The 138,923-nt window shown below is 45.5% G+C and overlaps 13 protein-coding genes, 1 long non-coding RNA gene and 2 pseudogenes across 17 annotated transcripts in view; 6 read left to right on the top strand and 10 right to left on the bottom strand.

Annotated features, from left to right (window-relative positions):
* The window catches only part of LOC105913909, an 11,198-nt gene extending 10,056 nt beyond the window's left edge, over positions 1-1,142 (bottom strand). For both annotated transcript variants that reach the window (XR_002676058.1, XR_002676063.1), the window contains exon 1: positions 718-1,142. This is a non-coding gene — a long non-coding RNA (uncharacterized LOC105913909). The remainder of the gene's footprint in view (positions 1-717) is intronic.
* Positions 1,143-42,985: 41,843 nt separating this feature from the next.
* On the bottom strand, positions 42,986-48,966 carry LOC101777072 (ATP-dependent RNA helicase DEAH13). The gene is made up of 11 exons (XM_004953796.4): positions 48,576-48,966; positions 48,432-48,504; positions 48,249-48,317; positions 48,111-48,160; positions 47,950-48,010; positions 47,499-47,867; positions 47,162-47,374; positions 46,818-47,048; positions 46,278-46,391; positions 44,967-46,178; positions 42,986-44,867 (listed from the first exon to the last, which is right to left on the bottom strand). Exons 2-11 carry the CDS (start codon positions 48,495-48,497, stop codon positions 43,392-43,394), a joined length of 3,861 nt encoding a protein of 1,286 aa, XP_004953853.1. The 5' UTR covers positions 48,498-48,504; positions 48,576-48,966; the 3' UTR covers positions 42,986-43,391.
* Positions 48,967-49,261: 295 nt separating this feature from the next.
* LOC101776657 (nicastrin) lies at positions 49,262-55,238 on the top strand. Its single transcript, XM_004953795.3, has 16 exons — positions 49,262-49,469; positions 50,029-50,142; positions 50,265-50,382; positions 50,611-50,690; positions 50,772-50,848; positions 50,960-51,037; positions 51,149-51,220; positions 51,341-51,414; positions 51,593-51,725; positions 51,889-51,960; positions 52,257-52,376; positions 52,654-52,725; positions 53,398-53,538; positions 53,670-53,754; positions 53,835-54,276; positions 54,549-55,238. Exons 1-16 carry the CDS (start codon positions 49,277-49,279, stop codon positions 54,811-54,813), a joined length of 2,136 nt encoding a protein of 711 aa, XP_004953852.1. The 5' UTR covers positions 49,262-49,276; the 3' UTR covers positions 54,814-55,238.
* Positions 55,239-56,623: 1,385 nt separating this feature from the next.
* On the top strand, positions 56,624-60,792 carry LOC101776256 (dihydropyrimidine dehydrogenase (NADP(+)), chloroplastic). The gene is made up of 7 exons (XM_004953794.2): positions 56,624-56,977; positions 57,879-58,142; positions 58,223-58,393; positions 58,970-59,082; positions 59,159-59,342; positions 59,544-59,653; positions 60,397-60,792. The coding sequence occupies exons 1-7, from the start codon at positions 56,705-56,707 to the stop codon at positions 60,551-60,553; spliced, it is 1,272 nt and encodes a 423-aa protein (XP_004953851.1). The 5' UTR covers positions 56,624-56,704; the 3' UTR covers positions 60,554-60,792.
* Positions 60,793-61,446: 654 nt separating this feature from the next.
* LOC101775577 (MACPF domain-containing protein At1g14780) lies at positions 61,447-67,150 on the top strand. 2 transcript variants are annotated; one of them, XM_004953792.3, is made up of 8 exons: positions 61,447-62,013; positions 62,933-63,174; positions 64,236-64,434; positions 64,513-64,632; positions 64,709-64,892; positions 65,021-65,190; positions 65,306-65,370; positions 66,241-67,150. In XM_004953792.3, the coding sequence occupies exons 1-8, from the start codon at positions 61,771-61,773 to the stop codon at positions 66,905-66,907; spliced, it is 1,890 nt and encodes a 629-aa protein (XP_004953849.1). In that variant the 5' UTR covers positions 61,447-61,770; the 3' UTR covers positions 66,908-67,150. The 2 variants fall into 2 exon arrangements, with proteins under 2 accessions (XP_004953849.1, XP_004953850.1); XM_004953793.3 differs by having other exon boundaries at positions 61,448-62,013; positions 64,546-64,632.
* A 3,575-nt stretch (positions 67,151-70,725) lies between these two features.
* Positions 70,726-76,659, bottom strand: LOC101775178 (probable RNA-dependent RNA polymerase 1). The gene is made up of 5 exons (XM_004953791.2): positions 76,560-76,659; positions 75,161-75,705; positions 72,587-74,442; positions 72,151-72,301; positions 70,726-71,871 (listed from the first exon to the last, which is right to left on the bottom strand). Exons 2-5 carry the CDS (start codon positions 75,689-75,691, stop codon positions 71,038-71,040), a joined length of 3,372 nt encoding a protein of 1,123 aa, XP_004953848.1. The 5' UTR covers positions 75,692-75,705; positions 76,560-76,659; the 3' UTR covers positions 70,726-71,037.
* Positions 76,660-79,844: 3,185 nt separating this feature from the next.
* Positions 79,845-90,049, bottom strand: LOC101760751 (annotated as a pseudogene).
* LOC101774769 lies at positions 83,166-86,993 on the top strand. Of its 2 annotated transcripts, XM_022823268.1 has the most exons (5): positions 83,166-84,072; positions 84,245-84,983; positions 85,066-85,445; positions 85,803-86,120; positions 86,193-86,993. In XM_022823268.1, the coding sequence occupies exons 2-5, from the start codon at positions 84,245-84,247 to the stop codon at positions 86,712-86,714; spliced, it is 1,959 nt and encodes a 652-aa protein (XP_022679003.1). In that variant the 5' UTR covers positions 83,166-84,072; the 3' UTR covers positions 86,715-86,993. The 2 variants fall into 2 exon arrangements, with proteins under 2 accessions (XP_022679003.1, XP_022679001.1); XM_022823266.1 differs by lacking the exons at positions 84,245-84,983; positions 85,066-85,445 and having other exon boundaries at positions 83,183-83,251; positions 83,990-84,072; positions 85,782-86,120.
* Positions 90,050-90,670: 621 nt separating the features above from the next.
* Positions 90,671-93,449, bottom strand: LOC101774365 (annotated as a pseudogene).
* A 661-nt stretch (positions 93,450-94,110) lies between these two features.
* LOC101773970 (microtubule-associated protein 70-2) lies at positions 94,111-99,845 on the bottom strand. Its single transcript, XM_004953789.3, has 11 exons — positions 99,401-99,845; positions 99,205-99,290; positions 97,880-97,945; positions 97,633-97,803; positions 97,286-97,456; positions 97,051-97,206; positions 96,800-96,946; positions 96,622-96,693; positions 96,002-96,532; positions 95,490-95,677; positions 94,111-94,620 (listed from the first exon to the last, which is right to left on the bottom strand). Exons 1-11 carry the CDS (start codon positions 99,567-99,569, stop codon positions 94,581-94,583), a joined length of 1,797 nt encoding a protein of 598 aa, XP_004953846.1. The 5' UTR covers positions 99,570-99,845; the 3' UTR covers positions 94,111-94,580.
* Positions 99,846-109,147: 9,302 nt separating this feature from the next.
* On the top strand, positions 109,148-111,852 carry LOC101773557 (E3 ubiquitin protein ligase RIE1). Its single transcript, XM_004953788.2, has 5 exons — positions 109,148-109,760; positions 110,250-110,369; positions 110,635-110,767; positions 110,862-111,020; positions 111,386-111,852. The coding sequence occupies exons 1-5, from the start codon at positions 109,228-109,230 to the stop codon at positions 111,545-111,547; spliced, it is 1,107 nt and encodes a 368-aa protein (XP_004953845.1). The 5' UTR covers positions 109,148-109,227; the 3' UTR covers positions 111,548-111,852.
* An 817-nt stretch (positions 111,853-112,669) lies between these two features.
* On the bottom strand, positions 112,670-114,598 carry LOC101773151 (putative pentatricopeptide repeat-containing protein At1g69350, mitochondrial). The gene has a single exon (XM_004953787.3). The coding sequence runs from the start codon at positions 114,596-114,598 to the stop codon at positions 112,670-112,672; it is 1,929 nt and encodes a 642-aa protein (XP_004953844.1).
* A 286-nt stretch (positions 114,599-114,884) lies between these two features.
* Positions 114,885-117,976, bottom strand: LOC101772741 (ankyrin repeat-containing protein At2g01680). The gene is made up of 3 exons (XM_004953786.4): positions 117,548-117,976; positions 116,764-117,173; positions 114,885-115,992 (listed from the first exon to the last, which is right to left on the bottom strand). Exons 1-3 carry the CDS (start codon positions 117,834-117,836, stop codon positions 115,111-115,113), a joined length of 1,581 nt encoding a protein of 526 aa, XP_004953843.1. The 5' UTR covers positions 117,837-117,976; the 3' UTR covers positions 114,885-115,110.
* Positions 117,977-127,201: 9,225 nt separating this feature from the next.
* LOC101772334 (glutamine synthetase cytosolic isozyme 1-1) lies at positions 127,202-130,609 on the top strand. The gene is made up of 10 exons (XM_004953785.4): positions 127,202-127,377; positions 128,130-128,169; positions 128,383-128,486; positions 128,583-128,631; positions 129,058-129,164; positions 129,257-129,344; positions 129,449-129,577; positions 129,658-129,732; positions 129,824-130,075; positions 130,172-130,609. Exons 1-10 carry the CDS (start codon positions 127,304-127,306, stop codon positions 130,322-130,324), a joined length of 1,071 nt encoding a protein of 356 aa, XP_004953842.1. The 5' UTR covers positions 127,202-127,303; the 3' UTR covers positions 130,325-130,609.
* A 2,028-nt stretch (positions 130,610-132,637) lies between these two features.
* Positions 132,638-136,097, bottom strand: LOC101771924 (mitochondrial metalloendopeptidase OMA1). Its single transcript, XM_004953784.3, has 3 exons — positions 135,027-136,097; positions 134,784-134,935; positions 132,638-133,164 (listed from the first exon to the last, which is right to left on the bottom strand). Exons 1-3 carry the CDS (start codon positions 135,951-135,953, stop codon positions 132,915-132,917), a joined length of 1,329 nt encoding a protein of 442 aa, XP_004953841.1. The 5' UTR covers positions 135,954-136,097; the 3' UTR covers positions 132,638-132,914.
* A 2,587-nt stretch (positions 136,098-138,684) lies between these two features.
* Positions 138,685-138,923, bottom strand: part of LOC101771529 — an 845-nt gene continuing 606 nt past the window's right edge. The window contains exon 1 of the mRNA XM_004953783.4: positions 138,685-138,923. This exon is cut by the window's right edge and continues 606 nt beyond it. The gene's annotated coding sequence lies outside the window, so the exon portion shown is untranslated.

The raw sequence follows: 138,923 nt of genomic DNA, 5'->3' as shown, positions 1-138,923 counted from the left end.
TTAAATTCATTTTGAACCCTAATTTCACTCTGTCCCATGCTGCCTCAAACCAATACATTGTAAATCAGGAACAGATGGGACAAAGTGAAGATGATTATTGTGTTCCAAAGCTGCTGCCATGTGCAAAATTCCTTACCAAGATTACATCTGAATATTAGATCAAGGGAATAGGAAAGCAAATACAGTGAGTCACACCAAGTAGGGGGGCCTGAAAAAGGACCCTTACTCAATGGGATCATTGGTGTAGTCCATCAAACATATGATCCTAGTTGCCACGCAAATATCATTGTAAACAAAAGTCTCAAATTATAATTAGAACAGAGCTCACTTTAGAAGGATGTGTCATGTTTGGTCATCTTCAAAAATAAACTGAAAATTAGAGATACTTAATAATTTTGTTTAAGAAACGAAAGTGTATTATATTAATCTTGGTAATAGAGGTAATGTATGTTAATAATTTTGCCTTTTCAAAAAAAGCCAAGACAGTGGGGGCTCAACCTTAGCCTCCAAGCTGATGACCACTATGCTGAGTGCCCTGAGTTACGAAATTGATTTGCAATCCACACAAAACAAAATACAGATTAAATAATACAAACTATAGATCTACCAAATTGATCTAGGAATGCATCAAAAGGAACAAACAAGCACCATAAAGAAGCTTGGGATGCAGGAAGGAAATTGTTCCTCACAGTAAGGTTTTAAGGACAATGTGCTTACCGCTGCTGTTCGATTGCCGGAGGACAAAGCTGACCACATGACTGCAAAGACGGGCATCATCACTATCTAATGCTATTCACAGGTATCCATTGTTGCCGCAATAGGAGAGTGGCGTGCCCGGCAGGTGCCATTCCAATCGCAGAACGGGACAGCGATAAAGGCAGGCAGCTGGCAAGGACAGATCTCGAACGACAGCCATGGGTGGGGAGGGCGCTAGGAGAGGACGAGAACGACGACGCTGGAAGGGGCGGCGCACTGCAGGAAGGAGAAGGAGGATGGAGTACCACAGGAGGCACATCATAGAGGGATCGGGGCATGGCAGCGGTGGGGAGGCGGCGGCGATGGCCAGAAGGCGGAGCGGTGCTGGGCGACGGCCGAGCGGACGGGGAGATGCGTTTTTTTTTTCGGGAGTCGGAACGGCGGCACTAAGCGATGGTTCGCTGAGGTTCCCCCCGGGGTGTTTATTTTTATATTTTTTTTTAAATTTTGCATAAATAAATAGTCGAACAAAAAAATTTGCAGAAATATATCTATGCCGCCGCTTGAAACGGCGGTAACAGGCTAATGCCGTCTCAACCGGCGGTATGAAACAGTAGTAGCTCCCCGCACCCGCCATGTCAGTGCGGAATCTCGCTTACCGACCTCCCATCCGATGGGCCGCACACAGATTCCAATGGCGCGGGGGACAAGGCTGTTCCGCCGTTCGAGACGGCGGTAGCAGGCCCCGCCATTTGAATCGGTGGAAGCAGGAAAGCTACCGTCAGTTCAAACGGTGGTAGCTCCCTAACGCCTTTAAAATGCGCGGTGTGGCCGTCCTCGAACGCACGCCTACTCATTTGGTCCCCCCGCGCCCAGAAGCAGGAGAGCGAGCCCGTGCGAGAGAGGAGGAAGGGAGGGAGGGAGAGAAGAAGGAAGGGAGGGAGGAGAAGGGAAAGAAAGGAAAGGAGGAAGGAGGGGAGGGGAGATTGAAGCCCCGTTCCTTACTTCGTTAGAGGTATTTTTTCTAATCCTTAGCTCGTAGTAGATAGATTGAAAGGTTCTTGTTTGGTTTTGGTAATTGAGTGATAATCTAGGTGGACTAATATGTGTTTAAGTGAAATGCATAGGTGATTAGTCCACAGGTAATTATGTGATGAAGGAGCTCATTGCATGTGAGACATGACATGGAGTCATGTGACTAGGTGAAGGAGCTCATTGCATATGAGACATGACATGGAGTCATGTGACTAGGTGCAGAAGATCAAGACAAGACTTGGCTTGATGGACCGGTTGCAAGTGTGAAGGGCAAGTCCGAGACTTTGAAGCGCTGGACCGCATGGCGGGATGCTTGAGCAAAGACTTGACGCCGATGGACTGATGCAACAGTGAAGAGCAAGTGAGGTTAAGATCGATGAACCAATAAGGTCACGTGATGATTTGAAGTGGATCATATTATTTGTGATATGGCTGTGCATATGTTGCATCAACATTTGAGGAGATGAAATGGAATGCGCAAGGCAAAGGTATTTTGTAGGGCATTTCATTTCACCGGTCATAGGTGTGTATAGAAGTTTAGGCTGGGTTTAGAATAGATGGCCGTGCTATCAAGAGGGGCAAACTTGTTTGCATATTGGTCATCTAGTGCCACTTGAGCGATGTTGCTAACATCGAGTGGCATGGTAAGAACAAGTGAAAACCCTTTAAATAATGTCTGTGAAAATGCTAACATACTCACCTAGCATCACGTATCAAATTAATGATTAGAGAACAACTAAGATTGACAGCAAATAAATACCGCACGGATTGATGTAGCCACCTGCATTGATCCGCCCTCTTCTCATCGCCGACGCTGACGGTTGGAGTGGCGATGACGGAGACAACAGCAAGGCGAGCGCCCCGAGCAATGTGGTGCCCAGAGGGCAAGCAAGCGTCCTAGGGGTGCATCTTCAAGTGCCGATGAGGGTGAGTGGGTGCGGCGGTTGTCATGCGGGCGGGCGGGGGATAGGCTGGGGCTGCATTTTGTTTCATTTTTTACTGGAAGGCTAGTGTGGAGCATGGGGTGATGCGGAGAGAGGAAAATAGAGGGGAGGAGAGGAGGTAGCGCACGAGTTCTAGTGACATTGAAGGCGAGCGCGGCGCACCCCATCGATAGGAAGGAGTAGGACGACAAGGATGGGGAGGAGGCGCAGGGCGGCGGAGGCTCCGAGGAAAAAACAAAAACGGGAGAGCCGGAGAGGGGAAAATGGGGGAGGAAAAAATGGGGAGGGGGCAGAGGCAGAGTTGTGGGAAGGTGATCGGACGGTCAAGAAGGAAAAATAGGGTGGGGGAGCAAAACATGGGAAGGGGGGCCGTAGGAAGATGATCCGTTGGCAAAAAATGAGTTTTGGTAGGACGATAAAGTTGAGAGACTCTCTTACCTACGGAAAATTTTTCTCCTCTTCCTGTTTATTAGTTGTAAGAGATAAATAGTTTAGCAAAATTAATTATCTGAGACCTTTGAGTTGTATTTACTTTCATCGTATCATTCTTCTTTTTTCTGTGTGCCAGCACACCACTGCTTTGAAAATATTTTGCACAATACTAAGTTCTACAAAAAGTAAAATAATCAAAACTAAATACAACTATACAAGTTACACTTCAAATACATAATTCATTACCTTGGGGTCATGTACTCTCCATAGTAAACTAACACAAGCCTTAGGACGAAGTAAGAAGCTCCGTTCTCGGTGTACTTCCTTAGGCCTTCAAAGCATTCTTTATAAATGTCAACTTTATATATATGTTTGCTGGAACATAAACAATCCGGTGTTTACCCACTGACAAAAAACATAACAATCCAGTGTTGATCCACTCTCACAAAAAGTCTGAGTTTATTATCAGAATATTTACAATTATAGCTAACAATAGAAAACAAATTTCCAAATATTTTAAAATTAAAATAATTTTTTTTACCAAAGTGGGAAGCATCGACCTATTTTTTATATAAATTTTTTATTCCAGATCTTATTAATTCTCCCCCACATGAAGTTGAACTCAAGTCTATTGGATGCTACTCAGGTGCTCTAACCACTAGGCTAGAGGCTCTTTAGCAAACAAATAACTACAATAATTTCAAGTATTGAACATTTTCAAAACTAAAAAAATAAAACTATAATTTCTAGTAATCTTTTCACAAACTACAATAGCTTGCACTCATGGTAACAAATAACTACAATTAAGGTGCTTGTCCACACTTGATAGTGAGGAGATATATAATAATGTTCTTGCTCAGTTTGGTGGTCTTATGTTATTTCTAGAGATCCCTTCAAAATAAATCACCGACCATGTGGTCACACTTGCTGATGGCTCGTCAATGAACCTAGACCACATCATGGCTGACACAAACCAGTTACTTGATTAAATGTATGTGCCAGGAAAAAGAGCAGAAATGATGGGGCAGTTTGTTGGACACAACTCCAAATTGTATGGAACCCATGGGAAAAAATAGTACCAACAGGCAGGCAATTTAATCAGGATGATCAAATCTATGGGTGACAAGGTACATGAATTTCTTAGTTTAGCTAACACTGACTTCTATGCCCAAGGTTTCGACGACGAAGACTATACATTTATGCTTCTTGCTTATGATGGTTCAGTAGGTGTTTAGACCGGCAACCTACCGAGAGGTATCCCGAGGTAGTTGATTGATCGGAGGGGTTTCACCAAAATCAGTAAGTTGAAGGTTAACGCAGACACAATTTAGATAGGTTCAACCCGCTGAATAGCGTAATATCCTACGTTATGTATGCCAATTGTATTGAGTTGGGTGTATGAGATCTATTTGGGGGGTGGGGTGAGGGGGGGGGGGTTCCCCTACCTCACCTTATATATCTGGGGCAGGGTTACAAGAATCCTAATCGGTTAAGACAGGAGAAGTCCTAATGGCATTACATCGAGTATTCCCTTTCTATCCAACTAGTTCTATCTATTGCATGGTCAACTACGCCGTCCTGCATGGTAGTCTTCGTATCAGACACGCCTGGATGTCCTATCCCATATTTAGAATAGTCCATGCCCTCATGGTGGGCCCATGGATGTAGATCCATCAGGTCACATTGATCTTGAGTTAAAAGTAAAAGTAATGTTCAATATATAACATTGGTTCTCTAATTTATCTACTCCCTCCATTTCTCTATATTTGTGTATGGTTTTGGGGAAAAAATCGTAATGTTTGTTTAAGGATATCAATGGTGTAGTTATCGCAGTATTTTCACTCTTTACCCCTAATCAAATACCCTATAGAAGAGAAGTGGTTCTGTTATGATATTTATTAAGGGTATGGATGTGATCATTTCACATTCATTTTTTTCCTAAAGCTGGTACTTCCTAGGTCTGTATGTGCATGATGTGCTATGGACAAATATAGTACAATCGAGGGAGTGGAATACAGATCACATATGAACATCATACATTGTAGAGCTTATTTTTCAATATACCAATTTAATGCAATGTCACACAGTCCTAATGTAACAGGATGACTAGGATCATTTGCAAATAGGATGTCATGTAAGCAAAATAATAATGTGTCAATAGAGTTAATGAGGAAAAGGGAAACTATTTCTCATGCAAGAAACTAGCTCAGTTGGATAATCAAAAAGGAGAGAAAGGAGAGAGAAATGAAGGATTGGTGTTCGCCTAAACGGTCTAAACAACCATTTAAACAGTGTCTAAATGGCGAACCGAGACCAACTGTTATTTAGGAGATATAAACGGTCCATTAAATGATTGACCATTTAAATGGTAAAAAAGGAACTAAACGGCCTAAACATCCTAAACGGAATAGAACTAAATGTTACTAAACGGCCATTTAACATACTGTTTAGTGAACATTATCAATTCCACTTGGATTCTTCCATCCATAAATACATATACTAAATTATTTCCACAAATTAATATTGAATGTGTTACTTCCATAAATATGTATACTTGATTTCTTACATGCACAAATATATATACTTTCTATAGTACTTGATCTTTTATGAGCACGATTATGTATATTTGGTCATAAGGTACAAAACTGTTGATCGTTTAATTCCATCTAAACACATTTAAACGGTCTAAACGGTAAACAAAAGTGACATGTTGTCTGGCGTTTAGCGCTTAGGATAACATTGGAAGGGATTGGATAAGAGTTTCTATATATGATATGCCAGTATGGAAACAATCAGTAATGTCTAGGTTTGGGACTACCCTAAACAATAAGCTTAGATATTAAGCATAGGGTTAAGACTTAAGAAACAACAAAAATAAAAGTTCTAATCTGAGCTAAAATTTGAAGAGCCTCTGCATGCATATCTCTAATACTCTAAGCACCTTTTCATTATCGCAAATCAACTCCCAAGAACGACGCACACGTAGTAAGTACGTATTCATGTACGTGCTCTCTGCTCAGCTCTACGGACAGTGGATATTTTTACTGTTACTTCCACACGAATGGCCTGCTCCTGACTTCTCCTCCTCCGCTGACAGCAGCAGCCTGTGCAGGCCTCGCCAAAGCGACGACGACGACCTCATCGGCGGTGGCGACGGTAACGCATCGTTGTTGGTGGGGACGCCGGACGAGGCATGCTGGGCTCCTGGAAACGCCCGCGCCGCGGCACGGGTGGCGGAGGCCGACGTGATCACGAGAACCAAGAGCATGGCCACCATAACCTTTGTCATCGTGGACGTGGAGGACGACATTTTTAGTGGTGCACACTTCACAGTGTTCTCAGTCTCCACTCTGTCCTTTCCAGACTGCAGGCTTCTAGAGTTTCACGTTCTCTCTGTTTTCTGCTGTTTTGGATCGAGCTACAAAATTACTGAGTAACTTAGCTATGGCTAGTGGCCGGGGTGTTACAAGCATTAGGGTACGTGGTCACCTAGTGCATTTATAAGCAAAGGAGATATCGGAGCTCTTCTTCTTGCTTGCTAAGGTCGGGCTCACTCTGAAAGTTCCGTGGTTTTTTACGTGCGCGACTGGTTGGTTTAGCTGACTAATTCGCAAGCAAGAAATGTGCACACATGCAAGTCGTCTACGCGGTTTGTAGCTCTGCTGGCAACTTCTCAAGAGCCGAACAGCGTATCGTCTGTAGGGCCGGGCGCAAAGGATGTCGGTCGGACGATCCGTTCTCACGAACTTGTGACGAAAACCACAATTCTTCTCGTGATCGATCGATGCCGTAGCTTTCGGTCGCGCGCGGCGTCTTCGCCGTGAACAATATTGTGTCTACCTCAGCAGTGCAAGATAGGGTATGTAGGGCAGTTACAACACTGAAAGTCTCAGGATTCAGGAATGATGAGAACGAACAGAGATCAGCGACAGAAACTGGAACCGAAAACAAAATAAAGTATACCGATGATTATTTGGATTTGCATTGTACTAGTTGCCTTGTGAGCACGAAGTACGAAATACTGTGCATTGACTACTTGACGTTCTCAAGAACGTTCAATAGGAGAAATTTCGAAGGAGCGCCCCAAAAACACGAAATAGCTAGTATGAACAACCGTCTGATCCATGAGATCGAGAGGACCGACCAAATTGAAATGCGGCGCTTGAATTGAAACAAATAAACTATGGAGAACTTTACAGGTGGTGAGATGAAAGCTGAAGTGAAAACTCGAGGGAAGTGCCTTTTTCTCACTTCAAATTTGACGAGTTGTGTTTAAATATTTGGTGGTCAGACAGTTTCATCAAAAAAAAAAGAGTGTCTTTTGTTAGGCACACTAATTATTACTCGTAGCTTTCTAGATGCATACTATACCTTTATTTGCTTTTTCTTTATGAGATCAGCTACCTGATGAAGTCACGAAGCGTACGTAACTAGCCGAGTCAAAATTTCCTGTTCTAGTCCAAGTCTAACTGATGACGGTCAGTCTTGCGAACAAAAAGGTCTCCCACACTACTGTACTGCTAGTCGCACATTCACAAGTCGCAATCACAGCTGGAGAGAGACTCCATCAGAGAGGACCCATCCACTCAGGCTCCCTGTCCTGTTCCCAAACTAACAAGAACCATGCATTGCTACTGGCCTGCCGGTGAAATGTTCGGACGTGCTTGCAGATCAAGCGCCTATGTGGACACTGCTCGTCTCTTTGCCTTTTTCAACATGAAAGGGGGCAGCAGAGTCGGATTAAGATAAGCAAATTAAAGTTAGGGACACCATCTGTAAAACATATAATTTTGAGCACCATTTTGCATTTAGTTATTCTATCCATAAACGGATAAACCATATACATACATATCATATTTTCTAAATGAGAAACTTTAGCCAAGGATACCTTATATAATTTCAAATGCCATAGACAATATTCATTAATCAATTAGAAACTCAACTCCATTTAGAATTTCTGTTAGGTGTAGTCTCACGTCGAAAATTGATACGATGATATCTCATGTATAATAGCTAGGGGCAATTATTCTCACCCATCACACAAGGTTTTTAGTTTGATAGACTATGGTTGTTGGTCTTCATGGGGGCCTGGCTTGTGACGTAACTGAATCTTTTTTTGTTAATTATAATTATATCTAGTTTGCATTATTGGGAACTATAGGCAATTGTGTACAGTGCCTTGGGGTTTCTTCTATTTGCTTCAGCTGTAGTTTTTAGCCTTGTCTTTCAGTTTCTGAACTGGGCCGTCTACGCAGAGTTAGCTGCATAGGGGCGGTACGTAACCGGACGGCTGCACGGTAATGTCTTGAGTACTGCTCTCGCGGGTCAGTCTATTCATTTTGCTTTATTAATTAATTTGAAAATTTTCACAATCTTTCACTTGTTTGTAACAACTACTAATGACCACTGCGCAACAAATAATAACAGCCGCAGAGAAAATATATTGGTTCCAGCAAATCCAGGGACAGTGACATAATATAACTAGGTATATATATGATTCATTATTCAGCCAGAGGCCTTTTACAGTGCGGCAGTGCCTCGTACTAGGCTATAACCTATAAGCATCTACAGCACCTCGTACCTATAGCAAGTACTAGCAACGTAAGCAATTTTGAGCAGTAACTCTGTACAGATTATTCTATTTTTCTATAGACGCAAACAGGATCGCCGGCTATATATGTAGCAGCAATAGAAAACAAACAACAAATTAAACTGAAACTAAAACTCGAATATAATCCGACCGGTGCAATAACGTAGAAACCGAGCTCTGTGTCATCACTCTACGTGTGTTGTATACTGTTGTGTAACAAAGCCGCCGACAGATTCCTGTTCCATCTCTACGGAGCGGAAGGCGGACAGTTGGTGTTTCGATCATGAGTTGGGCACGAAACATGTGGTCCTGATTTGCTCTCCTCCACCTTCGGCGGCGGCGGCGGCGGCGGCGACGCATTGTTGGTGGAGCCACCTGGGGAGGCCGGCTGTTCTCCCGGCAACGCCCGCGCCGCGGCACAGCCGATGGCTGAGCCCGAAGTGACCATGAGAACCAACAGCATGGCTGCGACAAGCTTCGTCGTCATCGCGGGCGTGGACGTGTTCTGTCTCTTGCTCTCTACTTCGAGGCTAGCTACACTACAGGAATCGATCAATTCTTTTTTTTCTTTTTCAGAAAATGCAAATCAACTTGGCTAGTAGTGAGTGTTATGAAGCGTTCGAATAGATCACCGCGTATTTATAAGGGGATTCGAAGCTCTTCTTGCATGTCGAGGTCGAGTTTACTCTGAAAGTTCCACGGTATTTTACGTGTGCCACTGGTAGGTTGAGCTGACTGTTAGGCGAGCAAGCGATTCACAACCGTGCAAGTCGACGCGGTTTTCTAGCTCTCTGCCACCTTCGGCAGCGTGTATGTTTGGTGCGCGCAGAAGAAGTCAGTTGAGCGATCCGTTGTTACGCTACGGGAGAAGTCGTCCATTACATTACTATATACTAACACGTGAAATTAGTAACGTGTCCAAAGTTTTGGTCCTCGGAGACCTTTTTAGTACCAAGTCACAACATCACCCAGTACTAAAGGTACCTTTTAGTACCGGATGGTGTTATTGCCTGGTACTAAAAGTCTCTTCACGGGTTACTTTAAAAGAAAAGCATATCTAACTCCATCATATGTGCTATGTAGGTGAGATGGTAAGAAAAGTTCGTACGAGGTTTGAGATCATGGGTTTGAATCCCATAAACTCCGCATGCACATATTACACATGAAATTCGACCGGTACTAAATAGTGTATTTAGTACCAAACTAGCTGTACCAGTCGGACCTCCAGTTGGTTTTCCGACCGGCAATGGAAGTCGATCGTCCAACAGTGTTAGGAACTCGCGACAAAATCGAAAGCCAATTCGTCTTGAGAGATGTAGCTTGCGGTCGAGGCGTCTTTGCCGTGAGCAATGTGTAGTCCCACCTACACGTAGTACGTACGGTAGGGCAGTTGCGAGACCGGCATGGAAAACGGAGTGAAACTGTCAGGAATACCGCTGTATATATTGTTCCAAGCGAGAAGAAAAGAAACTGTAAGAGAAACTGCAACCGAAAACGAAAATTACACTAATTACCTTGTGAGCACGGCGTGCTGACTGCTCTGGGGACTGGGGGTTGCATTGATTTGACGTTACCCGAACATTCAAATGGTGAAATTTCTCCGAAGCGCGCTCTGAGAACACAAATAGTATGAATCTTCTGATCCATTAGAAAAGACCGATCGAACCGAAATGCGGCGCTTGAAACGAAGGAACACTTTACGGTTGGTGAGATCAAAGTTGAAGTGAAAGTTTGAGAGAAATACCTTTTATTTTCTCATGCACTTCAAATTTGACGAGTTATGTATTTGCTCAGACAGTTCCATCCAAAAAGAGAGTTTTTTAGATGCATGTACCTTTGCGTTTTTCTTTATGAGATCAGCAACCTGATGGAGGTCATGAAACGTTCGTACGTGACTAGCCCATTCAATCTCAGCGCTCACTGTTCAAGTCAAAGTCTTTCAGTCAGTCACACATCAGCCGTTCACAGATCACAATCACTGTCCAAACGAGAACGCTCTCAATCTCAATGAAAGAGTATTTCTGGATTCCGAAACATATTTCTGAGTACTATATATGTAACGGGAAGGTGGATGTGGCCTTGTACTAATGATTTCAAGTCCCAACTCATAGCAGGGGTAGTAGCAGTATTTTGGTCCATATGGTTGTCAAGAAATGATATTGTTTTTAACAAACACCACCCTGATGTAACTATTATGCAGGCAATTTCCAGGAGCACCTACTTGCTTCGCTTCTGGACGCTGTTGCGAAGAGAGGACCAACAGAAGGATATGCTCAAAACATGTCGAGCTTTGGAAGTGGTGGCGATTCAAGTCTTTTCGAAACATGGATGGCCGTGTAATCAATCTACACATAGTTTTCTCCACCATCGATCTTTTTCATCATAATATTATAATAAATTGAAAGGTTGTATACATAACAATGTAAAAAGGTCGTGTCCCTTTATCTAAAAAATGTATGTATCGACAATACTAGGCCTCGAGAAACATTTTTTTTTTCTAACGCTTGGCCGCGCAAATTGAGCTTGAAATCCCTGTTGAGCAAATGGTTGTGAATGGTCCTTTGGAAGAATAATGCTCCTTCTCATATATAAACAATCTAGATTATGGATATATCTGAATACATATTAGCCTAAACATATTTTTATCAGCATGATAACATAATCCACAGAAGAAGAGGAACCCCCACATTTATTAATTCCTCATCTACCATCATCTAAAATCGAGCACGATCACAACCTTAAGATTGAGCTGCATCTTGTAAAGGAATATCCAAACATATGCAATGAGGTAATTAATTGCAATGTACATCAAAATTTACAGCTCTAGCTCATCCCTGATTCTTCACCATGCATGGACAAAAAAAAACAAGTCTAAAGCAACCATGCATAATGTAACATCGAGTTAATTCGCCATCTTAAATTGGTGCTAGATCTTAATCTAACCAATCTCCACACACATCCCCAACAATCCTTTCAGAATTTTTAGTAAAAATAGAGCACAAATTGACATCAAGATTCAAAATCCTTCACCAATTGGAAATAAACCTCATTACCCTAGTCTAAAGCAAAGAAGCACCTTAAACCAACGACAACTGGGGTGAGGATGATACTGTTATCAACCTTGGTACACTTGGATTGGAGTAGAATCCCCAATTTTTTTTAGCACCTCCCCTACAAGCCGCGACGACCACGCATCCTAAGTTTTGTCCCATGAGCCGTTTCGTTATTCCTCTCTGTTCTTCTCTACCGACGACATACATTGCTTTTATCACCACTTGTACACACGAAGCATGTGCATTTGATTTGTTCTTCTCCACCTGAGGAGGCGGCGATCGTTTCTTTTGTAAAGGAATATCCAAACATCTACAATGTTTCTTTTGGGAAGTTCCATGGTTTCTTACGTGTGCGACTGGTAGCTAGGTTGTGCTGACTAATTCATTCGCAAGCAAGAAATGCACACGCAAACAAATTCTACGCGGTTTCGAAAGAAGACGGTCGGGCGATCCGATCCGTTCCGTTCTTAGGAACTCACGACAAAATCGAAAGCCAGAGCTACGTACAACTCGTCGTATTGAGAAACGTAGCTTTCGGTCGAGGCGTCTTTGCCGTGAGAAATGTGTCTATCCCACCAAGCTACGGTAGTTGCAAGACCGGCAGCATGGAAGACGGAGTGAAACTGTGTATGTCAGGAATACCGGTGGATACCACATGCGAAGAAAAATAAACTGAGATGAGAGAAACTGCAACCGAAAGCGAAATTACACTGATCATTTGGGTTTTTTTTACTAACTACCTTGTGAGCACGGAGTGTGGAATGCTGCAGCAGTTTGATTGGACGTTATGTATCCGAATTTTCAAAAGGGGAAGTTTCTGTGAAGCGCGCTCAGAAAACACAAATAAATAGTATGAATCGTCTGGTCCATTAGAAAAGATCGATCAGTCTGAAATTAGGCGTTTGAAACAAAGGAACACTTTAGGGTTGGTGGGATCAAATAAAATTGAAAAGTGAAAATTTGAGAGAAATACCTTTTTATTTTCTCATGCACTTCAAATTTGATGACGAGTTATATATTATTTGCTGTTGGTCAGACGGTTTCCATCAAAAAAGATAGTATCTTTTTGTTTTTCTTTATGAGATCAGCAACCTGATGGAGGTCATGAAACGTTTGTACGTGACTAGTCCATTCAGTTTCAGCGCTCACTGTTCAAGTCAAAGTCTTTCAGTCAGTCACACATCAGCCATTCACAATCACACGGAATATGGACAGGGACCCATGATGCTGGCGCTCCAAACGAGAACGCTCAATCTCAATTAGTGGTGAAAGAGTATTTCTGAATTCTGAAACATATTTCTGAGGACTATGTGTACGTACCGATAATACTAGGTTTAAGAAACTTTGTTTGCCCCCTTCTAAAGCTAGGCCGCGCTCAAACTAATTAGCTAGTTGCAGAAATGAGACCGTTCAGTTTATACTTTATAGTAGAGTATCTTTATGAGGTCGGCAATTATTCGATAACCAAATCACGAAACATTTGTACGTAACTAGCCCAGTCAAAATTTCCTATTCAAGTCCAAGTCTAGCAGTGAGTACGTCCTCGAACGAGTTGAAAGGTCTGCGTCACAGTTACAGTCTTTTTAATTTTATGAAAGACTAGTCACAGTTACACACACGTAGAGACTCCGTTAGACAGGACCCTCCTAAACAGCAAGGACCATTGGATTTTCGACGGGCCGAACCCAGGTTGGATGAAAAACACTCCAATATCGGCAGCTAATCGATGCACCATAAATGGACCATGTAGTGCCTGTGAAATGTTGAGGCGTGTTCGCAGATCATACGCTTTATGCCTTTATGTGTACGCTAGAAGCTGAATGGTGGACCGCACAGCGCCACATTCCATTCCCAACTTAGCAGGTGTTTAGCATCACTCCACCTCACAAAAATCAGCTCTACTCTACTAACTTCAAAAAAACATAGAGCTGTTGCACGTGTTTGGCTGGTGGCAGTGCTCTAGCTCCAAAAACATGAACATTTATTGTGAATAGTCCATTTTACCCTTTATGAACAGACCCATATATCTTTGGAGATGAGGCCTTTTGGCGAAGCTAAGTAAATTTCGGGCCACCAAACCCTGCAACTGAGGAAAAGGCCCTATGGAGTAAATCTTTTCTCTTTCCTCCCCTTCTCTTCATCTGCTAGCACTCGAAGTAATCAGAACCCAAATTTGGACTACGTAAGCAAGCTAATCCAAGTGAATTTGAGCTACGTAAGCAAGCTAATTTAAGCTAGACGTCGTTGAGCTCACTCTGATACTACATATCAGAACAAATTAACCACAGATGCCGACGGGAGAAATCCACGGATGAGCAGCTCGGCGTCCGCGTTGGCACCCCGCCACGCGCGCACCACAATGAGGGAGGGGCGGCGTATGGCCCACGGCGACGGCGGTGCAGCCACGTGGCCCCATGAGGTCAACGGGCGGGGGTGGCGTTGCCGTAGCCAGCTGGGGAGACGCGGCCAGCGCGCCGCTACCGGGTGGGGGCGGTGCGGTTGGGCGAGCAGGGCCGCGCGGCCGACGCAGGAAGGAGGTGGCGAGGTTTGGTGAGCAAGGGTGGCATGGGCGCGACTGATGTGGGCAGGGGGCGGCGAGGCCTGACGGGCAAGGGCGGCGACGGCAGGTGTGGAAAAATTAGAAACGAACCGGTATATTGTGTAACGAGTGGCAAAGGTGGGTAAAAAACCCTCAACTCTACGAGGAAGTCTGAAACTGATGTTTTTGGAGCACCACCTAAGATACTCCAAGGAAAAACGCTGGCCCCTAGCTCCACGTTTTTTGGGAGCTAGGTTTGTGAAGTTGGACGTGTTTGGCAGGCAATTTTGTGGAGTTGGTGAGGTGGAGCTATTTTTTCTGGAGTAGAGTGCTGCCAAATACCCCCTTATATGAGCTCCTGATTTTAATTATTGTTGGGAGTGTGTGTGATCTTAATTTTAATTTTAAGTTACTGAATTTTTTTTACTTTTTAGTTACCTTTTTTTATATCAACATCCAACAACCGACACATGTTGTTCGATCTATTCATAGAAATAAATTTGCAAATTAATGTTTGCTAAAATTGTGTACTTAGTAATTTTAGCAAATATTTTTTTGCAAATTTTTTGGAAGTCAGTTTATAAGTGAGTTCCCAACGTTTTTTTAATGTAATTTTTTTAGTAGACATGAGCCTCTCATAACACATTTTTAAGCAAAAAGTCAGACCTAATCTGAACCACAAATTAAATCTCAAAGTTGGATGGCTGAAAAATCAAGTGTTGGAGCCTTAATACGCTCAGGTAGTGTGTAGACGCTCTTTTTAGGTGAAATGCAAGCCAGAGATTGATCACCTCCTACATGCTGATATTATCTTAGAGTGGGCACCTCTCCCACTATCAGATTTTTATTCATTAGCAAGCACACTCGTGCACAAGGAAGATCAGGTATAGTCGAAATGATGAGCAACAGATATGAGATCCACATTGTAAACTAGTCAATCACTTTATTCAATAAAAGCAATCTGTGGACACTCAACAATAAGCAAACCAAACATAAACTTTACACTCATCACATTATTGTCGTTCAATCATCGATTACCACAGGGGGTGATGATAACAGAAGCCAAACTTATATCACATTTATGACTTAATTATGTGTACATGTCCATCTATTGATCGATTTAACTACAATGCATGTTTGCCGTCAACCTTTCAGGGATGGGATGGTGGGCCGTTTTTGTCATAGCTCCGGCCGGAGGCGCCTGCTCCTAGTTGCTGCAGGAACAGGTGTTTGACAAACTGCATGGAATGAAGATCGCCGGAGGCGGCCTCGCCGGTCCACTTCTCGCCATCTAGCCGCCGTGCTGATCCCGACACCACTAACAGCATGAACACTGCTGCGATCATCAGTGACCAAACGAACTTGCTCATCATGGCCATCTACGGCAGCGAGGACCGAACGGTGCTCCTGAAGATACAATCTCTCAGGGCTTTGAGAGAAGCCAAAAAGCTAACTCTGCCTGAGTGATTAACTCGTTTCTGCGCACGATTAATGCTGAGTTGCTTGCTGACTGATCTAGCTGCAAGGGTGTCTATATAGCAGCCTAAAGCGTTGTGAAAATGGCATTCATGTGCTAGCCCCTTACTTACGTGTGACCAGACACAGTGAAGTAGACCGAGATTATGACCTGATATTCATGTGCTTAATTTCACGCGGCTTCTAATTCTAGGCACCGGGTGTACGGACCAGAAGGGAAAACTATAGCACGCAAGGACAGGATCAATCGATCGCCTGGCTTGTTGCCGACCATACACAACTCTATTTTCGGATACACTCACTAAGGGTGCGTTTGGTTGGGAGACAATGTAGAACGGGACGGTCCCGTCCTATTTTTTCGGGATGGGATGGTCCCATTTCTTGTTTGGTTGAATGGGATGGGTCCGTCCTAATTTTTTGTTTGGTTGGAGAGATTGCTATAGACGGGACGAGCACCGTTTTCTTCTTCTGTTAACACCGTTCATGGGGCCCACCTGTCATACTAACCGCCATCTTCTTCCTCCACCCCGGTTCCACTCTTGGCACTGTTCTTGGGCTCGCCGTTGTGCCGCCGGGGGAGCTTGCCCCGGGCGCGCCGCCCGTGAATCGGGCCTCGCCGACCTCGAGCCGCCGCCCGCCGAATCTCAGGGGTCGTGGGGGAGCTCGCGCGCGCCGGCCGTGCTCGCCCGCGCCGGCCGCGGCCGCGCTCGCCCGCGCCGGCCCCTCCGCCGGCGGCTCCACCCCGCCCAACCTCGCCCCCTCCACCGGTGTGGACGGACGGCGCGTGACGGGGCGAAGTGGGATGCCCCCGTCCGCTTGTTTTGGTGGGATGGGGGCATCCCGCATCTGGAAGGTATATTCCCTTGTAGGGATGTCCCCATCCCACCTGTCTCCAAACCAAACACGGGACGAAGTGGGATCGTCCCGTCCCGTCCCACTTCGTCCCTCAAACCAAACGCACCATAAGATATCAAGTATTTTCATAACAGGTGCCGCCCGGTGTATAGTTATATTTAGTAATTTTATGAGTAGGCTTAGAAACTTTTTTTGATCCCATCTCAATTTGCGAGGTTGTAGTGGTATTTATTAATACTAGTACTAATAAATCTTATTAATACTAATGGCCCATGCGCAAATTAGCAAATGATTAACTTGGGGAAAGCCATGCAAAGCATTTCAGTTTAGTAACTTCATGTAGGTTATGAGCTCAGCAATCTGATGAGGTCACGAATCTTTTATACGTGACTAGCCCATTCAAAATTCCCTATTCAGGTCCAAGTCTATCGGCCAGTCCTCGAAAGATAAAGGTATCAGGGGGTGTTTGTTTCTTTAGTACTCATAAAATTCCTGTCACATCGAATGTTTAGATACTAATTAGAAGTATTAAATATAGTCTAATTATAAAACTAATTGCATAGATGGAGACTAATTTACGAGACGAATCTATCAAGCCTAATTAGTCCATGATTTGATAATGTGATGCTACAGTAAGCATGTGCTAATGATGGATTAATTAGGCTTAATAGATTCATCTCATGAATTAGCCTCCATCTGTGTAATTAGTTTATAATTAGCTCATGTTTAGTCCTCCTAATTAGCCTTCAAATATTCGATGTGACATGAATTTTAATCCGACTAAAGATCCAAACACCCCGTCAGACACTCACTATTAGTCACACATTCCCATAGACAGTGACTTTGTCGGAGAGGTCAGAAGACCCAAGATATGCTTCTGCTTCCATCCACAGGCGGAATACTAGACGTTGGACAGAACCTGAGAACCATTTAATAATTTGTCAGCTAGTTTGATGTTAGTGTGCTAGGAAATGTTTAGATATATGCTATATGAATTTTTCAGCATGAAATCTGGAAACAGAGGCAGGTTATATTAAGCCATTATTATAAGCTAAGGATGCCAATCCTAAGTTGGCTGCTAGTAAGTGGTAAAAAGCACGTTGCTACATTGTTTTGGCTAAGTAGCCTGCTTTCTCTGGGATTGCTTAAGCTAAGTAACTTAATTTTCTTACTTTTCAGTCACTTTTTAGTACTCGAGCAACACCAAACAGCTCGCATGTGTTCTTGGCTTAAGACATGAGAGCAGTCGTTAAACAAGATGAAGTAGGCGTAAAAATAAATTTGCAATAAATTTTAGCTAAAACTACACTACTTTTGGCGACTGAGAGATAAGAGAATTTCTTGTAACGTTGTAGTAAAGCTATTATTTTGAATACATGTACAATCAATCAGTCAATTGCAAGCTGATAAGCCAAGCTTCTTTTGGTTACTGTACTGTCCATTTTTCTTCTTTTTTAGTTGAGTGGTGATCATTAGATTGGCATCTTATTAGAACACATATATGGATAATGGATATCCAAACTTACTTCCATTCATCAAACAACTCTTCCAATCACATGACGGATCAGGTACACAAATGTGTCGAAGTGCTGAGCAAAACACATAGAGCTCCAATTACAAACAAGTCATCACTTTATTCAAGCAACTACAACTCATCGACACCACTTATATACTATCATAACAAACCAAACACAAACTGTATTCTCATCACATTATTGTCGTTCTATATCGACATCACACACACAGGAAAATACTACAATTACAAGCTAATAAGCCAAGCCTAGGACTCATGCCTGTCCATCTATTGAGGTCGTAAACCATGCAATAAGGTCTGCTGGTACGGCGGCTCTGCTACCTTTCAGGGATGATGGCATGGTGGGTTGTTTGGGCTACCGGTCGTGCATGAGGAACTTGCGCCTGGCGTTTTCTGCAGGTACAGGTGTTTGGCAAATTGTATGGTAGGATGTTCGCCGGAAGCGGCGGCCTCGCCGCCGGTCCATTTCTCGCCTTCGATACGCCGCGCCGACCCCAACACTGCCAACAACATCATCAATGCCATCATCAGTGGAAGAACAAACCTGCTCATCGTGGCCGCCATCGATTGATCTACGAGAACCAGCTGCTAGCTCCGATCCTATGGTACACAGTCTCTGCAGGCTTTGGATCAGAGAAGGCTAAAATTGTTAGCTATCGATCACAAGCTTGGTTATGTTGTTTGCACTGAATGCCTAGCGATCGATCAGCTGCCCGGGTATATATAGGGATTAAGGTCGAGCTTAAAAGCTTTGTGAAAATTCCATGCAAGGTAGCGAGCTCGTTACTTACGTGTGTGGAGAGACTACTGACTAGACACGTAATAAACTGCGAGTACGATCGATGAGCTTATTAATAATATGATAATGTGCTAGCTCTCACGCGGGTGCCCTAATTATACTGAGCTCATTAATAATATGATAAACTGCAGTCGCGATACTTGAAAGAAATGGATCGTTGCCGAGTGCCGACATACCACCGGCCGCTCGGGCAGCTAGTCTACCTGATGGGTTGTGCATGCAAGTCACTGGCGAGGGTCTATATTGCGTCAGCAACTTGGTCAGCAAGGTAGCACAGCACCGATATGAATTTATGATGTTGATGGACATTCGTTGTGGGATAATTAGATTCCGTAGTTCCAATCATATATAAAAAGGCGTTGCATTTTGGATAATGTGATTGAAAAATTTTAGTATAATTTTGGTTCCGACTACTTCCAATTAATTATCTCAAACAATACTTCCACCGTCATAATAAGTGCGTTATGTTTACCAATACACTCCCTCCGTCCAAAAAATAGTTATTCTGCAAATAAAAATTTGTCCCACAAAAAAGTTTTATACTCGTTAATAAATAGGGCACGTGGGTATGCAACAATCAATTAGCACCAAATATGACTAATAAATAGGGGCAATCGAGGTCATTTTACCTCCTTGTTAATCTGTCCTAAAATTTCTAAGATGACTTGTTCTTTTTGGACGGAGGGAGTATATATTATAACTAAAACGGTTAAAGTTATTACTCCCTCCATCTTAGAATATAGCTAATTTATACTTTCTAAGATACATTAAGGAGGAGGATTGAAGTTCTAAACTGCCCTTCACTTACCCTGTCCTGCTACATGCATGTGTGATAAAATATTGAAATTAATTTGCGTCTGCATGCACCCTGTCAAAGTATTTGCATGCAACCAAATGGAAACATGCATGGAATCATATAGATGCGGATAGATGGGGGTCTACTTTTTGTAGTTAATTGGGGGAAGGTTTTTTGTGACAAGACGTGTTATGGCTCAAAGTACCCTGTGAACTCACAAATAGCTATATTCTAGGCGAATTTGAATGCTACATTTAGCTATATGTTTTAGAAGGAGTGGAATATTTTGAGACCGTGACGATGTCCAAAATATCTCTTATTTGTGCAAGGAGGAATAAACCACACACCCTGATGGTGCTCCTTGAAATAAATATGTTCATATGCATACACTGGATCAGAAAATATATATCAATTTAGTCAAGAGTCAAGATCACAATAGTTGAGCTCATGGAGTCATGGTATTGGAAAGACGGGCTCCACTCCACCATGTTGGTTGTACTTAGACTTTGCATCATCACTTGCACATAAATTCCTTTTCTTTTTCATATTTTACTCCTCGGTCACTTTTGTTGCACGTTACACGTTGAGAAACGTTATTAAGAAATTTTGGTCGCACGTTCTTCTGGTTATGTTGTTTAATTTGTGCATGCATTGCCCGATTCTTCCTTGAGAAAGTTGACCAACGTTTCGTACGTTTTCTCGAGGAGCAACACTACGGTTTAGGGGTGGATTGGAGCTGCCGCCCCAAACGTTTTCATTGAGGATGAAGGATTTTTTATCATATCATAGAGACAGAAAAAAGGGGTCAGAATTTACTGCCCATGTCTAATCTAATTGTAAGTCGGTCACGGATGTCACTCAGTCATTCTTATTCACAATTCACGGAGAGTAACTTTTTTGAAAAGTTTAGTACTTTTTTTTTCCTTTCCTTGTTTCTATTTTTTGTGAGGAAATATTTCTTACCTTTCTGGGAGGAAGCAGCCGCCTTCCTTCCTTCATAGGCCGACCGTGTCTAGTGGGCCAGCAGTGAGGCTTGACCGACACGCGTGGCAAAACAGTGGGCCGGCAGCCCGGGCGCCACTAGTGCGCTCTCACGGTCCAGTAGGATGAGCGAGCGGCTCGACAGACAGTGGCTTTAGCTGATCAAACACGAGCTGGGACGGCGGACCCAAAGGGCCATATTGCTGATCGTACACGGGTTTCAAATCAACGGTCTTCGCAACGGAAAGATAGTGATGCATGAAGCATGAGCGCAAATGGCATGTTCGGCGTCGTCGTCATCACTATGGACGTCAAGCAAGAACGATCAAACTTAACTAGGCAGAATGACGCGCGATGCCGCGCCCGTTTGGAGAAAAAAAACGTTAAGTAGTTTTGATCTAAAATGAATAATTTATAAGATAATTACATTTGTTTGGCGCGGCTGTAAATTTTCTGAATTAATCATAGTAGAGATGGTTAGAATCGAATTGTATTATTACAGGACAACATTTAGTTTGTAATCAATGAATTAGTATATAGATGCTGACAAGATTTATAATAGTGTTGTAAAAAAAATTTAAATATATGCCTATTGATATTTAGTTTTTCAATTGTATTTCTATCTTGCCTATTCATATTTAGTTTTTCAATTATCGTTTGGTCGAACTACGATATGATCCCATAGATTAGTTTGTGATTTGTAGTTTCCTTAGGGGTATTCATATGCGTTCTAGTGCTGGTGGTGGGCCCTTCGTCCAATTAAAATATGGAGTGCTCAACTGTTCATCTTCATCCTTTCTCTCCTCCCGTTGGTTCATCCTGAATCCTGATCTTCACGCGAACAAAACTCCCTCTCGTGAGATTCGGTCGTGACTCCATAAATCGAGAAGGAATTGAGCGAATCGATTAGCCAGAGCACATAGCAAGCCGGATTTTCTGCTCTTCATCTTGTCCCCGCCTTGCTCTTCATCAATCATCACATCATGGAGCTTTTATCTAAAAAAAAATCACATCATAGAGCTACTGCATTTGTCGCTATTGAAGTTGACAGCGATGCGGCTTACGGAGCCCGGCGCGGTGGAGCAAGCCACGGGGTGGCGCTTGGCACTACGCGGAGTCCCACGCAGTGATGAGAGCGGAGCGACTCGGCGAGCGGTGCTGTGTACCCCGCGCGGTGGAGCGTGCCTTTAATTAGGACGGCGGGTGCCCGGCGGGTCGGCGCTCGGAGCAGCGGCAGCTCAACAGGGCGACATGCCGACATTGGTGTTGGGTAGAGGCGCGGAGGCCAAGGCGGCGGCGGGAGCGCGGCGTTGTGGCGCTTAGCGCCGCGCAGATGGGCGTTTGGAAGGCGGTGTCCTCAGGGCCCGCGCCGGCGGCGAGGGCCTGGGAGCTGGGAGTCAAGGAATTGAAGCTAAGGAGGCCGGAGCTCAAATGCCTGCGCCGTTGCGGTGTCCCCTAGCTTGAGTGCAACCCGTAGCCCGCCTGCCCAGCACGGAGCTCAATTTTTTGCCCGGCTCTAGCCTAGCCCGGCAAGGAGGGTTTCGGGCCTGGACTAGCCCAGCCCGGTAGCTAGTGTCGGGTGTGGGCCTCTACCCGGCACGACGGGCAGCCCGGCCCAACACGGTGACAAAGAGTCGGCCCATTAAAGCCCGTATGAATACCAACAGTCCATCGGCCAACCCTCACCCTATCTCCTCTACCCCACCGCCACCCTTCCAGCCTTCCTTTCCTGGTCCCATTCGCCGTCTCCCCGACTCCCCGTGACCCTGTCGCCTCCCCTCTGTCCTCCCCTCTGCTTGCGACCTTACCTCCAATGGGAGGCGAGCCGCCTCCCCGCCGGCGGCGCCACCTCCCTCCCTCGCGTGCCTCTGGAAAGCGTCGATGCGTCCAAGGTTTTCCTCTCCTCCCGCCCCAATTCCTCCACTTCCACGCGCCAGCGCGAGGGGCCGAGAGGAGCAGCAGCGGCGCGGGGGGCCGGGAGGAGCGGTGGCGGCGCGGGAGGCTGGGAGGACCAACGACGCGGGGCCGGGAGGAGCAACGTCAGCGCAGGAGGCTGGGAGGAGGAGCGGGGGCGCGCGGGGCCGATAGCGGCGGCGGCGACGCGGGAGGTCGGCAGCGGCGGCGCGTGGGGACATCAACGGCAGCGGCGGCGCGTGGGGACAGCAACGGCGGCGGCGGTGCATGGGGACGGTAGCAGCGGCGGCCCATTATGCCTCGCGTGGCCCGAAGCCGGCCGTGCTTGACAGGCTGACCCGGCACGGAAAAGGTCTTGCGGGTCGTGCTTGACCGCCGGTGAGGTCCGTGGGCCAGCACGGCACGGGCACGACGAAGTCGTCGTGACGGACTTAGCCCGGCATGAAAATTAACGGGCCATGCTAGGTCCATGCCGGACCGGGCTGAGCGGTTCAAATGGACATCTATACTTGAGTGCGGGCTCCGGCGCCGGAGAGGAGGGATTAGAGGCGCCGTAATCGAAACCAGAAGAACGGCCAACGGGTGGATAGAACTTACGAGAGGTCGAGTCTTCTGGATATTTCTTTTCTCTTTTTTTTAACACCTAAAACTGCGGGGGTCCACCTGTCAGTGAAGATGGAATATATACATCTGGGACGGTACTACGCATGCTGCTTGTGTAAAGTCAACAATAGACAGAGGAAGACTGAAAAGGACTTTAACTTTTTTTTCTTAGTTTATATGATAAAAATCATGTGTATACTAACATATGTAGAGTGCGTCTAGCATAGCAGGAGGGCCCTTGGTACCTCCCTGTCATTTTTGCCCCTGGTCTCAGACAGGCAATAAGCATTACTTTGATCATTATAAGTTGACAAATTGCAGCATAATTTTGTTTTTTAGAATTATTTATTAAGTGGCCTATGATTATTATTTTTAGATCTTTTAGAATTATTTAGTAAGTGGACTATGGTTATTTTTTAGAGAAATGTTGGTCCTTGTAAGTGTGTTATAGTAATTCTATTCACTGTAAGATTCAGCATTTTACGTGAGAGTTTGCGTTGAGTGGCGGGGCACGGTTCCCGTGCAGTTGCAGGTACGACTGCAACTTATGTCTCATTAATGTTTAGATAATAATTAGAAATATTAAATATAGATTAATTATAAAACTAATTGTATAAACGAAGGCTAATTCGTGAGACGAATCTATTACGTCTAATTAGTTCACCATTTGATGTTACAATAAATATGTGCTAATTATAGATTAATTAAGTGTAATAAATTTGTCTCGCGAATTAGTCACGACTTATGCAATTAATTTTATAATTAGGGGTTGTTTGGATCTTTAGTCCGGACAAAAATTCATGTCACATCGAATATTCGAAGGCTAATTAGGAGAACTAAATTAGCACATGTTTACTGTAGCATCACATTGTCAAATCATGGACTAATTAGACTTAATAGATTCATCTCGCAAATTAGTCTCCATCTGTGCAATTGATTTTGTAATTAGTCTATGTTTAATACTCCTAATTAGTATCTAAACATTTGATGTGATAGGAATTTTAGGAGAGATTAATGAAACAAATACCCCTTATATCAAACTTCCGATGTGACCCGATAGTCTACGGAGCAGTCACCGGAGCCGAGGAGGGAACTGTTCTGCACTGTGCTGCACAGTAGACGTACTGTTCATCCTGATACTGTTTGGTACTGTATTCTACTGTAGCAGACGATCTAGTCCATTCGCAGGGAGGATGGATGGTCCAGATTGCGTGCAGGCACTAACTTGCAGTTGCAGTAGTGACTGCATCTGATCTCGGTGCGAGTAGCCAAGGGGATTTTTGGTAGGCTACAATGTCCGTATAGCTTAGTATTTATCTGCTCTAGTGGCCGAGAGTGTTTGGGTTTTATGGAACTAATATACGAGAGTACAGCTGATTTCCAGACAAGCATTTGCTGACCAAAGAGAATAAAACAACAGATCACCGTCGGCCACTCAACACAATCTCTCGGCAGAAGTGCTAAGTCTTGTAGTGATTTTCTTAATTTGTGCATGCAACCACAACTTGTAGTCATCTTATAGACCTAAAATCTAGACCATGAGACGGTTGTTTCGCGAAACAACTATCGCTTTCTCTTTCCTCACCCTCTCTTCTCCACATTAGAAAAAATCCTACAATGACCTGCATGTGACAAACTATGAGAGAATGTTGATATGTAGAATGTACATACCCTAAGAACAATAACTCTCAAGCATTTAGAAAAAGCATTCGAAAAATATTAGATATATTGTAGTGATCGCTCTAATGTGAAATGTTTAGTCATACTCGAAGGTTCACGCACATATGTGATAACATTGCGTATCCTTTTTTATGGTTTTAGAGGAAGTCATCGTACAATCATGTCGGAAGGATTACTGTTCCACAATTAATCGTACTTTCAGTTCCTTCACGCAAATCATTCTTTAGAACACGCCAGGTCAGGTATATATACAGATATGCCGAACTGCTGCATTCTGTGGATATTCAGAAATTACGTACAATACAAGTGTACAACCACTTTATTCAGAAGATCAGCATAATACATCGAGACTCAGCTACATGAAGAAAATCACACAGAAACTCATACAGTACCCGCCATCGTATTGTCAATCTACCTTATGCGTTACACAAAGAAATATCACACATCCAATCTTATTAATTAAACGTGTACATAGTATATCAATGCATGCACCATACTTCAGTTTCGGTGGTGAGGCGGGCATGGTGGGGTTGTTGTGCTATAGGAGCGGCAGGACGCACGTGCTTGCAGTTGCAGTCGCTGAAGGTACCTCTGTTCGAGAAACTGCCCGACAGGATGATGCTTGCCGGAGGCAGCCTTGCCACCGTTCCATTCATCGCCTTCCAGCAGCCGCGCCGACCCCAACACCACCAACAACATCAACACCGCCGTCATCAATGGCAAAACGAACTTGCTCATCGTCGTCATGGCCATCTATGAGCTGCTCCTGCTACACAATCGATCTCTGCGGGCTCAGAGAACGAGGAGAAGCTTAAAATTTTCTGCACGGTGAATGCCGAGTAATACGCACTGGTACCTATATATACAAGTTTTAAAGCTTTGTGAAAATTTCATGCGAGATAGCTAGCTCTCGTTACTTACGTTTGCGTGTGACTAGACACAGTGAGGTGGACTAAGAGCACGAGGTGATGATTACGAGCGCAATTCCACGAGGTGACTGGATGTTCCGAATTAAGGGAAAAATGCATGCACTTGTGAAAACTTACAAAGATAGAGTGTGAAAGATCGATCGGCTCCTGACTTCCTGTTGCCCAAATGTTGTGGGTGTGAAATGTACCGGCACGCACGTCACACACACCCTGCCCCGGTGATACACGGTCTTAAGTTGCGTATGTACTCACTCTTCCAAAATGTAGGTTGAAAGTTTAAACAAATACCAACATCTACGACGACATCAAATTCAACTATTAAATCTGTCATAAAATTCGTGTCAGTAATGCATTTATTTGATATACTATATATTAATATTTTTTTTATAAATTTATCGAAGTTTGAATTTAAAATGACCTATATTTGGAACGAAAGGAATAGGTTGTTGCTTGTATCTAATAATTATGGCATCAACAACTTTAGCCAGCCATTATGTGAACATATATGCAAGTATTCCCTAAATTAAACAGTGCACGGACATTCCAAGCTAGTCGCATGAAATAGGACCCCATGTGAAAATCAAAATATAAGTGGGCCTTTGTAGGGGGCATATGCCCTATAAGCCTTCTTAACCTCAAACATTAATGCTTGGAATGAGTTTGCTGCCACAATGCAAAATACATGGCCTTGTTTAGTTCCCTCTTTTCCCCAACTTTAGCACTATGTAAAAAGAAGATTTCCCATCACATCAAACTTGCGGTACATGCATGGAGTACTAAATGTAGACGAAATCAAAAACTAATTGCACAGTTTTATTGTACTTTGTGAGACGAATCTTTTGAGCCTAATTAGTCAATGTTTGGACAATAATTCACAAATACAAACGAAATGCTACAGTTGCGCATTTATGGCAAAATGCAAACTTTGCCACTTCCAATTTGGGAACTATAAACAAGGCCATAGTATCCTTGGCATTAGGTGGGCCCAACACGGTAGCCTTGGTGATGGCTTCGCAGGGTGTCAGCATGTATGTCTTGCAGAAGCTGCACTGGCTTTATGAGAGAGAGACACATGCTCTATTGAAAAGAGGGAAAATGTGATGTATGTTGATCCTCTCAAAGCTACCGATGTGTTGGGTGATAAAAGCTTTGGCGGTGGTTGACTGATAAAGTAGGGGGGCTAATGGATGGAAATGCGCATCAAACATCAACCTCCGGTGCTATTTTTACTGTTTATTTAGTGGAGAATTACTATGGACCGGGACCATGGCCCCCTTTATATCTATACTAAGCTCCGCCCTTTTTTACATGGTTTTGAGACAGGACAGCTGGTATATAGGAAATGAGGTTAGTCAGAGTTTCATGTTCCAGTCAAAGTCTGTCTTAATCAGTTAGTGAGAAAAACAGAACTTTTAGTTGTCCACAAATCGCAAAGAAGAAGAGCACATGTAGGTAGCCACTGCATTAGAAAACGGCAAATGGGCCTAGCCGCCTTCCCTATAGCGTGCTAATGGGCCAGCCTTGACACCACGGAAGGAAGTAGAGGCTTACAACCTGAGGAATAAGGCCATGTTTGGATCGAGTCATGTGAAATCTGCCTGAGCAAGGCAACTCATCCCGGCGCTTGATTTTGTACGCTGGGGTCAGGATCGCTGCCTGGCAGCAGGGACCTCATCCAAACGAGCCCTTAAGTACGTCCACGGTGTAGTAGGATATGTGTTCAGACTTCATGCAGTACCACGGATTCAGAGGAAACATGAAAGGTGCCATACTGTGCGCGCCATCAGCTACGAAATCGATGCGCATCTGCTGTCTGTACGGGGGATCTGAAACTTCCATGCTCAGGCCATGTTTAGTTACTCCCAACTTCCAACTTTGACACTATGCAAAAAGAAGATTCCCCATCACATCAAACTTGCGGTACATGTATGGAGTACTAAATGTAGATGAAATTAAAAAGTAATTGTACAGTTTTGTTGTACTTTACGAGACGAATCTTTTGAGCCTAATTAGTTAATATTTGGACAATAATTCACAAATACAAACGAAACGCTACAGTGTGCTACAGTGCTGTAACAGTAATTTGGCACCTCCCAAATTGGCCAACTAAACAAGGCCTCAAGCGCGTTGCGTGCGCGACTCTTTAGGCAGCGAGTTCAAAGTGTTGAACAGATGATCAAACACGGTTACACGAACTGCTGACGGCGGACTCATTGACCCACAGCGCTGCTCGTACGCGGGTTCCGGATCAACAGTCTTCGCAAGGGGAAGATCTGATGGATCGCGGTGAACGGAGTCGAAAACCGACCGGTTCCTTTGCCGCCGGGGCGGCGTTCGGCGAGCGACGCGCGGCGGCACGGCGTGCCCTCTGCCTCCGGGCGTGAAACAGCACCTCACCTCACGACGACCGCGTCACGACCAGGGCAGCGGCTAGCTGTAGCTGGACGCCAGGATCACCCACGACCACGACCGGTTCGCCGCTCTCGCGCTCATGTCACCGGCCGCTAGCGTGCGGCGTCAGCTATGGACGGAGGCACGTCTCCATCGGCCGCCGGAGCTTTTGATCGGCGCTAGCAGTTTCTGAAGAACCAGCGCTCGTGGTACAGGGGAAGTTCGGTAGAAAGGGCAGCTGGATGCTGAAAACGCTCTGCCGTGGTCGGAGACTTTCCGGCACACGCACCGACGCCGGCGACGCGCGTCTGCACGAGCGAACGACGTTGAGGGCGCCACGTGCGGTTGGACGCGCACGCGACGGCGTGTGTGGCGATTAGCTAGTCCACGAGCAGATGCATGATGAATAATGAGAGACGTTATACTTGGGTCAACATACAGCTGCCAAACCAAGATATGGAGGGGAGGGAGGAGAAAGAAGAGTACTGATCGATCAAGGAAACATGGTCAGAAGCCACCGCTGCACAGTGTTTTTTGGGCAGAGATTGAGATCGTGCGTCGGTCGACGATCGGATTGTTTGGAGGACGCAATTGGAACCCTGCGAACCCTGTTCGATTTCTAGGATGCGAGGTACGGGTATGGCTTATGCATTTCAAATTTTCAATATACACTGAATACGCAACTGAAAACTCAGGACGTGTCACAACTCACAACGCTGTCCTGTGGAGAGCCACATTTTGGAGTTGATGTCAAGTATCACGGCATTCAGGTTCAGAGTAAAAGTCTAAAATTGGGGAGGGGGGGGGGGGGGGGGGTTGTTCTCTATCTCAAAAAATAAACAATTCTGAAGAATGAAACAGGAGAAACACATGTAAAGGGACAAGCAATGCTTCACCAAAACAACGTACAAAACTGTACTAGTCACTGTCTTCTCTTCATACAATTGTATAGTTTTTTGTCTACAGTTGCCCATCTACCTAGCTAAAATTTCTATGTTGTGGGAAATAATCTTAACAAGGGAAATTGAACCCCTGACAAAAAAAATACATAGAGAACTATATCTAAGTGAAACATAAATTTCAATGTACATAGATAAAATTCCTATGTACAGTTTACAGCCCAAAATTTCAGTAGTGGCTCACGCTTTAGCTTCCAGTTAAGCCGGCCTGCTTCTGCTGCAACTCATCAGCATCCACCGTTTGGGTTCCAAGTCTCGCACGAGTGGCCCGGCCCGTTTAGCCGCTGCCGATATATCTGCCGGAGAAACCTGACGATGGACTCGCCCGCGGTGGCCTCCCCGGACAGTTCCTCTCCAGCCAAAGGTCGCGCCGCGCCGACAGCCACCGCCGAGAGCACCAAGAACACCATGATCGCCGGCAGAAAGAAGTTCCTCGTCGCCGCCATGATCTCAAGCTTGTCTCTCTCCGAGCTCTCTCCCTTCTCTTGTTCGGTTTCTCTCGCCTCTGAGCTAGCTCGAATGACTTTGCAATGCGCAAGGGTATGCTTTGACACGCTGATCGCTGCTCCAAGAAACCAGCTATATATACAGGGGAGAGCACAGGGATTTGGTGGCCTATGTACAGTTGCTTGCGCGTTACGTGGGAGACTTTGGCGCGTTGATTTGAATTTTATTCGATGAGCACGCAGGACACCAAGTCGCCGGTATCTATCTCAACATGAAATTTCGTTTTGTGTGATGTCAGTAACTCAATTAGTACATGTATTTGCTCAGAGATAGTTTTGTTTTTTCTAGTAGTGGAATACCTAGTGCCAGCATTTTAACCAAAATACACTTTCAGTCACGAAATCATGCATTTATTTTTAATATAAAAGAAAACATTTGTTTTTAATGAACACGAAAACATGTCATTAACTGGGCGCAATTTGCAGTATTACTATAGAGAAATTAAAGTGTCCTCTTATGGTTGCATTGCCGTAAGCATCGAAGACCTTCTGGCGTCTTTGTATGACTTTGAACTCCATGGGGCGTACGTTGCTGGTCAATCATCATGCTGTTTATTGCAATTCATTCGCCAACTCGTTTCTATGGTCAAAACTTGGATATCTTTGGGACTACGAAAGCGTGCTCTTCCACTCTTGGTCAATGTTTCATGTTTTCAGTTCATTCAAGTCAAAGTCCCAGCAATTTTCCAAGAAAAATCCGTGCGCAAAATATTCTTTTCCCTGAGCTCGAGTTAAGAATAATCAACCTTTCATTTTCCTAGCTCCACTGAACTAGCAGATGCAACTCCATTTTCTTCCTACGATATATGAACGCTCCAACATTTCCCGTCAAAGAAAATTCTCAGCATTTTGTTCAGAAATGAAAAAAGTGGAAATTTCTTAGAATTCCCCAATGCATTATATTTGGCAAGTTTTTTTTTTGCCGAATATATATTCTCTAAACTATATACCATGAGATTAGACTTCTTGCCTTCTGTCTGAGACTCTGAAGTCACATGATCGTAATGTTCATTTCCAGCGTGTGCCACTAGGATTTCTGAAGTTCCAGAGCACCAGATTTGACTTATTGTAAGGTACTCCAAGCTGAAACAGGTGAAAGGGTCTTTGGTATCTCCATGCCTAACGTCAAGACCCGCATACATCTCTGCATTAAGAGTGTACCACATGGTCAGGGAACTTGACCCTGTGACATTAACCCGTATTTACCGAGTCAAGATCCTACTTTCCTGTTGCAGTCACGAAGTTCAGTAGGAAACAGCTTGTATCTAACGTGTAGCGGATTCTTCATGATCATTATAATCCCAAGTTGATAGGATGACCCGTGCACCAAATTGTAGAAAACTAAAATTTCAAAAAAGAATACCCTGTCGTGATGATACGACCTTCTAGGAAAACCGTAGTAGAATGAAGTATATATACATACATTTGTTTTCCCCAAACAGGCAAACACCATGTCATAATTAAGTTTGGTTTAAGTACCTTGACTTCAGCTGCTGGTAGCACTATTATATGGGTGACCATCTTAGCAGAGACCAAGCATTTGCATGCAAGTCATGAACATTTGTTTTTTGGAAGAAAAAATAGTACTATTGCTTCCACTAGCATGCCAAGTTTTCTTCAGGATTGACTGGCTTAACACTTTGCAACAGAATAAGCTGCCATGACACTCATTCTCTCCCACATCACCATGTGAGTTACTTAGTCCAACTAAAACAAAACGGAGGGAGTATATATTATATAATGAGCCGTACAATATCTGCTGAGATCGTCAAAGGAGGCAGCTTGTTATGGATACACTATCCCGAGAAAGAGGCAGAACGCAGCTAACCTGATTCTGCTTTCCTGTTCGTGACAAACCCTGTTTCAGTTACAAAATGGCACTTTCGGTTGTTCACAAATCGCAGAGAGACACTTGTTCCATTTAAAAATGCACACACAGACACAGTGCGAGTGCAGTAGGAAACAGCAGTGTGCCAAAAGCCCGGCACAAGTGCGTTGGATGTTCATACTCCAGACACAGTGTAGTGCCCAGAGTCAGAGGAAACAAATTAAAACATGCATGGTGGCATCGTGCTCATCTGCTGTCTGTACGGAAGATCCGAAAATTCCATGCTCATGAGAGCTCCGTGCGCGACTCGTCAGGCAGTGAGTTCAAAGTGTTGAACAAATAATAATGAAAACACGAGCCAGCTGCAGCTGGATGCCGAAGCGCCCAGGATCCCCACACGTCTACGACCAGACCGCGCGTGGGTACGGTCACGGGGCGCCGGCGCGCGGCGTCGCTGCGTCGGCGGCGGAAGCACGTCTCCGTCGGCCGGATCGAGCTTCAGTTCGGCGCTAGCGGCTCTGACGAAGAACACCAGCGTTGGTGGTACACGGACGTTTGGCAGAAAGGGCGAGCGTGGATGCCGAAAACGCTCGGGTTGGTCGGAGACTTTCCAACACACGCACACATCTCTGATCTCTGCAACGGGCGAACGAGTGCTATAGCGGCCTATCGGCTGTAGCATGCCACGGCGTGTGCGCGATTAGTCAAATAGCAATGCGTCAGCAAGCTGTTGCTCGGGTCAACAGCTGCCAACCCAAGATCTGAAAGGGAGTGCAGGTCAATCAAGCAAACATCGTTATTGTTAGCAGGCACCGCTTGGCCGTGGCTGGTTTCCGCAGAGAACGTGCATCGATGGCTTGCTACCCAAGCACATGAATCCCCCAAGGCCCCAATGCTCGAAATTCAGGATGTCACAATTCTAACTACATCTAAATGCACCAGAATAGAGTTTGAAGTTGAGCCAGATGTTACGGCAAATACATGCCAAGGCAGATCCAATGTGGAGGGAGGGGGGCTCTACCGCGGCTCTGGGATCATGGAATGGCATTTTCAGATCGGCCATGCGTTTGTACTTCAAATTAAAAAGGAAAGAAAAGAGAGCCTTACAATAGAAAAATTTCCACCACATAGAATCTAGACGACAAAAACATGTAAAAGTACACATGTCTAATCATCTTCTCTTCACAAAACCAAAGCGTTTTTGTCTACAGTTGCTATCTACCTGGATGAAACTGCTATGTGAGGGAGGAAATTTCAACCAGGGAAATTTAATCTATCCCTGTTAAAAAAAATAACAAAAAATATATCCAAGTATAAGGAAAATTACGGCTCTACTAGCTTCTGTACAACTATAGATACAACCTAATAAAACCTCTATTAGCTTCCTGTTAAGCGTGCTTCTGCAGTCCATCAGCATCCGCCGTTGGGGTTCCAGGTCTGGCATGAATGTCCTGGCCCGCTTAGCCGCCGCCGATATATCTGCCGGAGAAACCTGACGACGACGGACTCGCCGGCGGTGGCTTCTCCGGACAGTTCCTCCCCCGCCAGGGGCCGCGCTGCGCTGACTGTCGCCGCCGAGAACACCAAGAACACCATGATCGCCGGCACGACGAACCTCCTCGCCACGGCCATGACCGTCTCAAGCTTTCTCTCTCCGCGTTCTCTCTCTTCTCACCTCGGCTCGGAGCTAGCTAGCTAGCTGCTGTGAACTTAAAAATGTGGAAGCTGTATGCTTTGACACGCTAATCGCTGGTCGAAGAAACCATATAAATAGAGAGAGACAGAGAGCCATGGACACAGGTCACAGGCAGGCATTGTCCGCGGAAGTTGCTTGCGCGTTACGTGGGCGACTTGGCGCGTGTATTTGAATTCGATTCAAGAGTAGGATGCCAAGTCGCCAATAGCTCGACTGTTCGAACTTGCACCGAAATACAGAGCCACAAAGCCTGAGATTTCTCAACGCAAATTTTTGGTTTTTGTGTGATGCCAGCAATAATACACTAGCTTTCGACAGTGGACTAACCCTGGCCAAAGCAGTATGAAAATGCTTACTGCCGGCATTTGAGCACAAACATATAAATATCAGTCGTATTCAGTCAAGAGATAATCTTTTATTTGGACGAAATTTGCAGTGCTATCGGAGAGATGAAGTCCTTTAATAGAAATGGCACAGTCCGTGCCGTTCGTTCAAAAAAAAAGAGAGAGATGAAGTCTTAGTTGTATGAGCTAGTTGTATATGGTTGCGTTGTTGTCAGGATCGTAGACTTCGGATTCCATGGGACGACGAACGTCGCTTGTCAACCATAATGATTAATGAGCAGCTAGCATGTAATTTATTCCACAACTAGTTTTTGTGGTCAAAGCCTGGATTTCTTATGGAATACGACAGCCTGCTGCTGTTCCACTGTTGATTGGTCAATGTATGTTTTGTGTTTTTTTTTCTCAAGTGAGAGGCCCGTAAAATTTCCAAGAAAATCCCGTAAGTTATTCCTTCCCTGAGTTAGAAGTTAAAGATTACTAGACAAATTCTTAACTCCATATATGTCTAGCAGTTTTAAGTATTCTACATTTTTTTCCAGTGATATACCAAAGCTCCAACATTTCAAGTAAGAGCTTTGTTACAATGGTTTTAAAGTACCAGTAGTACTTGCACTTATATTTCCTTTTTTATCCTTCTCATCAAAAAAGAATTAAATAGATTTACACATATTATAAAGGGCATCATAGTAATTTCTCATTATTTTTGGTAATTGGTCCCACCAAATTGGTAAAGAGGTATTTCAAGGTACTTCCTTTGTGTCCACCGTTCAATTTCTCGGGATGGACGGGCCTCATTTTTTTCAATCACTCTAAAATCTCTCTTCAAGTAAAAAAATAAGAAGGAACACCATTTTGTTCAAACAAGGGCACGACATTTGACCGCTTCTTCTTTTTACTTGCGCTCTACACAGAGAACAAATTTCTTCAATTCCACACATCACGTGACAAATCCTTTCCTTGTTCCCCAGTTTCGTGTTTACACGATCATGGTGTCTGTTTCTAACGTCAATTTGGGTTAGGAGTTCTGAAATTCCAGAGCATGAGATTTGACATATAGCAATCCAGCTCCAAGCTGAAGCAGGTGTGCAAGTCACATGCGTGTCTTTCCATGCCTGACGTCAAGAGCCAAATACATTTCTGCAATACAAGCACCACACGGTCAGGGAACTTAAACGGTGACTCGGTGACAAGTATAGATATTTACCGAGTCAAGATCCTACATTCCTACTCTATGTAGCAATCAGGGAAAGCTTAGTTGGCAAAAAAATAACGTGTAGCCGTTTAATCATCGCCATGTTCTACTCTCACAGGTTCGCCATACGCGTTGTTATAGCGTTCGGTAAAACGATTATCTTACGTTCAATTTGTCTCATCATTCATCAAAGTGTGCATATTTGAAAAAAAGATCGTTAATTATGCAAGAGTGTTAAAACTGAAAAATAGTTCAAAGTTGACTAGAATTGTGGAACAATAAGTATTTTATAGATTATGAAAAGTTCAAAATAAGTATTTGACGCGGACTAATGGTATTCCAAATTCCAAGGATGCTTGCTCATGGCAACCAAATTATAGTGAATAAAAATTCGAAAGAATTAATACGGTAAGCTCCTCCAAACACCATCTAATTAAATTTGGCCACGTTAACTTCGGTGGGGGCTGGGGGGGAGGGGGTGGAGCCCCTGCACCCCCAGATCCGCCCCTGTTCATGCCTTATCTACTAATGCATATAGAACTAGTTATAGAACTAGTTAAGTAGTCAACTAAACTTAATTTTTTATTATAGTACCTTACTGAATACTAAATTAAGGTGGCGAGCGACGGGAATCAAACCAGTATCTTCTCCTTGGCAAGGAGATGTTTTACCACTGAACTACGCTCGGAGAACACCCATTCTACCGCACATCACCACGCAACCAATGCACTGACGTCGTGATTTTTCTGCACTACAATAAAAATTATACATAAGTTTGTGCAATTGGATCAGCTGAGATCACGGTCAAGCGTTATCGAGAACTATTAAAATTATCCAATATATTGAGTTTTGGATTTATTTTAATAGACCTTTTTGTTGTTTTCTCGCTAAACCTGAACACGCCTACATCGTCACACAAACAAATCATTTCTTTAAGTTAGGTACCTTGTACCTCATAGATTTTCGAAGACAATAATAAAATGATAATCCAGATGATGATTGACAGATCGAGTAGTAGACTGGTAGGCGGTGCGCCGGCCGGTGCCTGCAGGCGTTCTGTACAACGGAGATGATTTTAACATGCTCCTGATCTCCAAAAACACATAAGAACGCTATTACTACTACAACCCCATTATAAATGGCCCCAATATATAACCTACAATATGATGTGATGATGGCTGGGTTGCCATGCGTTAGCTTCTGCAACTCATGGGCATCCGTGGTTTGGGTCCCAAGTTGGACACGAGTGACCTGGCCCGCTCAGCCGTTGCCAATATAGCTGCCGGATAAACCTGACGATGGACTCGCTGGCCGTGGCTCCTCCGGACAGTTCTTCTCCCGCGATTGGCCGCGCCGCGTCGACAACTATCGAGAACACCATGACCAGCATGATCACCGGCAGCACAAGGTTCCTCAGCACGGCCATGATCTCAAGATTCTATCTTCACGTCTCTCTCCTCTCAGTTAATTAGTATGACCTATGCCCTTTACTATAATGTGCAAGATGTAGGCTTTGATACGCTTGGCGCTGGTTGAATAAACCATTATATAGAGAGCCATGGATACAGGAAGGAATTGTCTGCGGAAGTTGCCTGCTCCTTGCGTGGGACGACTTGGCGCGGGCATTTGAATTCAAATCGATGAGTAAAACCCAAGTCGCCTATAGTTGGAACTTTACAACGAATTCCCAAGCCATGAGCCCGCGAATTATCAACATAACTTTTGATTTTTCTGATATGCCAGTAAGCGGTGGTTGGTGCGTATTGTAGGCATTTGAACACAAACTTCAATCCAGTCGTTCCAGTCAAGAAAACCTTTGAATTGTACGTATTGCAGTCTTACCAAATTGTCCTGTATGGTTGCGTTGCTGTAAGCATAGAAGACCTTAGCTTGCAGCCTTTATATGACTTACAATTTCATGGGATGTCCGTTGTTGGTCCATCATCATGCAAGTGTATTGTACTTGTGTAGTTTATCCGACAACTCGTCTGGATTCCTTAGGGTATACGACAGTGTGCTCTTCCACTGTTGTTGGTTGGTCAGAGTTTCGTATTTTTTATTCAAGTCTAATTATTTCCTGCAGATTTCCAAGAAAACACCACAAGATAAAAGATATCTTCCCTGAGCTCTGAATAAAGAACAATCAACGACATTTCATTTTCCTAGTTCTGGATGACTAGTACACATATACAGCTTCATCTTTTTCCTATGTTGTATGGATTCTTTTAAACATTCCTGTGAATTTAGAGGCTCATCGCATTTCATTTTTACTGCATTTCGTTTTTACTTACACACAGAGTAAATTATTTCAATCATACAGCATAAGATTAGACTTCTTCTTGCCTTCTAGCTGAAGTTTAATTTATTTCCAGCATATATAATCATGATGTTTATTTCCAACATATGGCGTTAGGATTTATTGAAGTTTTTAGAGAATAAGATTTGGCCTGCTACAGCACGGTGCACGCTACTACAAGCTGAAGTAGGGGTGAATTTTCCATGGTTGATGTCAAGAGCAAAAATTTTTCCATTACGAGTACCACACGGTCAGGGAACTTGACGTGGTGACGACTGACGAGGATCGGAGATCCATAGGAGTAATTACCAAGTCAAGATCCTCTTATTATTATGTAACCAAGTTGCAGTGAACTTAAATTGAGGGTATTTTAATTTTGTGATCCCTACCTAATCACCTGGTTATAGGTTTGGTCGATGTACCTTGACTAGCTGCAATGGCAGACATATATGGATGCACATCTTGGAAGAGAGCTAGCATTGCGTGCAGTTCATCTCAACTGCATTCTTTTTCTGAGTCGGAGGAGTACTAACACCACCTAATGTGTGCCATTTTTTCTTCATGTTGGACTATGCTCGCAACAGGATAAATTATTAGGATGCTTAAGGTATGCCACATCACCTGCATGTGATTTAAGTATAGTCCAATGCACGCACTTTTATTTCTGAATTCGCCGGAGGCTGCACTACAATCATACATCATAAACGTGTAAACGACCGTGCAATATCTGCTGAGATCGCCAGGGAAGGCAGAGGTCAAGCCTTAATCAATAATGACTCTTGCGTCGCCTTCTGGACTTCTGGTAGAATGATAATCATACATGAGCGATCCAGTACATCTCCGTTTCAACTGATGACCTATATCCATTTCATTAGTTGTTTTAGAGAGTTCTTCCTCTCAAATGCCTTAAAAGCATAACCAACCCGTGCCAAGTAGATCAGAAATGAAAGGAGATTATTTTGACTATGTGTTCTAGGATGCAGCATGCAATGGTGCCAAACTGCCAATGACTGAAATGGAGATTACAAGTACATAAAAAAAAATCCACGCAGCCGACAGCTGTCTATATAGCTAGTCACAAATATCTACTTCATACAAAATGATCACGTTTTTTATGTTTCTAAAAATTCTGAGGGAGAGCTGAAATTATTTTTTACTAGAAAGTCCAGGAGAACTGCACGTCTTTGTTTTAAGTAGGAGAAAACTATATGCTACGAACAGCGCAAAACACGCAAGCATAGAAAAAGAATGAAAAGGGAGAAATTGTTTTATTTAAAAGTATGCTTATTGTCCTAGCCAGTTTCTTAAATTTTTGATAGAAATGGGTTTAAGCAATCGCAAGATTCTAAGCACATATTTTTCATCAGGATTTGCAACCTCCATCTCCGTTTGAGAAGATTTTAGGTGTCTCAGCTTGAGCTTGGTACTGCCGTAGACGTATAGAGGATATGGGCCTTATGGGTGGGCTGGGTTGGTGCATTCAAGCTGGGAACGCGGGCTCGGCCGGCATCAGAATCTGGGCTGCAGTACCCTTTTGTTTAGCCCACACAGCAAGTCTCGTCGAATTTAGGCCATACCAAGAGGCCCAATTTATTCCGGCCTTTCGTAGACGAGAGGGTCAATGAATGGGCCGGGTTGATGCTGAATGCTGAAGCTCAAAGATCTGCATTCAGCAGCAGATCTGGTCTGTGCAGGCGCGACCAGCAGCGATCGAAGCATTACTGGTAGTAGCACCTCGCCAAGAGAATTCCAAAACGTTATCAGAGGAAATCAGGAGCCTTCCTGTGAAAATTCATCACCTCCAGCAGCTCGAGGCGCGAGTGATAGACAATTTTTTAGCTCTATTCACGGAGGCGGGCTAAGTAGGTGACGCCGGAGCGGCCGCGAGCCGAGCGCCGAGCCTGCGGCCTGCCCATGCCCGCCACCGCCCCGTCGCCGCGGCTACCGAGTCACCGCCGCCGGGTGCGAGCGTTGATCCACTCAAACCTCCACAGAATTCCCCGTACCCTTTTTCCAAACGCGGCCTCGTTTAACGACTGGCCAACCGGTGAACCACAAAACCATCCCCCCATGCCTCTCCCCACGTCCGCCACGAACGGGCCCGGATGCGTCTCCCTCACCACGCCTGACCGTGTGAGCCCGCCCCGACCCCCGGCGCCCGCGCGCCCACAGGCAGGCGGCAGGCGGGGTCGCGGCCAACACAGCCCGGTCCGCCGACGCCGAGGCGCCCGCGACCAACCTGCCCGCGGCTAGCAAACAAAGTACGGCGCGGACCGAGTCGCCCCTGCGCTCGCGGCTTAAATACAGCTCACTGCCCGCCCTGCCGAGCACGCACATCGCAAACCACCGCAGCGCCTCAGCAAGCAAGCGACCAACCATCCCAAGATCACACTAGCACACGCAGCCGCAGTCAGCCGAGCACGCTCGAAGCACCGAGCTCTTCGCAGTGCCGAGCGTGCGAGAGGCAGGCGGCGGGGGCGGCGGCACAGCTCTGTTTCGGTGCCGGTGAACTTGTTCGTGTTCGGCCGGTCAGTCTCCGTAGGAGAGAGGGCCGAGAGGAGGAAGCTGGCGAGAATGCGCTGCGTCGGCGGGAAGGCGGGCGGTGGTGCGGCGGCCGCCGGCGTGCACCCGCGGTACGTGCCGGAGCGGGGGCAGGTGCTCAAGGGCGTGCTGGGGGCGCTGTTCGGCTGCTTCCGCCCCTCCAAGACCCGGCCTCTGCCGCGGTGAGGGGCGGCGCTTTGATCGATCGACCGCGCGCGCGGCCGGTGAAGGGCGGCGGAGACCATGGACAGCTCGTCCAGGAGGACCGCGCGCGAATGAAGGGCCAAAAACTGAAGCCATGACGCTGACATTTCCCTTTTTCCGTCCAGTATTAGGATCAATGTACTGTAGCTACCGTACCCAAAGGTTCCTGACTGTACCTACTAACGTAGCTTGATTAGAACCTCTCTCATCGAGATTTTCCTCTTTGCTTCGTGTGAGATCAAGTCTTCGATTGTCTATACACCAGGATTGCTACCTCAACCCATCTGTACTGAATTTGAGAAGTACCACCTGTTTTCTTGCATTCCTGAATGGTTCAGGCTTGTTTCTACCTGACAAACCTGAATCTTTCGTTGCATACTTGCATTTATGAAGTCTTGCCCTGCAGCACATGATAACAAAAAAAAAAAAAAAGAAGGGGGAGAAAAAGAGCAGGAATGAGAGAATCAGAGAAATGGTCAGCTGGGGGTTATCGTCTGAGACTTGGTTACAACGAAAGGACTGCACAGGGGAGGACAGGACAAAACAAAATGATAAAGAAAAGTCCTGAAGTCAAAGTCAGCCTTTAGACTTGGCCTTTTGGACTTGCTTTCTCTCTGCTGCAATGGTGGGGTTAGGTGGCGGGATCGATCTGCAGCGATTCATAGCTGCAGTGGTTACTCAGCGATTTATTATATAAGCTAGCGTTGCGCATTGATTAGAAGCGAGCACGGTTGCGTCTGGACGTCTGAATCCAACAGTTGACCCCGGAAGTCCACGTCAGGCTTACACTGCTACCCCAGCTGGCATTTTGGCATTACACTGGACTCCAGTACTATATACTGTATGCAGAGGAAAAAGGTCCCCGATGGCTGGATCACTCGCGAGTCGCGGCCTAATATTCCGTTTCCACATCCCAAATTGCTGCCCTAAACAGTCTTATCTGGGCACCTGGAGAGTGACGGCACACCGGTTCTTCCACAGTCCCAGTGTGAAGCGAGAAGTCCACGATGACTTGACCATCCATCCATGGCCCATCGGCCATCGCCCGGCCGGCGCCCGCGATCCCGGCGTGGAGCCAGTTGGCTTCGAACGACGGCCAGCGATCATCGATCGATTGCGACGCGATGGACATGCGGCAGTGCCACTGCCACGTACGAGAAGGTCCAGTTCGGTCGAGGTTCAGTGCACACGAATCTGTCGTAATAATGTACACGCTCTCGCAGCAACGTTTGCAAACGGTGAGTAGGTGACGCAGGCTGCTAAAATTCCTTGCGCTTTTGTTGCTGACACGGCATGAGATGGGATTCGACGGGTCAGGTGGCACGCACTGAAAACTTGTCCAAAACTAGCGGTGCTGGCGTTCAGTTGGCGAGGAGAATCCTACGCACATTAGCATAGCATAGGCACTCGCATTTAGCAAAGATGAGATTGCGATGGTGACACAAACAGATCCTCCGCGCTTGTGCTCACATCAGGCTAGAAAGGGCAAAGGAAAGCGCTCGGGTGGAGGACAGAAGGGCGCCCGGCAGGCAGACCGCAGGCACCTTTCGCCGCCCGCCGCAATCCGGAGGGGCCCGTGCGGGCAGGGCGGCGAGCTTTTCGCACGGCGCAGGGGGCAGGTGGCGCGCCTGGCCGGCAGCCAGCCGCTCGTTCCCGGCAACTTTCCCTCCCGACTCCCGAGAGCTGACGAGGCCTCGGCACGGCGCACCAACGCCACGGCAGGAAAAGAAGCTTCCACTCTCCCCCTCCTTCCCTCGGTCCCTCCCAGGCTCCCGCTAGCTTCAGTTCACCACTTCACCCGCTAACATCCCCCATCCGGTGATCCCGTAGGGGGGCCATCGCCATCACGCGCCTCTTCCCCTGCAGTTCTCGCCTTTTTCCCTCTCCTTTCGCTGCCGGCTCGGCTCGACGTGCATCCTCGGCCCGCACGCCACCGCGGGCGTGCCGAGCAGCAGCAGCCACCACATCGCAGAGCGCAGGCTTATAAATGGGCACGCATGGCTCCAGCAGCGGCCTCACTTTCCCAGTGCGCTCGCGCTCCCAACTAGACTCAGCTTCCGAACGCTACTCTCCAAGCCAGCAACCACCATGAGTCCCGGAGGTGGATACGCGGGCGCCGGCGGCCGCGACAAGAATCCGCCGCCGCAGGGAGTCCACCCGCGCTACATCCCCAAGAGAGGGGCGGTGCTGAAGGGGATCGTCCGCGGCGTGCTCCGCCGCCTCCTCCTCAGCTCCCCGCTGGCCGGCGGGCCGGCGAACTCCGGCGGCTGCCGCGTGCGCCCGGCGCCGACCGAGGCAGGAGGAGACGGCGCGGAGCAGGGGAAGTAGCCGTGGGTTGTACAACAGTACATGTACATCCACGGTGCCGATCGGATTTGCCACGGCCTGACCTTTTATCTGGGCCGTCCGTTCATGTTTGCTTAGCACGCTGATCTGCTTTTTGTTTGTGCTGCCGTTGTGTCGATGCATGCTTACCAGCTACCACTATCCACCAGTTCTGATTTGCCGTGTCTCTGCAATCTGTTCTTCGTATCGTCTGCTTTCGTATCTCTATGCAGTCCCTAGCTACTGTTTGTCTGCGCTGCTGTGTCTTATTTTCTGAAGATGATCTTAAGCAATTTGTTCAGCAGGTGGTATCTCACATGGCAATAGTTATCCCTCGTTTTTAAGTTCTTGATTGAAAAAAAAACTATTTACCTGTCTATTACTCATTTAGCGTCCTCTGTTTCTCAAATCTGTTCTCGCCTCTGCTTGATTAGAGGGTTACTTCGTTTATACTAACGGTACAAGAAAACAAAAGAACTCTACAGGCGGAAAGTATGTGCGAAGAGAGACGAGCAGCAAGTACAAGCTTGCACTCAACGAGCGGTGACTGATGCTGGAGATGATCTTCAGGAAGATGCCATGGGAAATGCTCGGAGCTCTACATGTTTTCCATGGAGTTTGTCGATAATCTCATAGGTCCAGGCCGTGGATTTACTTAATAATAGCATATCTTAATTCTGTCGCTGTTTCTTCCAGATCTCGTAATTCATAAATTTAACACGACGAGATGCCACTCCTTGTACGTGGAACTAGAGACTGCAACAATTGGCAGTCTTGCAGTAGCTTGTAAAAGTGAAATCAGTCGCATTGAACTGCAAATGCAATTTCGTTTGCAGACTAGCAGGCAGCCATGCCTAACGACAACCTTTGTTCACATGCTGAGGGCTAAAATACACTCAACTGTGATTCTGCAATTCAATGTCACACCTCATATTTGAAAAGAGATACACTGCATATGCTAAAACCATAAACAAAACATGTAACCAATCTATTGCAAACTAATCCTTGGTTTAATATTTAGAACAGAATCCAGTATGTTTAGCCGTCAATTGTCCTTACACCGTGTCCTCAGTATTAGCGATCTCAAGTTCTCAACCATACAGTGTGTTACCATGACAAATGCTTCTTTTGTATCTTTTCTGCTACAAGTCCAAGGTGATGTTAGATGAGCCTATAAAGGGCACATCCTGAAAAAATGTCACCACGGCAAAGAAGCTTCTATCAGTTAACCAACTGCACCGTAATCTTCTTGACTAGCCTTTAACTTTCTTGGACCTCTTTGGGAAAAGCTCATGCCCCTCAAGAAGAACCTCTTGGTGCATCTGCTCCCATTTTAAGTCAAACTGGCTATGGAATTTATCCTGGTACCACGCCTTTATCTCAGGATAGAGAAAATTTGGATCAGCATTCCATGCATCTCTCAGTGCTGCTCGGCTGTCAATTAATTTTTTACCAATCTTTGATTTTTGTTTAATATGCATCCTGTCAAGAAGATCTCCAACTCTTCTTTGGCTGGCAGGCCCGAAGACAAAAGATGGTGACAGTGCCAGGAAATCTTTCGCATTCCTTAGACATGGCAAGACATCCCCCTTAAGCAAAGCACACACAAATACCTGCAGGCGACTGGTGTTGTCTTTGATAGGTAAACTATGCAAGGGAAGCTGCCAATTATGTCGAGAAAAGACTGGACTAACATAACAATAGACTTGGTCATTCACGGGGTCATAATAGGGTTTCGGATCTTCCAATGGCGCAGAGAAGGTGCATAGAGAACTGGCATACTTTAAAAGCCACCCTGGCTTTATAGTGGTTACACCATGCATGTATAACCTCTTTGTACTAAGTAGCTCTGAGTAAACTACAAGCTCTGGGGCAACTTGGGCAACAGACGATGATCGGTGCAGATATATGGTATCATTAAGCGCGCAAGATTGATAACGAATAGCTCGAACCTTACGATCATCTCCTGATGCTCTGGAATAGGTGTGATTTCTCCTTGCAACTCTATCAGCCCATCCAGCACAGATTCCTTGCCCAAGAAGTTCCTCTTCATTCATTTGCAATGGTCTTTTACTGGACTCATTCCTCCAGGCCTGCTCAACATCATCAGAATCTCCAGAATTCCAAGCAAATTCCTTGCAAAATTTGCTGTGGTGAAATATTAAACGGAGAAGTTGCTTTCTCAATTTTGACATCTCTTCCATTGTTTTGAGATGAAGTGAATTTATTCTGCAGAATTCCACAGGGTTTTCTGACAACTCAAAAAATTGTAGGGCACGGGCAATGGTTAAAGCATCACTGCTAGGGTTAGAAAATTTTTCCTGTGCCTCTCTAACCATGGCATTGTGCTTCTTCCGTCTTTTCCTTTCACATGGATCATTAGCTTCTGGATTAGTGTTATGTTCTTCCGATTCGCCATTAATATCACTTTCATCCAACTGCTTGAGAAATGGATTAGTAAAACTCAACGCTGATGCAGCAGCAGCAGCATATCCCAGTATGAAGTTAGATCTAGCAAAGCCTTGCTGGCTCTTCAAAATCTTAATCACTGTCAGAAGAAGACGAGAATGTCGTGGGCTCATGGGGTATTGTGCCATAGCCTTTCCCATTGGTGTAAGTTTTCCATCATAATCATCATGGCTATAAAGTGCTTCCAATGCCTTTAAGCAACGCTCAGCTTCAACCAAACTTTCCTTGTTTGGAGGAGTAGGGAAAGGAAAGTTCACAACCTGAAATTTGTCATATGTTTCATATTAGCACACAAAAGGGAAAAAAAAATCTAAGAATAGATGATTTATATGGTGGAAATGAGCCTTTTATCTCAGTACCTTATGGATACCCATAAACTTGAGCATAAGGACAATGCCTTCAACTGGAATTTTCTTGATCTCAGGTTCAGCGAATTCAGGAAATAAATCGTCTTTACCATATGCTGCAGCTGAGTAGAGACGGTAACAGTGCCCAGGCCCTGTTCTTCCAGCTCTTCCAGCACGCTGGGATGCCGATGCCTTGCTTATCCATTGGACTTCATAACTTGACATCCCAGTAGCATGGTCGTAATTCTTAACCTTTTCTTTCCCAGTATCAACTACATATTTTATGCCGGGAATTGTTAAAGAGGTTTCTGCGACATTAGTTGCCACCACAACTAATCTTTCCCCCTTAGGGATATCTTGAAACACTTGAAGCTGCTGTGAAGCTGGTAACATTGCATAAAGTGGCAAGACACGGAGTCTGCCATGCGATACAGGCATACGTTCTGTACATTTACCGAAACAACTAACAGAGGGACTAGACTTTTCTTCACTTGTAGCATCACTTGATTTCTCAACACTTTCCGGCACTCCTGATATTCCTGACAGAGCTCCAAATGACGCCTTCAACACAGATGAGTTCTCAGCGTCTTTCAAAAATGATAATACTGGAGCATCCTCTTCCGTGGTTTCATATGTAAAAGACTCTTCATCGTCAGTGTCAGTATCCAATTCGCTTTCTGTTTCATTGTCAGAAGAAAAAGAATTTGGCCCAGGATCCATATCATCATCATCATGATATGAAGAAAATATGTCATCTGGGTGCTCAGATTTGTTCCTATCTATATCATATGCTTCAAAAATTTCCTTATCATCTACTTCTGGGAACGGACCATTATCATCGCCATCAACTTTTTCAGGCTTCTTAGCAGTTTGCACCTTGGACGCTCTTCGGAATTTCTTACACAAGTAGTCCACTTCTCGTTGTCCAGTGACAAATACAAGGATTCCACCTGGTGGAAGCCTATTGTGGATTGACATAACCTTTTTATAAGCTAGCCCTAAATAATCATCATGTGTCCTCTTTGAGAAGTGAACTGTTACTGGAAACTGCCGCACAGGTACCTTAACAGCTGGTGGGATCACATCAAACAATCTCCTATTAGAAATGAAGTCCTTCAATTGTAGAGTAGCACTCATGAGCACCACTTTCAACTGACTGATCATATCTTCTGGCTTGATTTTCACTCCAGATCGTATTTTATCCTGCTGATCTACATATAAATTCTGCCAAGTGCCAAAGGTTAGCAGTGCACTTTTACTTTAATTTATATGAAATGAAGGTTTTTTTTCTTGGATAACGAAATAGAGTTTTTAAGTTTCAACCTTGCGACCCTTAATAATTCTAGAAAGCATCCCAATAAGTATATCTGTGTTCAAGCTCCTTTCATGTGCCTCATCCAATATGATCACCGAATAGCGCTTCAACAGAAAATCACCCTGCAGAAGATTAGTACATCAGGTGATTGTGTGCATGATTCAGATTATGTCTTACTCGTATTCAATCACAACATATTGCTACGTATACATTTCAGGATCCCAATCATCATCATTTGTATGCATAAATTATGGAAGACAACTGATTCAGTGATCACATAATCAGGGAACAACTAACTGATTGGCAATGTAAACCACTGGTAGCATGAATAAACCTTACTATAATAGTTTATATGGACCAGCAGATGCGATAATTTTGCAGTAAACTAAAGATATGATCTCAAAGACTGCAGCACATCGCTACAATTACATTTCTTTATTAGAGGCTTTCCTTAGGCATAAGTTACCAGGATAAACAATAACTTGAGTGAAGAAAATATCTCTACCAAATAAATAGATACACAGAATAACAGAAGGCGGATAAACAACCTGGAGCTCTCGCAGCAAAATACCATCTGTCATGAACTTGATGGAGCAATTACTTCCCACCAATTTGTCATGCCGAACTTGAAAACCAACTTCCCTCCCCAGCTTAAGTCCTAACTCATAGGACACCCTCCTAGCTGTGGCAAGGACAGCGACACGTCGTGGTTGGGTGATCCCAATCATCCCTCTTCTGTCAGCTCGATCACTTGTGCCAAAGCCAGCTTCATACAGGAACTGTAGAATACAAATAAAATAAGAAGCAATGACAATTTTGGCAACTATTTATCAGTTAACGCAAGCAGATAATACCATGTCAAGATGAACAATGTGTGTGTGCACATACTCACCTGAGGGACCTGAGTAGTTTTACCGCAGCCTGTTTCTCCACAAAGGATTACTATAGAATTTTCATAAATAGCTTCCATTATTTCCTGCTCCATCATTATTATTGGGAGATCTCTCCTTGCCTTCTCAACCTCATGCGGTCTTGACACAGGCACAACAATTGGAGGATTTATGCACTCCTGCATGGCAGCTTCCCCTTGTCCTGGCTCTTTATCCTGCCAATACAAAGAATTATTATGATCAAATAACTACTAAAATAATTACAACACAGGTTACCATTATAGTATTACTGATGATCATAAAGGTGAGCTAAACATAGCAGATATGCAGATTGATCACCTGCAAATTTAGCTCTGATCCAGAGCAACTTGGAATTGAAGACTGAATTTTCTGATTTGCCAACAGGTGGCCGTTATCACTAGGCTCCTCAGTTTTGGGCTCTGGAATGCTTACTCCAACATCCATCTTTGGTTGGCATTCCATAGCTTTCCTTGGATCATTCTTCATGTTTTTCTCATGTAACCTACCAGGATCCTCACTTTTTACAGGCTCAACAAACTTGGGTGGCAAAATGTGCTCCACGGGGTCACTGTTTTCAGAAAATTTCTGATCACCATTTCTCTTGAATAGCGAGAGTTCTTCCGGAACATCCAAACCAGCCTTGGACAACTGCATGGCACGCCTACGTTTTTCTTTCAAAGTCTCAACCTGAATAACAGAGTAATTTGAAATGCACCTGTATATTGATAAAATAACTAAATTATGAGGGTCATAGGTTGGTCCACCATACTTGACCAATAGTCCCTGAAGCATGCAGCAGTGAATATGCATCTTCTGAGATCTTGTGCTTCCTATTGTATGGGATCAGTGTTGTATAAAACCATCAGAAAAGGTATCATAGTAAATAACTAAACATGTCTCGTTCTGTACAGAATAAGGTAAGGTGCGTACTGCAAAATATCAATGCTTTGAGCCTGCAGCAGCTTCTTTCGCTTTTCCTCCTGGGCGCAGCCAAGCCAGAAATAGCTGTAAATGCCAAATAACAGCAGCGAAAAAAGGGAACCAATTGGTAAGGGTAAGTAGGCGTACCTCCAATTTCTGCAGCTTTTTTAGCTTAGTCTTGCTCATCTTTGGGTCCTCCTTGGCTTTCTTACCGTCCTGGCAATTCAGAGGTTACAGAGCTCACACAGGAACCATCATAAGTTCATAACATTGGTTTTGCAAGGAGCTGTCAAGGAAAGCTAATAAACAGGCTCCATGTTAAGCTGATACCTTGGCTTTCCCCTGCCCCTTGTTCTTCCTCTTGCAGGGCAAAATCAGGGCGTTGCTATCCTCCATGCTTGCGCTGCAAAGGCCGCAATCTCGAACAAAGCTCAGGGACGACCCAAACACAGGCTGCCTGAAGACTGAACTCACCTTGTTGCTGCGCTCACTCGCCCGGCGTCGCTGGGAAAGAAAAGCAACGGCTGAGAAGCGAGCCGACGACGGCCCCTAGGTATACTGGACTGCTCCCGCGCTTTGTTTTCAACTCGCCGGCGAACACTGAGGCGACGCGGGGCCAGAGGCGGCGTTTTTCCGGCGCCGCCGACCCTGATAGATGGTGGCGGCGAATGGGGGGCCGTATTGGGAGTTGCCGTTGTCTGGACGTGCGTGGTGGTCTGGTGGAGGTCCTTCGTCGGCGAGCGGCAGCGCTCTTGTTGCCTCTGTACGGGTGAGCGGCGGCGGCGCGGCGTGATGCCGCCGTGCGAGCGAGCAGCGGCGCACGAGCGGCGAGCCGGCGGCGGCGCAATGTGTCTCGAGGGGGTCGGGGTTGGGGACTGCCGGGATGTTGGGCTGGGCCGTATCTCGAAATCGTCCAAATACGTACCCGCGAACGTATCAACATTTTTTTAATTATTCTTTTCTCCAATACTTACTGATACGTATCCGATACGCAGGCCGGTGATATGGACCGGCCCATAGCTTCAGACTAGCTGCCTGGCCCACTATCTATCGATAACTCACACGGCCCAACCGGCCTGCGCCTCACGAGGTCACGAGGTACAACCTATGGATGTAGTTTTTTTTTTCGAATTGGGTTGGGTCTACACGGATGGATTGGGTGGGTCGCTTGACCCATGCACAGGCCAGTGCAAACGAACGGCCTCTGCCTCCGGTCCTCCACCTCCACTGCTACCAAGTCTCCCATTCGGCCACTCCTCCAGATCGCCGGCCCCTCGCTCGGCTCGGCCATGGCAGCCGGCTCCGCGCTGTCCCTCGTCGCGGCCGCCGTCTGCCTCGCCCTTGCCGTCCTCGCTCCCGCTGTCTCCGGTGAGTTGGTCCTTTAATTCCATCGCCTACTCGAGTTGTTTATGCGGGAATTGTTCAGTCTAATCGAGGCGGTCGCTTGCTTCCGTTGCCTAGTCCTCTATGCGATGCTGATATTTTCGGATAAATCTCATGGGGTTTAGGTGTTAGGTCCAGCACGACTTCGAGGTGAATTGGGTAGTAGAGTAGTAAACCTAGTTAGCTCTAAGCTTTGGCAAACTCCTTCGCTGCTGTGCTGGCAACTTGAGATTGGAGCTGTGCAGATGGCGCTTTGAGACTTCCCCCCGCTGCTTTGTACTTCTCATTGAATGAATTGTTGCCAGTGCTCCGACTACAGTTTTGGATTGGAATGGGTGTGGATTCGTGTTGTTAGATTGTGACATGCCCTCTTAGGGCAAACGAAAATCTGTCAGGGGTGAGTTATGATTTTGGTGTATCTGGGAGATAAGAGTGACATGTTTGGGGCATATGGGATATATGGCTGCTCTATAGCTCTTTTTATATTTCTCCACTCGTCTGTTCGACTATAACTGGAGGTTGCTATGGCCATTTCATTTTATAGGAGATGGTGCCACGTTGGAGTCAGTTCCAGACCTTGTGAAGGCAATGTACCGAAACATTGAAAGCTTCCCTTGTGTGAGGCTGCTGAATCTTTCTGGTGAAATTGGCTGTTCTAGTGAGTCTCCACTCTCCAGTTTACACTTATGATTTATGCTTAAATAGAGGCATCCGGCATCTTCTGTCATCGCTAAAGCTGACCCCCTCATGTCATTATCGGAATGACTTTTGTGCTGTCAGATCCTGGAAGCGAAAAGATCATTGCACCTATTGTAAGATTCAAAAAAGGCAGCGATCATTTGGTTCAACCATCCACTGTTCTTCTTCCCTTAGACCAGATGTCAGATTTCTTTCTGAGGTAAGTGCGGTCACAATTCTAATTATTTGCATTTTTCTAAGTTTGTATGATCTGCGTGCTTTTAGGTTGTATGTGCTTGTGAAACATTGGGTGTCAAAGTTTTTGTCTTTTTGCCTTGCTAGAAAACAAAGGCAATCAAGCTTATTTACAATTTTTTGTGGTTTTCATTTAAAGTCATATTGCCTTTGAGGTGTTAATAGATGATAATGTCTGGGTGCTATTATCCAGGGTATCCAATAATCCAGAATTTCACCAGAAAGTGTCTGGTGTACTGATCGAGTCAAATGGTGCCAATAATAACTTGCAAGGTCAGTATTAGCATCTCTCGAATTTCTTATGTGTTATTTTCATATTTTGCCTCATCCTAAGAATATGCTGTGGCTATATAGAGTTGTCACCGGATAGAAAATTTCCACAAGATGCTTTTGCACCCTACTCAAATCGCAGCCATGATTGGAATCCTGCTGTAAGTAACAGGGTTGATCACAATGGTATCAAGAGTCAAACATGCTGCTTCCCTGCAAAGTAAAAGTTACATCATGCGTTGAATATGTCTTAGTTACTCTATATATTGTAGGGATCAGGTATTATGTGGAACAGATATGACTTTCCTGTATTTCTACTCTCAGAGGAGAGCACTCAGACTCTGCGAGAGGTAGTTTTCTTGCTGCTTTGTAATATACTTTTTTTATGTCCAAAGTCTTGTTTGTCCAATCTCTAGCACTGTGTTATATATTGATGGTGAGTTGGTGACTGTCAATAAAAGGTTTCTGAAAAAAATGAGAAGACTGACAATGGATATAAAGCAAATGTTGCAGAATTCGACCTCATTATGCAGGTTTGAATTTTTTTTAATAGTCCTTCCTGTCTTACATTATTATGTCTTATTGACAACAGAAGCATGACCTTTGATCACATGGGATTCTGATTCTCTTCTTATAATTGACATGAACTTCAGACAACTAAAGCTCAAACACATGATTCAGCATCCTGCCTCAAAGAGCATTCATGCTTGCCCTTAGGAGGACACAGGTGTGTGATTTTTCTTTCATAGCTATGTTGCAACACTGCTCTTATGCTTGCATAATAAATATACACTATACAGTAAAGTCTGCCTGTCAGAAGTTGCTACCTGTACCTGTTGAGTATGATATCTTTATATTTAGTTTTGATTTATATCATTGTTTAAATCCTTGTATTTGAAGGGCAGTGTATGGGCTTCATTACCGCCAATTAAAAATGGATCTGCAGAGCATCAGAAACCAATAATATTGGCTATCACATCGCAAGACTCTGCATCGTTTTTTCGGGACCGTAGCATTGGTTCAGATTCTCCCATATCTGTAAGTTGGTACTCATTTTTTATTGTCTTATTCATATTACCTGTTTGTTAAGTGGTTCCTGTTGGGTAGCCTACCCCAAATTGCTTGGGACTGAAAGGCTTTGATGTTGATGTTGATTCATATTACCTGTTTGCATAAAAAATAATTTTTCAGTTATTTACAGGGATTGATTGCCTTGCTCACTGCTGTCGATGCTCTTTCTCACATTCCTGATCTAAGCAACCTTAAGAAACAGGTATGACATGACCACTGGAATTGTGTATGCTAGTTGCTTCCATGTTATTACGATGGATATTTTTCCTCTCTTACTTAGAGCAGGTAACCAGCAGATCTTGTCCACATGTTTACCTTTTTTTTATCCTCATCGTGAGCTTCTAGCTACTGGTACCTTTGTTAATTTCTTTATACCTTAGCTTATGCACGGAATGTAAGATCTATTGTGGTTCTTTGTATCTCACTCATTGAGGTTTTGTTGTGATTGGATCCTGAAGCAACATCTTCTTCCTGACATTTTCCCCTTTTCTCATATAGCTTGTGTTCGCTGTTTTTAATGGTGAAGCCTGGGGTTATCTTGGTAGCCGGAGATTCTTACATGAGTTAGATGAAGGTGCTCATTCTGTGAATGGAATTAACAGTTTAATGATTGACCAGGTGAGTGCCAGCCAGACAAGTTAATTTTGGCAATGGCAGCCTACTATTATTTATAATTTTCAAACATATAAAGGTGTTGTTTGCAGCACTTTTTTTTTTGGTCTTGTGTTATGATATTGGCTTTCTGCAGAGTTTATGTGCTCCTAATTGTAATGAATATTCATTTCGGAAATTTATTTGCAGCTTCGAATCTCAAGCGATATACATATCTGTTTTAATACCATTCCTAGTACTCACTTGTGTAATTATCTGAGCTCTCTCTTTGGATATGATTTAGGTACTGGAGATTGGTTCTGTTGGCCAGGCTGTGATTGAGGAGTATCCATCATTTTATGCACATGCTGCAGGGGTAAGGATTTTCGGAAGTACACTATATGAACTGAACTGACTGATTACCATTCACCACATGGTGCAATTAGATTATTTCGTTCAATATACCTTTCGTGATGGCTTAGTGCTAGTATGGTTATATGTTAAACAACCGCACCATTTTCTTTACACAAAAGCTGACCAGCCTTGACCTTGGCGATTGTATTTGTTCTGTGCTAGTTGTTATGGACATTGCAGAGACTCTATGCATATACTGAACCTTTCTGATAAGTGTCTATGGGACATCCTATGTAGTTAATTCTGGCTGCAATCCTTTTGACTGTTCAATTCAGAAGAAAAGCATTTTTTTCAAATTTATAGGACAGCATGTATCATTATATCATGTATGAACATACTTCTATGTACAATTAATTCTGGCTGCAATCCTTTTGATTGTTCAATTCAGAAGAGAAGCAGTTTTTCTTTTCTTCAAATTTATAGGCAACCATGTATCATTATGTTATGCATGAAGATACTTATGTGATGAGATCTACCAGAGTAAATGCTGTTCCTTTCTTGAGTAAAGGCATAAATCACACAGGGGGCCCTAATATGAATGGCCATGGATGTATTTGTGACTAAAATTGCAAATTTAGTGATTAATTCATAGACACCATTCCTTCCTATTTATATTTTTTCTCTGCTTGTACAGAATTCATCAGCTTCAAAGAAAATATTAGATGCACTGCAAAGTGCCAGCAAATCACTTGGTTCTGATAATGTTAAAGTAAAGCAAGCAGCTTCATCAAATCCTGGGGTTCCACCATCCTCATTAATGTCGTTCATAAGAAAGGTAGCTGTTCACCATCCAAATATCTGTTTGAGGGACATTTTTTTTTCTCTTGAACATTCATAACATTTTTTCCCAATATGTTTTTATTTGAAGATTTCTGCTCATGATCTGTTATTAATTAATGAATGCAGAATATGTCAACCTCTGGAGTTGTGTTGGAGGACTTTGATTCCCACTTTTCCAATAGATTCTATCATAGCCATTTGGATAACCCTGGTAAGCTGAAAATGCATAAATGTGACAACATTTCTTGTGAAAACTCATCTGCTAACTTGTGACGTTTCCCTTTTTGGCAGCAAACATCAATTCTTCATCAATAGCAGCAGCTGCTGCTTTAGCTGCCAGGTCGCTGTATATTCTTGCTAGTGCTGACTCAGTTGTCGATCTCATGACACTGAACACTATAAAAGTGAATGTTTCATTGGTCAAAGAACTTGTTGGATGTCTACTTAGTTGCAATCCTGGTTTTTCTTGTGACCTCGTGAAAAGCTTCATTTCTCCAAGCAGCAGTTCCTGCCCAAGTCACTATGTTGGTGTTTTTCTGGATGACCCTTCCGGCACACAGTTTCCTTCATATGCAGATGACACCTCTCGGTTTGTATGGAACTTCTTGGCAGACAGAACTTCTACTTCAGTGGGCAATAAAAGCTCTTGTACTGGAAAGTGTGGTGATGAAGGTGAAGTATGCATAAGGGCAGAGGTGGAGGGTGGAGGTAGATGTGTTGTATCTACAACCAGGTACCTTCTGGGTTTACTAGTTATGCTGCTAATTTTGCGTTATTTTTACTATATCCAGCTGCTGCTGAAGAAACAATTTATAGGACCCAGAAGAACTCTGGCTTTAGTACTTTTTTATGTTATCACCCTACTTATAAATGATTCTTCTTTTTTAAAAAAACTTATAAATGATTCACTTATAATCCTTGTGATTTAGCAAAAGGCCGATTCCTTAACATTCTCCCTTTCTCACCCTGGATACCTACTGATTATTGCAACACATCACTTCCCAGGTATGTTCCTGCGTATTCGACACGGGTGAAGTTTGAGGACAATGCATGGCACGTACTTCCAGCAAACTCGTCAGATCCAATGGGCGTCGTGGATCCTGTGTGGACCGAAAGCTACTGGAACACAATTGGCCTCAGGGTCTACGCAGTGCAAGATTCAACATACGATTGGCTTATCCTCCTTGCCGGGCTCAGTGTCACTACCGCTTCCTACTGCGCCGTGCACGTTGGCAGAGCATACATTTCGAAGGTCGTCAAGCGGGACTGAAGCATTATTGACCTGCTCCACTGACTCTGGGTACCCCGGTCTATATGTTCTGGGATTTTGATCTGGACAATACAACTGATTGAGTTGGCAATTTGTAGAACATTAGCTACACATCAGCACATGTGATAGGGTGATTGAACTGCCGAGAAGCCGCAAGGAATTATGGAGCCGTCCAGCTAAGGAGCCCTTGTCCTGGGCTGTTGTGATGTGAAAAGGTGCCCCAGATACGCTTGGCACTGAACAGGTTGGTAGATTATCATACGCCTCTGTCTCGAGGTGGATGTTTCCAGGAACGTGTGCTTTTTCTGGGTTTGTGGATCATTGGGTGAATGCTACGTATCCAGTTTTGGTTGCGTTTGCCTGTCCCTCACGACTCTTATGGATTTGCACACGCCAATTATTATACTGGTAGTCTGGTACTCGCATCGTGATTGGATCATGAGCCGGGTTTGGCTTCCATTCCAGCTGTCATGGTATGGAATAAGTTTGTCGTTCGTTTCCGATCCTATCCTCCTCCACCGACGATCAAGCAGCTGCCATGTGACTCATGTCGACCTCGTTTTGCATGCCACCTTGGGTTGGGAGGATGAGAAGCACGTCATGCTTCTGCATCTGCAAATTCATACAAGAGAACTGAACGAGCTCGTTTTGCATGTAGGCTCGGGCTGCTCAGTTTATCTTGAGCAGTTGTGGGGGTCTCCTGCTGCATGGAATGCGTGGCACAGATCCTGCAGGGAGCAAGCGACAGATGGAGGTTTCCGCTCGAGACGACGTTGTTCGCAGCGGCGCCAGCGCAGGACAACGATGCCACCGGCCTCTATCACCCACCCGTTTGGACGTGATCACAAGTCACGGCCCAAATATTCTAATCAGCCGCACCAGTGGTGGTTCGAGAATCTTTGTTGCTGTTAACGTCGTCAGTCGTCCACACGGCATCAGAAGTTCTTGCTTGTCAAATCAAGCTAGCTTTTTAAGGGTCTGTTTGCTAAAAGCAAAGGATCCATAAAATGGACCAATCGAGCAACTACGGCAATGCTCGATGCTATTTCGGGGGATGTTTGATACTAACTAGAAGTATTAAATATAGACTAATTATAAAACTAATTGCATAAGACAAATCTATTAAATCTAATTAGTTTATGATTTGACAATGTGGTGCTACAGTAATTATTTGCTAATGATGGATTAATTAGCTTTAATAGATTCATCTCGCGAATTAGCCTAGAAGCTCTACAATTAGTTTTATAATTAGCTCATATTTAATCCTCGTAATTAGCATCCGAACATCCGATGTGACACAGCTAAAGCTTAGCGCATGGTATCCAAACATCCCCTTGATTACGTCGTCGCTATCGTGATTGTCCTCCTCATGCTACAGAACTGAGAGAACTCTCACAAGTCAAGTCAGAGGCGTGTATCTGAAAAAAAGGTTTGTTAGAAAACGTGGATACGTAATTCCGTATCGTAGTATCAGCTAAAAGAGAAGAAGCAGCTTAGCAGCTGTATCTTTAATAATCATCTTGCATTGTCTTTGTCTAGGACTCTCTTGTGCATGATGACAGGAGGAGCAAGCACGAGACGTAAGCATGATCAGGACACGAATAGTTACGGTGCTCCAGTAACTGAACAACATCTGATCAGAACACGACGACCCTGTGAGCTGAGTCATGATAACTCATGATCACAATCCACACCCCACCTTTTCCGCTTTTTGCTTATCCCACGATCACTCGTTTAGATAACTGAAATGGTAATTAACGTGTACATCTAACAAAGCTCCCGTATTTATAAAAAGGTGTTGCCTTGCCTTTCTCCCTCACCCGTGATACTCCCACAGATTCTTATCGAAACAAAGGAAACACCTCGCAGAAAAAACCAAAGCCACCGCACCATGGAGTCGCTGATGACGCTTCGCGCCTCGCCGGCGGTCGCCGCCTCGCCGCTGCAGACGCGCCGGCTGCCGGCTGGGCGGCAGCGCGCGACGACGTCCGTCGTCCGCGCCGCGGCGTCCGCGTCCGGCGCCGGGGAGCCGGACCTCTCGGTGCGCGTGAACGGGCTGCAGATGCCCAACCCGTTCGTGATCGGGTCGGGGCCGCCGGGCACCAACTACACCGTCATGAAGCGCGCCTTCGACGAGGGCTGGGGCGGCGTCATCGCCAAGACCGTGAGTCTCGCTCTCCCTCTCCACCCCCTCCGCGCGCGGTGGCACTGGTGTCGCGCACTTGCGCTGTGTGGTTGCGTCACAATGTTGGCACCCTTATTTGGTCTGAATCCGTCGTCGTTACGGTGCACTTGAGTACGATCTGTGGGCCGTAGTTGAGAAATTCAGTGCTCGATTCCTCCGATCACGTAAGGAGTTGACGCCATTGCCGTCTGGCCGTATGATTTCGATTCGGGTGGGAACGTACAGCGGGGACCAATTCTAAAAAAAGGTTGCTGAGAACTATGAATTAGTGCTCTCTCTTAGGTTAGTGTCGAACAGGTGGGGGTAGTGGGCTGCGTGGCTGCTTGAGCGAAATCGAAATCTAACCATGGAACTGTGGATGTGCTGATCGCATAAGTTTCTTCTGGGGACAAATCCTATGGTGGGTGCCCAAGCGACAATTGATATCAGTTGATAAAAATGGAACAATGCAGAGAAGCTGCTATTAGGGTATGACCAGGGAATTGCCTGCAGCATATACATTTTGACCTCACTGAACTGCTAATGTAGATCACTTTTCCTAAACTCCTAATGGCCAAGCTTTTTTTCTAAGAATAAGCCATTTCTGCGAAATGTGACAAACCACATTGTTCCAATAATTTGTTGACCTGCATTTTGAGTTGGATAACCAGTTTTTCTGATCAACCCTGTATCCTCCCTAGTTACTAGTAAATATAAGAAAGAAACTTTCACTCTGCTGGGCCAGTTCTGCTTTGGTTTGGACCTTCTCAATCATGAGTTCATGACTTTAGCTTTGATGGTCCCACTCTGCATTACACCTGTGTAGTCATCACTTCACCACCAATCTGTTCTTTGATCCCTTAACACTGGCTAAGCATTGCTGTTTCGTCATGTCTTTTAGGTGTCTTTGGATGCTGAAAAAGTTATCAACGTAACTCCTCGCTATGCAAAACTTCGGGCAGAACCAAATGGGGCTGCCATGGGGCGCATTATTGGATGGCAGAACATTGAACTCATCAGTGACAGGCCTCTGGAGACCATGCTGAATGAGTTCAAGCAGTTGAAGAAAGAGTATCCTGACAGGATACTCATTGGCTCAATTATGGAGGAGTACAACAAAGCTGCATGGCATGAGCTTATTGAACGTGTTGAAGAGTCTGGAGTGGTACCTTTTTTCACTTGTTTATTTTGGTGCATCTGCATACTTGATCATAATGGAATGCGACTGATATTTGTTTTTGTTAGGATGCTCTTGAGATTAATTTCTCATGTCCGCATGGCATGCCAGAGAGGAAAATGGGTGCTGCTGTGGGACAAGACTGTGATTTGCTAGAGGAAGTTTGTGGCTGGATAAATGAGAAAGCCACCGTGCCTGTTTGGGCAAAGATGACTCCTAACATTACTGATATTACACAGGTTAGTTTAATATATGTCGGTATGCATCTATGCAGTACTAAATAGTCACACTATCCTCTCTCTGTTGACCTGCGTCAACAACCAATGAATTCCTACATTATTATTTATTCCCTAACTTGTTTTCACGTCCTCAGCTTGTTTTCCACTATTTAAGTATGATTCTCTGATTTAAATCTTGCTGATCCTCCAGAAAACCAGAATAAGTCTGATTAGAAAATAAGTAATGTGCTTTATCTGTATTACCTTTTCCATTACATCTTTATGACTTTTGGATTAAATCAAGATGTGAGTTCTGGCCATTTCTGTAAATGAAACCACATACGTAGCAGCTAACTTATCTCCCTAAAAAAAGTCTTATCATACTTTTGGACATCACACAAAGGCATGAGGCCCTGACATCATATTAGTTATGGAATACAAATTTCACATCAATAGAGTTACTGATTTCTCAATGGTACCGTAGTACTTTACTGAACTGTAGAACTGCTATTTTGTACATTAGATTGCTGAGTCAGTTTTTTATTCTTTTTCTTGGTATTAGAATTCATTTTCCCATCTTGACTTAACATTTTGCAGCCTGCAAGAATAGCTCTTAAGTCTGGATGTGAAGGAGTTTCTGCCATTAACACAATTATGAGTGTGATGGGGATTAATCTCAAAACGTTGCGCCCGGAACCTTGTGTGGAAGGGTTAGATTCGATTCCCCGAGTTATTTAACATGCTCATTTATTTGTTACAAAGTTGAAACATCATCGTGTTTTGCAGGTATTCTACACCTGGGGGTTATTCTGCAAGAGCTGTGCACCCTATAGCATTGGCTAAGGTCATGCAGATAGCAAGGATGGTGAAAGAAGAATTTGCTGATGGACAGTCTCTCTCTGCCATTGGTGGAGTTGAGACTGGCAATGATGCTGCTGAGTTTATTCTTCTTGGTGCAGATACTGTACAGGTGAACTTTAAAATGATTAACAGCGTATTTGCTTACTAATCTGAGGAGCAATATTGCTAGGCCTTTTACTGTGCATACTCATGGCTTCTTCTGTCACAATAGTTGGTGCTGAGTTGTATTGTTTATTTAACAAACATCACTTTCTAGTTATCACTTTGCATATCTTGGAAATTGTCTAACCATGAATGACCTAACTCACAGGTATGTACTGGTGTAATGATGCATGGTTATCCCCTTGTGAAGAAGCTTTGCGCAGAGTTGCAGGATTTCATGCGAGAGCACAACTTTTCATCGATTGAAGAGTTTCGCGGGTATGCAACTACTCCCCATATCATGATTATTGTGTTTAGAGCCAACCGGAGGAATTACTTTATGTTGTACGTCCTGTGTTACCTCTACCTATCAAATTTCAACTCTTTGCCCCAATCTTCCAAGGACCATTTCATTACTAAAGCATGGCAATTAAACTTTGTCAGTAAATCGTCAACATGAGAGCTCAGGGCCCTCAGTAGTAAAAATAAATGCTCAGGACTATTGGCTACATGTCTTTTGCTTCCTTTCTAATCTTTTGCGGCCACATGTTTTTACTAAGTGGAAGGCGAGTTTTTATCGAAGACGTCCCTCAAGTCTTAGAAAAGATTGCCCCTTTCCAGAAAGAGAAAATGATGCGGTGTAAATGGGTTGAACATAATCATTAAACGAGGAATTGGTAACGATCAAGTCCTAATTTAAGTATGTCCCCTATAGAAACATTCCTTGTGCCCTGCTTTGCACGCCTGGCCCTACTCTGTGTGAATGATGTGGAAGTGGAACAAAGTCTTGCGTACCAATGTGATGATTGATTCCTTGACAATTTGACCTCGTTTTACTCTGTTGTCTGTTATCACTAGGAAGTTTCTCAGAAGCATCATTAGTTCAGTGCCAGATATGCACACCACTTATAGAGAATACCTGGGCTGCCCCTTTTCAAGTTTAAGATAAACATGCTGATATTTTCTGCTTTTCTGTTTTTGTTGAATCACATAAACTAAAACCGGTCTTCTCGTCATCTCAGGGCCTCGCTCCCGTACTTCACGACACACACAGATTTGGTTCACCGGCAACAGGAAGCGATTAAGCAGAGGAAGGCCATCAAGAAGGGCCTTCAATCAGACAAGGACTGGACAGGCGATGGGTTTGTCAAGGAGACCGAAAGCATGGTATCCAACTGATGCATCTCTGCAATCCCCCATCCCACCCATCATACTTCAACTTGTGACTAAACCGCGTTCATCATGTTCGAGGAAAGAATGTAAAACATTTGCTTCATCCTGACGACGAAAGACTGGGAAAACATTTGCTTCATCATGTTAAATAAATTTAGCACACCAGAATGCCATACCCAAAGCATGTAATCATCAGAACCTTGGACCTTCAGTCTATAGAACAAGTCATGATAAGTTTGCATGTCGTTTTCAGCGTCTGGTGATTGGTGAACCGTGACAACAGGTAACGTTGTGCGATGTATTTTTCATGTGAACATGAACTCGCAACACTGGGCTGAGGAATATCTGGACTTGACCTGGTAGACTTGAAGTCCAGTACGGGGTCTCCTTATCGGACCTGAGTGATGTGTGAGGACATGCTGGCCTCAGCTTCAAGTCAGGTCCAACTTCAAGTCTTCACCATATACTCATCCTGTTCGCTGCAGCGCTCGTTGCGTAACCGACGAACATGCTCCAATTGCGAGCGACACGGTGTTGATCTGTTGGACAGGACGATTCAGTCTATCAGAGAAGTCAAGTTCACTTCATGTTCAGGTTTTAGAGCTAAGACATGTGTCTGCATAAACGGAAATGGGGCCAGCAGTCTGATCTTTTCTACAAATTTCCAATTCATACTCGGCCTAGAAACCCAAGCTTGTTGGTTTCTAATTCTAAGTGCCGCTAACAAGGGCTAAAACTTAAAACTCAAAACAGAGAAACACCATGCCGTCAGTCAAACTTCAACCTTTCGGTAAGCCCACCAAAGGAACTTCGGTTCCCACTAGCATTGCCACTCATGTCTCCTCTGTCCTCTCCATACCCATTTCTTCTGCCCATATATAGCAACAACCCCTACTCACTCATGACTCATGATTCACACCACAAGAACCAGCAACCTCGTTTCAAAAACAAAAAAAAAAAGGCAGAAAAAAAAGAAGAGAGAGATCCCTGTTTGATTGGTTTGACACCAAGAACACAAAGTCCTTGACATCCTCACGGTATGTAACAGCAACATGTCGCTAGAGTTCCCAAGGCATGCCACTACTTGTTGCCACAAGGCACAAGCAATGGCATATATAGTCAACCAGTAGCAGCCTACCAGCAGGACATGGCTGCAGGCAGCGGTGGCGGCATAGAATCGTAGACCAGGCCAGAGATCAGGCGAGGAGCAGGCAAGTCGCGCGATGGCCGTGGCGGCGGCGGCCGAGAAGGCGGTGAGGTGCCTCGGCGGGGGCTTCGACATGACGTGCGACATGAGTCTCAAGTACTGCAAGGACGCCGGCGGGTGCCTGGTCGAGCGGGGCGGCGTCGAGACGGCGCCGCTCGCCGTGCCGGGTGTCGGGACGGTCGCCGGCGCGCCCGCCGACGTCAAGTGCGGCAAGGGAGACCGCGTCCGGCTCAAGTCCGGCGTGCTCGAGTTCAGCAAGGTTAGCAATGCGTACCAATAATACCGTGCATGAAAGCTTGACATCATCAGATCATTTGTTCCATTTGAGCTTTTTTGCTTAAAGTTGTTGTCTGTATAAATTGTAGGAAAAACTTTTTTTAAAAAGAAGTAAACTTGAGCTGTTTCTTTTTTATAAGTTGAGTGTTTGAATATAATCAAAAGGAGTGTGCTGTTCAATTAGAAGCTAGCAACTCTGAAACTATGTTTTAGATTGCATTGTTTTTGTCTCAGGATATCTTCAGTCCTCAGCCTGAATCTCATTTCTTCCATTAAAGATATAGAAACTTTTCTTTCCCTCTCCAATACAAGATGTATAAACTAATAGGATGTGAGCTAATTCTTATTAGGGAATTCAGATGCCATATTAATTCACTAAATTGGAGAAATAAAACTTCAATTTCAGCTAAAAACATTTAGTGTTGGTAGAGAGATTTTTTCCCCTTAAATATATTGAGTGGACTTTGAGCAAATCTACGTGATCCCACCAACAGAAGCAATCATCAACGTCTCTCCAGCAATCTATACCCAATTGTGGTGCACTACTGTCCATGTCAACCGTCAGGAATGCTGCAGTTGAGTGGAATATTAGCAACCAAGAAAGAGGGAGAAAAATATCGATTAGCCTAGGTGGTCCTGATAGTAAACTATGCACATTCCATGTTGTGATCGAATCAAATTCCGTGTAAGTTAGGAATCATCCGTGTATAAACTATTGCACGTCGAATTGGACGATCCCTCGTTTGACTTTGACCCAAGGGAAGCCGTAGAGATCATGCAGTTCATCTTCCTCTGCATCCTGCTGGTTCCTGCAAGAGTACACGTCGTTAAACTATGATCACAGATGATATAATTTTTTTTTAAAAAAATGTTCACGGAGTTCACAGAGAAGAATGTTGCAGATGTCGGAGCTGTTCAACCAGCGGAGCTCGGTGGAGGGGAAGATCCCGTCGGGGCTCTTCAACGCGTGCTTCGACCTGGACAGCGGCGCTTGGGCGCAGGACGCCCCCGCCACCAAATGCCTCGCCATGGACGGCTACTTCATCTCCCTCTTCGACCTCCGCCTCGACCGCCGCCCACTCGCGCTCGCCGACCACGTCCTCCGGGACGTCCCGGCCGCCTGGGACCCCGCCGCCATCGCAAGGTTCGTACGCAAAATTAACCGCATTGCGTTGCGGCACAGTAATTTTTTATGGCCTGTTTTTCCCTTTTAGTCCTCAGAAAGTAGCACTGCTACTGCATAAAAAAAAAACTTCTACCATTTCTACCAAAATATCATGAAAAGGAGGGAATGGAAGTCGCTTATTCATCAGTACTGCCAGCAAGTTGAGGCGAATGGTTTCGAGTGTGTCGAGCTCGTAGCGGTTACGAGTGGCAATGACTAAACTGCCGATTGATGGTTTAGTCGGCCGTGATTCTGACAGTCGATCAAGAACGCAGCATCACTACAAAACAGTAAGTTCACACCGAGAACAGGTTAAAACTGCTGAGCCGAGACTTGTGCTTCCGGAGATTCCCGACCAAGGATCCTGTTCACAACGCATGGGCGGCGGCGGCGGCTCTACGTCCTGAAACGTTGGTGTCACCATGCAAGTACGCCCAAGGACAGAACAGTTGTGACATGGACAGAGAGCTTGAAAGGGCTAGATGCCTGCGGAACGACGACGTAGACTTCCTTGGCTTCACCAAACAAGTGTTTTCGAATTTCGATCACCTTTCCGAAACCTCCGTATCACGCTACGTTCAACTGCAAAAGCTAACGAAGGCAGTTATTGCAAGACTTGGACTCGTTCCAGGTCTGAAGAACCAAGCACCAAGCAGTTCAGATGTCCAACGTCCAAGATCCGCTGCAACAAACGGGGACAGGGTATTCTTTTTAGCTCTAAACTAAACAACGCGGTTCATCGCCTCCGATTGCTTTAGAATCCAGACATCTAGCTCTTCAGCTGATTGAATATGATGCACCGTGTTCTGACCTGTACACACACATAGATGATAGATCTCCCTTTTTTTTTCCTCGAATTTGTTTGTCCGTCATTGTTGAATCTGAACAAGTCTGAACTCCCATCGAACATGCCGACAGGTTCGGCATTGACGAGCTGAACCATGGAGACCAGACGCGTAGCTCTCAGACTCTGAACTGACGCTGACACTGACACTTATCTGGCTGACTTGATCCGATCCGGTGGGCGTATGATTGTGCAGGTTCATCGAGAAGTACGGGACGCATGTGGTCGTGGGGCTGAGCATGGGCGGGCAGGACGTGGTGTACGTGAAGCAGCACGAGTCGTCGGCTCTGTCGCCGTCGGAGATCAAGGAGCATCTCGACAGGCTCGGCGACCAGCTCTTCACCGGGGCCTGCGCCATGCCTCCCCTGCGCGGCAAGTCCAAAGACAAGCTCAAGGTCCAAATTACTACTTAGTTAACAGTGTTAGTTACTGTTGTAGACTGCAGTGTAGTAATTTCAAAATGACTGCAGTAGAATTCTCACGGTGAAACACTGAAATGGTGCCAGATGCCGGAGGCCTTCAACGTGTTCGATGCCCAGGTAGCACAGCAGCGGCTTCAAGCAGGGATCACCACGCTGGTATCTTCCAAAGAGGTAACAGTTGTTACGATCTTGTGACCAAAGTAGGCAGAGAGTATTTCGCTGAGGTTTTGAGCTGGTTCTTCTTCAGGGCGTGACGGTGATCTACTCCAAGAGGGGTGGGAACACGACGGTGGGCAGCCACTCGGAGTGGCTCCTCACCGTGCCGGCGATGCCCGACTTGATCAGCGTCAAGGCCGTGCCCATCACCTCCCTCATCAAGGGCGTCGCCGGCGCCGGCTACCTCTCGCACGCCATCAACCTCTATCTCAGATGTAAGAACACCATTGCCATCTGCCATACACATTTGGCTCGCACAGGTGGCCATCAGTAACTAGTAGTTTATCATCAGCGGCGCATAGTAACAAGCAAAATGACAGCCGAAAGTGATTGTTACTTACAGATAAACCTCATGTCGCTGACCTCGAGTACTTCCTGGATTTCCAGCATCACAAGATGTGGGCTCCGGTGCTCGGCGAGCTGCCCCTCGGCCCGTGCTCCAACCGGCAGGGCTCCAGCCCGGCCTTGCATTTCAGCCCGCTGGGTTCCAAGCTCTATGTCAGCTCAAGCCAGGTGAGGATTCTGTACCCAATGCTAGCAGATTCAGTATAGAATTTGCAGGCTTTTAAACCAGTGAGATGATCGCTCGTTTCTTTGAAAGATGACATGATCACTGAACAAAATGCAGGTGATTGTTCCTAAATTGCCGGTCACTGGGATGCGACTGCACCTGGAGGGCAAGAAACACAACCGGTAAGACATGTTCCCTGATCACTGGAAATACGAGTTCGTTTGTTCTTGATGGATAACTGAATAATTTTGTTAAAAAAACAAGAGGAAAAACAATCTGGAGATCCATCCGTCGTCGTCTCCCTCTCATTCAGGCTTTTCCGTAGTGGGAGCAGAGGAATCGATGCCGCCTGCCGGTGGTTGGTCGCCGCCGGCGTAGGGGTGAGCACGGCCTGAGCAAGAGCGGGTGCCAGCTGCCCGCCGCGGCGAGGGAACGGTGGCGGAGCGACGGGGGAAAAGGCGGGGGACTAGTAGATCTGGTGGTCCCCCATCGTCGAAGTGGGGAGCTGGGGTGGTTTCGGCGCCGCCGACGCCGGATTCCCGGCGGCGGCGCCGCCCGAAGTCGCCATTAAGCTTGCTCCGGACTGTTAAGAAAATTTACGCAAACCCCCCTAAATTGAATCGCATCCAAAATTTTACATAAACCTCCCTAATTTGGATCGCGATCAATAATCGCGATCCAAATATTTGCATATAACCCTCTAAATTGGATCGCGATTTAATAATCGCGATCCAATATTTTTCATTAAACCCCCTAATAATTTTCAAAATAGTCCTTTTGTACCTGCGACCCCCGTGCTCCTCCATGTTGGCTCCCCCCTTCCCCTCCGGCGACGGCGAGGGGCGCCGCGTCGCCGCGTGAATGGGATCTCGTTCGTCTTGCGTATCTCCTCTTCCTCCCATCGCCACCGAATCTCCTCTTCCGCGCCCCCCGCGTACCCCGTCTCTCGCCACCGTCGCCCCTGTCCGACCTTGCTAGCGGTTGCATACCTGCGCAGTTGTTACGGCCTCGATTTCCGACTTGCTTATAGCGTGTTCGTGCTCGTGCATCAGGTTGGCCATCCACCTGCAGCACCTGTCCACCACGCCGGCGTTCATCGCCGCCGCGCGCCACGACAAGCCGCCGGCATGGCGAGGGTCGGAGGCGGCCTCCGACGACCGCTTCTACGAGCCGGTCCAGTGGCGGATGTTCGCGCGCGTGTGCACGGCGCCGGTCAAGTACGACCCCGGGTGGCGGGGCGCCGGCGCCGGCGACCGCGACCGGCGCGCGGCCTGGGTCGTGACGGGCGCGCGACTCCACGTCGCGGCGCACGACTCCACCGACGTACTGCACCTTGGCCTCCTCTACGCCGAGCTCCCCGGCTGTGCCGTCGTGCAGTCCAGGTGGGCGCGCGGCGCGACGAGGCTGTCCGGCAAGTCGAGCCTCCTCTCGGCTGTGTCCCCCGTGGGGTCTTCCGGCGGCGGCAGTGGCGGTTCGCAGAAGGACAGGCAGCAGCCGAGTAAACCAGAGGCCGTCAACATCGACTCCGGCATGCTCGCCGGCGGGCCGCCTGTGCCGGTGGCCGCGCAGAAGATGCTGAGGCTCGTGGACACCTCGCAGGTGACCATGGGGCCGCAGGACAGCCCTGGGTACTGGCTGGTCACCGGCGCAAGGCTCGACGTCGACAATGGGAGGATCTCGCTGCACGTCAAGTTTTCCCTGCTTGCCCCGGCTTCCTGACAAGATGTTCATTCATCCAGAGATTGTACAGTTTTTTTTTCCTGAAGCTCAAAACTAACCGCTGTAAGAACACACATCTTGTTTGCCCTTTTTGTTTTTCAACCATTCTTTCATGTTTTGGTTCTGGTAAGAGTACTGTGGATGCTGCTGCAAGGTAGCAAATTAACATTGCAAACGAGATGTACCTACTTTTCAAAAAAACGAGATGTACCATTTTATTTTTGTTAAGGGAAATTCCATACAGTAAAGTGCAACCCTTGTAATATCTATGAACGGAATGCATGGATGACTGGCAGCTAAACATAGTTGGAATTAGGGGTGGCAACGGGTTGGGCAAGGTGCGGGTAAGGCATTTGCCCATCCAAAAGCATGCCCGACAAGATGAATTTTACCCGTACAAGCGAAGCGTTTCGGGTAAAATTCTATGGCCGCGCCCGTGCCCACAGGGTACCCGGCGGGTATCGGCGCCTGTCAAGCGGCATAATAAAGACATGTCAACAAATTCATATCAACGAGCACAACAATAATTTGACAACCACAATACCATATAAGCAATAAACACAATTCAAAGTTCACAACCGGTGATCAATCCATCCACAAAATGATATAAACACGCATAAGTCTCACTCGCACAAGCCAAATAAGCACTACAATATAAGGATTAAATATTGTCTAGTAGCCACACACAAGCCAAATAAATATAGTAGGGTATCTTATCTGAGCATCTCACTAGTCATGTATAAACACTACAATATAAAGGCTAGAATTTCTTGGTGAGCTTGACCATATCTATATAATTGGACTTTGATGAGTGGTAATTTACGTACTACTTCGGTTTCGAGTAACCTGACATATACCCACCAGTAAGGTTTCTTACCCGCGTCTTGCCCGCAGGCGAGAATTCATGCCCGTACCCTCACCTGTGGGCAAGAACTAATGCCCATAACCTCACCCATCAGGTATGAAACTGTGGCGGAACCGTCCGACTTAAATTGGCTTAAGTGCGTCTAATCGTTGTTGGAACAATAATTATACAAAACACACTTAAAATAGTGTAAGCCCGGTAGTCCGTCGAGTGTCCCTAGGATGCCTCGAAACATCCACGACGTGTTTCATAGCCATACCTTAGGATTGCTTCCACGATGGGCAAGCATCAACAAATATTACATTTTTACAGACATACAGGAGGTACGAATTATTACAAACCGTAGATTGAAATAAACTTGACAGTGCAAGTTAGATCATTGCTAGGAGTTTTGAACATGAAACCAGTCCAATGGCAAGTAATTATACAACTAAGTTTTATTCTAGGTATTATGAGACCCATAAATACCCTAGTTCTTCGGGACTTCTTCTTTGGTTGTCCCCTGCTATGCTTCTGGAAACAAGAACAAGGGAACCCCTGAGTACGAGGGTACTCAACAAGACTGACCTGACTAATATATAGATTAAAAATATTGTATGAAAGCTTTATGGTGTACTGGCTGACTCACAAATTTGCGGAAAGCTTAGTGGAACCTTAATTTTATCATTTTATTCCAGTTTAGTTGTTACCTAACTAGTCTAGGTGAATAAAACATTTTTGAGCAACCAGATGGAACTAAGTCATATAGTATATTAATTTTAGGAAAATATTTATTCAACTTGATTACTCTACGATGCTTAAGCGATGATCAAGTGCATTCATAACTGAGCATTGCAGCGATCCGGACCGATTTACATCCTGCGGGAGATACCTCATCATCAGCTATGCACAACGGATCAGGTTGTGCATAACAACCTTTCGATTAGCCATACCCAAAGATGGAAAATATAACTACCCGAACCCAGGGACGCACCCCCCACATGGGACCCCACGTCTAGCCTGATCTCCATGTGAGTTTCAGGCTACGCCCCTGCCACTCTCCAACACGTCAAGCACGGGTACGAAATATTTCCAATCAACGAGCCAACTAACCTATCGAGCTTTGCTGGTCCCCAGAGATAGTAAGCAATCAGATAATATCACTTGATCAAAGGTTAAGACAACGACGGGCCTTAACCAAATTAACTTAGTTGACAGAACTACCATCTCTAGCTTCTGTCCACCTTTCCAAAATTTCAAGCTATTTTCCTTGATTAACATGTATGACCAAAATTTACCTTAAAGGTTGAGTAACAAAAGTTACTTAAAAGGTATCTAAGCATTGCTAAGCATAGGATGATTACAGGTGGCAAAGATGTCTTGTTAGATTATACACAAGAGCATGTTGCAATCAACTCCTAAACTTAATGCATACATAAGAAAATAACCAATACTTGGACTCATGAATAATAATTTCATGAATAATAATTTCTGAAACTAGATAGGCTTAGATGCACCGGGGCTTGCCTTGATTCACAAAAAAGTTAGTATCCTCGGAAGATCCTTCCATACAAGGGATCAATTCAATAACCCCTTCAAATTCCTGAGGCTCTTCAGAGATTTTCGAGAAATCCACTTCCGAGGCTTCTGTTACTATGATAAGATGCATGCCAAAGTCAGAGATGCAAAACTTGTTGAAACAGAAGACTATACAACTCATTTTCATGATAAAGCTACAAGCCAGCACTAATCTACCCATAAAGATTAACCCACAATTTTAATTTCCTTTAACTACCAAGAAAAGTATTATAATTAATTTCTAATCTAAAAAAACTTAAATTCAATGGATTAATAATTATTTGTGAATAATAAAACATTATTCAGAATTTTATTTATTTTTATAAAGATTAAGTATTTATTTAAATACCTTCGTCAAGGCATTAATAAATACTTAAAAAATTATTATTTTTTCCTTAGGGTTTAAGAATTTTTAATGCATAAAGGAAAATAAAATACAACTAATTAAATTGGTTTCACTGTTTTTGGACAAACTTTACACAAACCCCCTTAATTTGATCCACTATTTTACAGAAAACCCCCTACCAATAATCGGGATCCAAATATTTTCATATACCCCCTAAATTGGTATTTTCAAATTAGTCCCTCTTGTGCCTGCGAGATCCTCCGTGCTCCTCCCTCGGGACTCCCCCTTCCCCTCCGGCGACAGCGAGGCTGTCCGGGAAGTCCAGGTGGGCGCGCGGCGCGGCGAGGCTGTCCGGGAAGTCGAGCCTCCATTCTGCCGTTTCCTCCGCGGGGTCTTCCAGCGGCGGCGCAGTGGCAGTTCACAGGACAGGCAGCAGCCCCGTCAACATCGACTCCGGCGTGCTCGCCGGCTGGCCGCCCGTGCCGGTGGCCGCGCAGAAGATGCTGAGGCTCGCGGACACCTCGCAAGTGACCATGGGGCCGCAGGACAGCCCTGGGTACTGGCTGGTCACCGGCGCAAGGCTCGACGTCGACAACGGGACACGGGAGGATCTCGCTGCACGTCAAGTTTAGCTTACTGACAAGATGTTCATCATCCAGAGATTGTACAGTTTTTTTCTGAACCTCAAAACCAACCGCTGTAAGAACACATCTTTACCTGTTCGTTTCGGCTGAATAGTTTCAGCTTATTCAGCCGGCTTATCAGCCACCGAATAGTGTTTTTCTCTCACAACAAATTAGCTGTTTCAGCTTTTCAATCGGCTTATAAATCCAGCCGAACAGGCTTGTTTGCCCTTTTTGTTTTTTCAACCATTCTTTCATGTTTTTGGTTCTTGTAAGAGTGCTGTGAATGTTGCTGCAAGGTAGCAAATTAACATTGCAAACGAGATGTATCATTTTATTTTTGTTAAGGGAAGTTCCATACAGTTAACTGAACAGAATGCATGGCATGACTGGCAACCAAAAACTGTTGCAGAACCAGAAAGCGTTATTTGACCCGATGACGGAAGCACCAACATTAAAAACATTCATAAGCAACATATCTGTAGTTAGTCGTACTAAGCGAAGGTAGAAACTTTACAAACTTCAGAATAAGGCGAAAAATGAATCAAGGTTCCAATGCAAGTCAAGCTACAAGCATAAAGTGAAATGACGGCACACAAAAGTTCCAAGTCGCATATACACCAGATATCAGCTCGTAGCGGTTTGCCTGCCTTGATCCATCAGACCATTCATGCACCACAATCAACATGCTGATTGCAAATGATGAGGATATGTACAAGAGCAAACCTGCTGGCAGTGCTCAATGGAATCTCAAGTTCTGATTCATATTATTAAGGAGGGACGTCAAATCAGGCTCCATCTTTCTGAGGAAATTTCTTCTCTGCTTGATGCATAAAAGCCTGTCATATACACACCATGGAAAGCTGATAAGATGTGGCCGGTCATAACCTTCATTGTAGCTGCCCCAGTACTGTGGGTGATAAGTAACGTGATACCAAGCTGAGGCCTTGGCCTCTATGGCATCTTGACCAATTCCATCCTCGCCCGTGCTCATCTCGTTGAACCATGACCTAGCTTCCTTCCTCAAAGATCTCACAGCCATTCTAATTGCATCAGCATCACTACTCTTGGTGAAATTCTTTGCCATCTTAAGAATACATCCGCTAATTATCTCAGCTTCACTTTTTATGCCATAGTGGTCCATAAGATTGCCCAACTTGAAATCATACTCTTCCTTAAACTCTACAGCCTCGGAAATGTAATCCTCGTAGCCATCAACAATCAAATCAGTGTCATAAGACTGCCTTGCTACATCCCTTGTAAAGTGCTTTATGTGAGGAGTGTGCTTCTTTATTTCCCTGTATAGCCTCCCAATCACACCACTTGATTTGTAGGTGACTTTGTCGAGCTTTTCCATAAAATCAGGATACTCCTTAACATGTAGCTCAGGTGGAATCAGAGCCGGCACTCCAGTCTTTGGGAAATCAACAGCTACAGAGAAGAGCTTGGCCAGTTTAATGCACGGTAAACTTTCAGCCTTAAGACGTTCCTTATCTGCAAAGACCACATGCGCGTTGGCAATAATCCCCAGACTCTCATTAACTATGTAGTTTGTGAAATACTCCTGTATTTCCTGCACAATATAATAAGATCGATCATTTCAAAGCATGGTATGAGATATGTTCACAAGTGGATGATGATTCTATCTATTTAATTTGAATATAACAGCACCACGAGCACACAATGTTTAACTCCGAGAAATACAACTAAATACTTTATTGTTCAGGAGAAAAACGCCAATGAGAAAAAGCAACTCAAAGACCAACACACAACTTAATGATAGCATTAATGCAAATAGATCAAGTGTTGCAACAACTGCGTGAAAGATGAATGGTTTTAAATTAGAAACTACCTCGATTGTAACATCATGGTCTAATATGTCTGCTGGTGCTGGAGTATAGTCCATAGGCTCCACCATACGACTTGGAATAAGAGTTTGATCCCAAGAAACAAAATATATGTCCCCATCAAGATCACTCCCTGAACACTCATTAGGGTGCGGTCTGCATCCATGAATACCAGAATTTGAAAGTGGTTTAGAGAAGAATTGTCACAATGCAAGGATTAGCATCCACATAAGACAAAAATGGACAACATCATAGCCATCAGTAATACCCAAACTTAACTAATAAAAAGGTTACGCAATCTAAAACTTTAACTTGACGTGCAGTGCCATTCAAAAGATTTCTATTGGTACAAACATATGAAACCAAGGATTAATTTTTCTTAAGAAAAGAGCTTGTTGAAAATTACTAGTAAACATGACATTATATTGTTAAAATACATGCCTTGGTCCCTGTTGTGGAAAGACAACACAGTCAAACATGTGGTGCAGGTACGGAACATCGACAGCATGGAGAACCCGTATGTCACCGGGGTGGAGGCAAGGATTTTTGGCAACAACTACTTTTCCTGTTACAACGAATTTGCGATGGTCATCTGCACAGTAAGAAGCTTGAATGAATACCTGGCCATACTTCAGTGTGCGGGTTTCATCCAAGCATCCCATCATTGCCCGTCCTTGTGGGATGAATATCCTTGACTTTGTTTTCAATTCTAGCAGCTTGGATGCTCTAAAAGTTTGTAGCAGCATGGAAAGATATGGTTCATGATCAGGCTGGTAGCCACATGACAACAATTCTTTAACTACATTAGTTACTTCTCCCATGGGCATAAGTTCAATTGCTTCACTAGCAGCCTGCGGTTCAGTTACCATTCTGTTTAACTGCCTCACAGCTTCCTCCTGCTTTAGTTCAAAGACAGTACCACTAACTCCGAGTGTTGAGAGAAGAGTGATCAACTGTCGATTCAAGAAGCATGGTTGGTACTTGCTGTATGCAAGGACATCCAGGGTGATATTTTCGGACTGGAACTTTGACATACTTTTTCTCAAAGAAAGCTTACGATTTGATGCTGGATCAATAGCGACAACACCTTTGTAACCGCCATACCTTATCTGAAAAACTGAAGGAGCAAAGCGTTTCAATTTGCACTTCATAGCCACCTCCAATGCAAAGTTAGCTGAGATCTTTCCAATTCCATCAGAGAATATGTATTCCGTGCCATCTGTTATATCAGTTATATCAGGAATTTCTTCCACCTCATACCTGGGTACCTTTAAAGTTTCTGTTGAGGAACTAAAAGATTGACCAAGCCTTGCAGCATACTTCGCCACATTTCTGATATTGCGAAAGTCCCCCATCCACTTCCTGATGTCACTTGCAGTCAATCCCGGCCGAGAAGCAAACATCCATGCAGAGTTATCTCGGAGTTGGCTTGAGGAAAAGGCAAGAAACTCAAAGTGCTTGCCACCAATACTGATGCCATTTGAAAGGACTGACAGAACTCTATTATACAGAGCAGTTCTCCTGGCATCATTTCCAGAAGCAGAACGAGGTGACAAATCAACTGAACGGAGCTTCTCACAGTCCTCATCAACAAATGAAATCCGAAGGAAGTTATCTAAATCAGCAGAGAAATGCCGTACAACACGATTGGAGACATTTATTTCAGGTCCATAAAAATACACTTTAGCAGGGGTAACTTGCACCCTGTGGACATAAACCAATCCATCATCCAGAGATATACCAGATGACCTTTGCAGTGCATAGCGCGATTTCCGAATTTTTGAGTATTGCAGAGCTAACCAATTTGTTGGATTCAAGCAGGTGCTTTTCAAATATGACATCTTTAAAAGTGCACGCTTTATATGATCAATAGGTACATGTTTTGGGCTAACCAGACAGAAGAAGTTGTCATCCAATGTTGGCCCACTGAGTGTCCCATTCTGAACCAAATGATTGATTTTGAAGAGTATCTCATAAGGGACCTCTATGTAATCAGGAGATTTCACAATTGGAACAAAGCTGTTACCACAGGAATATGAATACCCTTTCTGACATTCAAAGTCAAGATTGTGCTCTTTATAGTAAACAAAGTAGTCAGCAATGTTTGGGAGCTCACACTGTTGTGGCACCTCCAGACAGAGAATAGATGATTGCCCGATGCTAGCTGATGGAGTAAAATCAATAGTCCTTGTCCACTGTTCATCTGTGTCGTCCCTAAACCAGTTGAAGAAAGGATCCTCATACATAAGACCTGAACGGCGTGGGAGCAATTCATAAATTTTAGGAGCTGCCTGAACCTGAAACATTACAAAGTTTTGAGTTTATCTGAACTCTAAAGCTCAAAACTTTCACCAAATAGCAGCATTTCTAAGTAGCTGAAAATTGATAACTGACTACTGTGGTGGATCACTGATTGGATGGGTATAATGTTAGAAATTAGAAATATGCTAAACTCATGTCATATTGGAAATTATTTATAGCCAACATGTCATTTCCATTTCACTAAACTAAAAAGTATGCTAAAGTCATTTAACATAATCTTATGTGACTGGATTTCCCAGTATACTAGAAAGGACAGAGCCATAAAAAGAAAAGGTTGCCGAAATGAAAAAGGTGCACCATAGACAAAATACAAAGAAGATCGAAAAAAAAAGAAAAGACAAGAAAGACATTAGTAAGAAATAACCCATTCTTGTAGTCAGTAATGCTTGCATCAATTATTTCTGTATCTTTCAGAGGATAAAAAAAACTTATGTGACTGGATTGCCTAGTATGCTAAAAAGATATAGCCATAAAAAGGAAAAGTTTGCCTAAATGAAAAGGTTCACAATTTATAGACTTATACAAAGAAAATATGAAGATGTATAAGATAAGAAAGACATAAGAATAACTCATTCTTGTAGTCAGTTATGCTTGCATCACTTAGTTATGTATCTTTCAGAGGATTAAGAAGGTAGAACCTAAAAAAAATGCAGTGAAAATCTCCAAGAAAGGTGTATTGTACAGGAAACAAACCTGAAACAAAAGGAACTTTGTCTGTGACAAATAAGCAGGGGGGCGATGAAGCTGCATCTCCCATATACTCTCATAAGAAAGTTCAAGCTTATATTTAATAAGATTGTAGGAGAGGTAAAAGTAAATCTTTTTCATATCAAATCCAAATTGAACCGAAATATTCCTCACACTAAAAAGGGTATATAGAATGTTTTCCTTAACCAAGCAACCCAAATGCAGAGCAGCAGCATCCAGAGAAAACATTGCAATTCTTGGTCTTGGAACAATGTCACGATCTGCAGGTCTGGCTTTCAGATAAATGCATCTGCTCCGAAGAGCATTTCTTTGGGCCGCATTTTCTACCAAGGAAGCACATTCCTGTGTCTGGAACTGAACTATAGCAAACGCCTTTGAGGTTGCAGTGATGTTCCTCGGATGCCTGAGCTTGAGAGCATAGACGGTTCCAGCGCCGGCAATTCGCTCCAAAAAATCCTTGACATACTCGGCACTGTCAGTTAGAGCAAATCCTGACACCTGAATAGTCCTTCCCATGGTGCATATCTCAACTACAACAACACAAGTTGTGATAAAATCAATTAGTCATTAGGAAGGACACATAGCTCTGGATATATAAGCCAGGCCTAATCTTCAGGAAACACATATTTTACTTGTCTCTTACTCCAGACAGATTCTAAATTAAAGAAGCAAACAAGGACATATGAAAGAACAGAAACACTCAACCATCACGACTTTACTGGAATATGATGATACCGGGAATCTACGTATTTGGATAATTCATTGTCTGATTCGATATGAGACATAATTATATCTTACAAAAATAAAGCATCCCATTTCCCCCTCAGGAACTTAAATCACGGCAATGCAGTAGCAGAAACGTGGCGAGAGAACCAAACACTGAAAGGTCGCTCCTTCAGTAAGCAACAACAAACAGACACACGTTCGTTGATCATCATCAGACACACGTGCGTACACCCCAACGTCTCCACTGCTGCACTCCCCACATTTAATCCTCCTCAAAAATAAAATGAGAAAAATATTTTTTTAAAAAAAAAGGAAAAACACGAAAGGTCATCACGTCATTATTAGCAACTCCAACTGAGATACCTCCGCTTAAACCACCCAAAACCCTTCCTCCCCCGACTAAATCTCCACGGAAAAAACAAGCATTAGCACCAGATCACCCTCTCACGCCACCTAGAAGGACCGAAAAGGCATGCAACTCCGCAACAAATCCACCGATACAAAAAGGGGCAACCTAAAATTTGCAGCACCCAGGGAGCACTGAAGACAGCTATCGCACGCACGGCGAGATTCCGCGACCCCGCGCGCCCGCCGGCGAGGCGGAGGCTGCCGGGGACGGGAAGTGGGGGAGATAGTCAGATAGCGCAAGAGATCGCACCTTCTGTTGCGGCTGCTCGCCGATGAGAGCGCGATGGTTTCTGTCGCCAACAACAATGGTGATTGCGGCGGGCTGCGCGAGGAGACTTGTGTTAGAGTCGGTCAATGTGCACGTAACATTTTAAACGGTGACGGGATGGTGGGCCCGATGGTTTCTGGGATGAATTGGATAGAGTCGGAGGGCGCAGCGCCGTCGATTTTTTTCCGTGACACGGCAGGCCCCGTTTGGTTCCGGGACAAGAATGTAAATATAGATTAATTACAAAATCAATTGTACCGATGGAGACTAATTATCACATCGAAGTTTAGATACTAATTAGTAGTATTAAACATAGATTAATTAAAAAACAATTACCCCAGACGGAGGCTAATTCGCGAGACGAACCTATTAAGTCTAATTAGTCCATGATTTGACAATGTGATGCTACAGTAAACATGTGCTAATCATAAATTAATTAGATTTAATAGATTCGTCTCGCAAATTAGCCTCCATCTGTGTAATTAGCTTTATAATTAACTCATATTTAGTCTTTCTAATTAACCTTCGAAGATTCGATGTGACATGGATTAAATTTTAACTCAATAACTCAATAATCCAAAGACCCAGAGCCGGATGAGAGGGGTGGAGACCCGAACTTAAGGATGGGGTAAAAAGAATCGGGCTAATTTTTTTATATATTTATGGCTAAAATAATTAAGAATTGAATTGGCTTGTGAAAGGGCTTGGTACCATGATCCTTTAACGAGGGATTGGAAGCCTAATAATGTGAAATGTCATGTCTCGGACCTCAAGGGTCATTCATGTTATTTTTAAAATGGATACAATCTTAAGATTCAAAAATTGTCCCATAAAACCTAGTAAAATCCTAGCTTTTGGATCAGCAAATATTTTGCATGTTGTTGAGGTGATTTTTAAAATATCGGACCTCAAGGGTCATTCATGTTTTTTTTAAAATGGATACAATCTTAAGATTCAAAAATTGTCCCATAAAACCTAGTAAAATCCTAGCTTTTGGATCAGCAAATATTTTGCATGTTGTTGAGGTGATTTTTAAAATTTTGCATGCCAGCAACTCAACTGAGGTGGTTTCATTAAAATCCTACATGGTTGCTTTAACGATCATGGAAACTTTATTGCCAAAAATGATATATAGTCATGTCACAAAGAGAAGGAATTGGATAGGCTGAAATGACAGGGGCCGCATATCCATGAGAAACAAATATGTAAAAGGCAAGCTACGATATTTCTAAAAATCGTTAAAGAGTTAATATATAGGAGATTGTGTTTCTCTAAGCATTTATCTTTTCACTTTACATAGACGACCAGGTTGATCTTAAACTTTGGCATATCATGTGTGGATTATCTTTTCTTTACCAATACCTAGAAATATTCATGTTTGAATTTTCATATGTTTCCACCTAAGTTTGGTCTAGGAAGGATGGACCATAATCGTTATAACAAATACTCTCTCCGTCTCTCTTATGGAGTTTATCCCTAAATAGAAGAACTTTGTGGTATCCAATCAAGAGCTAGTCAATAGTGCCAATAAGGATTTCATTAGTTGTGCCATTACTTGTGCCCCAAAATTTGTGTGCATTTCCCTGATCCCCGGGAAAATATTCTCTTTTTTTAGAAATGCTTGGAAAGATATTCTTAGTAACAAGCCTAACAAATTCTTGGCAAGTAGTTGCATCTTATTCCAAAGGGGAAAACAAGAGGAAGAATGCAGTCCACTAGAAGCAAGCTTTCATCGCCCATTTGCAACCGAAGACGGTCGAGGACATGATGGCCATGTTATACTTACCTTGTTTCCACCAATGCAAGATCGACAACGAAAAGGCAACGGGTAGCAGCCCCTGATCCAAAGCCAAAACCTCTGCGTAGAGCAAGGACGAAGGGCCACAAAAAGCAGCAGTTTTTAACGCCCAGAGCCCCATGTTAGCGAAAGTGACATGCTAGTACGAGTAGCTTGGCACGGTGCCCTTTGGCTCGTGACGAAGCATCCCTGTGATTCTCAAGATTCCTGCTTCCACTCACTGGCTAGAGCATTGACTTGACTTGACTAAATAGTGATAGGGCCTTGCAGGCGAAGCAACCGTGGCCGATTCGCTTCATGCACTGTTGTATACTGGAAACAAAGCAAAGAAAAGGACATGAAACCATCGTGGAAAGCCAGGGAAAGAGGACGAAAATTTGGTCCACAGAGGCCAGGACAAAGAAATGCAATTGACGAAGATGCCTCCTGCTCCCCGTCCGTGTCCTACACGCTATAATACACTCAAGCTAAGCTGTACGATCGGCAAGGATTTGTCGCCAAGAAACAGGATGAAGTCTTGAAGAAGACAGATTATTACATAATCTAAGCTTGCAGGCGACAGTGTGATTGAGTCGTTTTCAAGATCAAATCATGCGGACCTCATCCGCTTAAAGGACATGTGATCGAACCAAATACCAATATATCGTCAAACAGGAATGCAACAGGGAACAAGCAATTGGTCGGTACCCCAAAGAACCTAAAACATTTCATCCAAAACTGACCGCCTCCGAAACATGAACAGAAGCACAAGTTCAATTCGGTGAGATTAACAGCAGCTCGCAGCCTAGAGTGCACTCTACTTGACGTTTTCAAGACCTAATCATGCACCTGATCAAGACTGAAAGGCACAGATCGTCCAACCTAGCTATACAACTACAGGCAACAGCGAAGGATTACCTAGACTACGAAGCAAGTCGTGTCAGATGCAAAACCTACTTTTCCCCAATCTAAGGCATGTCAGGGTCATTTGTGCTATTTTCATCGCAGAATGAATAAGAACCGGAGAACAAGTACAATATGAAATGAGGATCTGGAACGCTAAATGACCATGTAATATAAATCCAGCATTAAAAGCTTCCGTAAGAAACATGTTTTTTGACTCCCTCCGTTTTTAACGTACTACTATTACTTTTCTTAAATGTCATATATTTAAAAAACAGAGGGAATACTAACCAAAAGATCAGCATATTAAACCGTTCAGTAATAAGCACGGGATAATGATGTTCCAATGCAAATCAAGCTACATGCATGAAGCACATAGAAGTTTGCTTGTATTCATCGATCAGATCATTCATGCACCATAATTAAAATGTGCATCAGTAACTATTGAAGGACATCTACAAGAGCAGATCTGTTGGCAATACTGAACAGTCCCAAGGTCTCATCCATCTGTTCCAGGAGATTGTCCTGTTCCAATTTCATCTCCTTGACTGCATTCACGTTCTGCTTCATTTTGTTCAGTTGGTACTTCATTTCAGGACCATCTTCCTTTTCAAATTTCTCCTCTGCTTGATATTTACAAGTCTGTCATATACACACCACGGAAAGCTAATAAGATGTGGCCGGTCTCGGACATATCCTTCATTGTAGCAGCCCCAGTACTCTGGATGATAAGTAACATGATACCAAGCAGAGGCCTTGGCATCTAAGTCGTCTTGACCAACACCATTCTCGTCCATGGCCATCTCGCTGAACCATGACATGGCTTCTTTCCTCAAAGATCTCACCGCCATTCTGATTGCATCAGCATCACAACTCTTGGTGAAGTTTCTTGCCATCTTTAGAATACATCCACTCATTATCTCAGCTTCACTTTTTATGCCATAGTGGTCCATAAGATAACCCAGCTTAAAATCATACTCTTGCTTGAATTCTATAGCCTCGGTAATGTAATCTTCATAGCCATCAACAATCAAATCGGAATCAGAAGACCGTCTTGCCACATCCATCGTGAAGTACTTTACGTGAGGTGTGTGCTTCTTTATTTCCCTGTAGAGCTTCCTGATTACACCCTTCGAACTTTACGTGAGGGTGTTTGGTTTGAGTTACTTATGCATAAGCAACTAAAAATAAGCAACTAAAAATAAGCAACTTTTAGCCCAAAGATACCAAACACCCTTGCTTATGAGATTGCTTATGGGGCTGCTTATTTTTAGCCCATAAGGGTTGCTTATGGAGGCTAAAAGGTGCACTTTACACCTCTTGCCCTCATTGAAAGCCTGGTTGCCCTCCCTCTCTCTCTCAATGATTAGGAGGAAACATGACAATATCCACCTCATTCAATGCTCATAAGCAAGGGTATCCAAACAGCTGGACTAAAAATAAGCAACTCCAAATAAGCAACTTTTAACTGCTTATGATAAGCAAGAAGAACCAAACAGGCCCATAGGTGGCTTTGTTGGGCTTCTCCATGAAATCAGGATACTCCCTGACATGTAGCTCATGTGGAATCTGAACTGGCACACCTGTCTTTGGGAAATCAACAGCTATAGAGAACAGCTTGGCCAGTTCAATACATGGCAGACTTTCAGCCTTCAGATGTTCCTTATCTGCAAAGACCACATGTGCATTAGCAATAATTCCTAGACTTTCATTAACTATGTAGTTTGTGATATACTTCTGTATTTCCTGCACAATATAATAAGATTGATCATTTCAAAGCATGGTCTGAGATATATTCAAAAGTTGAAGATGATTCTATCAATTTAATTTGAATATAAGTGCACCACGAACACACAATGTTAAACTCCGAGAAATACAACTAAATCATTTATTGTTCAGAAGAATGAAAACAAGGCCAATGAGAAAGCAACTTAAAGACCAACACACAACTTATTGATAGCATCGATGCAAATAGATCAACTGTTAGCAACAACGGCATGGAAGATGAATGGTTTCAAATTAGAAACTACCTTGATTGTAACATCATGATCTAATGTCTCTGCTGGTTGTTGAGTGTAGTCCATAGGCTCCACCAGACGACTTGGAATAAGAGTTTGATCCCAAGAAACAAAATATATGTCCCCATCAAGGTCACTCCCTGAACACTCATTAGGGTGTGGCCTGCATCCATGAATACCAGAATTTGATACTGACAATGCAAGCTAGACAAAAATGGACAACAAAATATCCATAAGTAATACCCACAAACTAACTATAAAAAGGTTAGGCAATATAAAATTTTAACTTGGCTTGCAGTTTCATTCAGAAGATTTCTATTGGTAAAAACATATGAAACCAAGAATTAACATGTCCCAAGAAAAAGAGCTTGTTGAAAATTACTAGAAAACATGACAGTATATTCATGAATTACTTGCCTTGGTCCCTGCTGTGGAAAGACAACACAGTCAAACATGTGGTGCAGATCAAGAACATCGACAGCATGGAGAACTCGTATGTCACTGGGGTGGAGACAAGGATTTTTTGCAACGACTACCATTCCTGTTACAACGAATTTGTGACGGTCATCTGCACAGTAAGAAGCTTGAATGAATACATGGCCGTACTTCAGTGTGCGGGTTTCATCCAAGCATCCCATCATTGTCCATCCTTGTGGGATGAATATCCTTGACTTTGTTTTCAGTTCTAGCAGCTTGGATGCTCTAAAAGTTTGTAGCAGCATGGAAAGATATGGTTCGTGATCAGGCTGGTAGCCACACAGCAACAATTCTTTAACCATATTGGTTACTTCTCCCATGGGTATAAGTTTAATTGCTTCAATAGCAGCCTGTGGCTCAGTTAGCATTCTGTTCAACTGCCTCACGGCTTCCTCTTGCTTTGATTCAAAGACACTATCACCAACTCCGAGTGTCGAAAGAAGAGTAATCAACTGTTGATTCAGGAAACACGGCTGGTACTTGCTGTATGCAAGGACATCAAGCGTAATGTTTTCAGACTGGAACTTTAACATGCTTTTCCTCAAAGAAAGCTTCCGGTTTGATCTTGGGTCAACGGCAACAACACCTTTGTAACCAGCATACCTTATTTGAAAAACAGATGGAGCAAAGCATTTCATTTTGCACTTCATAGCCATTTCCATTACAAAATCAGCTGAATCTTTCCAACTCCATCAGAGAATATGTACTTCGTGCCATTTGCTATATCTGGAATTTCTTCCACCTCATACTTGTGTACTTTTAAGGTTTCTGTTGAGGAACTAAGGATGCGTTTGGTTTCAAGGACGGGACGGGATGGGATGGGACGGTCCATGGATGGTCCAGTGTTTGGTTCCGAGTCATAGGGGATAGGGACGTCCCATATGAGGAATATACCCCAAAGATCCGGGACGCCCCCGTCCGGGAAAAACGAGCGGACGGGGGCGTCCCAGTTCCGCTTCGCTCGTCACGTGAGGCGCGCGTGCCGCCCAAAGCCACCGCGCACCGCTCCGCTTCTTCTTCCGTGTGCTCTTCCCGTTGCTCTGTTCCCCTGGGCGAAAAACAAGCAGCAGCTCAACCGGCCGCCGCCGCCGCCTTCCCCGGCCGCCGCCGCCGCACCCGGGGCCGGCCGCCGCCACCGCCTTCCGCGCCCGCCGCAGCGCCCGGGGCCGGCCGCCGCCGCCGCCGCCTTCCGTGGCCGCCGAGGAGCCCGGGGGCCTTCCGCCGCCGCCGCCGCCTTCCGCGGCCGCCGAGGAGCCCGGGGCGGGCCGCCGGTGCCGCCTTACGAGCCCGCCGCCTTCCGCTGCGTAGATCCGGGGCCGGCCATGGCCGCCGCCTTCCGCGCCGCGCCCTAACCGGCTGCCGCCGCCGCCTACCGCGCCCGGGGCCGGCTGCCGCCGCCGCCTACCGCGCCTGCTGCCGTCCGCCGCCGCCGCCGCCGCCGCCTACCGCGCCAGCCGCAGCGCCTGCTGCCCGATCCGGCGCCGTTCCTGGTGATAGTGGTAAGATTGCTCTAACAACTCTAGTTTAGGCATTTTTCTTCAGTGAGTTTAGGCATTACATTTCATAATTCAGGCTGTATTCATGAGTAAGAACACCTACGTTTCTGAAATCACGTGTTAGGACGACACGAGGGTCGGGCATTAGACAAACGAATACCGATTTACAATCGATGCCGGCGATACCGTCTCACGGTCAATGAAATCTCTGGCCCCTAGCACAGAATCACTCATGCTATCCTTGTACGCTAGCACCTCGACTGCGCATTTTGTCTGCAAAACATATTCACTGACTTACATCCGTGCTAAATGTGTGTGTCATATCTGAATGGTAAAGCATAGTCCTGATTGCGAGATTGCTTTGGACGGTAGAACAAAAGTAAATTTCAGCAAAAAAAAACTACACATTGAAGTTCTCACAAAACTACCATTACATTGTGGATTTGTGGTGGTTCCCTGCCCGATTTGGGACGTGTCCCACTTACTGTCAATGATCCAAAAAGCGTCCAATGCATTTTACTGTTGGGGATCCTATAATTTTAATTAATTTGTGTACCTTGTTATCGCTGATAACAGTGTTTGCTTGCTGCCATGATCCTATAAATCTATACATATACCATGTTACAGTTTGCATATATTTTCCAAAATCTCTTTTATATATGATTGCTCTAACAACTATGAGTGTATTAAATGGAGTTGATCTCCCAGATCCTCACCATATTTCCCCCTCTGGGTTCACAGATTCTCACAGGAAGAAGGAACCCTAGTGCTGTCCCCCTCCCCGTTCGTGGCCTCCAACAGGATCTTGACTTCCTTTCCCCAAGGTATTATGCCACCATATTTTCTGAATGAATACATTTGTGCAATAATTTTGGTATTGCTTACATGCATATGTGCAGTAGGATTTAAGGTATTTTTGTGATGTGCTTGCACATGGTTCTCCTGGTAGTAGTTGGTGGTATATAGTCCTGAATTCTTTGGTCTTTTGTGTTATAGATGGATCAACAAACCAAGGTTGTTACTTGTACTGCTGCTGCATATATGTTGTTGTCAATGATGGCCATGGTTATTATTGAGTCTAGAAAACGTAAGCAACATGCAAGGAGAGAAGGTATTACTTATGGACCTATCGATGAAAGGGATAGGATGAGACTTGAGTACTTAAACAACAAAATTTGGAAGGATGATACAGTTTGTGTGAACATGCTAAGACTAAATAGAGCCAAGTTCTTTCGGTTTTGCAACCTATTCAGGGATCGTGGTTTGCTTGAAGATACCATCCATTGTTGTGTTGAGCAGCAAGTGGCAATGTTTCTAAATACCGTGGGGCACAACCTTAGGAACAGAGTAGTTGGGACTAATTTTGATAGATCCGGAGAAACAGTCAGTCGTTATTTTAACAGGGTTCTTCGTGCTGTTGGTGAGCTACGAGGGGAATTAATTACGCCTCCATCATTGGAAACTCCTACTAAAATACAAGGGAACCATAGATGGGATCCTTACTTTAAGGATTGTATTGGAGCCATCGATGGTACACATGTAAGAGCCTCTGTTCCTAAAGATATGGAGTTAGCCTTTCGTGGTAGGAAGTCATATGCCTCTCAAAATGTAATGGCTGCCGTAGATTTTGATCTCCGGTTCACCTATGTATTGGCTGGTTGGGAGGGGACAGCACATGATGCACTAGTGTTAAGAGATGCTTTGGAGCGTGAGAATGGACTTCGAGTGCCACAAGGTAATACACTAATACCATATCAGATTCTCCATATGAATCATTAATATAATAGAAATATGATATACTTTCCATCACATTTTAGGAAAATTCTACCTAGTTGATGCCGGATATGGAGCAAAACCAGGATTCTTGCCCCCTTTTCGTGGTGTTCGTTATCACTTGAATGAGTGGGGGAATAATCCTGTCCAAAATGAGAAGGAGCTATTCAACCTTAGGCACTCATCTCTTCGTATCACAGTAGAGCGTGCATTTGGGTGTCTAAAGAGAAGATTCAAAATTCTCGATGATGCCACTCCTTTCTTTCCTTTCCCAACTCAAGTAGACATTGTTGTTGCTTGCTGCATCATTCACAATTGGGTTATACAAGATGGAATTGATGAGTTCTTCATAGAAGACAATAATTTTTCAAGTTATAACCATGCTACAACATACAGTGGACAAGCACATGAGCATACCGAGATGGTTAATTTCAGGCAAAGTATTGCTGATCAGATGTGGGCAGACCATCAAGAGAACAATATTAGTTAGTACCCACTAGTTTGTTGATGTATTTCAGTTTTGCAAGTATTTTCCTAGATGTGTTTGTGTTGTATGGACATATTTATTGCTATATTTCAGTTGTATGAACATATTGTTGCTATATTTCAATTGTATGTACTTATTGTTGCTATATTGTATTTGGAAGGACTTATTTGCTGCTGAAATCCAGTTAAATGACATACAATCCTTGTTGTATTTGGTGCTGAAATCTTGTTAACTTAACATCCAATGCTAGCTGTTTTTTTTGTTACATGCCAGGCAATGGATGGTCATGTTGAGGGACTTGGGAGAGGTACTGGTGTGGCTGCCTGGACAGCGCCAATGTCCAATTTCATGCTGAAAAATCTTGCCAATGTCGTTGCCAGTGGTGTTAAAACAGGAAAGGGCTTCAAAAAGGTCTATTTCAATGCATGTGCTAGAGCTGTCAATGAAAAATTCAACACTACGCTCAATGGTGAGCAGATTAAGAACCATCTGAAGACATGGCAAAGAAAGTGGGCAAAGATAACACGACTCAAGAGCTTGAGTGCATCTGGATTCGATGAAGAGAACTACATCATCACCCTTGATGAGGAGCACTACAATGGCCATGTGCACGTAATCTAGTTTCTATTGTTTTGTGGTCTTGTTCTTATCATATTTTTCATACTAATTTCTATTGCATTGTAGGATCACAAGGCTGATGCCGAGTATTTAAACAAGCCTCTTGAGAACTATGCTGAGATGGAAACAATCTTTGGGAAGGATATGGCTACTGGCAAGTTTGCAAAGGATTCAAGTGCTCCTCTTGGTACAGAAGATGGTGATACTGAAGATGGGGCTGCAAATGGTACAGAAGAGGATCCTAGTAGTGCTTTTGAGGAAGGGGCAACATCTAATGCAAGACCTAACAAGAGGGCCAAGATTGTTGAAAGTGCAGAGGAGGGGTTGATTGGTGCGTTCAACAGAGTTGGTGACAAGCTTGCCATGGCTATAACGCAGGTTGCTAAATCTAATAATGAGCTGCCAGAAGATCTCTTTGACAAAGTGAATAGCCTTTCAGTTTCAGGCTTTAATGATCTTCAGATATCCACATACTATGCGCATCTGGTGGCCAATCCTCTCATTGGTAAAGCTTTCTATGGCTTGCCATTTCAGCACCAGTTACATTGGATGGCTATGTTTGTTAGTGAGAGGTTCCCTGGACAGTAGGTGCTTTTGGAACATACAACTAGTGATAGTGGTAAAGCTTTCTTTTGCTAACTAGGCCATGTTTGTTACACCTGATAGTTGTAACGGTCTCTTTTGTCAGTCATATTTCTTTTGCTAACTGTGGCCTATCATATAGTATGCCTTGAACTTTCTATATTGTGTAAGGCATGGATTTGATGTAATGGTACTGTGGTAAATGCCATCTATATATATGAATGATATTTGATGGTAAACAGTTCGGTTTGCTACCAAGCTTCCTTTTGTTTATTGCATTCTCAATTACCTGCGTCTTCAAATGATACTTTATTGGGGATAATATTACTTGCAGAGTTTTCAGTTTCATCATGGCAGTGACCTCCCTGTAGTTTTGTTATCTGAAGGCAATAACTACACTGGTCTGATATTTCTGTTAAATGAATTGTCTCTGTTTTAGACTATATATTGTGTATATATATTGTATATATTTCAGACTATATATTATGTCACCATGATTATCCTTAGAAAGAAGGAAGGTATGACAGGTAGGAGGTAATGTCACCATGATTCTGCAGAAGGTTATCATAACCAGCTATCCCTCGATCCAAACAGAAAACGGGATCATCCCATCCCACATTTATCCCTCAAACCAAACAAAAAACAGGGACGCCCCTGTCCCTCAACCAAACAAGAAATAGGATCATCCTATCCCAGAAAAGTAGGACAGGACCGTCCCGTCCTACATCGTCTCCCAACCAAACGCACCCTAAAAGATTGACCACGTCTTGCAGCATACTTTGCCACATTTCTGATATTCCGGAAGTCTCCCATCCGCTTCCTGATGTCACTTGCAGTTAATCCCTGACGAGAAGCAAACATCCATGCAGAGTTATCTCGGAGCTGGCTTGAAGAAAAGGCAAGAAACTCAAAGTGCTTGTCACCAATACTGATGCCGTTGGAAAGGACTGAAAGAACTCTATTGTACAGCGCAGTTCTCCGACCACAATTTCTTGAAGCAGAGCGAAGTGACAAATCAGCTGAACGCAGCTTCTCACAGTCCTCATCAATGAAAGAAATCCGAAGGAAGCTATCTGTGTCAGCGAGAAATGCCTTACAACACGATTGGAGACATTTATCTCTGGGCCATAAAAGTACACTTTAGCCGGGGTAACTTGCACCCCGTGGACATAAACCAATCCACCATCTGGAGATATCTGAGGTGATCTTTGCAGTGTGTAGTGCAATTTGCAGATTTTTGAGTATTCAGCTGATAACCAACCTGTTGGATTCAAGAAGGTGCTTTTCAAATATAACATGTTTAAAAGTGCACACTTTATATGATTAATAGGTGCAAATTTTGGGCTAACGTGACGGTAAAAGTTGTCATCAAGCATTGGCCCACTGAGTGTCCCAAGCTGAACCAAATTATTGATTTTGAAGAGTATCTCAAAAGGGGCATCTATGTTATTTGGGGATTTCACGAGTGGAACGATGCCAGTACCACAAGAATATGAATACCCATTCCGACATTCAAAGTCAAGATTGAACTCTTTGTAGAAAAAAAAAGTAGTCACCAATGTTTGGGAGATCGCACAGTTGTGGCAGCTCCAGACACAGAATAGACGATTGCCCTATGCTAGCTGATGGAGTAAAACCAATCGTTCTGGTCCATTGATCATCTGTGCCATCCCTAAAATAGTTCAAGATAGCCTTGACATGATACCAGAACATAGTGGGAGGGATTCATAAATTTTAGGGACCACCTGAAGCTGACATATGATAAAACTTGGGTTTATTTAAGTTCTAAAGTTTGAAACTTTCACCAAATAGAAACAATTATAAGTAGTTCAAGATTTGGTTACGGAACGCTATGGTGGATCACCAATTGGTAGGTTGTTAAGAACTTAGAAAACTATTGGAAATCTGATAAACCAGTTTGTGTCATTTCTGTTCCACCAAAACTCAAAAATGAAGAACTTGCATAACACAGCCTTGCTTGAACGGATCATCATTCATCAGTACACTAGAAAAGATAGAATATGCATAGAATTCATTGGCATAAAGACAAGGAAAATAGGAAGACAAAAGAAATGTAGGAAATAACTCAATAATATAGTTACTAGTGCCTACTTCAATCAGTTATGTATCTTTAAAATGATAAAAAAAAGGTAACACCTAACAAGAACCAAGCTAAAGTGTACAAGACAGTTACTTGTACAGAAACCTACCTGAATCAAAAGGAACTTTGTCCGCGACCTATGAGCAGGTGGACGGTGAAGCTGCATCTCCCATATACTGTCATAAAATATTTCAAGTTTGTAGTTTTTCAGATTGTAGAACAGGCAAAATTGAATCGATTTCATATCAAATCCAAACTGGACTGAAACTTCCTTTGCTTTCCTAAGAACAGATAGTTTGCCCCCAACGTCAGTCTCAGTGGAGTTGTATGGGCATTAAATCCTATGTCACATAAGCAGTTTTGCTGACTTGGCAACCTAATTATGAGAGAGAACATGAAAGTTTCATCCCCTTGAAATCCAGCTGGCACAGTTACCTAGTCCTATAAAACCCAATAAAACTTGCACTGAGGATGTTATAGTTTCATCGCATGACACAATTGATCATAACTCTATGCAAAAATTAATCGTTGCATGTTGTCTATGAAACTGTGCAATGAAATTATACACTAAGAGTGACAGTTTCATTTCATTCAAAAGATGACATGGTAGTCTTGGTAATGATGCGACGAAACCATGCACTGAGACTGGCCTAATAACTAATAGTAATCGTGATTCAAAATCGTGCCTTAGTTTTTTGGATCCTAAATAAATGCACCTATATTGGAACTAGAGAAATAACATCAATTGATCATTTGATTGGCTCTACGCGCTTCTTCATATGCTTTTTTTATTAATGTGAGTGTTGCTTTAATTAGTGAGGTTTACTAGGAGGTAAAATGACACTCTTTGTGGGATAAATTTTAGAGTCTAAATGGACACTCTTTGCGGAACGAAGGGCCACTATATACTCACTTTAATTTTTTTTTAGAAAAAACTAGGACACAAGTAGCTTCTGAGGGCAGAATGCTAATGATGCCTCAGCAGCAAATGCCTTCACCTGATCGTTCATCAGTTTATCAAACTACTCTTTTGAAAACAGGACAATATACTGAAACTGATATGAGCAGAGCATTTGAAATTGAAGTGTGTATACTGCATTTTAAAGGACACCATATCTAATGTAGAATGGAGATCTATCATGAACACATAATCACTGAACTGTCTTGCCAATAAAGGCAAGCATGTAGCAAATTAGTTCACAAAACAAAGCAGTACTGTGTAATTAACAACAGACCCCATTCATCATTCAAAAAACAATGTTCAGAGATACGTAATGAGCTAATCATGTTTGAAGTAGTACAGTACAGACAATGTATAGATTACAGAAATTGACTCAGAATTTCACAAAAATGGATAGTAATCATTGGCAGACTCAGAAATTTGGACATGAAAGTCATCCACACGTGAAGGATCATTTGCACAATTTTGTAGATTGAGATCTGATCCTTCCTGTTCATTGAAAGTTTTTGAGCTAACAATGCCCTATCGATCAAGTCCTTCCTGACAGACCTTTCCAAACTATGATCTCCTATGTCAGTATCCTTGTTCTCGAAAACATGTTGACAAAAGACTCAGCGCCAAACAATTTAACAAACTATTTAATTCAAAGCCTTGAGAACCTCACGCAAACATTTTTGAGGGTTAACAGCTAGAAGTAGTGCCATCAAATGCCTTTAAAAGCACAGATATTGTCAAATGACATGGGATAATTGGACAGCTTATGAAAGAGTTAGGTCTACACAAAGTAGGGCGTCTATTGGTCTGCACCAAACCAACAAGCAAACCTGTAGGCACAGACAAAAGTAAAATAAAACAAAAGGAAAAACTGCCAATATTCAGGGAACTAATTCAAAATACCAATTAATAAAGAATATCGTACTAATCATCTGAAGTACAATGCATGTTTTTGGTTTCAGCCACCTCCCTCTTGAACTTCTCAAAGACCTCTGGACCCATTTCATGTTTTCTTACATAATCCTTAATAAAATCTTTCTCTGAACAAGCTAGGAAAGTGGCTAGCGCAAAATTGGGAGCAACCACCCCCCTTTCTTGCATCCAATTGTACATTAAAAACCTAACTTTGGTTCTCTCTACAGTGAATGACAAGTATGAGGGGAACGCAACTAGAGCACTTAGGGGATAAGCTGTCTCATTTAAAAGGAAAGATATCTTGGACTCAAGGACATGTATCTTCTGATTCAAAACATGTGGAGCTAGCTTGATCATGTTCACTACATCCTTTGGGGAAAGTCCAGTCCTAACCAAAAAGTCAAACCGATCTTGGAGTTCATCACCCTTACCACGGAAAGATTTGAGTGCCTTCTTCATATCCTCAGAGCCTTCCACAAATCCTATGCCTTTCAAAAATTTTACCTTCTCCTTCAATGATTGGTCAGTACTCCTGTCACAAGGTGGCAGGCGGCTGAGCTTTGTCCCAAATTTGTATTTCATCAATTGCCGTGGATCCTCCTTTATAATCTTCCACAAACGCCTCTTTCCCACACTGAGATTTGTAAGAATGCTGTTGGCCGCCTTCACTCGAGCAGAACCAAGGATTGACGCATTTGCTACTACAAACTGCTTAATATCCTCATCACATACATAAATCTCAGCTAACAATAGTATAACACTCTGTATGTTCCTCGCGAAATTGCTGGCTGGTACATCTGGGAAGTCCAGGAAAAGATTAAATAGATCCTTTTTTTCAGAACCTGCTTTCAGCATGATGGTAACCACTCTAAACAGTACCTTTCGAGAACCATCCAACAGGAAATCTGGGTTTTGGCTGATCAATTTACCAATACCCTCCTTATCAAATCCCAATTCAGTGAAAAATTGAGGAATTTCAACCATCTTTTTCCAATCATACGACTTCTGTACAGATAAGAATTGACCGATCCAGTCCCTCTTAATGCCACAATCATCTGACCACTGCATGATCTTGAATTCAGCATTTAGGTCACGTGCCAATATGACAGGGCAAGAGGTCACAAGTTTTATCACAGTTGTTTTACTGAACCCTAGATCCTCAAGAGCACTTAGCTTAGATGGAAGCACATTGTCACCAGATCTAAAAGAACTCCACAGCAGCCATGTATATCCTCCCTATCTTAGTACGCACAAACCCATAATTACAAAGAAAGTGGTAGTTCTCCAGCAATGTCTCATCATCGGCAAGAAACATGAGATCCCGAGGTAGAAAGGAATCATGCTCGCCTGGCTTGAGGCCCATGCTCTCGAAGAACGGCTCGAACTCGTTGACAGGGTGGTACCGGAACAGCCGCACCAACGCCTTAGTGGCCCTCTGATCCCTCACCTCAGTCTTCTTCACCTTCGACCTGAACACCACCTCCTCACCCCCCTCCACAGGGTCCTTGATAGCATCCTTCATCTGGTCCAGCAGCTTGCTCACAAAGGCAGGCGAGTGCTTGCTTATATGCTCAGCATCGTCAAAGGGCAGCCCCCGTGTGAAATGGAGGTACTCCATGAAAGTCTGCTGTGCAGTCCAGAAAACCCGTCTCCTCTCCATTCGCCTGAGCTCCTTATCGACCACCACCTCCTCCTCATCCTCATCCAAGGGTTTCTCCTCCCCACCGCGTGCGGGAGCAGCCGAGTAAGGCCGCAACTGATACTCATGACCAATTGGTGTGACCCCACAAATTGAGGTAGCTGATGATTCTTGAACATCCCAATAAAGGGTAGCAGTTGCACACCAATGTGCCGCTCGGTATGGCTCACTGTGCTCCACAATGAGCTGAACCCGAGGAACCCACCGGAGTCTGCGAACGGCCCTCAATGTGCTGCGGAGGATCATCGGGAAACTAAGCGGGAAATGCAGGCAATGGCGCAGGAGCGGAAACAAAGGTGCTAGCTTTGGGATGCTATTCCACGGCCGCCATCGACAGCGCCTATAGCTTCTCCTCTTCAGCACCCAGTCTGCACGCACAAACCAAAACGGGCCACGTCGTGGACCAAGAATTTGAAAAGAGGATATGCCTAGTCAAAAACTCCAATAGAAAATACGGTGTAATCCAATAAATGGTTCATTAACAAACTACAAAATTCTCCAGAAATCGTTTTACAAGTATAAAGTAACCATAAGTATGATAATACATTTAAAAGGTCTCATATAATACCTTAAAGTCGACGAGTTCAAAACTTGCATAAATTATAACAAACATATATCAGGTCATGCAAAAATTACAATATCAAGGAATCATGTGTGCACGATAGTTTACAAACTGTGTTCTCATATTTCGATAAAGAAATCAAGGAAGCGTTATCACTAGCATAATTTGAGTAGCAGCAGGAGGAGCATGGAACGAGGGAAATAATAGATCGCATACTGTCAACGACAGCTCCATATTTCCTCGACCAATTTTAATTTAACTAATCAGTAATCCTCTGGTTCATTCAAGCATCACGATGAAGGGTTGAAGCGGGATGGAGATGGAGTAGAGCACCTACCAGTCGCGGTGAGAGGATTTGACGACAGGGCAGAGCGTGAGGAGTGGAGAACGGGCAAGCGAAATGGCGGTGGTGCCTGGCAGTCCACGGCAGATGGAGCGGCGGGTCGGCAGCCAAGTGGGGTGGAGCCTTATGCGCAATGGGAGGAAGTGGGACGCGTGACGGACGGAGACGGTTCGACCGGCGTCGAGGGGCGCACGGCGGCTGAGGGGTTGAGTTGGGGTGGGGACCTGGGGTTTGGATGCGCGACGGCGGCAGGGCGTCGCAGCAGCTGCTTGGATAGATGGCATTGTTCATTGGGCCGAGTCTGCACGGTCACAAATTGGACTGAGCTCTGTTTCTTTAATTGAATTCTAAGTTCTTCCGATCCCCAAGAAGAAACTATTTACATTTTCTTGTGAAAAAATCATCTATATAATTTTGTCATTTCCGTTTGTGACACCACCCATTCTCACGTAAACCTTTTTAGAAGAAGGATCCAGGCATAAAGGACAGGGCAGATCTGATGGTCCTTTTCCTTTTTATAGAAGAAGGGTCCAGGCATAAAGGACAGGGCAGATCTGTCCATTTTCCTTTGTTATAAAAAGATCCGACTGCTGAAGTTTTGATGATGAAACGGAAAAATCTATGCCATTTTGAAGATGGCTCTGCACGGATCTTCCAGCGAGAGAGGAGCTCATGCAGGACGGCTCCTGTTGGGACTTATTTTTTTTTTGAACGGCTCCTGTTGGGACTTGGGATTGCCATCCACGCGCGAAACCGCCAGTTCCACGCCATTCAGGAAAGGAAAAAAGATCACAGCACGTGATATGTGACACCAAGGTCTCACCAAATGAAAAAAACACTCCATTCCGATTCAGCTCGACGTGGAACAAGATGGTAGTACAAGGTACAAACGGTGTCCAAGAACCAAGTCCGGCCCAACCAAGGGCAAGCAAACAGATCAGAAACGAGCCACAGCAGAATACAATGATATTCACAAACCCGGGCATGCAAAACCAAACACACTAGCTCAACTACATATAGAAGAAAAGGCACAGGATCGTCCAACCTATACAACCACAGCCGCACTGCCTCGACAAAATGAGAGCGTGCCGCAAGGTTAAACCTCACCCACCGAAGGATTACCTTCACTACATTAAAAGCAAGTCGTGTCAGATGCAAACCTACTCTTTTCCCCAATCTAGGTATCGCAGGGTCATCTGTGCTATTTCATCACAAAATGAATAAGAACAGGGGAAGAAATACAATGGGAAATGAAGCCTATTGACGAATTCCGTGCCTGCCTGATGTTAGAGGTATGCTATTGGAGATTGCGCGCCAATCCACCCCGTGGTGCAGTTCTGCAACATCAGAACAGAATCCAAGGTGATTTAGGGACGGTGAATAAATGAATATGTAACACTAACAGAATCCAAGGAGTAGTATTCTACAAAAAAAACTGCCCAGAATAAATGCAGTCCTATTGTTATTTGTATGTAACAAATTATTTGAGTTGCTAGTAGTAATATTGTTTTAACCAAATAAATATATATGTAAGAAATTGTACTTTAGTGTTAGGACTGGTGAATCCTACTGTTCTGCACCTGAAAGATAGTAACTCATTGTTTACAATTTACCAAGCCGTAAACAAGCTAGACAATTTGTGCCAGAGAAAGGCAGCTCCCAAACCAACAACCATGATCAGTCAATGAACATAACAAGAGGCAGTATGACGCAATAATTAAATTGTTAACAGTGATTAGCATATGAAGCCCTGGAATAGAAGTATATGGCATCCTTTGATTCTAGTTGCTAGTAGTAATATCCGTAGATTCTAGTTGCTACTGGTAATATTTTTAACCAGATACATATAAGAAAATTGTTACTTTGGTGTTAGATTTGGTGAATCCTACTGTTCTTTTTTTAAAAAAAAACATTTGAATCCTACTGTGCACTGTGACCTGAAAGAAGTAACTCATTTTTTACAACTTACAAAGACGTAAATAAGCTAGATAATCCGTGCCAGAGAAAGGCAACTGGCAACTCCCAGACCACCAACCATGAGTCAGTCAACGGTTAGTCTGCTTGTATAGAATTACTACTATAAATTAAGAATGAAAGTAATATGGTGTCCTTAGATTCTAACAGATCTTCCGATATCTGCGGTATACACATCCAAGCATTCCAACAGAAGATCAAGTTCTCATATAAAGTGTTTCAAAGGGCATACCTTCCAGAAGCCGTATGAGAAGAAGTTCCAGGCCCTTTCAAATTACCAAGCCGTTTAGCTTTATTATCTTGCTCCTTCTCAAGACGCACCGCAGCAAATTCTTTCTCCATAGCAGCTATCTCCCGCCTCATCTTTTTAGCCTCCACTTCCATCGCTTTATTTAATGTATCTACTTTCTTTGCTAACATCTGCAGAAAACAGGTGATAAGATAAACCATAATACCACAGATGATGTTCCCTCAAATACAATAACAAGTAATACGACCATTCTGGTTTAGTTGTTTTGGGCATTGACATGGCCTCCAGTTATATGCCAGCCAAAAGATTATGGGTCAATAATACACTATTAAACAATTTCATGTGAGAATCTAGAAACATTACATGTGCTAGTGATCAAAGTTGTAAGATGCTGCATGCATACATCCTAGGACAACAATTAAAAGAGAATGGAAGTAGTACTAATTACTACATGAAAAGGCAGCATCTTTCAAAATAGTAGTACAGCATCATACCTCTATTGCATCGTCCTTGTCCTTTAGACTTTGGTCTTTCTCATGGCATGCCTTTCTCAAAGAAACTACCTCCTTCTGCAGCATGTCATAAAATACACTGGAGACCATATCACTTGAATCATTTTTTGTGGTTTCATTGTTTTTTTCTTCTGCATCAGCCTTCCAATTATCATCCGTTTCACGATCTTTAACAGCATCTGTAGATCTATTGAGTGAATGAGGTCCATTGCCAAGAACTTTTCCCCGGTCTAACGACCTGGTACCACCATCAAATGACCTTGAAGTTCCTTTTGCATGCTTCAGGACCAAACTACTGCTGGTTGTGAGAGAGGATCTTGAATTGAAAGATGGAGACCTCCTCATTAACACACCATTTGGAGAAGCTTTGGACATACTATCAGCACCACCAAGCGAAAGCCGACGGGGAGGTCCATTACTAATACTCTTTCCTTCTGTAGGAGGACGACTAGAACCACTTGGAGGACCCCTCAGTCCATCTTCTAAAACTTTTAGGCGCAACTGATACTTTTCCTGAGTTCAGATGAATTTTAATGATTAGTTAAAAATTATAAGATCCATGCTGAGAAGTTTAGCTCAAATTGAACATTGCAACTATTCACCTTTAGCTGAGCTTCAGATCGGGCAGTTCTCTCGGCAATAGCAAGTTTGTCACGAAGCTGCTGCATCTCACCCTGCAGAATCAGTTTTTGTTGTAAGACATTTAAATTCAGTAGTACTACATTTTACTTTGCATTGATAACCACATATGTGCTATATAAAACAGCTTAAGCATCCTACCTGCATGAACCTTCGCTCTTCGAGCCACTGCTTAACAGGCATTACTTTGTCATTAGCATCTTTCCATTCATTTGCAACTACAACAGCAACCCTGTTTGCAGTAACTTTTGCCCGAGCAAGTTCCCGGTCAAGAATTTTCTTTTCTTCCTAATTGTGCCATTATCAGAAAATACTACAGGTCAGATGTTTGTGTAAAGAACTAATGATAAATTGCAGAAATTGAACAGATGAAGGATAGTATAGTAGATTACATTCATTTCTTGAAATTTCCGTTGGTAATCTCTAACAGCATTGGCAGCTGCACCACCTTGTAGAACAGCCTCTTCCAGCTCTCTCACAGTTTGACTAAGCTTTTCTACTTCCGCAACTTTTTGGCGGTGCAACCTGTCCAAGATCTTATTTTCTTCCTGCGAAACAGTATGATAACCAACAAATTAGTTTAATTGACTGGTTATTTTATTGTAACCAACAATATACTCCGCATACCTGGCAAATTTCAATTTGCTTCATCAACTCTTGGTTCTTGTTTTGCATGTCATCAACCATAGCAGCTTTTGCCATTGCAATCTGTACAGTCCTTTCTGCTTCTAGCAGTGCTGCCTCCTTTTGCTTCGTCAAACGGTCTAAAGCTCTATTGTCATCCTGGAGTTTTGCAATCTGAAAACAACCGGGTATTGTTGTGTCAATTGTAGGAAATACATGTCCTCTAGATTAATAGGAGATACATATGATCAACTATACCAAGATAGGAAATCATTACATGACTATGTGAAAAACATGACAACTTCATCTGAGATAGCGAAACAGGTAAGAGGTAGGTTGTGCAGCATTACCTCTTGCCTAGAAAGCTTTAACTCTGCTTCCAGTGGTGCAAGAATGGCTTCAATAGGAGGCATATCATCATCTTTCTGGGCTGCATGTACTCTTCGTAGTGTTGCTTCAGCTGCAAACTGAGCAGCCAGAGCAGCTTTTTTCTCATCATTTGTTTTCTTAAGTTCTAAGTTCTGCAAAGTGTCACTTTATCAGACAGCAACCGATAGACGGGGCAGAAACAACAAAAGGGAGTCATAGGATATGTACTTTGGTTTCAAGGAGAGACTCTGTCAACTTGAGTTTTTCATCCACTTTCTCTAATTCAGCAGTGAGCTGTCATCACAATATAAACATATTAACAGTCATATTAACAATGGAAGAAGCATCATTAACAAAATAAAACAAAACACTTCCTTCTTTCCTTGGCTTCTCATTTATTCTATATACCAAAGAGCACAGGCAGTTCCCATCATGAAAACTAGCAAAAGGTAACTTCACAAACAACACACCAGTCCCAATATGAGTCAGACCATCTATATATTCAGTAACGGCATACAAAGTTACAGACTAAATTGAAATGTCTCCACCAGAGCATTGCATCATGCCAGTTTAACATGGACAAAGGTAGCTTTCATTTGACTAGATTTGCCTTAGCTGGTGAAATGGTTACGTTAAGACGTATTCAAGCACAAAATAATAAAGACCGAAGATGCAAAGACCTTTAACCTGTCACCCTAATGGGACGAATTTTCAATTAACAGATTGATTGTATTAACTGGTCCTAAATCAAAGGTTGAGAAACAAATATTTAAATTGGAACCATATGTTGGAGAAACAAACAGATCACAGAGACGGTCTGAATTGAGAACACTATAGGCACACGGCTTTGAGAGTGCTCTAATGCTTTGTCCTTAGCTTAACAAAAAAAAAAGGTCCTCTATATATGCAAGAGATGAGAATCAAGACACAAAAGTTGTAAAAGAAGTTTCGGGATCAGGGGACACGAAATCTATTCACTCCAGCAAACTCCAACAGTCCTACATACCCAGACCCGCACAAAACAAGCACTCCATATATATGCTATTATTGGCATATACTTAGTCCCATTCTTCTTTTATCAGGAATTATTGACATTATGGATCATTATATACTATAACTTATTGGTAAACTAAAAAATCAATATAAAAAACTAGGAAAAAATAAAATAAAACCATAAGAGAGGCAGCATGCTGCTGTGGAGTTACTCAGACGTCGCTCAGCCGAAAGAGAAACGATCTTGTCAAGTACCCATAAAAAAGGTACCAGACCATACTAATTTTGAACAGAGAGCAAACACATGCTCAACTGAAAATCATGCCACCCAGAAATTAACTTTAAATATTCATTAGAACCCATCAACCCAGCAGGAATAAACTTGCAGAAACAAAAGGAAGTTCAGATAGCTTGTCCTCAAATTCCTGCCAAAACTAAAGTCCTTAGTCTCAGGCCCCTCGATGGGCTTCCAGCAAATTTTGCACTAAATATCTCGCGCGCCAACACTACTCCAATCCCCAAACCCAGCGAACGGAGCATGAAGAACATTGAGAAGTTACCTCCTCGACGGCCTTCTCCCGCGCCCTCTCCGACAGCCGCAGCGCCTTTATCTCCGCGTGCGCCTCACCCAGCTCCCTATCCTTATCTAAAACCTCATAAGAAAAAAAGCCAAACATTGCACAATAAGACCCTCAAAAATGCCGCGAAAATCACCGAAGACCGAATCCACGCAGCAAGAGTCGCGAATCGGCTCACCCCTCACTTCATTCTCCAGCCGGTTGAGCTCGACCTTGACGGGATCCGAGCCGTGCATGAGCGTGAGGAGGTCGTCCGCATCCAGGCCCGCCTGCACCGCCCCCCGGCGCCGCGCGGAGCCCTTGAGCGCCGAAGCATTCCCCTCCTCTCCCCCGCCGTCGGCCATCATCAGATCTGAGCCCCGGCGCCGCAACCCACCATCCAAATCAGCCGCCGCCGCCGCTCGTCGGGTCGCCGGCCCCGCCGTCCGCCGCGCGCGGGAGGGTCGTAGCTTGCGGCCTCAGCAATGCCCGACCGAGGCGGAAACCCTAGCAGCGGTGTCGGGGCTCGGGGCGGTCGCTTTGCTTGGCTTGTGGTGAGCGCGTTGCTCCACTAGTAGCTCTCCCTTTGTCTTGCTCTCGCAGCAGTGTGTTTAAAATCTGGGAGAGAGAGAGAGAGAGAGAGAGAGAGAGAGAGGGGGAGGGAGGCGTCTCCGGGATTATTTAAAGCGTCGGGTTCCGGGGGAGATTAGTTTACGTCGAAATTACGTACGGCCAGGTAATCATGGAGGTGATGGATGGATGGGGCAGTAATTCGGACAGGTGGGCGTGCCAATTCCTCTGGATCTTTTGGATTCAGTCCGAATTCGAACCAAATCTGAAGGATTCGGATCTGCTTGCACCTGGAAAATTTACCCGTAACAAGGAAACACGCCCTCAATTTGTGGCGTCCAATCCTCAATATGATCTTTTGGTTTATTCTTGGCACATTTTATGCCGTACTTTCCGTCATTAAAGCCTCCGTACGAGTGCATTCTCCAGCCACTTCATTTTGCTGGCTAAGTGGTTAACTTTGTTCAATTCAATGGCTGCACTATTTGGCGGTCGTCTCGGGTCATCACAACCATTGACATGGTGCCGTGGTTGCATGGTACTCGATGCGATGCTTCATGCTTGCGCTACCCGCGTCAATGGTGTCCTCCCGCCGTGCGGTTCCCCTCGCACATCTTGTCGGGCTAAAAAACTTGTGCTCGCTGCACCAGTGCACCGTGCCAAGCTGCATCAATGGGACTCGCAACCTTTTTTCCAGAAACGGAGCAGCATTTTCCTTCTAGGAAAAGGAAGCGCCATTTCTATCGGCACCGCACCGTGGCCTCTCGTGTTTCCTTGCCGGTTTGCCCTGCAGTTACGGTGTGCATGTGTGTTGTTCGTCACCACGAGCGTTTGGTTACGTCGAGAGGAAGGGAATAAGGTCTGGTGTGCAACAGAAGCGTGGTCGTCCTGACGTGCACTGTGATGTACGCTTCCACAGTTCCATGCCCGTGTTGCCGTCTGTTAAGCCACGAATGGAGGTTGTGTGCTCCGAAAGACACGTACGAGACGGGACATGATACATAGGTCAAACTTCGAGTGGCAGCAATTCAGTAGAGTACATTTCCTTCCATTAGCAATGATGATGGCACCAAGATGGCTGCTTACGGAAGAATTCGTGGCACCATGTGTCGATGCGCGAATGATGCACGTAATCAGGGGTTACCATAACGAACTTGCACTCGATCGATCTCCTTTTACATGCTTAACCAACATGGTGTTATCTCGCCGCGTGAGGCTGCGAGGTAGACGACACGCATGATCATTGGATGCTCAGCACCACGCCTGTATCAACCAGACCAGAGACCACCAAACGGTACTGGCTGGCTGAACAGGGCGTCGGCGTGCGCCCATGATTCAAGTGCGGTCTTCAGAGCCGGCCAGGACTCATCTGCTGAGTGTCGAGCTCGAGCAGAGCAATCTGCCAATATCCACTGCCCAAGAACCCAAAAAAAAGGTAGACAATGGCCATCACGAGCACGTGAACAAAAAGTGGCGCTCCAGTAATCAGTATCAGTCCGTCAGTATCCATCCAGTTCAGTTCCGATGGGCAAATGGCCGGTTAAAAAGCGCTGCTAGCTCCAACAGCAAGTGGATGCTCACACTGCCACACCGTGCTTGGTCAACCAGCCATCAGGCTTACCAGCCTAGTACATTACACCACCCCAACACAGTTTTGTGATGCGGGTACGTGAACGTGACGGACTGGCGGTCCTCGAACTTTCACATGGAGAGGAGACAACCGGGGCTCAGCCTACAGCCCTGCTCCCTCGTAGTTTTCGCGGTAGGCCAACACCACGGGCGCGCGGCTGGGCCACCCCCGACGCCGTGACCGGGCCGACGCTGCACTCCGGTGGCCCTCCGCGTCCGCGCCGTCCCACTCCCACGGCGCGGCTCTCCACCACGCGTCGCCGCCGCTCCACCCCGCATGTGCCGCGCACGCTAGCATCCCTGCAATCCTCAGCTCAGATCTGCGGCGCCCGCCCGCCCGCCCGCCCGGCGGCGCGTACGAGAGCGGTGGTATGGTACAGGCCGCGCTGTGGCGAACTGGCCCGCGCGTGATGCGATCTTGACTTGCTGTCGCCCTCCGCCGCACCCGCCGACCCGCGCGCCCGCCTGCCGTGCGCAGGCACGCATCGCGCCGCGCGGCCAACCACCCGAGCCGAGCTGTTCGATCTCTGTGCCCTTCCAGCGAGGAGTGGCCAGCGGGGGAGTACGGGCGGCGCCGGCGGCCCTCGGTGGGTCGGCGGCCGCTGCCGCCTCGCTGTCGCAGCCGCTGCGGCCACATGCGCCGGTGCACGCGCGCATGTGAGAGTGCAGGGTGTGCTAGCGTAGCAGCCGCCACCGGCCAGCCTCCGATCCATTCGGATGTGACGGGTTTGCCCTGTAACGAAGCGAGGGATCAAATCAAAGCCAGGGGCGCGTTCCTTGCTTCCGCACGCAACGTCAAGGCTGCAGCTAGCAGATGTTGCCTGTTGTTCGGCCAGGACCACCACACCCACACCACACCGAGGCCACGGTTGCGACGTCGTTGTTTCATCCCGATCGCACAAACGCTCGATGCCCCCCAATTGTAGAAACCAAACCAGGGCAAAAGCAAAGCGAGAAAAAAAAAGGCTGGATCATTGCAGGGTGTTTGCAGCGAGAGACACCCGACCTGCCTTCCTTCATTGAGGATTTAGGGTTTAAGATAAACCAAATCCAATCGACCTTTTTTTAGCATAGATGTGTTTAGGGGTTAACCGGTTAAGCTGAGTTTAGGAGCCTAGGAGTACACACGAAGACCTACTTGTTTCCAAGTGCGTTCATGCAATGGAGACTGGGCCCTGTAACCATCAGTGTGAGCTGGGGCACCAGCTAGTTTGGTCTTTGGTGTACTAGCCTGGAGGGGATCCGAGGCGGGAAAAAGGCTCGCGTCGCATTAGAGCAAGTATAATAAGGAGCTGTAAGCTAGCTGAATGCTGATGTGGAGGAGAGAGAAGAGGTGAGAGAGGAGAAGCGAGCTGTAAGCTTACAGCCGACTTGGGCACAGGAACCAAGAAACTTTGTGAGAATGACTTGTGGGCCATGTATTAATGATGAAGAGCTAACCATTGTACGAGTGGGTTAGAAAAAGGCTGAGAGAAACCTTGCAGCCCGCTTGCTAGCTGCGTTATTAAACTTGCTCTTAGAGCAAGCAGCCTGGGAGTAGGCTGAATGCTAAGGTGGAGGAGAGAGGTGAGGAGAGAGAAGAAGCAGGTTGTAAACTTACATCTCACTTAGATAGAAAAATCGAGAAACTTTGTGAGAGAGACAAGTAAATCTTGTATTGTTATTGAAGAGCTCACTAGTATATGGGTGAGATGAGAGGTAGGCTGCAAAGATACTTACAGAGCTAGCAGTCGGGTGTATTATCAGCCAGCTGCTTCTAGCTCGTAGCCGGGTCCCCAGCGTGAAATGCTCAAGGATCCTTGACGCGACAGATGCTATCAGTCCACCGTTTAATGCTTCCTACATGAGACGTATCGATGCGCACTGCCGTGCCAGTGGTTGTAGCTCTCACTCTGTTAGGTGTGTGCACGTCAAAAGGTGTTACCTCTTGGCTGCACCAAAGCTTTTTCATAAATGTTAGTACATGTCTTGATGGAATGCAAGGAAGATTAGCCTATCTGAACCCCAATGTCCATGTGTTTTCTTTTTTAACGTCGCTGAAGACATGGCCCCTCTATCCTAGCAATCTAGCATACAACTCTGAACAATTGAAAAGCTCAAGAAAATGAATAATTGGTGATGGATGGATGAAGAAAGGTTTGCTACAAAATCATAGCGTTGTCATGTGTCGTACTAGTCAAAGATTATCTACGAGAGAAGAATGGGGACAGCATTTGCCATTTAAATTGCAGTCCACCGATCCAATATAATCAGTGGAATAATGAATTCGGTAGTAGTTGGTACGCAATACTAAACCTTTTCCATCAGCATTAGATTGCCTGCTTAGATTGCGTGGGCCCATCGATATCGGACTACCTACACACATGCACCAAAAGTTCAAGCCAAGACGACAGCGATTGGCCGTTGGCATCACAAATCAGTCATTAGGGAGTACTAAGTAGTGACAGAACAAATGACATTCTCCATATGAAATCCAAAACTTGTATACGGGGGGACCCAAACCGAAAAGAGGGACATACAGGATAATGTACAAAAAAAACAGAGGAAAGCAGAATGATGGACGCATCACACATGGCATGCTTGTGTTTCAAGGCCACTGGAGCTGGATGTGTGCAGTTCAGCATATGCTTCAAAACCACTGTAGCATAAAGTGTTCGTGACTCGTGAGGCTTGGATTGCGTATGTGAAAGATGCATCCCTCCAAACGGGGGCAAAGCAGGCAAAAAGCACCGGATCACTGGCCAACCGCCATATGATGTGTGGTGGAAAGAGAGCCCCACTTTGCATTGCTCAGGCCACTAGCAGCTAACAATCATGTGAACTTATGCTTGTACCATGGCCTTCTGTTATCAGTTTAAACACAAAGAAACAACCGCACAGTAGTACACATCAACAAATAAGTGTTACCCAGAGTGTTTTTTTTCCTGCATCGCATGCATTTGCACAAGTACTGTACCACTGTTTCAGCGAGCATGAAATACCAGTAGGATCAGGATCACCACAATAAAATGCCCGTACACAGAACGCACGGGCTGTCAGAATGTAAAATGTCGGCGGTCAAGAGTCAAGGCCTGTCGGTAAAAGTGGATGGGCTGCTGAGACAGTCAGCCAGCAGGTCACATACGCCGCTTCCAGCCTCCAGTTCACTCACTGCTTTCCAGTTTAGGATTCCAAGCTTGTTCATGTTGCAAAGGCGCGGCCCCCGTCCCTGAGCAGCGACAGCCATGCATGCGCTGATGCGCGCGCGCGGCCTGGGAGTTCACAGTTGAGACTCCAGGCGCAGCGGTCGCGCAGCGCAGGCCACCGCCATCGCTTTTCCGGAAAAGATGGCGCGGCGCCCCGGGCCCTTGGTAACAGCCGTCGCCAAGGAATCCGATGCTGCTGGTGCTGGTCACCGGTTGGGCTTGCCGGGTTGGCGAGGTGCACCAGACAACCACGCACCGAGACACCCCAAGGACGAATCGGTGGATGCGTGGGCGCCAAACCGCCCAACTGCCAGCCGCGACCGGAGCCGGCCAATGGCGCGGCACTGGCACGGCACCGTCGGCACAGCCAGATGGGCGCATGGACCGACCGGAGACGTAGCTTGAAGGGTCGGACACCGTTCTGTGGCGTCCGGCTGAGATAGCTGATGCCTCCTGTTCCAAATCCCGTGGCGGTGCGCCGTGGCCGATGGCTGAAGCAAGCGTGCGGCGTGCCTTGGGAGCTTTGCCGGAGTAGCACTACAAAGCCAAGTCACCATCGCGGGCTAGCTAAACCCCAACCGCCAAAGCGCCCGGCTCTTTAGCTCGAGGCTTCGCGACCAAGGCTAGCCACCCAGGCCGCGTTGCCGACGGCCGGAGGCGGGGCCATGCGTATGCGGCTAGCTGCGCGCAACCTGTGGACGTCGCCGCGGCAGCGGGTGCGCGCGCGCTTTTCGCCTCCAATCAGTCACGAATCGATGTGATTTCGTGGGTTTGGGGATGGAGACCGCAGGCCGTGATGGTATCTCGGCTGCATGCTCGCAGGATCGCGCCGCGCCGCCCGGCTGGCGGGCTAGTACGGTGTACGGGGTACGTAACGGGGAGGTGTCCTTTCAGGGCTGTCAGCTACTGATCGATGATGCTAGTGGTGTCAGGCAGCTATCGCCATGCCATGCATGATGATTCATCGGTCGAAATCGATGGGACGTTGCTTTCGGGGTGGGGTTTGTGCCCAGCGAGTTGGGGCGTCGTTCCTGTGAGGGCCGTTTTGACCTGACCTATCAAATGGGTCCCTTGTCTAGCATGTTTGAAGCATACCTTTTTCTTTGACAAATTAGCACTGTTCTTAGACGACGCTGAATGCTCAAACCCCACTCCCATCTACAACTATCGTGCACTTACTAGTGACAGTCTCGGTCATTACTCTGCGGTCTGTAGACTCGGCACCCTCTGAGTCTGAAGTCTGAACCGCTATCAGGTCCGAGTCTGACAAAAACAAGTTCATCTATCATCTTGAACCTTTTTTCCCTTTCTGGTCACGATAAATTTTTAGTGGGAGAGGATATTTGAGCCACATGTGCGTCACCGGGATCGCGCGGCCCAGTAGCGAAACTGGGCCTTGAGCGAGACTTTTCCGAAGACCTGGACTTGGACCTTTGGGCTTCTACTGGGCCGCATGTGTACCAGTTTTTCTATTGGTACTGATTTTACGAGAGAAGTGATTCCGTGGCTAAAAATGATTCTTTTTTATTCTCTAACTTAAACTCTTAAAATTAGGATGAAAAATCACTTCACATAATCACGAGAAATTACTTTTTTCAGCTTCCGGTCTCTTAGTTCATTTCAGAGAATCACTTCACAGAATCAGTGGAGAATCACCTCTCTTTAAAAAAACTGCAGAACTCCTACTGGAATCAGCAAAGAATCAAATCAGCAAAGAATCAGCTCTGAGAGATCTACCAAACGCACCTTAAATTAGAACTAACGGTCTTGTCTTTAGTCCCGATTATTGCACCCAAGACTAATGACATAGAAGGCATCCGGAGTGTATGAAATATGGGGGTCTTAAGCCTCTTATGGTCGGCCTTATACATAGCGGGCTCGGTCTTGAGAGGGGTTCTAAGAGAAAAAGGTTGAGGACCGGCCTCAAGCTTAAGAGCCGGCTACAAGGAATAAAAAATTCAGCGGAAGGACGGCGCGGCCCCGCAGCGGCTCTCACGCGAGAAGAACAGATAGCATTGCGAGGTGGGAAGAGGAGCTGCGGCGTTTTTTCTCTTTTTTTAATTCGAGAACGTGGGTCCCATCTTAAGACCCACACCTTATACACAAGCGGGGAAGACCTATCACGCGTGGGACCCACCTTTATACACTCCGGATGCCCTTAGTCCCTAGTCCCGGTATCTACTACGGAGTACTGTTTTATTACTGAAGATGAAGGTTCAACGACAGTATTACTTAGGGTCTGTTTGGATACATACTCATAATTTTTAGGACTTCACTTTTAGTCCACTTTTAGGACTTGTGCATCCAAACATATGTTATAAAAGTGCATTCATAATGTTTAGGAGTGTTGTTTTCCTTAGGAGGACCAAACCATCATAATGGGTCATTTTTCTCCTAAAAGTGGTCCCCAACCCATCCTTTACCCATGTTGCCCATCCCCTTCTCTCTCCACGGCGCTAGAAACAGAGCAGGGGTGGAGTAATTAGGGGTACAAAAGTTATTTTCCCTCTAACATCCTAAAGATTATGATTCAATCCAAACAACCCACTCATAAATTTTAAGACTACCAATTTCTAGCTTCTAAATTTTATGAGTGTCCTAAAGTTTATGAGGGTGTATCCAATACCCAGTTGCAACATTGCGCCAAAGTCAAAATCACTTGACGACTGACGAGTAACCTAATCATCCGCCGTGTTTACCTGTCTGCACGTTCAACGCCCATGAACAGCCCGCGGATTGGTCGATCCCTTAAACAACGTCGCGCCGTGTTCCAGGCTTCCAGCTAATCAATGCGTGATAGGAGTAGCTTCCCAGAGCAACCAACGCAGCTTCCTAGCTGTAGCAAGTTAGCAACTAACCTTACCTTCGACGAAGTGCTTCCTTCCTAATCTAACAAACTCCCAATTTTTCATCACTACCCGTCTCGACGACAGCATTCGACGAGAAATACAGCATAAAGCGCAATATTACCTCGCCGAATAAAAAAAATTCGCCTTTTACCATTTCGAATCCGGATTTGAATTTGCTGCACTGATGATGTAGCCGCCTTTGTAGCACGGTCTGTTGGAGTGCTGGTGTTTTTGAACGAGAAAGAAAAGAGAGGAGGAGAACGAGCAGTCCGTCCATGCCCGCATCAGATGCTTCGCGCATCGCCCCGCTGCCATTCCGTGCAACACGTTCCCTGGCCAGTCAGCACAACGTACCCACGGAACATCCAGTCCAGCACCCATCGGGAGGACAGAGTTGACCACGCGTGGCCTCCCACTCCCGCAGCGTAAATGCCTCCGGCCCTCTATTTTAAGCATGCAGTCCCGAGCCCGACTTGACTTCGCCGGCCTCCTCTCCCTTCCCGTAAAATCCCATCTCCTCTATCTCACTGCCCCTCTCTCTCTCTATCTCTAGCTAGTCTCCATCCCCATCATCAATGCAAGCACATCCTCCCGCGAAGTCACAGGCGGCGACGGCGGCGGCGGCCGTGACCGCGCCGACCCCGCCGCGGCCGGGGAAGGCGGAGAAGGCCGCGAAGGCGGGGAGGCCGACGACGCTGCTGGACGTGGAGGAGGTGGAGTGGATCACGCGGGAGCTGGAGCGGCTGCTGGCGCGGGAGCAGAGCGGCGGCGACGCGGGCGCGGACGGGCGCCACCGCTGCCGGAAGAGGGCCAAGCTGAGCCCCGCGCCGAAGAAGGGGGGGTTCCTCGCCGACCTCCTCGGGAGGTACGCCGTCTCCATATGCAGCGGGGACGACACCGTAGGCAGCTCCGCCGCCGCAGCAGCCGGAATCGGCAGACGAGGGCGCCGGCGAGGCGGCTGGGGGAGCTTCCGGGAGGTGGAGAAGGTATAAATCGCCATTAAGTGTCCGGTATTGGCGGTTTGGCACGGAGGCGTCAGTCTCGTTCTCCCGTGATCACAATTGATCTTCCGATGAACTCGCCCTTCTGTAAATTACCGCGTGGTTAGTCGAGTTCGTTTGTAATGGCTCGATGATGATAGCGCTTACAGAAATTAAGCTAAGTACTCATCATATACTAGTTCTATACTCTCATGCTGAAGCTGTGTATTGGTAGTTTGGTTTTGAATCGAAGAAGTTCGCAGTTCTAGCACCGTATCTTTGCTGGTTCAATGATGAACAATAGCAGTAGCAGAGATCTTTATCAAAAAAGAAAAAAAAAAGCAGTAGCAGAGATCAATGTGAACGTGTCGCATTCAAAGTTGCATCGTTCAAAGCTTCCGCAGCAGTAAATTTCTTCCATGAGCTATGATACGTCGGGCTGCAAAAATCATGGCTGCCAAGTTCCCCAGAAGCGCAACTGAATGCTGCAGTTAATTTGTCGCTCTGAATTCCGATCATGTTTTAATACATCAAGGACAGATCGATCTGAATGTACAAATGTGCTACGCGTCTCTTCTTCTTAAGAAGAAACATGAAGGGATTTCGGCTAGCGGGCTACAGCCCGAGCTGCATCAAGGCCCAGCCCAATCAGCAACAAGCTCGGATCATTGAACCCGGCCCAAAATATGCAGAAGCGAAGCAATTGGAAGCGTAGAGGAGCGGGGAGAGTGCGAGACTCGTGGTGCGAAGTGGAGCTGACAGCTGAGACCAAGAGAGAGAGAGAGACCGAGAGAGGAGTGGTCACCCACCCAAATGGAGGCGGCCGCCTCGTCGCCGTCGCCGGAGCAGCCGCTGCTCCGGGCCCCTTCCCCGCCGCCAAATCCCCGCGCCGGCGCCGGCGCCAGCTCCGGTAGCCCGGCCTCCCCTTCTCCCTCCGCGGCGAGGCCAAGCCGCCTCGCGGCGCTCATCGGGCGCGCGGCGGGGCGGCGCGGGCCCTCGATGCTGGTGCGCGAGACGGCGGCGCTGCAGCTGCAGCGGAGGCGCGCGGACTGGGCGCACTCCCGCCCCGTCGTCGCGCTCGATATCGCCTGGAACGTTGCCTTCGCCGCCGCCGCGGCCGCCGTGCTCGCGTCCTCGACCGAGGAGAGCCCCGTCAAGCCGCTCCGCCTGTGGCTCGTCGGGTACGCCGCGCAGTGCCTGGTGCACGTCGGGATCGTCTGCGCCGACACCGGCCGGGGGCCAGCGCGCGCGCGGGGCTCCGCCTCCGACATCGAGTCCGCGGGCGCAGGGACGGACAGCTCCGACACCGACGGCGAAGATGACGAAGAGGCGGAAGAGAGGAGCAGGTGAAGCACTATTTAAATCTCAGCATCTATCGTGTTTCGTGATGTGCTTGTATTAGGATTAGGGTTTGTGCAATGAACTCTAAATCATGCTTGCTTAAGAGCCCGTTTGGTTACTTTTGCTTATTTTAGCACCCGTCACATCGAATGTTTAGATACTAATTACGAGTATTAAACGTAGATTATTTACGAAACCCATTACATAAGTGGTGGCTAAACGGCGAGACGAATCTATTAAGCTTAATTAGTCCATGATTTGACAATGTATTGATACAGTAAACATTTGCTAATGATGGATTAATTAGGCTTAATAGATTCGTCTCGCCGTTTAGCCTCCATCTGTGTAATGGGTTTTGTAAATAGTCTACGTTTAATACTCCTAGTTAGTATCTAAACATTCGATGTGACAGGTGCTAAAAATAAGCAAAGGGAACCAAACACCCCCTTAGTGTATGTGTTGACTTTTTAACTGCTCTTATCTTACTCCTGCAGTTATACAAGTCGTTGTGAGTCGATGAACACGATGGTATCGTTTCTGTGGTGGATCATTGGATTCTACTGGATAGTGTCAGGCGGAGAGGTGCTCGAGCTCGGCGCCCCACGTCTGTATTGGTACGTCAGCTTCGTTTTGATTGCGATCTAGAATTATAACATGTAACTAGTTTCCAAGGTTTGAATGCAGAGTGTCATGCTTGTATTTAGTCGATTTGGAATATGCAAAGTACAATGGTACATCTTATTGAGGAGCTCTAAAACTGTTTGAATGCTTTTCCCAGTTGATGCATGCATCTGTTTACTCCATAAGGTGTGAGTTGTTCTACTTGCCATTCTTAAATCCTAACTGACAGAATTACCTGCTTTGCTATTGATTTTGCAGGTTAACTGTTGTGTTTCTAGCCTTTGATGTGTTTTTTGCTGTGTTTTGTGTTGTTGTGGCCTTCTTTATTGGGATTGCACTGTGTTGCTGCTTGCCTTGTGTCATTGCAATTCTGTATGCTCTGGCTGGCCAGGTAACAATGAATTATGAGCTCAAGAAAGTAGTTACTTCTGTACTGCTTTCCTTTGTTACCACAGTCCTTACTTCCTTTCCCCCTAAATATGTAGGAGGGTGCATCAGATGCAGATATAAGTGTTCTTCCCAGATATAGATATTCTGATCCAAGCGAGAACGGAGAGAAAGGGACAGATGAGGGAGTGATGATCCCTATCCTAAATAATAGTGGAACATCGACAAGTGAGCGTATTCTTCTTCGCGAGGATGCTGTAAGGATTTTGTTCCATGTTATATCTAAGTTCTTTCAGCGACTTCCCCCTTTTTTCCGTATGAAGTTCTTTTTGCACTATGTTATGGTATTTCTAACCATTTTAAGGCATGCACCAAAATTTTCCAAAAAAAAAACATAACATTTATCTTGGCGCTTTGCAAGGCATTATTGCGTTACAAATTTTCAGTTACTTCCCCTATGTCATATATGCATTGGCATGTCAGTATGAAATTTCCGACAGTATTGTCTTTTTTTTCCACCAGTTCTTTGGTTGATAGAAACAGATCAAGCAATGCTTCTGTTGCAATACTAGTATCTTTCTTCATTTCCAACGTGATGATTTTCTGACTCTTGTTCTTTCAGGAATGTTGTATCTGCCTCTCATCATACGAAGATGGAGCAGAGTTATCTGCTCTCCCCTGCAACCATCACTTCCATTGGACATGTATTACCAAATGGCTACGTATGCATGCAACATGTCCACTTTGCAAGTACAACATTCTCAAAGGCAGTGATAGTGCATAACAGACTTATGCTGACATAACTTCTACACCCCAGAGCCTGTGTGCATCAACATCCGACTCGTGAAGAATGCGAGTGAAGCTTCTGCAATGTCTTAGTGATTCTGATCTGGTTGTATGCTGATTTTTAAGATCAGTTGTTTTTAAGTGACAATGATGTGTGTTTTCCTGATTAGGATGTGGTGACAACCTGTAAATGAATGAAACCTAACTTACAGTTGGCTTTGCTAATATCACCTGTAAATATCTTTTGAGTTGTGCTGCTTTTTTGCATACGGTTTGGTAATAAATTCACAATTTACAAACTTATTTGGTTGAAGTTGCTGGATTTTTTCTTTCTCTGCCTAGCAGCCAGAACTAACGGTTCATTGTGATGGATTGTCATATTCAGAATGATGCAGCGGGTACAATCTAAAAGGTCTTTTTTCTTGATTCTTTTCTGCCTTACCTAACATGATTGATGAATTCAGAGAACAAGCTCAATATATAAATAAATAAAAAATTCTGGATCACCGCATAATTCATGACCATCACGCAACGATCGGCCAAAAGAGTGCCCTGTTCAATTAAATTCAATTTCTCTTGAACTTCAGCATGGGTCTCATTCCAATGACGAAATTACTTGAATCTGATGCTGGTAATTCTGATCGCGGAATCTCATGTGGTACCATTTAGGAACATACAAAACGAGAACTATATCAGCACCGGATGGCACCACAACATTTCATTTGGTAAATATTTTTAAAAAAAAACTGAAATACTATTAAGCAGTTGATCTAATCATCTACAACATAGACACAATCACACAGATGCTCACGTCTAAAAGGAATATATACATGTGCTCAGAAAACGTCAGCAAACCAGTATGAAACCCAGAACTTTATAAGCAATATTGATGAAAATGTACTTCTCATTCTCATTCCTATATAGCCGGAGATGATTACCCTTTCTTAGAAGTTAGAACAATTACAATACAACATACAACAAGTCACTGAAGTTAGTGATAAACAACACTAAAAACTACCAGTCCTGTTACAGCAAACACAGTATCTACGTCTAAGATGTGTATCCACAGTGACAACGACAGCATTCTCACTTATCGTAACTCTAGTGCATTCTATTGTCCTTATATCAAGTAGTCGTCTCCATAGACCTTGAAAAATGCTTCGTACACATGGGAATTCCTCTCTCTGATCAAAGTGCAAACATTGTGAGCATCCCGCCATCGTCTGCACTTGAAATACATATGAACAAGCAAAGTTTGCAATACAACATTCATTTCAGAGCCTGTCTTGATGAGACGAGCATGTATCTGCCTTCCATACTGCAGAAGTCCTTGGAACCGGCACAGGTTTAAAAGCCCCGCCAAAGTATAATGATCAGGCCTAACATAGGCAAGCTCCATTTGACGGTAAATGTTTATAGTCGCCACTGGTTGTCCATCATCCACATAACCTGAAAGCAATGTGTTCCATGATATCAAGTTCCTCTCATTCATCCTGAGAAACAGTAACTGGGAGATTTCAATGCAGCCACATTTCGCATACATGTCGATAAGTTCAGTTTCCAGTACGACATTCATCTGGTTGATGACCTTAATGGCATGGCAATGAATTTGCCTTCCATATTCTTTATACCTTCTATCACCACAGAGCCTCAGAAGGTTTGCAAAGGTATGTTGGTTAGGCTTTATATTTGCCGACTCCATTTGTCTGAAAGTATCAAGTGCAGAGTCAACCAGCCCATTTTCAACATACCCAGATAAGAGCGCATCCCATGATACATAGTTCCTCTCATCCATCCTGTCAAATACCAAGCGAGCAACTCCCATGTTGCCGCATTTACCATACATGTCAACAAGTGCAGTGCCGCGGATGACATCAGTATCCAATGCTCTTCTAATCAAATAACCATGGAATGCACGGCCACTATATATGTCACCCAAGTGGGCACATGCTGCAACTCCACTGCCAAGGGTGAAACGATCAATAGTGAAACCAGACTCTTGCATTTGAATAATCATGTCTAGCGCCTCTTCGAAAAATCCAAGACGAACATAGCTTGAGATGATTGTATTCCAACTCACTTGATCCCTGCCAATCATTGTGTCAAATACCCTGCTGCAACTCTCCATGCTGCCACACTTCCTGTACATGTCAATGATGCAGTTCCACACGGTGGAGTTCATTCCAAACCCGAGGACAGCTCCCATTGCGTGCATCTGCTTCCCACGGACAAGACACCCCAATGCACCGGATGCCTGGATAGCCATTACAAGAACGGAAACATTCGGAAGCACGCCCGAATGCTGCATGGCCATGAATGCACCCCAGGCTTCTTCCCACCGAGAAGAACGGGCATAGCCACCAATGATCACACTCCAAGAGACCACATTGGGCTCACTTATATACTCGAACACTTTCCTTGCATCTTCCAACAATCCAAAATCAACGTACGTATCGGCCAACGCAGTGCCAACGACCACATGCTGGCACAACGAGCACTTGATGACCAGGCCGTGCACGGCTCGGAGCATCCTGCTATCCCGGAGGCCGAAGCAACCTCTGAACACGCTCGGGAGCACGAACCTGCTCACGGGAACCCCCTCCCTCCGCATCCTACGGAAGTGCTCGACGACCTCCGCGTTCCTGCCGGCATGCGCCAGCGCCACGACCGCCGCGCTCCTGCTCTTCTCGCCGCCCTTGGGCGCTCCGCCACGATCCTGCTCTTGCACACCCCTGCCCTTCGTCCGAGGCCTTTCGTCAAGCAGGTTGGCCGCGCTCGGAACCGTCGCGACGCTCCTCTCAGGCATTCTGTCGAACAGGTTACGGGGGTTCGCCGGGCCGGGGTTCTGCTCGGTTCTTGGACTGGGCCGCACGAGGAGATCTCGCTGCAAGGTGGTCGTGGAGGAGGCGACGCACCGGAGGATGTGGCGGCGCCGGCGCCGGCGGCCGAGGCTCCATTTGAGGCGGGTGGGTTGGTGGGAGGCGGGATTGGGATCGGCGCGAGGGGGAGGGAGCCCCGGAGGATAAGGGCGCAGGAGGCAAGCGGCCATATCTGGTTGCTGTTTGGCTCAAAAGAGCACCAGTGAACCCGCGAGTCTCGAGTTATTTATTTAAGGGACCCTATGAAACGAGGCGCCCTCGGCGCTCAATCAAGTTATCCACGTCAGTAATTTATTTTTTTACCGTCCATTCTCAGATTTACGGTGCTCGATTAGCTGAGGCCTCTAACCTATCAGCACGTGCCCAGGTAAACATGATCACTCTAATACTTAATGGCACCTATATCTCTTTATTATACAGCTAACTCCACTTATTACTAATCATTTGTAGTCACCATACTTGCAACACTCCAGTAGGTGCAGCTCTTCATTCTCAGGTACTGTACATCAGCATAAGTCCCCAAGTACACAAGCCATGTCTCTTGGGAGAAAGGTCTAATTTTGGTGCCTGACCACAGACCTAAAACAGCTACAACAAATATATACATGGACCATCTGTATTCTCACAATTGCCTCTTCTTAATGTTACATGCAGCTACAACAATTGCAGTTACTGTTACTCCCTACAGGGCATAGATTTTCTTGTCATGATCAGAGAAGGCTTCCAGATCTGAAAGCCCCTCATGGAGTGACCAGGAGAAGGACTTGCTGCCACTAGCCCTCTTGATGCGACGCTGTCTGTCATCGCCAAACTTGAATCGTGGACGCAACAACAGATAGGCTAGGAACAGGAGGGTTCCGATCATGATCGGACCTCCGATGGCTGATATGGTGAAGGCCATCCAGGCATGTTGTGGGCCAACTACAACATAGGCTAGTGAGATGAAAGCCGCCCCTGTGCTAAGGCACGCGGTCCACATGAGCTTATTTACAATCTTGATAACTTGCTTCTGGGCGCCAGTTTCCCAGGCGACCAAGGTGATCTGCACGACGACCACCGCGAGGGAAATGAAAAGGGCGGTGGCATTCAGAAGACAGAAGACACGGAAACCAGTGAGTTTGGCTATATGGGCCTCACCGATGTCTCCCCCATCATTCACATCCTGGAAGTATTGACCTGGCAGATTGAATATGGCAACAAACGCAATGGAGGCAATCAGGGTTGCTACCATGGTAACTGAATTGATGGTGTTCTGAATAGCTTCTCTGTGTAGTTTCTGCAACTCTTTGCGAATCCCCGTCACTCGTTTATTGGTCTTAGCGTTCTCACTAAGCTGCGCCTGAACATTGTGCTTGATATCACTCACAGTTCTCCTTAGTTCTGATGCCTCATCAATTTTCCCCACATTTCTTGCATTCTTTGCACCAGCCTCTGTCAGCCACTCTATTATTTCCGTTTTAGACTCACCATAAGGAACTTTGTCAGCCAAATCCATAGCTGTTTCATTTTGACTATTGACAGCATTGACTTCAAGTGTCTCATAGCTAAGCAGAAGTTGTACCATCTGAAAATAATAGTGACTGATAAGATAAGATGAACATGGAAAATCAACATGAAGCATGCTTGGAAACAACTATGAACCATTCCCACTAGTAACATAAACTCATATCTGTACAACGTGGTCCTCACTTCGCATCTGTTTGTTGTACTCAATATTAGCTTATCTAGAGAATCTTGAGAGCACTAATTTCTGTCTCCACAGTAGCTTATCTAGTCTAGCAGTCTAGCTGCCATACGGAGTTAAAACTTTAAAACTCCACAAAATAGAAAAGTGTCATTCCGCAAGTTTTTTGGATGCATACTTCAGTCTTCCTTTATCAGTTGTGCTTCATTTAGTTCTACGTGGAGTGGCGGCTGGACTGCAAGAATATTGCAGTGAGAAGTCGGCCACACTTCCACTATAGTGATACCATAATATTAACATCCGGATATATTCTTGGAACTTTGCAACGGCTTAGTAATACTGACAAGTCAGCACTCAGCAGCAGCAACAGCAACTAATGTCTTTACAGTATTCAATATAAGATGATTTTGTGTTCTTTAGATATATCATATATGGTTCGCATCTTCCTTAGATGCTCTGTTCCACTAAGAAACCACCAATGGCTAACATGTGACATGTTTTTCATGCTGAGAAAATTTAGCTGCTGGGGATACATACTGAAAAAAGAGCACCTAACAGAAATAACAGTGCTATAGCTCCCGGTGCATCCTGTGGTCAACTAAAAATAGAAATAGCAAACTATTTCTATATGAGCCTAGAGAAGAACCATACCTGAGGCCTCCATTTTCGTGTAGCTATTTGCAAAGCTGTATTTCCCTTCTTGTCACGCACATTGAGGATGGAAACATCAGCCATCAGTAACTCTTCCACTACATCTGTATTTTTACCTTTCACAGCCATGTGAAGTGCAGTTTGCCCCTTCCTATCCCTTATTGGAACGATACCTGGATCCCTCTCTATGAGCGCTTTGACAATGCGATGGTATCCGATTCTTGCAGCAGTATGCAGTGACGTCTTCCCATTTTTCCGCACAATCCTTATGCAGCTATCATCAGTGTCCAGTATAGCATTTACCACATCCAAGTGGTCCTTGACCGCGGCGGAGTAAAGGGGGCTGGTCTTGGAAGAGTCGCAGACTGAACAAAGCTCCGGCCACCGCCCCAGGAACTCTTTCACAACCCCTGTTTCCATTTTTGAAGTCATCTATAAGTTATATACTTATATAGGATAGTGAAGTGGGTACATGTACATTTCATATGAATATGAGCCATCATATATCAAAGTCCCAATTCATAATTGACTTCTGTAATTCTGGATATCATATAATTCATCGTTAAAATGTTAAAGATCAGCAGCTTCAACAGGATTGACTTGGCAGTAGTAGCTGACAACTTAAGACACCCAGAAATGATAGAACTGTCAGCAGATTTGGAATCGCCCGCAAAAGTACCGCAAATGAATCGCGCTGACTTTAATTCTCAATTCACTAGAAGCAAGACATCGATCGGCCCCTGGAACTACCAAAAGGGATCGAAAGGGACAGGGGGGAGCTCACCGGTGTGCCCCTGCTTAGCGGCGACGTGGAAGGCGTCGAGGTCGATGCGGGAGCGGACGGTGGCGGCCTCGAGGTCGTAGAGCGGGAGGAGGAGGCGGACGACCTCCTCGCTCCCGGCCTCCGCGGCGACGTAGAGCGCGGTCTCCCCGGCGTCCGTCTGCGCGGCGGCGAGCGCGGCCAGGGAGGTGCCCGAGGCCTCGGCGTCGGCCAGGAGCGCGCGGACGGCGGCCGCGTCGGCGGATCGTACCGCCGCGAAGAGCGCCTGGTGGGAGAGCGGCGGGAGATCCATCGGGCTCCGGCTCCGGCGGCCGCGTGGGCGTTGCCGCCGCTGTCACTCTGGTGCCTGATGCCCTGATTGATTGGTGGTGCGGTGGACTGGTGGTGTGGACTCGGTTTGCTTTGCTGGGTGCTCTGGGCTCTGCCTCCTATTCCTTTTCTTTCTCCGTGGGATTATCACCAAGTGGGGCAGAAAGCCGAAAGCGAGAGGAGCGGCAGGGGCCAAGAGCAGTCGGGCGAGGAGGCTTTTGGATGGAGATGCCCACCAGTCCACCAGACACACCTACGGCAAACACTTTTGATGCACATTTTGTTGCAGGGAGAACGAACTGGTAAATTGTAACCCTTATTTTGTTCTTGCAGTTTATGCAAAAGATTCATGGCACCAACGCTGGGGATTGTGTTGGAGCTCACGATGTGGCTAGAAGAAGTGAATTTTGTCACTAGGTGTAGGTTAAGCGAAAACCGGTGACACAAACGAGCAATCCCATGCCCTTGAGGAGAAATGAGGAATTGACAAGTCTTTGTTATGCTGTTATTCGGATGCGTTTAGTTTTTCGTTAGACGACGGAGATAGTCAAAGGTTCCAGTTGCGAGTTGTTCTCCAATTGAGAAAGTGAAAAGAACAGATGCAGCGTCAAGTGGTGCTGCCGCCAATGTGCCTCGCTAGCCATCGGGAAAGAAAGGGTTCTTTGCACTTCACCCGCGTCCGAGAAATTTCATTACTTGGGTCCCAATTTGCAAACCTTTCACACACGCGAGTTAACAACACTACTGTTGATGAAGCAGCACAGCTCAAGGGGGCAAACTGTTCAACTGTCTGAAGAAACACATAAATTGGTTACATACTTAAAAAGAGCGTCTAACAGAACAATGCTATTGCTCTTGATGCATCCTACAGACAACTAAAAATAGAAAAGCTAACCATCTCTAAATGACCAGGGAACACACTTGAGAAACACATAAACTGATGTATTTTCCTTCTTGTCACGCACATTGAGATTGAGGAAGGAAACATCAGCCAAAAGTTCTTCCACTGCTCCTACATCTGGATTTTTCCCTTTCACAGCAGCCATGTGAAGCGCAGTTTGTCCCTGCAATGATGCCTAAATCCCTCTTTATAAGTATGGTATCCAGCATAGGATTTACCACGTCCAAGTGGATCACTGGCACCAGCGGGGCAAAAGGTGCTAGTGTTGGAAGAGTCGCAGACTAAGCAAAGCTCCAGCCACCGCCCTGAGAAATCTTTCACATCCCCTGTTACCAAGTCATCTAAAAGTTATTCTTTGATTAAGTGTAGAAAGGGACAAAAACAGACTAGCTACATTTCATCATATATCAAAAATCCAAGTGAATCACTGACTTTTGTCATTTTGGATAGATATACTGTGAAGATTTGAACAGTATACATTTCATCCTAAAACTATCTGTACCAGCCTATGAATCTTAATAAACATTTTATCATGACAGCGTTATATACTTTATTACAAGACCATTTGCCATGAGAAAAGATTAGCAATTGAAGTCTGGCTTGTTAGTCAACTCTTCATCCTCATTCTCTATTTACTCAGGATTTTAGGTTTCTCTCTTTTTCAAAGATGAGTAAGTTTTCTTCTTGAGACTCTCCTCTTTCCTTTTTATTGTCTCAAGCAAGTCACGCATGCTAGGAAAGGTTATTTCATTAGCATCATCTAGTAAACCATCATTACTGTCGCTATCGCTATTACCAAATTCATCTACATTACAAGATTTGGGAGTGGATGATACCTTGCTCCCTATTGCTGTAAGACACATGTGAACATCTTCATCATCGGAGTCGGTGCTGGAATCATTTGAGTCCCATTCCTCACCAATATGAGATCGACCCGTTTGACTCTTCTTAAGACTCTTGCTCTTGTTCTTCTTGTTATGATTCTCCTTCTTTTTCTCATCATTGCCCTTGTTCTTCTTATTTGGACAATTGACCATGAAATGGCCGATCTCACCGCACTCATAGCATGGTCTTTTGGAGTGCCTTTCCTCTTATTTTCCTGGCCTCTTGAGAATCTCGTGTAATCTCTTCTGAAAGAGTGTCATTTCATCCTCTTCACTTTCTTCTTCACTAGAGCTTTCTTTAGCTTCTTTTCTTGCCTTTGGAGCGAGATATTTCTTCTTTGAGCTTGAGCTTTGGTCGATGAGGTCATGAACTCTTCCAAGCACATCATGAGGTGTGAGCTTTGCAAAGTCTACTTGCTCACGAATAATTGTTACCAATGTGGGATTTCTTGGAGCAATGGCTCGTAGCATTCTTTTGACAACAAAGTTGTCTGTCATTTCCTTGCTTCCAAGCCCCTTGATCTCATTCACAATGCAGATTAGCCGGTTATACATTTCCTTTGGTGTCTCACCTTCCTCCATTACGAACCTTCCCAATTTTTCCATCAATAGCTCAATTTTTAACTCTCGAACACATGGGGTGCCTTCATGAGCCAATTGGAGTGTATCCCATATCTCCTTGGCAGTTTCAAGCCCGTACACCTTGTTGCGCTCATTTGGACTCAATGCTCTAAGAATGGCATTTGCAGCTAGAGCATTCTTGTGTCCATTTTGCTGTTTGGTTGCTGGGCTGTCAGTATCCTTCACAGTATAACCTCTTTCAACAATCCACCAAATGGAGGGATGCATGGCTGTCAGTAAATCTTCATCATCCACTTCCATGTGGCATAATCTGTTCCATCAAAGCAAGGTGTTGTACCTGAAGAAAACAGATATGTATGAAGATGGAGCATTCATATTTGCATAGTAAAGGAAATGCTCTCAAAGTCTCAAAGCTGCTAAGTCAGGCGCTTTCGACAAAATTAAATAAGGCATTCTGGTATGGACAAGAATTTTCCCCATACAGGCAGCCGAACGCCCGAATCAAAAAGTGCCTAAATGGAGCGTCAGATTAGCTTAATGGAGCATAAGGAGTGAATCCTCAGGACCGCTCCTCCAGCCCAGATTATTCTCAACTCACAAGATTCGAGCTTTCCATCATGGTAACCACGAAACATGGTAACCACGAACTGTAAACCCAAACATGTTACTCGATTGCCTGGTACAATGCAGGAACTGGATACAGTAATGCAATCGCATTGCAAACATAAAAACAGAACACACAAAAGCGATCGAGTCACTTTAAAAACTTAACGATTCAACAGCACCATAATTTAGACCCAATAGCATCATCACACTAGTAACATCAACCCAATCCATAAGTTTAACTTACAAAGTACTACTGCTGGTATTTACTGCTTAAAGACACGTACGGTACTACTGCTCGCGGTAACAGATGGACCAGATAAAAACAATCAACTCGCAATCCCCTTCTTCAACTTCAACCCCATCTTGCGGAACATGCGCAGGTCGTCCTCGTTGATCTCCACCTCCACCGTGGTGTGCCCCTTCGCGCGGTACTGCTCCAGGATGTCCTCCTCCATCTTGATGATCGAGTTCAGCTCGGCATAAAGCTTAGCCTCGTTAGCTAGGGCACGCGCTCGGATTTCGGGATAGCTCATGTAGATGCTTTCAGGGAGAGGCTAGGGATCTTCCGCGGGGCACGGTTCAGCAGGTTAATGATGTAATCTTCCGGCACCCTCACCTTCTTCTTCACGGACATCGCCTGCTTGGACTTGGCCTCCTCCATTGCCGCCGGTTTGGAGTCACCTAGGGCGTCGCTACATTTGAGACTGGCCTCAGGTCGCTTCTCAGCCATGGACTCTTAAAGAGAAATCTGCATCGACTCCAACTCTGGCTGGGCTGAGGTCGTGAAAAAGATTGGGATCACCCATCGTCGTGATCAAGTCTGGGCTGCGGGAATCGAAACGCCAGCGAGTCCTGGTGGTGTACGTGTGTTCGGTAAAGGCTGATTTGTGGCCCACTGAGCTTGAGCTTGAAACTTGAAAGCTGCGTGAAGATCGACCCTAGTGTTTTTTACTAAGCTATACCTGAGGCGAGACCGCTGACGCAAACCGCAAACGAGTAGCATTGGTAGCATCTTTGCAGCTAGGAACTGATTGCGTTGCGTCACGATGCGGCATGGCGGCGGTGTTGGAGCCAAAGCTAATGTCACGTGTACTAGGTTGGCCAGAAGTGACTTCTGTCGCGAGGGCGAAGGGTGACTTGAAGGAAGATGAGGAATCGCCATGCGTTTAGATTTCGAGATACAGCAGAGATAGTCAAAGATTCCAGGGTTTTTTTTTTAGAGGACAACGGTTTTTCTAGTTGCAGTAGAGACCCTGATTGACAGCTTGTGCCGCCAATGGGACTCATTGGGCCACACTCCAGCCCGAAAAGGGCCTCCATCCCACAACAGCCCACGCCGGCAGCACACGGCCCACCCACCTGTCTTGTCTCCACGATGACGTGCCCATCACGGCCCGCCGAGGGCGCCTGCCGGGCTGCTTGATGCTGGCTGGGCTCAACCAGCCCGCTTGGAGGCTGCTGAAGCACACGGAGGATGTGGCTCGGCCGGCGGAGAGCACCGGAGCACACCGTCGGCGGCGGGCGGTAGGTAGGTAGGATCCCTCGGTGCGCGCACGTGTGGGGAAGGTGAACGACGGCCCGATCAAAGCGAAAGCAGAGCGGCGTCGAAATGATGGTGTCGTGCGGAATCCTTCGACGTGTACCCCTACTGTCCTACGTACACCAGTGTGGCCGCAAGTAAAGCTCCAAGCGGTTCCTTTATCAAAAAAAAAAAAAAAAAGCGCCAAGCGGTTGGTTGGTTGGTTCCTTGTCTAGTGAAACCAAGGGAGTCGGCTCGCAGTTTCCGGCACGCCTCGTCTTTCCACTCCAGACGGCAGATTCCACTCTAAAAATGAAGGAAAAGGAAGCTCTAAAAATGGCACGGAGAAATCCAAGACCAAGAGTCGGGGCAGCTGGTGAAGCGAAGCCCTAACCACTCCCTGCGCTCGCGCTCCCATCAGGCCGTTATCACCGTAGCCATGAGACAACTCATGTGCCAGTACAGTGCTTGTTCAGACTGGTCATAGTTTGGTTTTGATTCCCTTACGTGACAGCGACTTGGCCCTACCCTTATCATTTTTCCTCGGCTGTGAATGTGAGTTTGCGATAACAAAAAACTCCATGATTGGTTGGTTGCTTGTTGTTGGTAAATACACAGTTCCCTCTCTCACCGGACGAAGAAAAATTCAGAGGTCCAGAAGCACAGGACCGATGACTTGCGGACCTGTGAATCCAGGACAGCGACTCCTCTCTCGCCCGTGATCGACCGCGAGCAGGAATACTGTGAAGCAAAAAGGTTCAGGCGATATTAACGACCATCGACCAGGAATCCAATCGATCGATCCTTCTTCAAGATCGACATGGGTTCCGACGAACTGGGATTCACCAATCATAGTACAATAACCCCAAAAAAAAGCTGAAAAAAAAACCGGTGATCCATATGCCTGCCGTGCCGGGACCAAGAAGTCGTCGTCGACGACGACGACTCCAGCGGCGGCGTAGCTTTCCAAGGAGCGTAGGCGATGCGTATCTGCACCGATCGCTCGTTAGCCCTGCGCTGTACGACGAGACGGCGACACCGGCGAGGAGGAAGGAATGGAAGGCGATGGGTTCGGCGACAGGGATGGGAATCTCCATGCTACGCAGCAGCAGCTGCTGCAAAAACATAAAAGTGTTGAAACACAGCATGGGGTTCATTGTAGTTATCAATTGAGGTCAACTGGTAACATGAAACAAGTCCATTTTTGTCTGCCTGATATGGTTCGGCATCATTCTTTTGCTGAATTTCTGTTTGGCGAGAAACACGGAAATGCAGCGGCGACGCTGATGAAAACAACTGAAACTTCAATGTCTCGACGAGGACTTGTTTCAATGTCTCGACGAGGACTTGTTTGGCCGTGGACTCCGAGATGATGAGTATGATAATATTAAGAAGCATTACGATAATTGGCAACAATTTCTCTACAGCTGGCTTGCCAAAAGTTCCACGCTAGACGGCGGATGGTGCTATACATGAGGCCGGATTGTTTCCAGTTCTCTCTTTCAGCTCGTCCCATCTCTCAACGTATTTTTCTTCTCTGAGTTGCGTCTGCTAATGAGGACAAGCAATAACATAGCCATAGATCTTCTCTTGGGAATTGATTCGCCAACAGATTTGTATCTGGATCTCGGAATATTTGGGTTTTCTTTAACAAAGTCAGATCTCATGTGTCCGTATTTTTTTTTTTTGAAGGGTGAGGTCAGATCTCAACAGAGCGCATCGAAGTGTTCATGTGCCGCATGCGAAACGTCCAGAATAAAATAAAGTGTTCATGTGACTCGGGTGAGAGTATAATTCGGGGCTCGAGACGCGTACGTGGCCGCCCTTGGACCTAGCGTGCAGGCAACTGCCCAACCCGGAGCATGCCCGATCTGTCTCCGTGTTGCAAATGCGTGTGATCACTGTACTACATGTCTGCAAGTGCAAGAACCGTCACATTTTCAGTCGGTGTGAAGATTTCCTTTTATTGAAAAGAGATAAGATTTTTTCCACAAGGCTGGAAACTATTCCCTTTATCTAAAAAGGAAAGATAAGATTTCCTTTTCTTTCAACAAGTCATAGGATCAACACTACAGCCGAGCATGAGCAGAGCTTTATCCACAGCTGATAAGTGATAAGGACGTTAACGGATATGCGTGCACGCATAGACCCCGTGCAGAAACTACAATGCATCTCCATGTTGTCCTATCGAAATGCCTCCAGAATTGGTCTTGGAGCCACCCACTGCAGCAACCTACATGACGCGGCCACAGTACATTCTCTCGTTTCAAATAAGATTTCAGCTCGTCAACACCAAGGGATGAAAGAACCCAACAAGAAGAGAGGGAAAGCAACGCCGCAACGGCCTTTCCTTTGTTCCCTGCACGGCGCCATGGCCCCATTGGCCCAGCATGAACCCAACAATTCTCTAATCCCAGTTGCGGATCGTGACGCAACCAAGATTATCGGAGAAGAGGTGCTACTTACTGTGAACGCAGCTCCATTTCGTCAGCAAAATATACCTGCTCTTCCCACGAACAAAATGACTCAGGAATCACTGAATCAGTAAGCATTGATTCAGTTCTCAGACGTGATGTCCTCAAGTAGCGAACCGATTCATTCCCCGCCGAGAAAGCTTGGGAGGATCATCTAGTCAGGCAGCATTTGGCGCATGACGGCACGAGGTGTTGGGGAGATGATTCCGATTCAGCCGGAGGATTCGAGTTGTTGTACAATCAGCGAGCATGGACGATGGAAAAAGCAGGGCAGCTGGGTACTATTTTGGGACTGAATGTCTGAAACTCTGAATGAGTTGTGGATCTGAATTCTGAAAAGGAAGAACAATGCAACGTGATGCTGTCTGTATTTTGTCTGTTCTCTGCGATACGGAATCAGATGCCATCACTGATGACTGGAACGGCTGGATTTCGCGGTGAGCGATCCAAGATCCGAATGGGAATTTCTGTCAAACTACGGGTAAAATTTCTTATGTTTTGAAAGAGTGAAGTATTTTCTTAGCAAATAGAGTACTTTTTTTTTGAAAGGATTGGCGTGTACCCAATTGGCAGAACCACTTTACTAGCACCTCACAAAAGGCATGTTTGTTTCCACCCTCCTAAAATTTTAGCTCCTAAAAAGTGACTAAAAACTGACTAAAGTACCAAATACTCCTCCTAAAAGGTGACTAAAACATTTTAGGAGCCTCAAATATTTTAGTCCCCCCACCCCCTCCTAAAGCCTCCTAAAACCAGATCTGGACTCCCACTACCCCTCATTTATTGCCCTCTCTCTCTCCCGCCCGACTCCCGCCGCCCGCCGCCCATCTCCTGCCGCCACCCATCACCCTCAACACACCCACGCACACAGGCACGAGCCGGCAGCGCATGGCCAGCCGTGGCCTTGGCCGGCGGCAGGGAATGGCAAGGCGCGGCGGCGCGGGAGGCAAAGGGGAAGCTCGACGAGGCAAGGGATCTCACCAGCAAAGGGGCCGGCGGTGAGGAGGAAGCGTCGCAGCAGGGTCTTCGGGCGACGTCAGACCGGCGGATGGGGAGCGGTGCCGAGAGACCGGCACAGCGAGGGAGAGCGGCCGGTGATGGGCGCAGGAGCACCGGGGCTTCACCACGACCCCGTTTTGGCTGCTTGTTGGGGATGAGGAGGCCGGGGAGGTGGTGTTCGGCGGCGGCGCCCGAGCTTGGCCTGGCGGCAATGGCGGCCGCGGGATCTGACATCCCCAGCGCTAGGAGCTACGGCGGCGGACAAGGAGTGGTCGAGGGCGAAGAGGAGGGGGTTAGGAAGCCGTGGGAGGCGGCGATTTGAAGATGGTGGAGCGGAGGCTGGGGATTTGGCCGGCGGACGGGCTTTGCTCAGCTCGGTGTTTCCTCGGCTGGAGGAGGAAGGAGAGATGAGTGAGAGAGAGAGATAGTTGAGGCCAGCCGGCTTGGGAAAGATGAGGTCGCTGAAGTCATCGGCCCTGCTCTCACGGCCAGTGAACGAGGACGAGCAAGGACAGCCAGTGAACGATGAAGGTGGACAGGAAGGGGAGGAAGGCGAGGGAGGAAGGCTATGGAGATGAAAGCCGCGTGCAGGAATGCCGTGGAGGGGAACAGGGCTAGCGGGTTGGTGGGGAGAGGTGCATCTTAGATATTTTACCACTTATTAATTGTCTTTAGTCACTAAAAAGGAGGTAGGAGCTAAAACTTTAGGAGTCCTAACACATATGTCAATGAAACACCAGAGGGAGTCAGAAATGGTAGCTGGCTGATGAATGTTGAATGCAGCATGCCCATGCAGATTCAGAGAACAATCAAGGCAGTGTGGCCCCATGGAGATACCTCGAATCTTCAATCCCATTGGTAGGTACAGTAATAAAGCTGTTGCCGATGAGGTGGCTTTAGGTAGGAAGCATGATTGAATATAAAAACATTTTAAAATTCATTTCCGGCCCCCTTTTGGACTATCCCCAGTCGTTGGAAAAGTTTTCAGATTTCTTTTACCCCCCTATGCTCGGAACTCATAATCAAATCAACCACTGCTGGAGATAAAGCTGCCCGAGCAGAATTCAATATTTTACCCACACCAACCGCTGCCACGTTCGGATCCGAATCTCACTGACAGGTGGTCCCTCGTCCTCTGGTCCCACGTGTCAGCTACCTGGGCCGACGTACGGGATGGTCCCCTTCTCGCACCTACCGCGTCGAAGAAATAACCGAATAGAATATACGCGGAGCTCCACAGGTAAGATGCGCTATGGTATTCGTACGTGTGCAGCGTATAGTATACGTATTTTGTTGGGATCAAGGGTAGAAGCTGGACGCCAACTTGTTTCCCATCCCATCCCTTCCCTGGTAGTCGGCCATTATATAGCCGCCCTCCTCCCCACCGATCCCTTCGCCTCAATCCCGCACCACCTCCTCCCTCTTCCAGTCTTCCTCCTCCTCCTCCTTCCCAGCCTCTGCTCGTTCCCACCGCAGCCGCCGGCCATGGCCTGCCTCACCGACCTCGTCAACCTCAACCTCTCCGACACCACCGAGAAGATCATCGCCGAGTACATATGGTACGGCAACGTTTCCTTGTTAATCTGCACGCTGCGCCCTCTGCGTCGTCGGCCAGAAATAAGAATCGATCTTGCTGGCTTCCGGCCGTCTTTTCATGGCGTTCAGGCGTCAGGGAAAGGGCTCTGGAGTCTGGACGACCGCCGCGTGTAAACGAACGATCTTTGGGGAGGGTTTTTGCGAGATGGGGGCTTCTCATAGATTGTTGCAGATTCTTGCCTTCTTTTTCGTCCTGGCCGGCTGAATCGGTGCTAGTATTTACCCCCCCCCCCCCCCCCCCCCTTCTTCTCTGCCACCCTGCGCAACCGCTCTGTTTTATCTTGTTGATGATCAATTGGTTTCATCTGCTCAACCTTCATTCCAGTAAAAATCTGTTATTTTTTCCGCTTTTTATTCTCCCATGAATATTTGACTTCAGTTTGGGATATGCTCAAGAGAGATGCACTCTTAAGTACTTGCTGTACGTTTCTTTTTCATCCTGTTGGGGGAGGATCTTTGGAGCGGCAGTCTCTGCTGACCACCTTGTCCCTCACGGCACCGGCTGTTTCCTTGTGCCACTGACCACGGCCGATCTGCCGGCTCCCTAATCCTATGTTTTACGCGTTAATTGATCCCTCTTGATGCCAGATGCCGCAAGCTTTGATTGTTGTTAAGCGCGTCTTAGATTGCTCTGATCCGAGGAGCACGGCGAGCAGTTGGTCAGTTTGTTAGCGATTTGACCCTATATTAATGCATGGCTCCTTTTCGGTTACAGGATCGGTGGATCTGGCATGGATCTCAGGAGCAAGGCTAGGGTAAGATTCCCGGCGCTAGGACCCCGGGATACTGTTTGTTGTGACTCATCACTTATCACTTATCTCTGAAGTCATCCACTGAGCTGTTCTTTGGCTTATACATCAGAGCTCAGCTGGCTACTATACTTCCTTTCCTTTTTATTTGTTAATAAATAAAACCATATCGATCTCTTTTGAACATTAAAGCTCACTGATCTGGTTGGTGCTGCGCAGACCCTCTCCGGCCCGGTGACTGATCCCAGCAAGCTGCCCAAGTGGAACTACGACGGCTCCAGCACCGGCCAGGCCCCCGGCGAGGACAGTGAGGTCATCCTGTAGTAAGTGTCATGGCTGCCGTGCTTGCGTGTCCTCGTTTCTGTTTTGCTAGCAGACATGGAGTTATCCTTATCTCTTGGGCATGTGACATCCTGCAGCCCGCAGGCTATCTTCAAGGACCCATTCAGGAAGGGCAACAACATCCTTGTAAGTTTCCACTTTTATCATCCAAGTGATCTGAACCATATGTTCCTGTGTTATACTGCTACAGTTCACTGATCCAACTCAGATCAGTTCATCCCTGTGGGGAAGAACTTTGTCTTGTTCCAAGTAAACTACAGGATGTCAGGATGTACAGTAAAATATAATTTAGTTTTTATTGTGGTTGGTGTGTAGGTTGAATTATCTTGATGCAGTGCTTAAAGATTCCTGATGCAATGTCTAACTCTGAATCTTTGTCTAGTTATGCAGAATTGCAAATTATGTAACATGATGACTTGTATAAGCTTAGCTATTTTTGCTGCAATTATTGTGATTGACTAGTGTACCTAACTATCAAAATTTTCCTTTAGTCAACTTCTCTAATAATAGGGGCCACCTTTAGGCGTTCACTGAAATTCGTTTGACCCGCAGGTCATGTGCGATTGCTACACCCCAGCTGGCGAGCCGATTCCCACCAACAAGAGGCACAACGCCGCCAAGATCTTCAGCAACCCTGAGGTCTCTGCTGAGGAGCCCTGGTACGCAAATCTATCCCAAATATATATTTATCATGAAAGCCAAAACGATAGATCTTCGCACGATTGACCATAATTGTTCTTTCAAATGGCAGGTATGGTATTGAGCAGGAGTACACCCTCCTTCAGAAGGACACCAACTGGCCCCTTGGGTGGCCTGTTGGTGGCTTCCCTGGCCCTCAGGTGTACTATCACTTGATTAGTTTGCTTGCTTAAGAGTTGCTTCATCGATTTGGTCCTACATTTGTTGGAGTGTCACTTAACAGATGTCAATGGTCTGTGTTTAGGGTCCTTACTACTGCGGTATCGGCGCAGACAAGTCTTTCGGGCGCGACATAGTTGACTCCCACTACAAGGCTTGCCTGTATGCCGGCATCAACATCAGTGGCATCAACGGAGAGGTCATGCCAGGACAGGTGAAATACCACTACACTTGCCAACTTATTTTGTACCCTGAAGTTATCATATTTCTGAACCTGGCAAACACTGATTTCAGTGGGAGTTCCAAGTCGGCCCGTCCGTCGGCATTTCTGCTGGTGACCAGGTGTGGGTTGCCCGCTACATTCTTGAGGTGTGGATGCGACTTCTCGACTCTATGTATGATCTTAAATCAAGCAAGATTTCAAACACCTGTGAGCTAATCTGTCCCCTCTTCTTTACAGAGGATCACCGAGATCGCCGGTGTGGTGGTGACATTCGACCCCAAGCCCATCCCTGGTGACTGGAACGGTGCCGGTGCCCACACGAACTACAGCACCAAGTCCATGAGGAACGATGGCGGGTACGAGGTGATCAAGGCCGCTATCGAGAAGCTGAAGCTGCGGCACAAGGAGCACATCGCCGCCTACGGTGAGGGCAACGAGCGCCGGCTGACCGGCAAGCACGAGACGGCCGACATCAACACCTTCAGCTGGGTACGTCCGCATCCCCCCTAATGTGCCTGAATATGCCGTAGCGAAGGGAACCCGGCGTTTGCCAATGCCAACTCTTTTTTGTGTTGTCTGGTGCAGGGAGTCGCCAACCGTGGCGCGTCAGTGCGCGTGGGCCGGGAGACGGAGCAGAACGGCAAGGGCTACTTCGAGGACCGCCGGCCGGCGTCCAACATGGACCCCTACGTGGTGACCTCCATGATCGCCGAGACCACCATCATCTGGAAGCCCTGAAGTATCTGCTGGTTCGGCGGCGGCCATGGCTGCTGCCTCCGGCGATTGCATTGAGCTGGGCACAGCATTTGCCAAACGATTCCGTTCCGTTCCATTCCGTATGGCTATAGCTGCTACTACTACTACCCCATTTAGTGTTAGATGATCTGTGAAGGGTTGTGCGAGAACAAAACAAAAACAATTGTTGGCTTTGATGCTTTCCACTTCCCATGGGTGGTCACTTGTGTAATCTTTCTCTCCTCCAATAATGGCCGTACCGCAGCGGTGGTACCCTTTGAGTACTTGCGTCACGAGTGCTCGTCCTTTTCTACGTGCATTGTTAATCGCAAAAGCGGCTTTGCTTTGCTGCGCCTCCAATGGCCATGGCTTTTCTTCCTCCCGTCGCTGACGGCTGACGCGACAAGGAACCGATCGTGTTGCTGTGGCGAGTGCGGGCAGTGCGTGGCCGCACTAACATCGCCGATTAGGGTGGGGTCTGTTACAGGTCAGATTCTGAACGGGCGACTCGTCTTCTCTCCGAAAATTCAGCACCACCGGCCAATTAACGCAAAGGTTTGCTAGATTTTCCGGCGACGGACGAGCTGATCACTCATGAATCTTGATCTGTTGGTGGAGAGGGAGGGGAGTCATCTTGCACGGACGGAGAACCTCACAGGCAACTACGCCCTCCAGATTTTCCTCTCAGATCAGGCCTGCCTTAGATCATTGTTCACTCCTGACTCTGTGACTCGTCTGGTCGATTGGCCCGATCGGATCATCTGGTCGAATAGTAGGAGCAGCATGCGCCATGCCGTTCGCAGCGCCCGAGCTCTCAACAACCCAACCACTCTCAAGAAGAGAGGATGGGCGGCCTTTTTCTTGACGCTGATTTACAAAGTTGACCCGCCGGCACTAGCACTTATACACAGCATCCTCACCAACTCCGGCGACATTGTACGGGCACAGCTTAACTGCTCGGCTCGAACGGCGACGCCATCGTTTTCTCCCTAATCTCCCTCTCTTTCTCTCTCTGCCTGGTCAAAGCTTGACAGTATCTGGGCTACCCACAGCACACTGAAAGTCTGAAACATCCAGTATCTCATTCTCGCACGTCTCACCACTGAACTTTTTGTCTATCATCAACTCCCAACAACATTTTTTGTGTGTTGCCGAGTCAAAGTAGTGCAGGGCAAGTTGGTTCTTGGTAGAACAGTGGCCCAAAGGCAGGGTTAAGGCCAGCCATCCTTTTGCGGCCGGAAAGGGCCCTGATTGGCCGGCACGATCGGTCGCCATGGACGACGGGCGGAGAAAGCAACGGATCAGCAGCAAGCGCCACTTCGTGCCGCCAAAAGCTAGTCTTGGAGCCCTGGATTAGCTCTGATTTCAGCATAAACAACTCTGTTTCCAAGGAAAGCATTAGTATACTGTGGACATGGCAGCAAGCAGCGGCTCTGATGAGAGAAACTCCGGCGGAAGCGACAGGAACATAGGTATTAGCATTCATGATGCCACCAGATGTTGCTGGATTCCATCTCCTTCTTTTCACAAAGAAAGATGTTGCTCAATTCAAATTCAACTGTATACAGATGCCGCCGGTTGAAGCAAAGCTTGCTGGCACTGGCAGTGTGTGATCTCGGCAAGAAAGCTGAGCAATGGATGCCTGGAACGGAATACATCACTGGTGTCATGTCCCGTACTGACAGATGATCGTGCAATTTTGGAATCCTGGCTACAGGTCATATTTGCGTACGAAACGATTCGTAAGAGCTTATCAAAGGACGGAAACATGGGCCTGTTTGGCAACAAGCGTTAAAGTTTAACACTAATCACATCGGATATTTGATGCTAATTAGAAGTATTAAATATAGGCTAATTATAAAACTAATTGCATGGATGGAGTCTAATTCGCGAGACGAATCTATTAAGCCTAATTAGTCCATGATTTGACAATGTGGTGCTACAGTAACCATTTACTAATGATAGATTAATTATGTTTAATAGATTCGTCTCGCAAATTAGCACAGTATTCTACAATTAGTTTTATAATTAGCTCATATTTAGTTTCTCATTAGCATCAAACATCCGATATGATACTGTTAAAGTTTGATACTGTTAAAGTTTGTTAAAGTTTACGCACATCAAGAATCCAGAAGAAGACATGTGTGGTCATCTTGTGCCGAAGAGCAATCATTCAAGGTTGAGCCATCGGCACGAATGGACCAAATGACGCTCGAATCAGACGATGCTGTCAACAAACAATTATTGACAGTATGGACTACTACCTCCGGTCCAAGTTGCCATTTCAGACAACCAAAGGAACCAGAGATATTTTTCTTTGCAACGTCAAGTAAAATATGACTGGAGATAGTATACTTGGTTTCCTTTTCCTAATCACAATTGAAGCAGCTATGCTCCAGTTTAGGGTGTTGCAGAGGGCCCATTCAGCAAGAGAACAGCTGAAAATAACAAGGGACATAAACACATTCTTTCATCTTCCAGGCATAGACATGAATCACTCAGATGCAAAATGCACAGGCCACCACTAATGAGGCTAGGATGACCAGCCTTTTTGTCAGGCATTTGGAACAAGCAGAGGAGTGAATCCCAGAATCTAGAGGAAACCTTCAGTGCCTTGACCTGCACTAACTTCCCTGTATAACTCCAGTGCCTCGTTCATGACATGGGCTCGTGAGAGAAGCTCCGCTCTCTTCTTACTCGAAGGATGAGTTGAGAGGTAATTGCTCAGTGCTGAATCTCCTCCAATCTTTCCTAGTTTCTCATAGACCGATGGGGCTACGCGTGGATCATAACCAGCAGCACCCAGTAGCAGGAGTCCAATGTGGTCAGCCTCTATCTCCATCCTACAGGAGCATGAGTAACAAACAAGATCAGAAGAGCTTCTAACAAGCAACAAGGTAGATCAATGAACAGCACACAACCTCAGGACTTGACTCTTCTAACAGGACTTGGTTAACCGCCCGAGCAGCCAATTTTGCTAAATGACACAAATTACTAAGGGTTCTACCGAAAGATGGATAACAGACAGAATGTGCTCCTGCAAATCATAGGGGAAAGGTGGAAGGCAGCTAACTATCCTATCCATATAAATAATTGATGCAACTTCCTAGCAATGAAGAAGCGTTGTTTCAGGACACCTCACTAAACGTATCAGTACTCATATGATGCAACATTTCAGCTGTACTTAGGTAACCAAACTATGCAACAACCGCAAAGGTAACCAAACAAAAAAAGTAGTTGCCCTTTGAATTAAGTTCCATAATGTGTGGAACAAGCATTTAAAATCTACTTCTGCAAATGAATTTCCCATTTTACTAAAGAAATATAGAGGTCAATGTCACCTTTTACTAGCAGTTATATGTAGTGCCTCTCACAAAGATTCCGATTCACCGATGCTCAAAGTGGAACATGATGAATTTGTTGTCATGGTCACTGATGTAACCTTAAGTAAACAGGTCCAACCTATTGCCGTTATCAGTAAATGCCACACAGGTTCAAGTCTTCTTCAACTTGAATTTGGGCGCTATTTCTTCTTAATAAAAAACACCTAGTTCCTCCTAGGTTGGATCTTCACTAGTCCCATCTTTCAAATGGCCAATTTTCGCATCTTTCAAATGGCCAATTTTCGCATCCTTCAAAAATTTCTAAAGCATTGAGCCCTAAGAAAATTTATGGACAACTCACCTGTCACAGTACATATTGTAAATACCTAGATGATGAAGCCCTAGAGGTTGCCAAAAGTATATCATTCTAGACAGTCTTGTTAGACTGGAAGCAATGACATGCCAACACAAGCAACTGAGCATACTCTATACCCTACTGGCAAGCTTATTACTTCCCAAAACAAAAAGGGAAGGCACACGTTTGAAGATTTGTGCGAAAAGACAATACGGAGTATCCATAAAAGGAAGTGTGAAACTGCGAGATGGATCTCTCTCCAACCTCCTTCTTGGGGCAATAATTAGCAGTTATGATATCATTTCAGATAGTGTCAAGCACAAGGAGTTTAACTAATAACAAGACTGTTAGTTCTTAGAAACATAAATAGTATGTGCATCCAGCCACAAAAAATGTATCTAAAAAATATTTTGTGCTATGCCCCCTCTGCCTATCCATAAAAGGCCATAACCTGACAAACAAGGATAACAATTTACATTGTTCTTGAAAATTTAAAACACCGGTCATGTCAAGAGGCAACTGATACATTTGCCTAGATGCCCATTGACCTGTGGTATGATGAGCTGACATAATAAGATGGCTTCAACTAGTTTCTGTGTGTCTACTCTAAGGAGATTGGACCCAAAGGCATGCCACATATCAATATCGAGTTATACTTATAAAGCTCAATTTTGCCTTTTTACCAGCTTTTAGCAGATTGGGAGTATCTCATTTAGTGACACATGCAGCTTATCACATGCAGAATGTGCATCACAACGAGCAATGGAAAATGCAGAAGCCATACCTCCGTGAGAAGGGCAGCCTAAGGAGTAATGTTGACATTGCATTTATCAAGTCTGGCATGTAGATGAACTGCAGGATGACAATCTGTAGGATTGCCACCCACATGTTCTTTGTGATCTGCTCTGCGGCGTGCCTTGCAATAGCATGCCCAACCTACAAAAATGTCCTGCAACATTAGTCCCAATCCTCTACGTCTCTGCGATCATCCAAGATCACAAATGAGCCCGTGATCCAAGAATCATACCTCATGCCCAATCACAGTGGCAACCTCCGCATCGGCCCTGAATTTGTCTAGCAATCCAGTGAAGACTACAATCTTGCCACCGGGAAGGCACATTGCATTGACTATGTTGTCTCTGACAACGATCACCTCCCAATTGAGCCCGTCAAGGTGACCCGTCTGTGGCTGCGCTCCCCGGGCCTTACCACGGCACCGGCTCTCGGTGACCCACCTGTCATCCAGAACCTCGTCGTCTCTCTGGGCCGCGGCAGCCGCTCTCGCGTTCTTGCGAGGGGACCCACCAAGCATCGCGGCAGTAGCGTCGGCGTCGCGGTTCTTGATGGTCTGGTCGTCGGAGATATCTCCATACCCATACGATGCGTCCTCTCCGTAGGAGGCGTCGTAGCGCTGGTGGCCGGCGAGGCCACGGTGGACGGCGCGGACGATCTCCGAGGCGATGAGGCGGACGCGGATGCTGTCGGGGTGGAGCGGGGGCAGGATCTTGGGACCGAACTTCTCCTTGAGTTCGGCGAACTGGGACTCGCCGAGCTGGCGCTCGAGCTTGGGCGAGAGGATGACGAGGTGGGTGCGGTTGGTGTAGGGCACGGCCTCAAGGTGGCCGAAGTAGAAGGCGACCGCCCCACCCCCGGTGATGAGGACCGCCGCGGTGAGCTTCCGCTGGTCGTGGTACCACCGGGACCCGCCGCGGCGGCGGCTGAAGTGGATGACCTCCTGCCGCCGCGGGGAGGTGTAGTAGTGCCTAGGGCCGGGTAACTGCGGCGGCGGTGTGGAGACGGCGGGCTTGTGGCGGAGGATGCGGGAGGCGTAGAAAGAGTAGTACCGAGAGGCCGGCGACTGCGGAACCGGCGCCGGAGCAGGCGGCGCGGCTACGTGGGGCCTGTGGCGGAGGAGTCGCGAGAGGACGGAACGCGAGTTCCTCAAGCAGTTCATGCTGCTGTGTTATTTTCCCCTTCTTTTTTTGGGGATTTTTCGGGGCGGCGTTTGATCGCTGCGGGAGACTTGGATTTGGGATTTGCAGAAGCTGCCAGATGGCCGTGCAGGCGCAGCGGGCAGCAGGTGGCGGCGGCGGCGGCGAGAGAGCGCGCCGTGTCACGGGTCTTCTGGACTTGCTGAGAAGCGTCGGCAAGGCCCATACCTACTTTTTCGAGATGCATGGCCCACAGCCCTTACTTTTTGGAGATCGATGGCCCGCGGCCCACAGACTAATTGGGCTCTGGTTTGGATGGTGAGGACGTGCCGCCCAGCCCACTTGTGACATTACGGTGCAGCAACTCAGTCCAGCGAAAGTCAGCATGATCAAACTCGAGCTGACAGTTGGTTCCTTCCCCTTGAGAAACTGGAGATGCATCTCAATGCACCATGGATTACACCTGTAGCATGGATGGCGCCTGCCGGGTCCATTGGAATTGTAACTCCATGGATTTCAAAATCAGAACGCGAATTAGCTTTATCGACAACATATGGCATTCTGGAACAGCCTGCATCATTGTTCCCACCAGAAGTAGTGGCGGCCAGGCGGGGGGATTCCACTGTTCATGTTTGTCGTGAAAACGATGGTGGCGGCTGCGTTGCACTGGGGCAGTCTCGCTCTTTGATACCGGACTATCACGTCTCGAAATGTCAGTAACTGTCCAAGTTTGTGTCGATCGTTCGTCGTAGCCATGAACCATGAAGCCAGTGACATACCGAAGCACAGTGTCACAGACTATTATTAGAAAATGAACTACAGCTCCATGAGTTATATTGCTCCTCAAATTTGCGGAATTGGAGTGTTTGGCTGGCTCCAACTAACATTTATTAACACTTATGGCATACATTTATGGTATTGGGGTGTTTAGCTTAGCTTCACTCTGGAGTTGGAGCCATCTTAATCCTCGGTCGGACTGGAGTTTGAACTGGAGTTTAAAGTTGGAGCCAAACTAGGACCAAACCAAGAGACATCTGTCCGCAGAAAATGATCATTGTCCGCAAAAGATATCATTGCACAGGTGTGCTTCAACGAGCACCCATACGAAAAGCTGGAGAACGTGTCCTTCCAGCAGAGGCCGGAGCAAGTCTAGTTTCGCAGCGCATCATATCATTCACCACCATCAGGCCCCATTGTGTACGAACTTGACAATCATTATTCAAAGAAGAAGAAAAAACCATACCCAACGCGAAAGCTCCCAGACAGTAAGGAACAAATGATTCAGGGCTGCTACAGGACGAGTGACAAATGAACATACAGAAAACTGGTCACTCTAGGGCAAAATAACTCCAGAAAACCCATGAGCCTCAAAACTTCTTGGATACCGAACTATTTTTGAAATATTGCAATATTGCGACACACTGAATGGCTCAGGGGGTGTTTGAGACTAGGTGCTAAACTTTAGCAGTGTACTAATTAGAAGGACTAAACATGAGCTAATTACAAAACTAATCGCAGAACCCCTGTGCTAATTCGCGAGACGAATCTATTGAACTAAACATGAGCTAATTACAAAACTAATCGCAGAACCCCTGTGCTAATTCGCGTGACGAATCTATTAAGCCTAATTAATCCATCATTAGCAAATAGTCACTGTAGCACCACATTGTCAAATCATGAACTACACATTGTCAAATCATGAACTAATTAGGCTTAATAGATTCGTCTCACGAATTAGACTTTAGTCTATGTTTAATAGACCTAATTACATTCGATGCGATATTTTTATAATTAGTCTTCGATATTTTTATAATTAGTCTATGTTTAATAGACCCCATCTGTGTAATTAGTTTTATAATTAGTCTATGTTTAATAGACCTAATTACATTCGATGCGATATTTTTATAATTAGTCTTCGATATTTTTATAATTAGTCTATGTTTAATAGACCTAATTAGTATCAAACATTCAATGTGACAGGTGCTAAACTTTAGCACGGGGTATCCGCGAATGTGACAGGTGCTAAACTTTAGCACGGGGTATCCAAACATTGGATGGTGAAAACTAGAAACAATCCAATCCATTGCACCAGTAAACTTCTTTACATGAAGGCATGAATTGAACTGCCGCTTTACTTAATGTAGATGAGCAAGAAATGGACTGACATGAACTGAATTCCGGCTTTACTATGTAGATGCGCCACTTTCCCACAAACACAGTGACAATACAAATCATTATCAAACAAGGCAAACACCTCTACACTAAAATCAAGAAACTCAGGTTGGGCGAACTACCACAGTTGCAACCAAAAAACCAGTCTGATTTAAGGAAAGCTGTGTTCTATCAAGTGTTGGATAGAACAAAATAGCACGAGCCATCGTGTACCATGATCACACCTAATTCATCCTTATTTACAATCTGATGAATCTGCAATCCTAGGTACTCAACATTATGAGGAACTGAAAAAGGCAAGCTTCGTTCTTTGACTAAAATCCATTTAGTTCAACTAAACATTATGAAGAACCATATACGAGTCCAAAGCTTAAGAGATGATACAACAGTCAAACGAATTGGCAAAATTTCATCTCTCTGCATCCAACGAGGAATCAATGGCCTCAAATTTCATGTGTCAGAATTTGTTTTCTGAAAAGAGCTAGATCATCGTGATAATACAGATACTAGCCACAAGCAATCAAATTACCTCCCTGAGCTGAATTTCTCAAACATGCAAGTCAAATCACTCACAAGCTAAGATAAATAAACTCCAATTCATGGGTAAACAGGTTAACTATGATCACACAATCAAAACAACCTGATGAAGCATTAGCATTTCCAACACATTTTCCCAAGAGAATTGTTCTAACTTGTTTTATGTCATAATAAAGGCAGAGAAGTTACTCAGATAAGATCTGTAGCAGATAGTACTACCATGCTCTCATGTTCCGATTGAGATCTCAAACATCCACGCTACAAAACAAAGCAGGAGCCAACCC

This window comes from Setaria italica, chromosome I (genome assembly GCF_000263155.2).
Source record: "Setaria italica strain Yugu1 chromosome I, Setaria_italica_v2.0, whole genome shotgun sequence".
Taxonomy (NCBI): Eukaryota; Viridiplantae; Streptophyta; class Magnoliopsida; order Poales; family Poaceae; genus Setaria; species Setaria italica.
This window is presented reverse-complemented; position numbering and strand designations above follow the sequence as displayed.

What these genes read in the sequence shown, in the direction of transcription:
- LOC101777072 (XM_004953796.4), bottom strand. Translation starts at nt 48,497, where the DNA reads ATGGAGGATAGCAACGCCCTGATTTTGCCCTGCAAGAGGAAGAACAAG. An exon ending in AAACTACTCAGGTCCCTCAG is followed by an intron (nt 47,049 to 47,161) that starts GTGAGTATGTGC and finishes TGTATTCTACAG; the next exon opens with TTCCTGTATGAAGCTGGCTT. An exon ending in TTTTGCTGCGAGAGCTCCAG is followed by an intron (nt 46,392 to 46,817) that starts GTTGTTTATCCG and finishes AATCTTCTGCAG; the next exon opens with GGTGATTTTCTGTTGAAGCG.
- LOC101776657 (XM_004953795.3), top strand. Translation starts at nt 49,277, where the DNA reads ATGCACAGGCCAGTGCAAACGAACGGCCTCTGCCTCCGGTCCTCCACC. An exon ending in GCCATGATTGGAATCCTGCT is followed by an intron (nt 50,849 to 50,959) that starts GTAAGTAACAGG and finishes TATATATTGTAG; the next exon opens with GGATCAGGTATTATGTGGAA. An exon ending in TAGCCATTTGGATAACCCTG is followed by an intron (nt 53,755 to 53,834) that starts GTAAGCTGAAAA and finishes CCTTTTTGGCAG; the next exon opens with CAAACATCAATTCTTCATCA.
- LOC101776256 (XM_004953794.2), top strand. Translation starts at nt 56,705, where the DNA reads ATGGAGTCGCTGATGACGCTTCGCGCCTCGCCGGCGGTCGCCGCCTCG. An exon ending in ACATTACTGATATTACACAG is followed by an intron (nt 58,394 to 58,969) that starts GTTAGTTTAATA and finishes AACATTTTGCAG; the next exon opens with CCTGCAAGAATAGCTCTTAA. An exon ending in TCGATTGAAGAGTTTCGCGG is followed by an intron (nt 59,654 to 60,396) that starts GTATGCAACTAC and finishes TCGTCATCTCAG; the next exon opens with GGCCTCGCTCCCGTACTTCA.
- LOC101775577 (XM_004953792.3), top strand. Translation starts at nt 61,771, where the DNA reads ATGGCCGTGGCGGCGGCGGCCGAGAAGGCGGTGAGGTGCCTCGGCGGG. An exon ending in CATCAACCTCTATCTCAGAT is followed by an intron (nt 64,893 to 65,020) that starts GTAAGAACACCA and finishes TGTTACTTACAG; the next exon opens with ATAAACCTCATGTCGCTGAC. An exon ending in GAGGGCAAGAAACACAACCG is followed by an intron (nt 65,371 to 66,240) that starts GTAAGACATGTT and finishes CTCGTGCATCAG; the next exon opens with GTTGGCCATCCACCTGCAGC.
- LOC101775178 (XM_004953791.2), bottom strand. Translation starts at nt 75,691, where the DNA reads ATGGGAAGGACTATTCAGGTGTCAGGATTTGCTCTAACTGACAGTGCC. An exon ending in CAAAGTTCCTTTTGTTTCAG is followed by an intron (nt 74,443 to 75,160) that starts GTTTGTTTCCTG and finishes GTAATGTTTCAG; the next exon opens with GTTCAGGCAGCTCCTAAAAT. An exon ending in TTTCCACAACAGGGACCAAG is followed by an intron (nt 72,302 to 72,586) that starts GCATGTATTTTA and finishes TCATGGATGCAG; the next exon opens with ACCGCACCCTAATGAGTGTT.
- LOC101774769 (XM_022823268.1), top strand. Translation starts at nt 84,245, where the DNA reads ATGGATCAACAAACCAAGGTTGTTACTTGTACTGCTGCTGCATATATG. An exon ending in TGGACTTCGAGTGCCACAAG is followed by an intron (nt 84,984 to 85,065) that starts GTAATACACTAA and finishes ATCACATTTTAG; the next exon opens with GAAAATTCTACCTAGTTGAT. An exon ending in ACTACAATGGCCATGTGCAC is followed by an intron (nt 86,121 to 86,192) that starts GTAATCTAGTTT and finishes ATTGCATTGTAG; the next exon opens with GATCACAAGGCTGATGCCGA.
- LOC101773970 (XM_004953789.3), bottom strand. Translation starts at nt 99,569, where the DNA reads ATGATGGCCGACGGCGGGGGAGAGGAGGGGAATGCTTCGGCGCTCAAG. An exon ending in AGTCTCTCCTTGAAACCAAA is followed by an intron (nt 97,804 to 97,879) that starts GTACATATCCTA and finishes GACACTTTGCAG; the next exon opens with AACTTAGAACTTAAGAAAAC. An exon ending in ACAAGGACGATGCAATAGAG is followed by an intron (nt 95,678 to 96,001) that starts GTATGATGCTGT and finishes TGTTTTCTGCAG; the next exon opens with ATGTTAGCAAAGAAAGTAGA.
- LOC101773557 (XM_004953788.2), top strand. Translation starts at nt 109,228, where the DNA reads ATGGAGGCGGCCGCCTCGTCGCCGTCGCCGGAGCAGCCGCTGCTCCGG. An exon ending in GAGGCGGAAGAGAGGAGCAG is followed by an intron (nt 109,761 to 110,249) that starts GTGAAGCACTAT and finishes TTACTCCTGCAG; the next exon opens with TTATACAAGTCGTTGTGAGT. An exon ending in GGCGCCCCACGTCTGTATTG is followed by an intron (nt 110,370 to 110,634) that starts GTACGTCAGCTT and finishes TTGATTTTGCAG; the next exon opens with GTTAACTGTTGTGTTTCTAG.
- LOC101773151 (XM_004953787.3), bottom strand. Translation starts at nt 114,598, where the DNA reads ATGGCCGCTTGCCTCCTGCGCCCTTATCCTCCGGGGCTCCCTCCCCCT.
- LOC101772741 (XM_004953786.4), bottom strand. Translation starts at nt 117,836, where the DNA reads ATGGATCTCCCGCCGCTCTCCCACCAGGCGCTCTTCGCGGCGGTACGA. An exon ending in CGCTAAGCAGGGGCACACCG is followed by an intron (nt 117,174 to 117,547) that starts GTGAGCTCCCCC and finishes AAATGGAAACAG; the next exon opens with GGGTTGTGAAAGAGTTCCTG. An exon ending in CACGAAAATGGAGGCCTCAG is followed by an intron (nt 115,993 to 116,763) that starts GTATGGTTCTTC and finishes TATTATTTTCAG; the next exon opens with ATGGTACAACTTCTGCTTAG.
- LOC101772334 (XM_004953785.4), top strand. Translation starts at nt 127,304, where the DNA reads ATGGCCTGCCTCACCGACCTCGTCAACCTCAACCTCTCCGACACCACC. An exon ending in ATCATCGCCGAGTACATATG is followed by an intron (nt 127,378 to 128,129) that starts GTACGGCAACGT and finishes TTTCGGTTACAG; the next exon opens with GATCGGTGGATCTGGCATGG. An exon ending in ATCTCAGGAGCAAGGCTAGG is followed by an intron (nt 128,170 to 128,382) that starts GTAAGATTCCCG and finishes GGTGCTGCGCAG; the next exon opens with ACCCTCTCCGGCCCGGTGAC.
- LOC101771924 (XM_004953784.3), bottom strand. Translation starts at nt 135,953, where the DNA reads ATGAACTGCTTGAGGAACTCGCGTTCCGTCCTCTCGCGACTCCTCCGC. An exon ending in CCACTGTGATTGGGCATGAG is followed by an intron (nt 134,936 to 135,026) that starts GTATGATTCTTG and finishes ACATTTTTGTAG; the next exon opens with GTTGGGCATGCTATTGCAAG. An exon ending in AGGCTGCCCTTCTCACGGAG is followed by an intron (nt 133,165 to 134,783) that starts GTATGGCTTCTG and finishes ATGCTCCTGTAG; the next exon opens with GATGGAGATAGAGGCTGACC.